At 36.4% G+C, this 144,179-nt stretch overlaps 2 protein-coding genes across 4 annotated transcripts; one reads left to right on the forward strand and one right to left on the reverse strand.

Moving 5' to 3' along the window:
• Nucleotides 1-11,395: 11,395 nt before the first annotated feature.
• On the forward strand, nucleotides 11,396-90,724 carry LOC150109874 (carbohydrate sulfotransferase 1-like). Of its 3 annotated transcripts, XM_090415557.1 has the most exons (4): nucleotides 11,396-11,905; nucleotides 22,028-22,164; nucleotides 77,228-77,371; nucleotides 88,721-90,724. In XM_090415557.1, the coding sequence occupies exons 3-4, from the start codon at nucleotides 77,236-77,238 to the stop codon at nucleotides 90,052-90,054; spliced, it is 1,470 nt and encodes a 489-aa protein (XP_090271683.1). In that variant the 5' UTR covers nucleotides 11,396-11,905; nucleotides 22,028-22,164; nucleotides 77,228-77,235; the 3' UTR covers nucleotides 90,055-90,724. The 3 variants fall into 3 exon arrangements, with proteins under 3 accessions (XP_090271683.1, XP_090271675.1, XP_090271692.1); XM_090415549.1 differs by lacking the exon at nucleotides 22,028-22,164; XM_090415566.1 differs by lacking the exons at nucleotides 11,396-11,905; nucleotides 22,028-22,164 and adding an exon at nucleotides 48,329-48,583.
• Nucleotides 90,725-115,027: 24,303 nt separating this feature from the next.
• On the reverse strand, nucleotides 115,028-120,134 carry LOC150109875 (TBC1 domain family member 25-like). Its single transcript, XM_090415578.1, has 2 exons — nucleotides 119,750-120,134; nucleotides 115,028-117,526 (listed from the first exon to the last, which is right to left on the reverse strand). The coding sequence occupies exon 2, from the start codon at nucleotides 117,524-117,526 to the stop codon at nucleotides 115,550-115,552; it is 1,977 nt and encodes a 658-aa protein (XP_090271704.1). The 5' UTR covers nucleotides 119,750-120,134; the 3' UTR covers nucleotides 115,028-115,549.
• Nucleotides 120,135-144,179: the final 24,045 nt, after the last annotated feature.

Raw genomic sequence — 144,179 nt, forward strand, 5'->3', positions numbered from 1 at the left:
CATACGGAAACTCGGGATTTTCGTCCTCCAGAACAGGCAAACCTGCTCCGTGAACCCACGCATCTACAAAAATAGGACACACTAGGAGGCAGAGGGCTGACCACCTTATCCTCGAGTTGCGGTTGCGAAGTCCCAGTATATTCGAAAGGTCGTGGGCGCTTAAGTGCCTGTTAGGACCACTGATGATGATAAATACGCTGTACGTCAAAAGCGAAGGCGGAACTCTTCAACATTCAATTTTTTGAAATCGATCGGTAGCCGGTCTCCACCTTCACTATTATTGGAAGAGAGCAGCGAGACCTCTCCGACCTATACTGACGAGTTGTATGATTAGTTTTTATAAGTTGAAAAAAATCTGGAGAATAATGACAATATCCTTGCTTTTCAAAGATCGACTAAATCGGGAGTCAGGTAAGAAAGAAGTATATATATGACCAGCCTATAACGTCTTCATTTTACCGATCTAGTCTCAAGAGGCTGCGTACGTAGGCATGGTTTCTTTCTAAATTTCTTTCCTAAAAAATAATAGGTCTATTATTATTATTATTATTTATTTATTTATTTTATGTGATTCTCCTCCGAGAAAGGCAAAATCATGGTACATTAGTACTGTAAACAGGCTAAGATTTTTAAATTTTTTAAAAAACTATTAACGTTGACTAATTAGCCATAATTGATTAATAATTTAATATTTGCTGATTAATCTAGAAAGAATTTCTGATAAAATACAGGAAGAATGTATGAAATTTTGATTAAACCTAAATATAGACAAAACAAAAATTATGCAAACAGGAAAAAGAAACACCAATCTGAAAATTGAAATTGATAGTAACAGTCTAGAACACGTAGAAAACTTCATCTACCGTGGAGGAGTAATTGAGTACAGTGGTGAATTTACAAAAGATATAAACAGCCGAATTAGTCAAGCATCCCAAACTTTTGGACGACTAAATAAAATATGGAAGTCAAGAGACATCAAACGAGTAACAAAAGTAAGAATCTACGAGACAATGGTCCTCCCAATACTTCTCTATGCAAGTGAATGCTGGAATCTCAAAAAGCTTAAAAGAAAAAAAATTATTAACTATTGAAATAGGTTGGCTAAGAAGATTACTTAGAGTATTATCTCTGCTGGATAGAGTAAGAAACGAAGACATGAGGAATCGACCAAAACAAGAAATAACAATAATAGACAAAATCCAAGAAAGAAGACTGTGATGGTTTGGCCACGTGACCAGAATGGGTACAGAAAGATTACCAACTAAAGCCCTCTATGCGACAATGGAAGATAAAAGATCCAAAGGGCGGCCCAGAATTAGATGGATAGACAAAATAAAAGAGGACCTGAAAACCAAATCACAACAAGCGACACCAAACTGGATAGAATTGTTCGCACTCTCCAGGGACAGACAGAAGTGGAAAGAGTTCATTCGGCTTCATCATCATTTTCATAGATGATGGAAGAGAGAAGAAGAAGAATCTAGAAAGCTTGCTATTCTTTTTTATTTACATTGGGATGGGGTGGAAGGTGTTTTGTCTGTCGTGTAGTTTATGAACGTAGTAATAGCCTATGCAGTCAACATTCTGAGCATGTTTCTGCACCTTGTGCAATATGTTTTCTTCTAAAGAAAATTTAATATTAGAACTACATCAATGCATAAAATACTAAATTTTTTAATTAAAATTAAATATAGAACGAATAGGAAACTTTCACGCAAATATCGATAAGAAAACGAAGGTGAATAATGCCGATACTGTAATTTATACAAAACAATATTTGAGAAGCAGAATCGATTTGAAAAACTCTGTAAAACTCACAGAATTAGCGAAACACGTAATTGCTTCTCGGAGACAATCATTCAAACCAAATGAAAGCATTCTTCAAAGAAAATGTATTAAATAAACAGCCTTGTGGGTGCGCTAAGATGCGGCCTATTGCATTCTTATGGTTCGTTTACTTGTTTACGCGATTCCAAAAAAAAAAAAAATCTGTGGTGAAGTTGGACTCAAAGGTGTAAAAATGTCTGGAAAACAGTGCAATAATTCATCTACTAAAAGAGGAAAATATGATTGCCATGGAAACATGGTCACATTCATCTGTGACGTTAAACGATTTTTGTTTTATTTTATTGATTTATTATTATTCTTTTTTATCAAATCGTGATTTGAAGATATGAATATATAAAAAAAAGTAAATAAACAACGTATTTATCCCGATAATTGGAAATAAAAATAATCTAAAACATATAACATGAAACATAAAATTAATTTATTTCAGTAAATTGATGATTAAGCGGATATATATGCAATATATAAAATATTGAATTACATAAATAACACGCTAGATGTGCACCGCAGGGGGGGGGGCTTCACAACAACAGTAACAATGTTTGACGAGTAAGCCGATAGGTCATTTCTACGTAGCTATTTAACTCAATTCGCCTCTTTTGCACCATGTCAGCTATAACACGCACCCATTTGCCAGAATCTATTACTTCCATGAAGAAATATAGCTGTGGAGGAAATTAATAGCGCCAAATAATATTTAAATAGGAAATTTTCAATTAGGCGATTAAGGAAGACCAATAAAGACTCCAGGGGAATGGGGGGGGGAGAAGTAATAACACAAGACAGAATAAAGGTCAAGATAAAAATGGTGCATTCATGAAAAGGGTAAATGGATTCTTAATTTAGTTGATTACGTCGCTAACAATCTATATATCTACTTAATGAAGTGATTACACAATAAAAGGGTGGTTTGAGGCTAAATCATAACGCACTGAATTAAATTAAAATTATATCATAAATTATCACCTTTGTCAATCTAAAATTACCCTCTGTTTTGTCGTCTGGCTCTTAAAAGTCTATTGTTTAAAGTTCACGGGTTTATTTTGTAACCTTTCAAAGGCCTTAATGCAAACGTACATTAAGCGCAATTAGTTACAGCCAAACAATATTCTTTGTATAAAATAAAAGAGGAAAATAAATAATTATCACTAATTCTATTCCAGTTTCTCTCATCTACAAACCCTTTTAAAATAATGGGAAAATCCATTAACAGACCGCCTCTACGCTACCTGGAAATTTCCACTTAATTAACATTATCATATGGATTTCACCTCTGTTGATCTCCAGGGAATCCTCTTGCTTACGTCACTCATTATCAACATAGGAAGGCTCCGATAAACTCAGGCAATTACTCGTGACGTATTTAGGACATATGATTGATTTAGCCTTTCAAGTACCTATTCTAAGGTGTATATATTATATATATTTTGTCTTGTGCATTTCTCTGGCTGTTGCTGCACATGACGATGAAAAAGGGCCGTGTCGTCAATTCTGGTGATTTTTTTTTTTTTTTTTTTTTTTTTTTTACGGAGACATTTTTGCTTCGCAAGTAAACTTCTTTTCATCAATTCTTGCACAAAAAAGGTGTTCGAAATCTACACTTGTATCTAACAATTGAATTTTATCTAACGAGAGAAACTTTTTTACATAACTCGGAAGTATTATGGAAAGATGAAAATTGTCTATCGCATTTTTTTTTTCCTTCTAATTTATAAACATAAACATGCTTTTGGTTTCGAGGGTTATATTATGAATGGTCGGGGTAATTTAGCACTTGTGTAAAATGGTTATTTTTATCTGTTTTATTTTGTTTTTCCTTACATAATCACTGTTTTACAGTATATCAGACTACATTTTTGGGTTTTTACAATAATTAGTGTCTGTATAACATATTTTATTGTAATATCTTAATATTACAGCAAAGGTATAAAATGACGCCAGAAAAACGCACAAGAAACGGATGCTAACAAGAACAGCGAAGTAGTGAACAAGGTTTTCTCAAGACAATGTTAAAAATAATTTCCGAAATCGCTGGTCGTCCGTAATTCTCTCATCAACAAAATATGTTTCATGGAAAATTTTACTGTTTTTTTTTTTGTTGTTGTTGTTGTTTTTTTCCTCTAACTTTTACATTATACAGTACTAATGCATTCAGAAACCTTCCTTACTTCTCATTTTCCATATCAGGAACTTTCTTTGATTTATTGTAAATTAAACGCACGTTTCTATAAATTCATCGTAATCCATATAACAAAAGAAACCAAATACTTCAAGAATGTATTTGGTTCCTTAAAAATGCGATCTTCGTATCGTCATTCGATTGGGAAACGTGAAATGAAAATCTATCCTTACGGTCGGCAACACTCACGCAAGAAATATTTCTTTTCGCTGGGCTGCTTGTTTATATTATAACAAAACAATTAAAGCTATGAGGCGGGTGTACAGTATTATGTTTGTAAATTATATATCGGTCTGCATGGTATGCGCGGGGGGGGGGCGGGGAATCAAGCCGCCTCTATATAAGACAAACACATCTTTATGTGAAAACCATTGAGTACGCTGTTGGAATTCGGTAATTTATGGTGTCTATATCGTTGTTGCCTCTACATAAATCGATGTTCTACGCAAAAGATTGAAATAATAATAATAATAATGAATGTTTCTCTCGTAGTACAGAGGGGAATAGAACCTAAGTTTTTTTTAAGCATAAATGTAGCTCTGCTTAACAGGTTCACGTCATAAATGACAAGTATGGACAGAAAACAGTTCAGTTGCACCGATGCCGACTCCTGCGGTTTAACTCCTATTGACAAAGACCTATGCAAAAATAAAATAAAAGTTGAATGATTTCTCGTCTGGAAACAGCAAACAGTCAACGTTTCATACAGAAGTTGCCAGGTCATACGACTGATGCGGGTGACGCATTTTTCGTACAGAGTTTTTGAACTTTTGATAATGGCTGCGAAGGATTCCAAAAATGCTCTCGAATCTTGATTTGTAAAAAATGTTTGTATCAGATATGACCGACCAAGTTCGTTTACCAATCTCTGCACATCCAAATTCAAACGCTGTTTCCTTTCCCCTCCCCTCAATTCTGTTTCGCATAGAAGTGGTAGGTAAGACATTTATCTCGCAAGTAAACCGTTTTGGAAAAAAAAAAAAAAAGAACAAAAAAAAAAAAACATGCACATTCGGCAAGATACACTCTTTAGGTGTGTCTTCAAAAATCTCAACAACTTTTCCAAAGGGCTTTTCAACTGTGGTTATTTTTTAAAAAATAAAATAATAATAATAATAATAATAATAATAATAATAATAATAAACAGATACCCTCTTGATATATATATATAGGGCTCCATAAATTACGCAAATCTCTATTCGCCATGCAAAATATTTACTCGCCGAAACCCCCCCCCCCCCACTCCCCGATTTTTGAATGATATGCCCCAATAATTCAAGACGAGTTTACGAAATGGTGAACAGTATTGTACAGTGCAATTGGAGAAGTTAAGTCTGCAGTTACTGGCCAGCGAGCGTATTTGTTGAGTCTTATATATAATGATGTGGATAATAAATTACACCGTTTTCAAAGCAATCTGTGGTCCTATAAGACGAATAACAAAAGGCAAAACAAGAAAGCTATTATAAAATTTTACAAAGCCATGGCGATACCAAGAATATTATATGGTTCAGAAAGTTGAATAGAGAGAATAAAACATATAGGCTCCATAAACAAACAGCTGAAATGCAATTTCTTAAAGCAGTTAAAGAATGCAAAAGAAGGATAGAATATGAAATGATAAAATAAGGAAGGAATTACAAATGCAGAATAAACGATGAAATAAAAGAATAGGAGAGAACCCATATAACGAATAAAAGAAGGAAGCAGCCTAAGGAAGTAATAGTAAAAGTATAATCTAAAGAGAATAAAAGTGTAAAAGAGTGCATTTCAAGTGGATATGTTCGTTAGTTAAAATCGAATAATAAAAATAATTTTCTTTTATTCATTGAACAATCCTTCCTTATTCATTGCCTCATTTATCTCTATTTATTTTCCCCTTTTGCATTTAAATGGAGGGTCAGCGTTTATTATTATTATTATTTATTTATTTATTTTTAATTTCGAATCCTTGCAATGGCTCTGAATGAATGGAATTTAATGAAATTTCGCATTTAGATGAAACCAGGAGTGTATTGTCCTTCGATTTTAATTTGAACTGGCCCAGTCTTAATAGCAACATTTGACAAAACGATTCGAACCGCATTAATCATCCCGTAAAAGCTTCAGGAAACATAATCAATATTTTTTGTGGATTCATGGCATTCTCATTTTGGTTTCAATAGGATCATTTGTTATGCCAAAATTAGGCAAAACAGAATTATATGTTTAGAGTATATAAGCAGAAACGATGACTGAAATTATGAATTGTGACGCAATCTGATTTTTCTACTAGTTGATGGAATTCTTTCAAGAACTAATCTTTGTCACAGATATCATGATCATCCTCGCGAATACAACGAAAATCTCAGCAATCGAAAGTCTGATCAGCAAGCAAACTGCTTTTTAAATAAACAATTATACAGGGTGTCCCAAAATTCACGCAAGAAGTAATTTTGATAGAAAACACAGGTTTTTAATTAAAAATTGTAATTTCTTATTGATTCATAAAGTATACAGTATAGGGTTATGCATGAATAGCATATCGGGTAAATGTCCTCCACGGCTTTGCTGGCACATACGCTCTTTTTTGTCGAAATTTTCCATGACCGTTTTGCATAAATGTGACCGAATTTCGTTGATACAGCGCTCAATTTCCTCCTTCAAGGCGTGGGTGGTCGTGGGCTTGTTGGCATTAACCTTAGACTTCAAAAATCCCCAAAGAAAAAAGTCCAACGGCGTTAAGTCACATGATCTGGGCGGCCAATTCTGATCACCAAAACGGGAAATTACACGATCAGGAAATGATTCATGCAGTAATTGAATTGTTTCTCTGGCTGTATGGCATGTGGCACCGTCTTGTTGAAACCACATGTCGGTCGCATCCATCTTACAATTTAGGCACAAAAAACTGGTTTATCATGTCGCGATAGCGAGCACCATTAACTGTTATTGCCTTACCAGCCGCATTTTCGAAGAAGAATGGACCGATGATGCCTCCAGCCCAAAATCCGCACCAAACAGTGACACGTTGTGGATGCATTTGTTTCTCAACAATCACTCGTGGATTTTCTGAACCCCAAATGCAAATATTTTGTCGATTAACGAAGCAATCAAGATGAAAATGAGCCTCATCGCTGAAGATGATTTTGTTCGAAAAATAAGCATCCACTTGTTCCATAATCCATTCAACGAACTCTCTTCGCTGTGTGTGGTCAGTAGGCTTCACTTCTTGAGTCAATTGAACTTTGTAAGCATAAAGATGCAAATCTTTCGTGAGAATACGCTGTAGAGAGCTTCTCGAAATGCCCAATTGAAGACCACGGTGCCGAATTGATGTTCCTGGACTCTCAGCAACACTCTCACGAACTGCTTCGATGTTTTCTGTTGAACGACTTGTTGAAGGACGGCCGGAGTGTATAACATCACTAATTGATCAAGTTTCCTTGAATTCTTTAATTAATCTTTTCACAGTTGATGAAGTTAAATCACTATTCCGACCATATTTTGTACGAAAATTGCGAACTGTAGCTGCCAAACCTTCATTATTTTTAAAATATTGCTCAACAATGAAAATGCGTTGTTCTTTCGTGTAGCGCTCCATTTTTAATAACCCTGAACTGTCACCTGTCACGCTGTCTTTTTTTTTTTTTTCTCGTTGGCAACACTTTACCGCATAAATGGCGCTAAATTTAAATCTTGCGTGAATTTTGGAACACCCTTTATAAGAAGGATCAATCTTAACGTCAGTGAATGCACCATTACTATAGGCAGAAGATTTTTTTTTTTTTTTGGATTAAATAATTAAGCCTTTCTGAAGAAAGATTTTTTTATTGTAAATCCTTTTTTTTTCTTTATATAATTTATAATTATATAATTTCTTTATCTGTTAATCTTTATAATTTTATAAAAACTTTTATCATTTTAATAATCAAATTAGAAAAAAAAAATTATATTTAAGCAAAACAGCTGTAAGTTGAATTGTGATAATGTCAATAATCAACAATGCTATTATAAAACGCACCTTTAAAATATTTTTAATTAAATAAAAGTATATAAATCTTTTAACACTTTATGGAGAGAATTCGTGGCTCACTCGGTATCGATGATGCCCTTCGACTGGAAAGACCTGGGTTCGATCCTGTAAAGGACGCGAACACACTTTTCAACTGATGCGAGTTAGCTGGTTTCACTCAGAAGTCGAAGGGAGTTTTGATTCCACAAAACAGGCAAACCGGTCAGAAGAACACAGGCAATATACAGACATAAAACACTACAGGAATAATATTTAACCAGCCTATTCAGTGGGATCTGCTCTTTTTTCGAAAGCCAGCATGGTGTGTGTGTGTGAGAGAGAGAGAGAGAGAGAAAGAAAAGGTAAAATGGAAGGAAGAGAGAAGAGAACCTTTTTTTTTTCATTCTCTACAAGAAGTAGGCAGGGCTGTTTTACCCAAAACTTTTGGATATTAGTAAGCAGCCAGTTTCTGCCCTTAGTTGTCGCTGGTAGTTGAGTTTATGACTATCGGTGATTTCAAGAAGCGTTGAGAATTACCAGATAGAAATAGACAACCGCCGCCATCTTGTATAGTGGAATCAATAGTCATCATTATCATCATCAAATTCCTGATATATACCTTAAGAGGTGTACAGGATATGATAATATTACATGAAAAATTTACATCATTACAATCTTTCTATCTACAATTTTCCTCCAAATCAATCTGTTACCTATCAAGACTCTATTATTAGATCTTATATTTCTGTCTTCTAAGGTACTTTTTACTGTAACAATCACCTATACCTTGGTCTTCATATGGGTCTTTTTTGTGCCAACCTGGCAGAGAACACTTGTTTTCTAATCTTCCCTCTCCCATTCTGTTTAAGTGACCATCTGAGATTAGCTCTGATGAGATTGACATCCTATCATACAAGCTTTTGTTGATTCTGTTGTCTATTTCCATATTTAATTTACCACCTTCACTAAAAATCGTGCCTAAGTAGCTGAAATGTTTCACTTGTTGTAGGTTCTCCATTCACAATGCAGTTGATATTTTCAGTCAATATTTTCAAACTTTACATCAGTTTGTTGATGAGTTATATAAAGCTGCTCGTACAAGCAATATTATTATTGTTTCTGCATATTTTCACTGTCCTTGTCTTTTTATTGCTAACCTTCATACCATATCTATTACAACAGTTATTCAATTTAGTCAGGGAATCTTGCAGACTGTAGCGGATTTATTTAGAAGTATAACATCATCCGCTTAAAGCAAAGAGCTGAGATTAACATCTCCAAATTTGATATCATGTTTAATACCACTTTCCTTCATAATGTGATCCATATAGATAATGAATAACAGAAGGGATAATGTACATCCTTGTCTCACACCAGATTTAGCATTAAACCATCTTCCTGCACTTCCTTCAATTCTAACTGCTGACTTACAACTCAAATAAAGACTGAGTATTGCTTGATATAATGCCCCATTGACACCATATAACTGTAGTGTTCGGAATAGCTTCTCTCTTGGTACCTTGTCATATGCCTTTTCCGGATCGACAAAACTTAAATACAGATCTTTGTTATATTCCCATGCTTTCTCAACTATTTGTAGTAAAGTGAAGATCTGATCCTGACAGCCTCTATTTGGCCTGAATCCAGCTTGTTCTTCGCCAAGCTTCCCTCCCACGATACTGACACACGACAGCAAGTATACGTGAAAAACTCAACCGTTTCTCAAGTATACTTGCATAAATCTTACGTGGGACACTCAACAGGGAAATACCTCTGGAAGTACCATTGAACATATAAAACGCCATATCTGCATTTCCCAGATTTCATTAAATTACATTCAATCAATGCTGAGTTGATGCAATATATAACTTTGACGTGGATTGTTTCCTCTATGTTTTGTAAGTGGGAAAATTGATACAAAACTGGAACTGACAGAAAAAGTTGTGCAAAAATTCACACACTCAATCTTAATAAAATTCATTCAGTTAGAGTCCTGTAAATGCTTTATATACGGACACACACACACACACACACACACATACACACACACACACACACGGGTGGACAATACAAGTTGTGGGTGCTTACGAATTTCGCAAAACGCACTTGAAAAGGAAATCATTTTGCATTGGATACGCACAAATTGTAATTTAGGTTACTGGAAATCCATGGAACACTGAAAATACTTCGGTCTAAAAATGAAAAGCCCGAAAGGGATGTGTTTATTTTACTTGAGGAGTTTTATCTCGCCAGCTGTGAAAATATTTTTCCTGGTCTGGCGAGATGACCAATCCTGGAAATGGAGTAATATATCTGGACGTCATTACAAACATAACTCGCACCGTGATGTAAAAAAAAAAACTTTTTTTTAAAAATATATATCTACGACTTTTGAATTCCACATATTCTTCCAACAACCTATTTCCTTGAGTCGGTTAGTATGTAATCCATTGCTTTTTGAATTACGTTTAAAAATGCACTGTTAAAGTAACTCCATTCTGTTCTTTTATAAGCTGCATTAATTTTAAGGAGAGATTTTCATTTGGAACAAGTAAAGAAGGTAGTAGATAATAATAATTATTAGTTTTTTTTTATTTTTTGAAAAACCTAAATTATTAAAGTGATGCGATAACTTTTTGCACAGTTCTGTATCTACACTGAAATATTCACAATTCTCTTTTGCGTAATTCAATCTGCAATTCTAATGCAGTCGCTTCCATCCTTCTGTTGCTTTTTTTCCTTTTAAATCTTTGAGTATGCTGTAGCGTGAAATCTTTCTTTCTTCGCCTCCGGTTTATGAAACATCGTATTAGATATTCATCATCAAACCCTGTTTAGCACATTCATCTTACCTTATTCAAAACATACTTCTGCAAACAAAAAGTAAAAAAATAAAATTAAAAAAAAATCCTCAGATGAAAGAATTAACCGAACTCAGATGAACAAACAAAGACACTCCTGTGTGCATCGAAAAATTGCCACGCAATCGGTTATCACAATATTTTTCGGTTCAGCAATCTGATGCACGCATGCGTTGTAACATCACTAGTAAAACGAATCAATAATGTCCGGTGGTTTTTAAAAATGCACGAATCTCGAGAAGAAAAGGATTGCCAAGGCAGCAGCAGCGAAGACACTCGTGTCTGCCAAAGAGAGTTGCCGAGCCTGAGGGGGAGGGGGGTGTTGTACATGGAACGAGACGAGCGTGCAGCTGTCTCTTGCCTTTGACCTCTAAAGCGAACTCCATAGTTTCATTCCGTCTGCAGCTACCTCGCCTTGCGTTCCTGCGTCCGACGAGCTGGAGGGTAAGGGGAGAGACAGAAGGGGGACACATTGCTACTATCTCCCAGCCGTACTAAGGTGCAGCGTACTTGCGGGATTATCCTGCAAACGAACAGGTTCAACAGGAACGCTCCGCTGTTGGCCAAGTGACTCAAAATCTACGCTCAGCGCGAGAGAGAGGCGGACGTTTGCATCACGTGATAAATTTTTGTTTGTTTGGTTGTTTCGTGCTTTTTTTCTTTTTATTTATTTTTTTTTTTCCCCGTGGCTACTGTTATACGTTGTCAGTGCAAAGACGGTCCCAACGCATGTGGGGAGACAGACAGACGAGCATGCACTGGCGCGTCTGTCGTCAGTGGCCTGTGAGAGTTGTGATTGGTATTTCGTGAATCAGATGTCCCCGGGAAAAAGAAAAAGGAAGGAAGGGCAACAAGTGGCCTCTAGTGATGAAAGTGCTTAGTGAGACACTTTTCTTAGTGTGTGAACTGTCCGAGGATGGTGGAATGTCCTTGGGATCTTGAACTTGAGACATTGTTTATAAGTATGAAAACACGTTCCCTTCATGCAAGTGAATCGTAATCCAGGACAAAACAGAATCAAAAGTAAGTAGTTGTCCGTTTAATTTTTAAATTATTTGTTAACATCATACACAATAATAATTTCATGTTGAATATTTTCTCATTAATTTTTGCAGCCTTTTAAACATTTACGCTTCTGATATTTCCTTTATTAAATGCATATTATCTCACACACTGAGCAGGTTGGTTGGGTATATTAGTTATTGAAAATATTTTTAAAAATTAACACACGGAATAGCAACTATGCAAGAAGTTACACTCGATAGCCACTAGAGGTCGCCTTTCGCTAATAAAAAAAAAGTAACCCCTTGCCTACAGGAGGAATATATGCTATCTATTCGTTACAGCTTTTTAAGCATTGGCTTTGAACTAGATAGCTCTTGGGAACACAAATGCAATACATTATAAAAGTAGCACCCTAGAAGTTTTTGCCTCTTTCAAAATTCACAGGAAACGTGAATTTGACTTTACATCAGTTTTTTGATGAGTTATATAAAGTTCATACAAGCAATATTATTATTGTTAAACGTTCCAGTTAATATCCATGATTTCATAGATTTTTCGGAATCTGGTGTTCTAAAAATTTGAAGCTCTGCACCCTGAAAATGAAAATTCGCTTTTAGTAATTTATTTAGTATTTTTATGGATACATTTCTGAAAATATTATATATGTATTATATAAGCGTATAACGTTTTTATTTATTTTTTTAATAGTGGAGATTTTGATACGTTAATTTGTAAGAAATATTTAATTGTGTTCTCATGGCTTGTTTGTCTGTTTGTAGTATGAAAACCGCCCCCCTCCCCCGTTTCCGGAAGGGAGAAACTCTACCACCACCCCCTTCGTATGGGACCGGCTAACTGACCTTTGATTGAAAAGCCTGATAAAGGTTATTCGCGTTATACACGGGATTGTTCCACAGAGTATAGCGATTGTATGTATTTGTTGAAAACCCCTGGGTTCGATTTATGTCAAGATTCGCTCAGTTAGCAAATTCTGTACGGTTGCGGAAGGAGTTTTCAAACCACAAAACATGCAATACGGACAGGGAACACAAGTAGTTTTGCAGACATCCATTTAAGGGATAAATTAGAGTTCAGTCAAGTTTCTGTCGAGTAATAGTACATATTTTGAAGTAAACAGCTTTATTATTAAACTGATCTGGCTTATAACAAACATATATTGAAATTAATTATTTTCTCTAATATTCTTATATCAACATAGACATGAAATTAACACCGTCACTGCAAATATATATACGCGGAACAGCTAATAAAAGCGCTAAATAGTTATCTCCCAAACACTGCCCCCTCCAGAAAAAGGCAGGAAGAATAATAAATTGTGTCCCTGGTTGACCTAGGATAATGTCTCCAACCTGTAAGGCAGCTGGCTTGAATAATCCCATTATTATTATTATGTGGAGTAGGTGTCCTCCTTCATTGAGGGAGGGAACCTACTCCACAACTCTCCATCTCCACCACTCAGTTCATCCACTTACAACGAACCTCAACTACTTTCTTCATCTATACCAGTAGTTCTTAACCGGTGTTCCACGGAACACTTGTGTTCCGCCGAAACTGTGTCATGTGAAAGATGTCACATGACACAGTTCTGAGTGAAAAAAAGTATCTCTTTGGAAAAAACTCATATCAGAAAAAAATACAGTATATATATGTTTCCTTCGGTCCATAATAAAAATGTCGAGGGAATTATTTCCGTTATAACAAAACATTTAACAATATTGGAAGAAAAGATTTCAAGTTACTTTTCTTCCTTAAATACACACAATTATGACTGGAGACGAAATCCATTTGGCACAGTTAATACATCGAGTTGTGAATTTTCGTTACAAGAAGAACAGTTAGTTACTTTATCAAACAGATCGTACTCTAAAAATGAAATTCTCTGAAATAACGCTTGGGAAATTTTGGATTTTTGCCCAAACCAAAATACCCAGCTCTCTCCACAAGGGCACTGAAATTTTTGTTATAGTTTTCAAGATCACATTTAGACCTGATATTGCTGAAATCTGCAAAAGCCGACAATCTCAAATATCGCATTAAAACAAGTTCCATATTTATAAAAGGCAAGTCCATGCATATTTCTATTGTTAGTTTTATGACCCGAATGCTTTTGGTGTCCCGCAAATTTTTCTTATAATCAAACATGTTCCGTGACTTCGAAAAGTTTAAGAACCACTGATCTATACCAACACCATCTACCGCCGACTACCACCACTAGTATTTTCACAATCAATCACAAATATCCATGCCCACGGCGGGATTCGAACCCGTAGCCTCTTGGTTGGAAAGTGAATACGCTAACCACTCGGAGCAATATTTGATACTGCGATTGGGAGCTGGATATTTCGAGAATTGCGTAGCGATCAAACCAGAAACATTTTCAAGCCACTTCAGATCTTCCCAGTAAGAAAGATGATGGTTTAACAGCTAGCGACGAAAATCGCTTATTACCTGAAGCTCTTCGTGGATGAGATTGACAATACTGTACATCATGGCGATGGCAGTAGCAACATACATTTCTCCTCATATTCTGACAGTTGGATCTTTAGTGGGGAAATCGGATTAAAAACATCTGTTTTTATAAACATCGTCATCATATTAAAGCCAAACTGTCAAAAACACGTGCTAACTTTTCAAATGCATTCAGGATGAGTATTTGATATTCGCACACGAATGTTGCAAGCGCATCGGCCAGCCACTGAAGGAAAATAAAGATTATCATCCTGTTTATTTTTGGTCAACAACAAAAGCCAAATGTATGAAACAAAATGTTTTTTTTTTTTGGCAACAAAAGTAACAAGAGATTACCATAACAGTTAAAGTTCTACATATTTCAAGAATAAATAAATGTTTACATAGAAAAAAAATTATTTATAGCACGCGTCTATATAGAAGTTTCAAGATGCGATCTATGAATTATTTAGCGCTGCCTGCCACTGTTAAACCTCGTGTCTTCAGACGTTGAAACAAACGCTTTTACAACCAGTAACTGCTATTTTAAAGTCGTTCAATACATGGCCACGCATAGGGTCGTGGGATTTGGGTTAATGTTTCCCATGAAACTAGTAACAGCCTTCGCAAGTAGCGTTTTGGGCTTCGTAGAAACGAACTCTCAAGGAGACTGTTAGATCGGGGGCGGAGGGGAGGGGTAACAACACGAACATCCCTTCTGCATGCTCACCTATGTTTTGGAAGCGGTGTTTGGTATTTTAAATAAAAGTTGTAATATACGATTTGGGGATCGGTTCCCGAGTGCCCCACCCTGAAGATAATCCTGTCAACAGTTGCCATTGTCCTGCTTGCTGTAGGAGAAATGACATCGGTTGCCTTGGCAACGGTCCAAGTGAAAACATGAAAGAGCAGCAACAAACACTTAGTATAACGATCTCGTAAAAGTCATCGACTGCCCTTTTGTAGCCTAGAGATCAGTAATAACATTTCAGAGGCATTTAAATTAAAAAAATATATATATTTTTAAATAGCATTTAATAACCGTTATATAAACACGCAAGCAAAGCTGTGATGATATGGATATAAAAAAAATCCTTTGCTACCAAAGGGATTGGCAAAAAAAAAAAAGATGAACATTGCCCCTTGGTAAAGAAGGTAAAAAAAAAAAAAAGAATGGGCTGATTAACCACATCGTTTGTTGTTATAATATTTGCTTTTATTTCATCTAAAGAATCATAAATTTTATTGTATTCCTCCACAAAATAAATACATTTTAATTAATATAGTGTAATTTTATTGTTGTCCCATTACGCATAAGCATAAAAAAACACAACAAAAACGAACTATTAGTTGATCATTTAGCAATTGGTAATCAATGATTTCTTTTACAATTGAACAAAAAAATTCGCGTGTTAATGTTTCTGCTTTTGACACAGTTGTGTTTTGGTTGATTAACCTTCCACCAAGTTATCTAAGGTCGCTCCACAATAATTGTTATTATTTTTATCACGTGTGTATTCTCGATTTGAGGGATGAAAACGAGTTTCCGAGAGAAAAAGCACAGACTCCAGTCAGTATATGATCGACTAAACTCACCTTGATTCGAAAAGATGCGTTTAGATTGGAAACATTGCCGATCGTGTTTTAAAGCTTTTGCTAGGTTTTTTTTTTTTTTTAAAGAACTTTGCAGCAACAGAAGTTATTCGAGTGTCTGCGAAAGTAATTTTTTATGCTTAAATGGAAATAACTAACGGAATTTTCAGAAATGATGCAAAAGAACATATGAAATGTTACTAAACTCAGTGGAACCATTTTAAAGTTAATATTTTTGTTTTAAAAGAATGAAAGAAGCACTAGGAAAGTTTCAGAGATGGTTCAGGATAAGATGGCTTCTGTGAAACAAACTCGACATGCATTTGCAATCAGATACCAGAACGTTCATGAAGCATCTCTGAGACTTTTCCAGTGCTTCTTTCATTTTTTTAAACAAAAATGAAAGGCTATGTTCTACGATAGCTGTAAACACTTAGTGATGGCTTATCAACATTTACCCATCGAAAGATCACAAAAACGGGAACCAGCAAAAACTTGTCAGGAGCAATACATTTTATAACAGAAATATATCGAATAGTATCATGCATTGCGCTTGCTCAGAATACTATTAATATTGATACTGAGAAAGGACAACCGAAGGATATGCGATTGCTGTTTCAAATAGTCAAGTCAGAATTAGTGCAAAAACAAAAATAAACAAGAGCTTTTCGATTTGATACTAACTTGAAATGGAAGAAGAAAGACTACAGCAATCCCCCCCCCCCTTTTTTTTCCATCTGATTCGTTTCGTAACAAAATCGGATTAAACCTACTGATACATGAGACTCTCGTAGTTCTGTTTTTCGTATGATTGAACTTTAGAGGCTTTCCTTTTCTATTCGATATATAAGATTTAGTTTCGTATTTCCTTTTAGTTATCAAACCGCACGATACAAAAGAAACCTCTCGAATGACGTATGTGCTCTGCTTTGTGTGTGTGTGTGTGTGTGTGTGTGTTTACGCAATTTTTTCGTCGTACGAAGGAACAGAAAAACTAACTGTACTTCCCATCCTTTTTTTTTTTAAACTCTCTCTCTCTCTCTCTTACACACACACTCTCCTGGTCTTCAACACCCCGTTCCCCCCCCCCCTTTTTTTTTTTGTTGCTGTGGGTAGGTATTAGGGTCACACCTCTAAGAGCGCTTTGGAGTAGGTTAGGTGTCAGTCAACAGAATGTCTGCGTTTCTTCCTTAGTCTCGTCTGAAGACGTTTTGTTGACAGACAAAACACGTTCGCCTACACTGGTTCCTATTGCAAGGCAGTCACTCGGTAAATATTCCTCTGGGAGTATCTGCAGCACGTGGAAAGAAATGTTGACACGAAATGTGACGTCAAATGGGTAAACGCAAAACACACAGAAATCGACAAACTAAAAGGAGAAAGGAAAAGAGTGAATAGGGTACTGTTCGTCTTTAGAATTTTTGGAAAGTCGGCACTACACTAAAATGTATTTGTAGTGTCTGGGGATTAATCCTTTAAAAGCATGCTCTTTCTACATTTAGTATAAAATAGCCATTGCTGGAAACATCTCTGAAGCACAATTGTCATGGTGCCCTATGCAACGAACGTCTATGTAATCGCAGCGTTTTTAAAAACTTATAATACTTCACTAAACATTGATATTTATAAAAAATGATGCACGAGGGAACTTCTTTTAGATGTGAAGTATCATATTAGGCTGGGTAACTTTTTTTTTTTTTTCGTAAGTAAATTTAATGTAGATGAGTGATTATAGTGTATTTCAAGGATTGTAGATCTGGGTTCAGTAATTTATAAAAAATTCATCATGCAAGAATTTTTTACAGATATATTACACTTTTCATAAGTTTCTAAAATATTTTATCATGAATTAAGCAGCAATAATGATAACATTTTAAATTATTGTCATTAAATGATTTTTACTGTTGTGACTTTGGCCATGCAGCAGTAGCATACATGATTTGAGCATGTTTGAACATGCATTAACCTGTCTTACGTCAAGGAATGATGCAACAAACAAGAAACTTTCGAACTTCTCGTCTCTTTAATTTATGTCTGAAATTAAAAGTTAAAGGCTGTGTAGAGACTGTTTTTTTTTTTTTTTGTGCATGTGTGTGTGTGCAACTTTACCTAGCGATGCATCACTCGCGGGGTAAGGACTTGTATCGGTGATGTAAAGGAAGCGGATGCCTGATTATTAAGGTACTCTTTGTACAATGCATTATACTGTGGCACAGTTTGAATTCATCTAAACAACAAATCTGAACTGGTTGGATCTCGTCTGCATCAATGGAACTTATTAGCTTCAGGAAAAAAAAATTCTATAGAAATCCCAATTTCATATTTTGAGACAAGACAAACAATGAATTTCCTCCTTCTGTGACATCGATGTCATTTTTGAGAGAAATGAATGAGGTTCATTTTCTTGAATAATAAAACAGAAATAGTTTTATTATTCAAGAAAACTATTTCTGTTTTGAACGATTCCACAAACAAGCACCAATCTTTCAACTAAGAAATAGTTTTCTTGAATAATACCTAATAATAAAGCCTCACTTGCTTCTAGCGCAAGCAACAAGTACGAAGAAATTGTTTTTAAGCCTGTCCAGTAGTTACTGTAAATTGTGGCGATTTCAAATTGTATTCGTGCTGGGCATGCAAGGAGGCCTTATGAAACATTATGCGCAGTTTATTTCAGTTTGCTCAGAGACTAGTTGACTTGTGGATATAGAACATGAGAAACATAGAATAAGAGAATCAGTACGACTGACTTTCTAGAATTAATTTGTTTGTTTTGGATTTACGGGAGTAGCATCGAAGACGACAAGACCAGTGTAATATGTGTGTAAACTGCGTGCATTCTTCTGACCGGTTTGCCTGTTTTGGGGAGTTTCCGGAAGGAAACCTAGACAGGATTCGAACCCAGGTCTTCCCAACCGAATGGTATCTTCGATACTCTTCAGTAGGACTGCAGCTAGTTTGTGTATAAATATCATTAGATAACACAGAAAAAGAAATGAGTGACAAAACAGGTTTACAGGTATAGATTTTTTTATCCATTAAATACATTTCCCAAATAAAGTTATAAATACATAAAATATGTATTCTGAAAAATAAGATTTACCGCTTCTCTCCCCCCCCCCCCCCACTCTTACTTCGCCGAGAACGTTGGATAGTGTCAAAACACAAGAACGTGGTTTTGGTTCGAAAACATGTGCGCCTGCTATGTGTGGCCATTCAGACACGCACTCGCTACAAATGGGAAAATTTGCGAAATAAAACTGATATTCCAGAGTGACTACAGTCCTGTTTATATCAGCAGCGTGTTCGCTTTAGCTATCTCAACGTACCAAATTCCAGTTAATGGAGGGCGGGGTCATTTGCACGCGCGGATCAAACGTGATAGCAAACAAGGCAGCCTCGCCCAGTGCGCGCACGCACACACACACACTCGAATAGTTTCACCGAAAAGGATGGCAGAGATAATGACTTAAAAATAGTGTAATGGATAATCCAGAACTACATTCATGAATGTTTGGATTACAAACAGACTCTCGTTCCTGTGGGACTGCTTGTGTTTCAGAAGATGCGTGTTCCTCTATTAGGAGGAGGGGGGGGGGGGGGGAAGTTGCTGAATAGAAATGCAGAGCGAGCAAAAGAACCATTCCATCTTGGAACAGCTGAAAGACGGGATGCTGTATTATTAAGCAATGAATTGAAAAATGTTGACCAAGTAAGAAGAGTTTGGTGTCTAAGGCTATTTTTATTACCTTTCGGAGAACGAAGCTTGACAACTTCGCAGTGCATATCCCCGAAACCATCAGGCGACGCTTTACCAAAGCACGCTTTTCAGAGAAAAATAAATTACGTAAAAGGGAGTCTTTTTTCTTTTTTTTTTTGTGAGCATTAGCTGAATCGAACTCTTTAAATCAGAACATGTACAATATATCTGGAAAGGAAGGTTCACCATCGTCTAACCGAATGTTTACAGAAAGAAATAATTATCTGTTCGAAGTGACGTCTCGGTGGGTAGCCAACAGAATGTACAACTCTCGGTTGGAAGCGCCCGAGTTTAAAACCATCAAAGGAATGCTGATTTTTTTTTCTTATTTCTTCTTTCTAAGCATGCTATAAGAAAGGTTGTCATAACGACAATCACATTGAGCTCTTAAAAAATAAACGCTTTCGGAGGTGCTTCCAACATCTCGTTCAGAGTCTTCAGCATCTAGCGGCACTGAATATAATAAATGTTTAAAAAGAACACTTTTGAATATTTAATCACGTTATCTCTCAAATTTTTAAACGGTTTTAAGTAGCACGTGTTGTTTTCTTTCGTATTATTTTTATCGAATGTAGGCAAGTGAATACTACAGGGGCGATTGAACTTTTACATGTGAGAAATCAATTACGATAATGGTTTGTTCTCTATGACTAAGCTAATAAATCCAGCTTTTTAAAAATAAAATAAATAAAATGTGGCTTCGAATTTATTTTAAATGCATTTCTGAAAATACCCAGATTCACTTTTTTTTATCTTTATGCATAATTAGAAACTAGCTGGGATCTTGACTAAAATTGATCATTATATCTCTGTGTCCGTTTAAATTGGATCATTTGTGATAATAAAACTCAACGAAACATTTTTTCCGCTCAGAAATTCAATCCCCCCCCCCGCAAAACAGGCAGACCACCCAGAGAATGCACACGTTTTCATAGCGAAAAAATATATTTCAATGGCAGACAGAATATGGGGGGAGGGGATATTGATATTAGTGTAGTCCGCGTGGTTTGCTTAGTGGCTATGCGCTTGGCAACCATGTGCCTGGGGAAGGAGTATCCTAGGTTCGATTTCCGTCGACGACGTGACGAGCTCAAGGATTCCTCAGACATAGCCAAGTTAGCCGGTCTTGGGCATGGACAGCAGGGTCCCCCACCCCGGTTTATCTGGGGGGGGGGTTTCATCCCGCAAGCAGGCAAACAGGCCCCGTGAACACACACACACACACACACAAGGATTACTTAGGGGATGCAGCAGAGGAGTGGCCAACCGGCTGCATTAATACTCCAGAAACCCCCCTCATTGTTAAGAGACGCACCCTTCCTAGACGGATGAGAAGGATAGGATATTAGTGTAGTGTGGAGTGGCCCAACTCAATGAATCCTGGAGTTGCCTTATTAGTGATGATAATTCCAAACGATACAAAAAATGAGTTAAGTGCCAATCACCACCCAACATTTTCTGAGTGGATAGCGCTTCAGCTCTCGACCCGATAGGTCGTGGGTTGGAATTCCATTGCCATGGCTGTTTGTGAATAACTCCAGATGTTGGAGAATATTATCGCTCGGTGTAAAACACCACCCTATTCACCTGATGCTTGTAAATCTAGAGCACATTAATCTTGAAGATGGACTGTTATAGAGAAATACTGTTCTAGACAGGATTTCTAGATATGTAACAGTCCATCTTCAATATTAACGTACTCTAGGTTTACAATCTTTCTTAGGGTTTCACTTTAAATAAATAAATAAACTTCGTACAATATATCAGCCCAAAACGATAACGAATGATGTCACTAAACAAAAATAAGAACATTTTAAAAAGCCTGAATTTCATAATAAGCATCTTCATATGGGTTTTTTTGAACTGAAGATGGATTTTCTTTCTTCTTCTAATTTTCCCCTTAAACCGGGGAAAATTTCCTACTGACTAGACAACACGCGTGATTAACAGACAGAAATATTGCAAAATTAGGAGATTATGTGATAGAGGTAGACATTGAATCACGTGTAGAATGGCTGCTGTGATGAGTTCTGAGACTTAATGGTCCCCAGGTGTCATGTAATAATAATATTCCGAGACGCACCTTTTATTATTATTGCCTCATTTCATATTTATACACGTGAGTGTTAGCTTAATGACGAGCATGGGTGAAACAAAAATGTCCAATGCGACTGAATCCACTACATGAAAATGTCCCCCCCCCTCAAAACAACAACTGGAAACTGCTTTAACAGATATTAAATTAAAAGATTACATTTCTTTTTAATTAATCCAATCCACAAACGGTTGTAAACGCATCCCCTATTTTTGTACTAAAGGTGGACTGAGGGTTAAATATAATCCGAAACTCGACTTAGAGATCAGGACAGGATCTCCCACTGACGATGATATCCAACAAAAACATCGATGACCGTAGTGGGATAAGAACGAAAGAGTTATCCGCCCAGTAAGCAAGGTCAGTTTAAATATAAAATATGAAACGTTTCAATTAAATTTAAATATGTGCTAATTAAGTGTAATTTTTACAATTTAATTTTTAAATTTCTGTCTTTTATTTAATCCTGGAACAAAATGATATACTGCACTAATAAAAAAAAAAAAAAAGAAAAGAAATCCGTTCTTTTACACAGGTGACTGCATTTGTCTAAAGTGAAGGTTCATTTAGAAAGACAGACGATACACATCCACCCACCCAACCATGCATGAATGCACAGCACCTATTGAGCGCTATTCTAAAGCTTAAGTGAATGTATAAACGGCAAAGTATGCGTGAAAATTCCATCCTCTGTATTGAAATTCAGAGTTGTTAATTAAACTGTGACGAATCAAAGGCAAAATACAATTTCAAAAGAAAAAAAAAAAATAGGAATATTTTATGAACTTTTAAAACTCGTCATTTCTGAGTGCCGATATTCCAATCACCATGGCAACTGTCTACTTGTCTGGCAATCCAACTGAAATTTACATTACACTCACATGAAATGATTTATGCTTTTCGCTGGCACGTGACGTTCTCGAAGCAAGCTTACAAGTTCAATCACGTCACTTCCTTTCATTCATTTGTCCACGCATTTTTCTTTCTATGACAGATGCCACAGGAACCGGAAATGTCCAGATTACAGTGTCAAGAATCTTTTTTTTCTTCTCCTTTTAAATATCTGCCTCGCTATTTAAATTCTGCTAGTTCTTGCCGCACTTCAAAACTAAGTGAACATGTCAAAATAAATCACACACGCGTATGGAAATAAATGCGTTGCTCGCTTCAGTGGAACACTACGGTGGCGTTCATATTTGGTAAGCATAGGTGAGAGCAACTTTCTTTGTCGCTGAAAGTTTCAAGATGCCAATGATAATAAATTCTTCCATCAGGTAAAAGAAAAACGGAATAGGCAAGAAACAAATAAAAAAAGAATCTTGAGCTAGTCTTGATAGTGAATCTTTCCTGACTTCTGAATATTTTTGTGAAATGTTCAACAAGGGGGGGTAAAAAAAAAAACGTTATTAGTTTACTGGAATAAAAAAAAAAAATCAACATACAAAATTTTTTCTCTTGTAACTATTTTCAACTACTGTACATGGCGCCTGACATGAACAGTATCAGAAAATACATTTAATTAAATACAACAATTTTTACCGAACAATATACATATTTAACGTTTGTATTTTCGAGCCAGTCTCTTCACGATGTATTACACTATTGCTTGTAGGAAAGGAAAAGGGAGTGACTGAAGAAGAATGGGAGAAAAGGTCTGCCAGGATGTCTTTAACAGGTTTGGCAGTAATCCAGCATTCACAAATAGGACCAGCGTTTGTGTTTCACGCAGTCTTTAAACTCAGCTTGAAACTTGCAAACTTACAATGCTTATAAAAAGTGTGGGTAATGATCAGTTTTGCACTCATTTTATATTAGTTCGGATATATTAATTGCTAGAAATTTATATTACTATGAAGGAACATAATATAAACACGAACAGCTAATTGATAATCATCATTTTAACAGCAATCAACCAGCGAACCTAAGGCGTTGCATTACTAAGAAATAGATAATCCTTTACAAATAAGTCCCTTTCAATGATATTTTAGGACATTTACAAAAAATATGTTAATAAAGTACAGTGATAAGGGAATTGAATCAAAGGACTACATTTTATGAAACTGCATCAATTTATTCATTTAGAAATTATTTACTTTCACGATTCATTCCTCGATCACATGATTTCTCAAAATCCACATTGGAAAGAAATTCAGGTGAAAAATATATTGTCATTAAATATTATCATGTTTATCTTAAAGTATAGACTTTTAACTTTGCGCAAATGATACTTATTAAGCCTTTCGTCTTTAAGATATTTGGGAAATGCATATTGGTTGGAAGAATAGTAGACCATCCCGAGAGCGCGCGCGCGCGCGCGTGTGTGTGTTGCGTTTTCCTCCCAATAGTAACCCTACCAGGAGGTAATTTATTCCCACATGCTCCATTGCATACAATGCTTATATTACATGTAGTTTACAAGTACTGATTAACATTTCTATTTATATTTTTATATATACATATATTAACACTGTATAATTCACATAATATCAGTATTTATGTTAGATTATAAGGACTAGAAGTTGATCTTATTGGCAAATTTAATTAATTCTATGTAATACTTTTCGATAAGTCTCTGTTTTGATACTGGCCACTTGTCTCCGGAAGTGATGACGTGTTGTATTAGGGGCATCCGGATGGAGTCCAATAGCTGACAGTCGTAAAGTATGTGGTCAACAGTCTGTTGAAAGTGTGGACTGCAAATGTATGATGGTGATTCCAGGATATGGAATCTGTGAAGGTAGTGTCTTAGTTTTCCATGTCCCGTTAGTAGCGTGGTTAAATCTGGAGAAATCCCGTGTTTTTATAGCCGGAGTCTGCTTCTGATGCTTGGCAAGAATTCTTTTGTTGTTGATCCGTTTTTTGATGTTTTCCATTCTTCTTCCCACATGTCTAGGCCTTTCTCTTCTGCAAGTGTTTTTATAGCAGATTTCGAGTACTTTTGGTAACTTGTTTTTAGCCGTTCGTTTTTAGCTGCTTCTTTAGCCAACTGATCCGCTCTCTCATTTCCTATTCCAGTATGCGCGTTCACCCAGCAGAACTTGATTTCCCATCCCTCTAGAGTGAGGTTTCGAACCAGATTTCTTGTCTGTTCTATCAATGCAATATGGTTGTTCTGGTTTTTTATGCCGTCTATAGTGCTTCTACTATCACTGTAAATTGTTGTTGTCTTTTGATGAGAGGTGTTGAGTTCTAATTCCTGGAGATATGTAAGTGACTGAACTGTAGCAAGTTGTTCTGCTTGGTTGTTGGAACAGAGAGGATGCAGTCTAGAGCAGCGTTCTTGTACAATGGGCTGTCTGTTGTATGCAGTAAAAGAACAACCGACGTTCCCTTCGGTTTTGCTTCCGTCAGTGTATATTTGGAATTCGTCACTTTCAGAGCTTTCCTTCTCCTTAATATTTGTTTTCTTTGTTGGGTGAAGCCACTTGCTGTAGTGAAGAGGACGTTCTTAGCAATTTGGATCGATGTTGTAACTTTCGATAGATCTTCCGGAAGTGACTTCATATATAAGAGATAATTCTTGTATTTTCAGGCAGATCGGTGTTAGAGCTGCAATAACGCAAGCTCTCACACCTCGAAAGATATTGTCCTGTATCCTTTGATTATGCGTATGGCTATAAGGCGTTGAACTCTATTTAGTTTTTGTCGCTTTATCTTTGATTTTAGTGTATGTTTCCAGGCAGGTACAGCATAAGAGATCAGTGGTAGTATAGCACCGGTATATATCGTTTTCAGTGCTCGTTGGCCTAATCCCCACTTAATCCTTGCCGACTTAGCTAGAAGGTTTACTATTTGTAAGCTTTTTTTCGGCAACATATGAGATGTGCTTATTGAAAGTGAATTTTTCATCTATTGTTACTCCTAGGTATTTTAGCTCACTGGCTACCTCGAAAACTTCTCCGTTTAGGAAGAATGTTACAGGTTGTTTTGATTTTTTTGCGTGAGATGTGGAGCACTTTAGACTTGGTGCTGTGTGTGTGTGTGTGTGTGTGTGTGTGTGTGTGTGTGTGTGTGTGTGTGTGTGTGTGTGTGTGTGTGTGTGTGTGTGTGTGTGTGTGTGTGTGTGTGTGTGAGAGAGAGAGAGAGAGAGAGAGAGAGAGAGAGGTGATTGGGAAGAATGCGTTACTGAAGTGAATGGCAAGTAACATAATGAGTCCTTGCAGAATAGAGGGAAGATGACTGACTTCTCTATCGCATCTCAAAGTACTGAGTAACTGATATGGCACGATGATTAGGTGTACCCTCATCTTAAAAATAGACATTGCTCTTAGGATTGACATGTAACGCTGTAGAATCTAAAATACTTTAACGCTCTCCAAGCGCATGTATTTTCAATATGGACTTCATGCAAAGGATGAGTTTGAATTCTACAGTATCTAAAAATGCTGTGATAACTAAACAACCTCAACCAAACAAAGGATTTTAAAAATGTTTTTATCGTTAAGAAGAGTTTCATATCAAAATTCTGTGGTGTGCTATACTGATACTGACTGCTCTCTCACACTGTGAACAGTTAAAAAAATGTGGGAACAGTCAAGACGATGACGTTTTGATAAACGTTAAAAAGGTCTAGCATAGACACTGATAATTGAACATTCTGCGGAATTTTTAAATAACACATAATCATCGTGCCATATCAGTTAGTTGATATGGCACGATGCGATTGAATGCGAATATATAAGAACCTGACCTTAGCTCTGCTCACTGTCAGGTTCTTATATATTCGCATTCAATCTGATTCTGCCATCGGTTCACTCCCCTAATTTTTGATCCCCAGTTTTTGATCATGTTTTAATTTTAACCCAGCTCTCATCCATAAAGTTAAAATTGGTTTGAACACTGTCTTGTATACAGCTAGTTCAGTATTTTGATAACCTCTCTCTTATTCCATATAAATTTATTCAATTGACTTCCTACCATATCAGCTTTTCTAATTCGGTTGCCTATTTCCAGATTTAATTTGCAGTCTTCACTGAAAACTGTGCCTAAACAGTAGCTGAAATATTCTATCTTGTTCCATAGGTTTTCCATTCAGAATGCAGTGGATGTTTTTTTTTTCTTTCTTTTTCTTTCATAGTTTTGGTCTTTTTATTGTTGATTTACATGTCCAATTTGTTATGGATATCATTCGGTCTTTTTAAGTAATCGTGGATTGGGCCCGTTTAGGAGTACAACATCACCTGCATAGCAGATAGCGAAGTTTCACATCTCCGATTCTAATATCTGGTTAACGCCGATTTAACTTTAATTATCTGATTTAATGTCGGATAGTGATTAAAAAAAATGACGTATTCGGTTTATTTAGCTCAAGTTCATGATAGGTTCTGGGTTCGAATAGACTAGTCTACAGTAATTTTATTAATCCATGGCATTATCATTATCATTCTCTTCAGAGATTTAAGTCTATCACGGGATGATTTCCATGACCGACTAGTTTATATAAAAGTACTGTTAAAGCGATCTTTGCATTCTTTTACAATAATAAATTTTATATGTTCCAACCATGTTTATATTTCTTGTTATTAGTGAGTGATTTTTTAATAACAATGCCTGTTAATCGTGAAAAATATATTTGGTTTTAAGAAAGAAAGAAAAAAACTTCCCTGCAAGATTTTATTGTAAAAACGTTCGCTCAGGAGACGAACTAAAAACAAGTCGTAGAATCATTCAAAGTGATTATACGACACAAAATTATCAACCCAAAGTCACCAGAAAACCTTGTATTTTGCACCCAAACGGAAATTGAATGGTGCTCTCACAACCAAAGACTAGCTCAATAATGATCTAGATAAGACCTCACTTGGACTATTGTGCGCAGATCTGGTTCCTGGTTTCCGTTGTGATTCTGATATATTGAGAGAGAGAGAGAGAGAGAGAGAGAGCAAAGGAGAGTATTAAAATGATATCGGATTGTGGAATACAGATTATGAAGACAGATTGTGAATTTGTAGACTGCAAACAGGAGAAAGAGGGGTGATACAGAAGTGAGACTTACAAACTTCTGAAAGGGTCATACAGAATTTTAATTGATGGATTTTTTTTAAAAATTTATGGAGGGTGGGGAAAGGAAAAGAAGGCGTCCTTGGAAGGTGAGCATGAAGGGTGTGAGGGCTAGATTTTTCTCTCATAGGGTGGTGCGTGATTGGAATGGATTGCCAATGGATGTTGTGAGTGCAAGCAGTGTGAATGAATTCAAGAATAAGTATGATACTTGGTGCATGTAGTATGTGCCTCACTCGATGAGTCGCTGACTCCCTGGGGGTCTCTCTTAATAATAATAATCGAAAAAAAAAAAAGATTTACAGACGTTTTAACACTTGAATACTAAATCTTTTACTTTAGATATTTGTGAGTATAATACTTGACACCAGTATTACAATAACAACCGCAATAATTACACGCATTCACAAACAGGGAAATATTATGTTAAAAACCTCAGTCGTACCTACACTGCTTGGAAAGAAGTCAAAGGACACCATTGTGTAAGGAACAAACAGTCATGGTGCCCACCTTAATAAGATGTAAGACCTCCTTTCGCAGTGATGACTGCAGCAATCCCACGGGACATACTTTCCACTAGCGTACGATAGCGACCAATGGAAATTTTGGACCATTCCATCTGTAGATATGCAATGAGGTCCTGGACTGTTGTGTGTCAGACGTCTCTTGACCCCATCAGACTCTCCAGATCACCCGCAGATGTTTAATTCAATAGGATCTGTGTTCAGGGCTTTGTGGGGGCCCAGTAAAATGTGGTTACGATACGTATGTGCACAAACCACACAGTTTCAGCAGCAGACATGACACGGTGGTCAGTTCCGCAAACAGAGGTCCGAGGCAAACCAGGAAAAACAGGATCACATCACCTCCGAATTTCATAGTTGGAATTAAGTACTCTGGTAAGAGATGTTCACCGGGCATCCGCCACATCGACACCCGTCCATCTGCTCGGTAGAAAGAGTAGCCTTATGCCTCGCTCCATAACCCAGCTTTCCAAGTTTCCACGTCCCAGTGTACAAGCTCTTTGCACCACTGAAGACGCTGCATGCTGGTTCGGGTAATTGGTTCAAAACCATTTCAATCTCTTGTTCTAATTAGCATCAGAATAACTCAGCAAGTGGCGCTGACTAAGCGACCCACAAGTTTTTCTCTACATGACGAAATATAATCGATTCTGTTAGTTGTTTTAATCTCGTCTCGGAGTCATCTATCGGAGTCAAATAACATTAAAATCGAGAGCTATCTAGTAATATGCGTAGACCTGACAGACAAATGATGTATAAACCTTAACTCTGTGTGCTCAACAAACAAGGCAGAGAGAGACGCCTAAGTGTAAACGTATCTCCTGATAGAGCAATTAATTGACTAGGATCATAAATAAACACAACGAGAAATGGAAGCGAAGTACTTCGTGATGCGAATAGAAATAAAGCGAGAATGAGAATCCTGGCTAAATTTCGACGTTGGCGGAAACGACAGGCAGCTATGGACCAGTACTGATAAAGAAAATCTTATCTGAACTCAAACAAACTCCGTGGAAGATAACAGTCTAAGTTCATGGCTCACGCACCTTTCTACTGATGTGGCTTGTGACTCGACATTCGCACGACACGGAATAATAGCACTATAATATCTGAGATGTCTACTCAGTTTACATGGATCGATTCTGACAGATGAACACAGCTGGAAGGGAGTGGTGGTGGGGGGGGGGAGGGGAAGAGATGATGCATTCGTTTAATGTGTTGAGGAGTGTATCGTGAGGCTATGAGATTAGAGCGCTCTACTGAGCTTTGGGAAATGGCGGGTGCAGTAATTTGATTGAAGTGTATCAATTACTGGAAGAAAGCGATCTGTACTTGACATACGTGTTATTATTAAGTAGGTGAAGCACGCATAAAGATTGGTAAAGAGATTTTATGGTTACCACACCACACACACCACCAAGTTTTGGACATTGTATACAAGCAGCATGTGGTGTACCTTCTTTTATTACGAGCTAGAGCTTCAAAGCGTTTCCATACTTTTTTAATTTAAAATAATGTCGTATTTATGGAAATAAAGTGATATTTAGAGACGTTGTATTTTTACAATCATCTTTAAAGGTGTAAACTTTTGGCCGAGTAGCACATATGCAAATCAATGTTCGCCTTACGATTTCAATTTGTAAATGTGCACAAAAAATAGTTTTAATACAATTCATGTACAATTCAGCTCGTTTTTAATATTTCCATTTCTCCAGATGATTGTTGTATCAATCTTTCTATAAACAGTAACGTTCGGTTTTGCATTGCATGCTTGTACATAATCAGTTGCAGTAAACTATCACTGAAGCTCAGCTCTGTTTATCTTTTGTTAAAATACCCTTTTTACTTCGTCCCGCCTCTTTGCTAATAGTTCGGTCCTCGCGTGTAAAGACAACATTATTTTTCTTTTCTTTCTTTTTACTGTCTCTTTTCTTACGACAAGGTCTCTCAGCTTAAGACTAAAATGCAAATACTGTGTACTTCGAACATATTTTCGTCTGCATCAACAAGCGATTATATTTTGCGTGTATGCACGTTCTAAGCATGCACGAATAAGCATATGTGCAATAGAGGGAACAAATTCCCAATGTTAATTAAGATGTCAGTCTGCTTACAAGGTTTGTTGTTATCTGTTGGATATTTTATAGTTCATCCGTGCTGCTTGACAGTTCCATTATCCCACAAATGAGAAGTTTCTGCAAAGATGATGGCAGATGATCTAAAATATAGTACTATTAATAGCAAATATGGATTTTTCGTAGAGAAATACTATGTATCCGAACAATTTATTTTGTTGTAAAATCAGAAACTGCCTCCAGTAATAAAAATGCATTTATTTTTTCATCGTTTTATCTTTTTTTTTTTTTAATAAAAAAGAACCTGCGTCTGACAATTGATTTAATGTTTATTCATTCAGACTTGCAATATAGCGTACAAATGGTTGATTTTATCGCTAATAGACTTTCGCGAAGATCTTCTGACAAAGAATTTTGTCATTTGCGCAGGATCAGTTTTTTTGCCTCTCGAATTCCCAGGATGTACATAACCATGGAGGTAATGGATCGCAGCACATAAACAGAAACTCAACTGTTGCAAAGCTCTGCTAGCAGCCCAGTTATCTGCTGTGCCCACGTCCGGTCATCGCTTCTGTCTGACCTTTCCCATCCGGGATTCCTTAATGCTATATCACGTGTCATAAGATTCTCAGTTTTTAATGCAGATTTCGAAAGCCACTTTGAAAAGTGTAATACATTCATGTGATAGCATCGTGGTTATGTATAAACAAATGGGAAAAAAATGAGCTTGATTATATTAACAGAGAATTTTCAGTCATACACAGAATAGCAGTCTGGATATATATTATATATATATATATATATATATATACACGAGGGTGATCTGAAAAGTTCTCGGCCTAACAATGAGAAATCAATTTATAATTTCAAAATTATTTTTATTTTTCAACATAATCTTCCTTAAGACTAATACATTTATTCCAGCGATGCTCTAGCGCCATTATCCCGTCCCTGTAGTGGTTCTCAGTAAGATCTGCAAAATACCCCTCTACAGCTGCGATCACCTCTTGATTCGAAGAAAAACGCCAGCGAGAAAGAGTTTTAATTTTGGGAAGAGATAGAAGTCAGAAGGAGCCAAATCTGGGGAATGGGGTGGATGTTCCAACAATTCATAGTGCAGATCCCTTAATTTTCCCATTGCCAAAACACCTTTGTGGGAAGGTGCATTGTCCTGATGAAATATGTTTTATTTCTTCTGCAAACCGGGTCTTTTCTTACGAAGTTTTTCGTCTAGTCTGGTTAAAAGATCGGAATAATATTCCTCGGTTATTGTTTTACTCTTTTCAATATAATTAATAACCAAAATGCCTTTAGCATCCCAAAACACCGATGCCATGACCTTTCCCTGATGGAACCGACTTTGTTTTCTTTGGCACTGAACAACCGACTTGTGTCCTCCACTGTTTTGACTGCTGTTTGGATTCTGGTGTGTTAAGTTGAATCCAAGTCTCATCCATAGCAGTAAATCGAAGCACAAAATCAAGTTTTATTCTTGTTAAAATGCTCCAAGCACTGTTCAGAGATTTTCATGCGAGTGCGTTTTTGATCTGCTGTGAGCAAGCGCGGCACCCATTTTGCACTAAACTTTTTCATTTGCAATTCTTCCTGCAAAATATATCCTACACGTTCTTTTGAAATGCCTATAGTCTCGGCAATTTCACGCAATTTGACTCGCCGGTCATCCAATACCATATCGTAGAGACTTGGTCAATGATTTCTGGTGTTGTTACACTTTTTGCAAGTCCTTCACGTGGATCATCTTCAAGGCTGGTACAGCCACGTTTAAACTCTGCAGCCCATTTCTTAATTGTCGCAAACGAAGGAGAAGAGTGCCCATAAACTTTTATTAACTTCGAATGAGTTTGTTTTGGCGTTAAACCTTCTTTTACAAAGAATTTTATAATCGCAAGATATTCAGTTTTATCCATTTCAAGGGATTCATTTCAAGACAATTCTTTTGCTTCAGACAGTTGTATAAAACAAACAAATTACTTGATAGAATGACTTGCAATTTCATGGCTGCTTATGACAGATGAAGCAACTTAGAAAAAAAAAAAAATCTTGCCGATAGTGGTGCCATCTATGTCGAGGCCTAGAACTTTTCAGACCACCCTCGTATATAGGATCGTACTTTAATAAGCAGGATTCTACTTATTAAAATCCACTCTTGCTTGGTGTATTATACCTAGATTCCGCTTTAAGCAATGTATCAAAATTTATGGCAAGTTTATGTAAGAGAGGATAAGAAATGTTCGTAAGAATGTTATTCGATTATGTTTACCCGTAGATAAAGTGATTTTAAGTAAGGTGAGGACAAATTCTAATGAGTTTGTTAGTGAGAATGAATAATCATCTAAAAGTCGGGTTATTTAAAAAAAAAAAAAAAAACTGAAATCGGATAAATCAACAGTAAAAAAAAAAAAAAAAGGTTAATTTTTTAATATAATTCCTGGATTTAGCAGCAAGGAATCAGTGGTCCAAAGTAATGGAGGTAACTGAATTCGAAGGAGGCTATACTCTTTGGCTTTATTAATTATGCAAGGTTTGCTAATAATCGGCAGTGATTTGATGGAACCGTCGAGCTCATTAAACAAAAATGTATAGCACTTGACTGGATGTAGGATGAAGAAGATTACATTGCACACAATAGTAGAAAGGGTGTTCGCGGTATTGAAGTGAATTTTGAACGATATCAGTTAAATTACTTACAAAGTTTAAAGAATAAGGTCAGGATTTAAATTATTAAGCGGAGAAATTGAGCAGAATATTTGGAAATTTCAGAATGTTCACTTAAAGATGATGTTTCTGATATCGAAATACGCATTGGCAATTCCAACATTTCAGAAGAAACAGAATAGTAAAAGAGGAGGAGGAGAAGGAGGTGGGGGGAATGCTTATCAGGGAAGATTTAGCCTATTAGATTGATGATATATGAAATTCAGGACACGAGTTCGAGGCATGGACTTTGTACAGTTGACGGCGAGAGTATGTTACCATAATGGTAGTGATAATAGCATGGACTTAAGAGATATGGTTACTTAAAGAACCAGTTATGTAAAGAGATAAGAGAACGCATAATTTTTAGCAAGGAAGATATCGACTAGGAGAGTAACGAAACAGATGATGCAAGGGACAGTAAATTTTCAGAGCAACCTCGTATCAGTCATCCGAAGCAACATGTGCATGAACCCGAGTAGGATCTTGGATTTCGTGATAAACATGAGATTAACTGGTGATGAATCGTGTTAATTATTTCAAATCTTCTGCAATATTTCATTTGACTTTGGAAGGTAAATTAAGACTGATGGGAGAAATGATAATGGGAAAGCATCAGAGGGGAAATTTCAAAAAAAAAAAAGTTATGGATATGATAAAGAGAATGAAAATGTATTAGGTAATTGGGAGACCTTGTTTAATGAAAGTGACGCACACAAGAAACGATTCGTTCTTTAGTTTGAAAATTTTCGATTCGAAACCCCCCCCCTCCTTTTTTTTTCAATCGAAATAAATGAACATCGTAGGTGTCTTTTTTTTTTTTTTTTTTTTGCAGATTACACCATGGAGACATCTTTTCAAAGTTCCGCCTGTATTAGAAAAAAATGTTCGAATGCCTGCGAAAATTTCGACCATCAGCATATCACTGCAGACGAGGACCGATTTGTATTGGTGGCGGAAAATTAATGAGAAGGACATTTATAAGAATTTTTCATTTAAAAGTGAGTTAGTCGGTCTCATAAGGAAGTAACATTATTTTTAATTCTGACAAATATGAATTTATAGATAAAACACTTTCCTCATAATATAAACCATTCAATAAAAAATAAAGTTCGGTCACTTTCCACATACACACACACCACATGCACACTCAGAAAAAAATTGCTATTGTGCGTGTCTCTTTATGCTATTAGCTTTCTTTGCTGTGTCTTCGTTTACAAATTACTTTAAAAAAAAATCTTGATGTTCTTTGAACTCTGCCATCGTATCGTTTCTCATCCGAAAGCTGTTTCCTACGTGTGTGTAATTGGTCTCCCTGGTAGTCATTACGAAAGCCTTGTATTTACACAAAAAGAACATTATTGTTGTTTATTGAGCACAAATTTAAATGATGTTTTTAAAGATTTTTCCTTAACCTCTCTCCCTCTTCAAGAACTTATAGGAAGCAAAGAATGTACAAGAATAAAATAACGAGGTCGTTGAACATCATTATACAAGCCTAATAATAGCACGTAAATGTTCATTCACTTTGATTGTGGTGGTTTATTATCGCAATTCGTTCTTGGTAAACTAATTCGTAAGATATTTTCATGTTTGAACGAATGATCATTTGCACATTGCTGGTCAAAAATAAAAATTATTCCTTTGAACTTTTTTTTTTCTCGGAATGGAAAAAATATATAAACCGATTAAACAATTTTGGAATTAGCACAGTTAAAACAGTATACGAAACAAATATGGTCATTGAGATTATTTATTATTTATTTATTTTTAATTGCAGACTATAAGTAATTTACATTAAAAAAAAAATGAAGCTATCCAATAAATGTTTTACCTCTTCTTCTTTCTCTTCCCCCTCCTCCCACGGAAGGAAAGCGAAGTAAAATTCTTAGTATCTATTCGAAGTTAAAACAATCAATCTTGCCCGTTTATACTCGTTCTGCAATTTTTTCTTTTTTTTTGAGAAAATAAATAATAAATTCACATTTCTTTTTATTATGACAAAAATCATGGCATTAGAAAATACTTGTCGGTCGCTTTTGTAATGATAAATGATTAGCGTTGTTTATGATATTTTTGAAGTACTTTTTACGTTATCTATAGGGAAAATAATTATCTTCAGCCAAAAGTATGAAATGATTATTTTTTTTCTATATAAAAACTTGGAGGAAGTGTATTGTTATAAAAATACTTCCGCTCATGGACGTCAATAATTTTTTTTTTTTTTTAAAAAAAGCATCACTGGCTTAGGTAATATTTAATCGAACATGCATACGAGCAATTGATGTAGATTACTGAAAACAACCTCAGAAATAAATTGCAATTTTTAACCCTAGTTTAATAGATAACTGAGATAGTTCTCAGACATTTTAAACTAAAAACAGAAAGTACTTCTACTTTCGTCGACTTTATTTATTTTTAATAAAGTGCTAAAGACTGTTTTAATCTTTAATCGCAGGCATTATTGGGAACGAGTTTTCATTTCAATTGAGTTTTATTTCTCGGCGCTCATGTTGGACGCGTACAGTCATAAAAAGTCAATTATAATTGTTTAAGTACTGTATTTTAAATAACTTCCTTTGTGTCACATTCTATAATATTTTATTAATAATAATAATAACAATAACAACAATAATACCACTTAATCAATTAAAAGTTAAGTTCACTGTTTAAATGTGGGGATAGTTTATATAATATTGAAACAATCTAACAAAGAAAAAACAAAATACGAAAAAAAGAGTTTTATTTTCAAAGATAAATTATAAGAACACGGATTCAATTTAGTGCTACATCGTTTAATGTTGCGTGCTTGTGGCTTGCGACGTGTTGTTCGTATTACGTCAGCTTTGAGAAAATTGTTACTGTTGCTATGGGGACCCACGCGCTCCTCGTGCTCGTGTTGTGGTATGGTGGTTGAAATATAGCTGATTTGCACTGCAATATATTCTATGCCATATTTAAGCTATTTATTTTAACTCTTAATTTAAAAACTGTCAGGAATGTGCTTAAATTGCTCTCCGAACATTACATACATAAATCTTGTGCATTTCGTTTGCCCTCTAGAACGTATATTTAGATACTCATATGCTTCTTATGTTATTGGATGTACAGCATTTTAAGTTACTACTATGAACTCTTTCAGGGGAAAAAAAAAAAAAAAAAGCCAAAGGTTTTCGGAAACATTTTGTATAATATGTATCTGACTGTTATCTCCATTTTACAGACAAATGGAAATAATAAATTTTACGAGAGCGATTAAGGAAATGTTTAAATTCGAATTAAATAAAAACCAAAATTATTAGTAAAATGGGCTAGTGTGAATACCTGTATATATAAAATTAATATTGTAGACATATCTACCTAGGAGTCATCATTCGGCAGTGTAATTTTGAAATATCATTTCAAGAAAAGGAAAAATAAATAAATAAACAGAAGTCTATTATGAAATATTTTCAAACTCTTCAAAAATAATAGTTAATCATAACAACATGACTTAAAATTAAATTAAAGAAACGAAACAGTAAAATTATTATACCTGTACTCGCTAGTGAGAATACGTTCATATTTTACATTGAAGATGCCTGCTATGAGTAATCCTGGTGGCGAAATTTCGAAACCCCGTTTAAAAATACATGTACATATATTCAAATTCTAAAGCGCAACGTTTTTAAGGTTTTCCAAAACTTAAAAAGTAAGTAAGCAAGTAGGACAAACACTGATTGGAAATTTTCTCATTAATTTAATTAATTTCTGTTTTTTTTTTTTCCCTAATAATCTCTATTATATATATGACACCTGCTTGTAATTGGACACTGCTAAACTTGAGCCTACGAAGTACCCTAGAACATGGTTCGAACTTCTTAACTGCAATTACCACATCATAGAGAACGTCTGATATCCGACTCCGTCTTTCGAAATGTTGACCTCTCAAATGGAAGTTAAATCTCTTTGTCGGAAACCATTTCAAGTTTTTCATGCGACTGTTGCTAGCCATGTGTAGGGAATGTTTAGAAAAATTTCTCCTTAGTATTAAGTATTACCTTAATACTAAGGAATTAAACCCTTAGCATTAAGGTAATAGTACTAACTCTAGATGTTAAGTGTCAACGTTGCTGAACCAGAAAAATATTTCTTTCAAATTACTATTAACACCTGATGGTTCCTGAGGGGGTGAAAAGTAATGGAATAGAGAGAAGAAAGCATTATATATAAAATGCTATTTTTTATACGATATTACAAAATTCGGGATATTACAAACTTCTAAAAATCGGAACGTTCGATCGCCTTAACGCATAAATGCAAATCGGCCAGAGTATACAGAATGAAATTTATAGACACAAAATAAAGTTAGCGGGAAGTAGATGGCGTTGTATGTATGTGGGGATTAGACAGTATAGAAATGGCATACCCTTCCACGATTAATCCTTGGACTTCTTTAAGGTGTGACGTCACGTAATAATAATAGAATATAGTGAATCAAAAATAAATATTTTTAGATATGAAATGCAGGCTAAAATCTACATATTTAAATGAGGAAAAAAGTCAAATACTTTGAAACCAAGAACCAAAGCTCAGATAGTGAATGGCAAACCTGAAATATGGAAAATTTTCTGTAAAAAAAAATAATAAATAAATAAAAATAATAACAATAATAGCATATGATGGATTCAAGTTAAAAAGCAGCCCAGGAAAAGAAGAAATCAGAACATTTTGTAATAAGCATGTGATATAAAATCTAAATAAGGATATCCTAAATTGTTTAGGGTAATTATTTCGAAAAATTATTAAATAAGGTAAGCAACGAATACAACCTGCGAGATAGAAACAGTTACGATTATATTTTATTATTCGAAAACGAAAAAATCCACTGGAAGCTAAATATGGAAGTGTGGGTGGAATAAATTTTCAATCTAAAATTTAATTCCAACTGCACATTCATAGTCTTGTTTTTTCCATCTAAGCAGTTTATTATTTTCTATGTATAATAAAATAGTTTTTATTTAAAACATACTTATGTGATTTAATGGATGTGCATTGCACATTGCAATCGGTGGTTGAGGTGGCAGTGTGTGTGTGTTTGCTGTCATTAGCCCAATGTCGTCAATAAATGATTTAAAAAAAAAAAAAAAACTATCTTAGTATCACTGACTATTTCAATTGTGTGTATTTGTTAAATCTTTGCATACATTGGAGTCTTCCATATGCTTCGTAAGACAACTTCGCTGTGCACCAGTTTGTTGAGTGTCGTCTCTCATAAGTGTGTTCTCCACAGATAGCGATTTTTACTCACATAAAACTTTTAGCAATTCTTCTTCATGAATGACGGTAAGCGATATGGATACAATGGATCATCGTATTCGTATAATGACTTACGTATACCCTGATACTGCAACGGAAATCGTCGGAGTTGCAGTTATTGAATTACATATTCGATATGGTTTAGAAAGAAACAAATTGCAGCAGCAACGCAGTATGTTTTTATTTTATTTTATTTTATTTTTTACTAGGATATTTTCGAAGTTGAACAACAACAACAAAATTTAGTTTTCTCTTTGTTGGTTAAAGACGGATGTAATGTAATGTACTTCCATGTTTCCATGACAACAGATGCATTTATTAGGCAAGCGATTCTTAATTCAGTGTGCAAGACGCTTCTTTGTATTAAGATGCTACCTTTGGTGGTAAAAGTGCTTTCCATTACCTCAAATGTTCTGAGTTTGGGTCACTTAGACCACAAATAAAAAGAAATGGACTTATTTTAAACCCAAATGGAAATATTTTAAACTGCTATTTAAAGAAATTTATGTACGCGAATCTGTTTTTATGCACCTTTATGGACAGACTGTGTTTGAGATAAAATGTGACATTTGGAATCATTATTATAACAAATTATAATAATGATTTAAAATGTGGCTGCAATGGCTCTCTTTGGAGAGCCATTGCAGCCACAGTTTAAATCCAACACACTTTTAATATCTAAATTACTCTACCGAGTTATGATGTACCAAATCTCGAATATTGCAATAGCTCTTATAATGAATGACGTCATTATCATGACAGCAGTTATTGTGGGACAAAGAGAAGAAAATCAAATCTTCCAATATTTTTGTGCGTACGACGAGTTTAATTTGGAGTGTTTCAAAAACACTTCAAATTACAACATGTAACGTCAAGTCTCCTAAAGTACACTGATATGAATTTAAAGCTGTTCTAAAATTCTTCGCTAATTTTTTTTTTATTATTATTATCGAACTGTTTTCATTGTATTCCCTCTGAAGATGGAAGTAGTCTGACGAAATCTGTGTTTTCATGCCCATTTTGTTGCGCAAGATATTCGCCTACACTCTTTTATCACTTTTGTTTTCTTTTTTCAAACGAAAAAAAAAAAAAAAAAAACGCGATCACTGAATTTTTTACTTAGCTTTCAACGCCAGTGTACTTTATAGGCTCTCGTTTTTCATTGCTTCATGGCTCTGAAGCATTTCTCAGATCTTCTTAATTATTATTCAAGGTCGTTAACTTTAATCTGCTCTTAATCTTGTTGCCATTCAGACTGTCTTTCTTCGAGGGCTGCATTGCTTGCCTTCGTTATAAAAAAAAAAAAAAAAAAGTTGTTGCTATCAAAAATACGTCATCTCCATCTAAGATGGAATTCATTTCACTCATACACATATTCTAAGATTGTTTAAGATAATATTCTAAGATTGAGAAAGAGAGAGAGAGAGAAGATAGCATCGTGATCTAAATACGCAATAAATGTTCAAGTGTTTGATGCGCTTTCAGACCAACACTTGAAACACTCCAAGTGTTTAAATTGCATGCATTTTTTGTTTTTGCTTTAGAAGTAGGTTCTCTGCACTGACACTATTGCCAATTATCTTCGCTGTGTGTAGCAATGCAAATAGTCTCTCTGGCATCTGGCCCCATTCTATAAAAGCAAATCTGTTTGGAGAGAAGATATTCCTTGTAACTTCTTTCTATCAAGCTGCCAAAAACAGGGGCCATTATAATTAGAAAACGCTGTGAACCTTCCAAAAGTACCTGTTATGGTATATTTGTATGTACGACGTCATACATACAAAAAAAAAAAAAAATGAACATCCAGCTGACTAAAAATATGACAATAAGTCCTCTACAGTGACGATGAGTGGAGTTAGCCGCTTCCGACACACACACACACACACACACACACACACACACACACACACACACACACACACACACACACACACACACACACACACACACACACACACACACACGCGCGCGCAATTTTGCATCATCTATTTAAGTAGATCGTCGTCCATATACAATGCAGTTGTTTTCTATAATTAGAAATGTTTTGAATAATATATTCTTTCCCTATGAAATTGTAAATTAATATTTATAGGGCAAAAAAAAAAGAAAGAAAAGAAACATCAAACTCCCAAACAGGAAATGAAATGAGAAGAACACTTAATAATAATCTCAGCTCGACAAATACATTCGCCCACTCTCCCGTGGAGAGTAGCTTCATACTGGAATAATTAGATTTTTTTAAATTATTTATTTAATAAAAAAATTATTTATTTATTACTTCAGACTGGAATAATTAGATTTTTTTAAATTATTTATTTAATAACAAATAAATTTCTAAAGAAAATCTTTTGACTATAAGAGAACACAGAGAATATGCGTAATATAAAGATCCTTTCTGGTAGCAAAAATTTACGTAACAATTTATCTTTTCCAAAAAATCACGTTTTTGCTGTGTTCCTCTTGGAATGAATCTCACACGAAGGAAATCTCAGACATCGTTCTGCAAACGACGATACAGCAGCATGTATCGTTATGTATCAATAGAGTTATGTATCATAACTCTATTGACTTACTGGAGGCACAAAAAAAAATTGAGTTGGGTGTTTGGCGAGTACATATTTTTGTGGCAAGTAGGATTTTGCATAATTTGTCGAATCCTGATAATAATAAATCGCGCGTTACTTGTAAAGTTATACGGATAATTGAAGAAGTTGCCACTGTGATTGTCGACAGATCGCATGAAAATGTTGCTGGTAGCAGCAGGGTCCGTGGAGTAGCGCGACAATTGGATTATGCCTTAATTCCACGGTATCGAAAGTCTTGCGCAAAATGATTACATGTTATCCATAAAAGATCAGCCGCGTGCAGCAGTTGTAAACACTCAAAATTGTCAAATTTGGGCTTCCAAATCACCCCATGCGCTCCAGGAACGTCCATCACATTCCCCAAAAATTACCGTTTGGTGTGGCTTCACAGCTGATTTTATAATAGGTTTTTTTTTTTTTTTTTTTTTTTTTTTTTTTTTTTGTGAGGACATCGCTCTGATAGGATCAGTAACTTGTTCCATCACCGTACGGAAATATCACGATATGCTGCACACTGTCGTCGTTCCGCAAATTCAGCAACTTCTCTAGACGAGACTATTTCTATGCAAGATGGACACCTTCCACATTGCACGACCGGTACAACGTCGGTACGACGACAGCAGTTTTTACGGCATTACTTCACAGAAGAGTGATTAGTCGCTTCTTTCCAGCTGCATGGCCAGCTCCCTCCCCTGATGTTACTCCATACGATTTTTGTTTGTGGGATTATCTGAAGGCCAACGTCTATCATGGCGAATTTGGGAGCCTTAAAGGACAATGTATCACGGGCTGTGACGAACATTCTTTCAGACATGTTACGTTCTGCTGTGTACAGGATGCAATTTCTGGTACACAAGAACGGTGGCCACATGTGAATACAACAGTGGGCCTGGACGATATGTCAGCTCCTGTGCTACGAGCATGTGCAAGTGAACTGACCGTGACAAAGTTGTTTAATCTAAGTCTCAGCTCTGTCAAGGTTCCAAGAGAGTGGAAAGAGGGAATGGATGGATAGGAATATGATACTCCTATAAGATACAACATGGCTGCTTTGTAAAATGTAGGTCCTGCCTCAGTAATTTATTCACATTTTATAATAAAGTGACAGCTGAGTTGGATAAAGAGAATTGCTACACAGTGGTACTTATGAACTTTTGCAAAGGCATTTGACAGAATACTGCACGGGAAACTATTACATAAGTTGGAGCAAATGGGAATGGATACGAGGCTGATGGAATGGATAGGATAGGTGGTTGACAGACAGACATCAGAGGGTGGTGTATGGTGGAGTGGATTCAAGGCGAATTAGGGTGACTAGTGGAGTGCTCCAGGGCTCTGTATTAGGACACTAAAGTTTTACATTAATGATGTAGCGGAGGATTTGAAGGGGGTTACTCAATTGTTTGCCAATAATGCAAAACTGGGCAGGCCAATAGTTGATAATGGTGATGTCGATATCTTACAAGATGAGTTAAATAAATTGGCAGTGTGGGCAATGGTCAATAGTTGTTAATTCGATGTTGGAAAATGTAAGGTAATGCACAATTCGTGGGATATTGATGGTACTAGCTTACAGGAAATTGATGAGGCTAGGGATCTGGGTGTGGTGGATAGAGATTTGAAATTCAGAGAACATATTGCACGAGCTGGCAAAATACCTCAGAGCATTACTTGGATGCTGACAAGCACATTAACAAGTAAAAATAGGGAGGGTTATTATTCCTCTTTATAAGGCTATGATTCGGCCACATGTTGACTATTGTGCACGGATTTGGTCACTCGCATATCTTGGAGATCGGGAGATGGTGGGGACTGTTCAGAGATGAGTGACTAAGCTGGTGACAGTTCTGTGGAATGTTCCCCATGAGGATAGATTGAGGGTGTGTGGGTTGTAGAGTTTAGCTGACAGGTGGAGGAGAGAGGATATGATAGAAACTTATAAGTTACTAAAAGGATTGTATAAGATGGACACAGAAGCAATTTTTTAATACATGGGAAGTAAGGGGGAAAACAAGGGTTCACATTTGGAATCTGTCTAAGAATGTGGTTAGTAAGGGTGTGCAGACTAGGTTCTTTAATTGGAGAGTTGGAGAATGAGTGGAATGGAGTGCCAGAGGTCGTTAGCGCTCCAATACTGAACAGGTTTAAGGAGATGTATGATAAGTATTGTGTTAATGGGTAGAGTGAGTCTCTTCACTCCATGGAGTATCCATATATAAATAATAACATTGAACAAGGCCCTCTTTCGCATGGGCAACTGAATGCGCTTAAGTTGTGCAACAGGTTTGCGACAACACTTACACTCCAGTAACTAATACCATAATTGCTCTACTAAACTAAATTGCTATTAAATATTTTATTGCTGTGTTTTCATCAGCGCAATACGTAAAGGTAATCTTTCATTTCCGTTTAGCCTTTGTTATTCATTTGTCTGTCCATTTGAATGTTTTTTGTTACGTTGTACAGCGCCATATCTCCCTATCGGCAACTTTTTGAACTTCTTTTTTCACGGAATCCTTCTTCACTTGTCTTGATTAGGCTCCGTACCAAATTTGGTGACATTCTGGTTGTTAGATCGAGCTACATAAGGCTCTGAAATGGAGAAGTTTAATTATGGCCACCCTGTATATATGATATGTCAAATATCGAGCTGGTTATGGAGCATGTTGTTGTTGTAACTACTAAGAAGTGCAGTCCTTATCTGAAATTTTTTTTTTATATAATTCCGCTTAAATGGATATGGGGAAAAAAAAAAAAAAAAAAAACACCAGCAGATGAAAACTACTTAAGAATTTCATTTGTTAATGCAAAGATGGGAAATGACAACAGTCATACAAATAAGGTTTTAATATTTCCTTTAAAATATTTATTTAAAGATTTATTACATTATTTCCCATTCTGTTATATTAATAATGAATATAACAAACTGAAAAATACATTTTTTTCCCATTTAGTATAAAAAAACAACTAAGTTATTTCGAATTCATAGGATCCACTGGAGAGATGTAAAAAGTGTATTGAGAAGGAAGGGAATTAATCTCATTCGGCGCCACAGAGTTTTACTTCTGCAGCAGTCTTTCGCATATAGGGTGACCCAAAAGTAATAGGACAGTTGCCGGAACATCCTCTGTATTTCTAATGATAACAAAACAGTTTTACTATTGAGGGAAAAGAAGGGTATTTCCCCTTGAATGTTATCAAGAATGCACACCAGCCATTAAAAGAAAGAACAAAAAAGTCAAAACATGTCAGCTCTCTCTCTCTCTCTCTCTCTCTCTCTCGCGCGCTTTTTCTGTCTGTCTGTTTAAATTGCATGTTGGATTGTGAAACAATTTTCCAAGTAGTCAAAACAATGGTCTTAATTTTCCTCTTTTAGTAATTGATGGTAATCACAGTAATTTCCTTCTCTTTCGCAAGTCATTCTGCTTTTCTTGAATACTTTTTTTTTGTTGTTTGTTATTGTTGTAATTCTTTACATTTGAAAGCAATTGTCTTCCTGATGTTCTGTCAACTCAGTTGCCATTTTGTTTCACAGTTACAAGGAGAATAGTTGGTATTGGATGAATTTCGGCGGAACATTTTAAAGTTGTTTCCAGGTTTTGGCTTGCGTCGTCCTTGAATTCTAGCCTAGTATTTAATGAGATTTATTATTATTATTATTATTATTTTATTCACATAATTGATACACAGTCAAAAATTTGACTGGTGATACAGAACAATTCAGATTCTACATAAGAATCTAAGAATAGTCCGTCAGTATTATTATTATTATTATTATTATTTCCTCTTCAAGAAACGTACGTGTATGTAAATACTTTGAAATCAAAAATCACTCGTCTCAAAACGGCAAGCAGCAATATTTCAAAGTGTCTTCTGAATCAAAAGGACAAAAGGAAGTGTCAATGGTCTCCTCCTTCCTACTGTCCGATTAAAAAGGGGTGGGGGAGTAAAAAGTACCTGATGCCAGAGACGGTTTTTTTCATCTCCAAATTCTCCAGAATGTTTGAACTGCAAAACAATGCTAATTTGGTTTATTTTTTTAATTTTTTTTTTCTACTAACTTTTCGTGCTCTAATTTAAGATGATTTTACAATTGTGTAAAATAAGAATAAATGTAAAATGTGTAAAGTTATGATTAGTTAAAATGACAACAATTACTTAGATTTATCATTCCATAATTTATTATAAAACAGTCTCGAAAAAAATTTTTTTTTGTTTTTTCATATTTTCATTTACCCATAATTTCTTTCTCCGTTATCCATTCCTAATCTCTGGTATGCTGAAACTTTTTTTATTTGACTGTCGCTTGATTTTAACCTGTTCGTACAGCTCGTTCGCTAATACTTTTCACATTCCCCGTTATCTGTAGAGGACAGTGTAGGGATAAGGTGTTATTGAGCTATTAAAGCTCTGATTATGCAGCAGGATAACAGCAATAGCCGAGTCTCAGTTAGAACTTCATTGGCTACAGCATTGCCATCCATTACCCCTCCCTGGGCACCCATTTTAGTCGCCTCGTACGACATGCATAGGCTACAGTGGGGTTATTCTTATCCCGGCCACCATACGGGATACGCTTTATCAACGTTTATTGTTTAAATATTTATCATATATTTATGATTATTTTAAATGGGTAAATAAAACTTTAAAATTATTATGTTAAATTAAAAATACTGAAATATTAGTTAAAATAATATAATTAATTAGATTTAATTTATTCTAATTTCATTTCTCATTCTATTATAGTTTATAATATGCTCTCATCGATCATTGTGTTAATTAAAAGATATTGAATGAGAAAGAGCACAATCAAAAAAGTTTGTTTAAAAATTTCATATTAAAATATCTTATAAGCTATTAAAACTTCAATATCGAAAATGCGAGCCTTATTCTGTTTTTATTTTTTGCAAAGATGTGTGAAACAATTACTCAACAAATCTCGAACTGAAAAAAAAAAAATAAAATAAATAAATCTTTCGAATATTTCCCGTAACAATCCATAACATATTTATAGGATTCTATAAACGTGCAAGCAACTCACATGTTCAAAATATCTCGATACTATTTGATCACTTATTATAAAAATATATTTTTAAATTATAGAAAAAGATATTTGGTGTCTTAGTAATTCGTTTTGTTTGTGTATTAACATATTATTGCCGAAGAGCCAATTGCATTTAATTTTTATTCATTTATTTGCTTATTATATTTTATTTTACATTTTATTTAGTTTTTTTTTTTTTTGTTTAATCAATGTAAAATTGAACGTGGATTGTTACGTTTGCAAGAGAAGTTAGTCCTTTAAGAAAATGGGTACTTTCACAAAATACTAACAATCCTTGAATCATTCTTATAGATGCTCCCGATAATAACTGATGTCAATCATTTTTCCTTCAGTGTAGATGGATCTATCCTCCAGTTCCCTTAAATATACATGAAAAACGAAATATACCAGTCAAGTTGTTTACGATGCGCAATATCTTCTTCTCTCCTTGAGAATAAACTTGAATGTGGTCAGCGACGTGTCTGAATGTGAAATTATCCAGTGCTAAGAAAGAAAAGAAGCTGCTGGAAGGTCTGTCTGAAGCATCTCGTTAACGTTCGTTACTGGCATTGAGAAAAAGGAAGTGTAACCCCTTCACGCCCTACCCCTTTCCCATTCAGACAGTAATGAGATGTCTCCAGCAATGGCAACGTCCGATAAACAGGTTTGGACCCATCAACTATCAACTAATGATGATAAAACTCTGTTAATAACAAGCATGCCAATAAACGAAAGGGGTGTGTGGGGGATAAAGTATCCCCGCGAAGAAGAATTTAAAACGTTAGCTAGTATTCTTATAGTAGAGGCGAAATTGGGGATTTTGAGAGTAATGAAGTCCGAACGATTGAATCCACGTGACTGAACAACAATAGTGTGCTAATCAGACGCAACGAAAGTTATTGTTTCGTTTTGCCAAAGGATTAGATGAGAGTGTTTTTTTTTTTTTTTTTTTTCAATGTAAATTGGTCTTTGTGTATGGTTTCTATGTAATGACATCACGCATGTGGGAGATAGAATGATACAAAAATGCAACACGTGAAGATCTACGCGATGCAACTATTCAATAGGAAATTTCCCAATAGGTGCACCAGATTTTCTTCATGGTCCTGTACATTAAACTTTGATTACGGAGTTTCGAAAAGTAGGCTGGTTGCACTAACTATAAGGAGATATCAGTTGCGATTTATCAAGTTGCATGTGTTCTCTTCGCTGTTTCCATGGTATGAGAAATGAAAGCATCTATCTCAGGTTTCGTGAGGGGCGGGGACCTACCAAGTCCTAATGAGACCAGATAATTCATCGCCAGATGTGAAAAAGTCATCTAGTTAGTGTTAGCCAGATTTATTCTCCTCGATATGAATGGAGAAAGACACACTTGAAAGACACTTTTCCAAAGATTATCTACTGTCGCCTTTTGTTATTGCTTTAATTACGGGGAGGTGGGGGGGGGAGTGCGAAGCCTTGAGAGAAAGATTTCGAACTTCCGGTTCTCTTCAGGGATCCAGGCAGATATTCAGGGTTTCTGAGGAGTATCAATAGAAGAACACTTCGGATATTGTGCTTTTCAAGTATCGCGATGCCAAAGCAACTCATGGCGAAGGTTGCAGATGTCGCAGTCTCGATAGCACAAACATTAAGTAACTTGGCTTCATACAAGGCGAATTAACGCCATGAGAGAACATTTAGTTATCCACGTAATCCATGAAAACGTGGATTTCTTTAGCCGTTTTATCTTTTTTCGGGAATGTAAAAGACCAAGTTTCTGTAAAATGCCATCTTCCGTATTCATAGTGACCACCTTCATTTGAAAGCTTCTCGCATTCCAGATGGAGTCAAAAACCAGGTCTATTTAGCATAAAGGTTCTCGTCGATACCGAATAAAGTACGGAGGCTCTTTCTTTAATAATACATCGACGTATAATAATGCACTGATTTCGAATAGGATGCTTTTGTTGTGATGTTTATTTTAGAGCAGACAATTGGAATAAAAATATAAAAAGATTACCAAAATTTCAACAAATGTGGGGGGGGGTTGAAGATAGTCTTTGTATATTCTTTCCACTCACAAATTTTAAAGGGGAATTGTACCCTTTTGCACCGCTCATCAATTCATCGTATTTCCTCTTCTCGTGTTGCTTTCTCACCCTTCTTTTCTTGGACTATGCGGGAAGTGACCCTCGTTTTACCAACGCTATTTCCACTTAAAGACGTCACAAAAATCTCACTTCGCCGCGGGAGAGACTTAGGTCGTTGTGTCACTCTTCAAGGAGGGTCATATGCGGCTAGACGCTCGACGCAGGAGGATGCCGGGGCTCTGCTCGTCGGCTATAAGGAGAAAAGCTCTACGACGCGAGTGGTTATTTAAAGATATGGAGTCATCGCTCTTGATGCCGACTGGGAACAGAATGGTTCGCTAGTAGCAGAACAGAAGAGTAATAACACCGGAGTAGGCTTCAAGACGAACTACTGATGCAACACTATTTGCGTTGTCGTGTGTGCTCCGTAGCAGCCTTGAGCTGGGCTTTTGCAGGCTGAACGGTAAGTAATATTGATTGTCATCAAAGTTTGTTCCGGAAAAATAATTTTCGATGGAAAAACTCTTGCACTTGTTGCTTTAGTTCTTTTTTTTTTTTTTTCCTTCGTGGCGAGCCAGTATCTTTTGTTACGAAACCAGAGTTTTAAAATATAGATGTTTTCCTTTTTTTTCCTTCCAATTTTTTTATCCTGAATACAAACAGTGTAATAATAAATAATGGAGACGCATAATAAATAATGGGTCTCCATTTTATTGTTTTGTAGGAAATAACAAAAAAAAATTAATATCCATCAAGTAAACGATGATGATAGTAATAACTAAAACAGAAAAAAAAATAATAATAAAAGCAAATGATATTTAATTGATCGGAAAAGAAATATACCAATATCCCTCTTTTCGTTTTGTAGCTGTGCTGTACCATGAAAAAATAAAATAAAATAAAATTCAAATATCTGTTTCTCCTTTACAAATGCGAAAGGATTAAAAAAAAAAGTGTTTTTGTAATTGTTCGCTTCGCTTTTCAGAGCTGTGATGTAACAATGAGAAAAAAATCTTAATGTCCATTTTACATTTTGCCACGGTTACGTATATATCGGGAAAATAAATTGAAATATCCATTTTTTCTTTTTTTATATCTAAGTGTTATTTAAAAAAAAAGCAAATTACAAGGAGTTTGAGTCAGTATTATTAAAGTTTAGACTTCAATAGAAAATAATCTTTGCAGCAATGCATTTACACAAAATAGCAAAGGCTTGTACTACCTCTTTTTTTATTATTCTGTTTTTACTCTGTGCACATGACAAGCTACGTAATAATATCGTTGGAAGTCACGTTTTTTTTTTCATGCTAGAATGCTAGTAATGACGGCTATTTTCTTAATGACAGTTAAAGATTGCTTATTATGTACATTATCGTAGTTGGAATAATGAATTGCTTAAAATTATTCCTAGAAGATCAATAATAGCTGTTTGAATTTTACGTAGCCTATTATTAAGTCTAAATGCTTTTTTTTTTGTTTTTTTTTTTAATAACTTCCTATTTGATATCATTCAATTGTTTCTGGTTATCCAACCTTGGTTAACATTGTAATAATGCATTACGTTGAAATGCCTTTTGTTTTGAGAAAGAATGCATACTTGGCATTCTTAATAAATATTCACCTTTATATAAGCATGGTGTAAATGACATCTCCTGTGATCTTGACACTCAGGAATTGGGTCAAGGCGCTGAGCAAGAAGGACAAGAAATTTATGCATTCTCTCTCTCTCTCTCTCTTCCTGTGGTTTTGCAGCTTCCGCTGGAATTAATTAACCGGAAGAGATTTGGTCCCCTTTGAAATATCAGATAAGCAGCTGCTATGTTATTTTAATACGACTGGAGCAGAATAGGTATCCTTTATATATATTGCTAAGAAATGAAGTGAAAAATGCATTTTTCCTTCGGAGAAATATAATCTAAAATAGATGATTTCCATCTTTTTTTTTTTTTTTTTTTTTACCTAAAAAAAAAGCTAGTTAAAATTTGCAAAGGAATTATTAACACACCGCCTCCGATGCTAAACATATCCGCCTTCCGGCATATGCTTTGGGTGTGTGTGTGTGTGTTTCGACAGTTACTTCATATGCCTGAAAACAGTTTTCCAAATTGGACAAACACCCAGATGGGTGAGTCTGTGATAAGGGCAGGGAGAAGTCTTGCCTAAATGCCAACTACAATTACATCATTTGCAATTACTGCATACACTATTTGCAATGGACGTTTGCCTGTGTATGTCTTATATCTTTTCACGAATGTCATTGAAAATAAAGAGATATTCAACTTAAATTGCTATTTGCCGGAGAATATACAAGCGAGAATACCAAAATCCCAGCTCAAAAAAAATTAAACGCAGTTTTATTATCAATTACTATTCCGATATTATAATAATTCTATGTTAAGAATATTGAGGTGTGTCTGAAACAGAGAGATATGAAAGACAAGTCCAAATATTACTTTTTAAATAATGAAAATTATATCAGCTTAATTGTCGGACATAAGACGTATCCCATAAGGAAATGTTCTCAGCACCAAAACCGCACGCACATTTTGGATGAAGTCAACCATGCAATGACCCTCAAAAACGAACTGGCTATTTCTGAAGAATCCACGGATCTAGACTGCATCAACTAGACCACATTTAATTACTCAGTTTTGAGTTGAATGACCTAGTATTGAGAATGTTGGCAATGTTGATGGAAAACTGTTGTCTCTTGGTTGAGCACATAACTAACGAAAGGAGATGGGGTATTTATTCTTTGTACCTATTGTCCAAATGGACGCAGTGGAAACAGTTTATATAAAATAGAGATACATTAAAAATAGATATATAATATTTTATAATTATTTACTCCGGGCGTATCTATATCTGTCAGAAAGTTTAGTTTTTAACTCTCAATAATTTATCTTAAAAATAATAATATACTTTATTTAAAATCTATTCATTTAAATTTTCAAACAGTTTTTAAAAAATTTAAAACTCTGCTTTTTTAATATTAAAAGATATAATATTATATTTATTATGACTGCTTTATTTGTTTTTCCCCTCCCTCCTCCATAATGCTAAACTGCTTGCAGAAAGACCATTGGAGTTCGATAACTTGTCTTAGACTACAGAAACTTTTTCTCACCCTTTTACCCCCCCCCCCTACCCGATTAAGGTAGAGATTAAGATCAAGAAGAGAAAAGATTAAGGGATGTACGAATGCGTCACCAACACGCAAAATCACGTGCTTTATACGTAAACTGTTTCAACTGTTATACAAGCAAAATAGTCACCACTTTAAAAACTTGAATGTTCATAAAAGAAAAGCTAATTTTCTGCGTTTAGTAATAAACAAGCTCATTCCCGCGAAACGGACAGATTACCCCATTATCGGAATGGATTCTCCTTCTTCTGCCATGCGCAAAAGTGTCGAGGGGTCGGCATCTGTGGTCAGACAGTATGTATTGTTTTTCTCCGAAAAGTTGGGTTTTAATCCTACAACTTTTTAAAATAAAAAAAAATGACCGTAGAACTCATGGACATTGAAACGCATTACAAGAAATGGCGGTTCTTGTCTACCATATTCTCGTCCCAGGATCACAAACATCATCGATAACCCTGAACTCAGTTGTAAGCGATAGCAAGGGTGGACACCATCTACCAACCGATTTCCTAAAACGGCAGTTACTTACTTGTGTCTAAAAGATATTCTCTTTGAGTAATACAAAGGCGTCAGTGGCTTTATCTGTGTGAGAAGGAATGAGACCTCGAACCCATTTCTTTGTTATACCTACATGATTTCAAGTATGCTTGTGAGGGTAAACATGTTCTACACCCCGAACAAACAATGCATAGTCGTAATGTTTTTGTTAAAAGTGAATTAAATCATGCAGCTGCCATCTACAGGCACACACACACACAACGTGTACAATCTCACATTGATACATGTTTCCAAAATTTTGGTTCCTGTTCCCTTCGCTGTGGTTCTTTGTTTGCTTCTGTTTACCGCCCAAATTTATAATGAACATTATAATGTTCAGATCTGAGCTTAAAATAATATCGCTCAAATGAACTTTTTTTTTTTTTTCCCCATTTGAACGATATTAGTCTCGTAATTCAGCATTATTGGTCTACACATTCTTCATTAATTGTATATTACGGTATATAAATGCCTGTAACGCCAGGTTTCCCATTCTCCCAGTAAGCAAAAATTCTTCCACATCATTTGCATGAGAAATGACTGCGTTCATTTGTCCAAATATATCCAAGGAGGAAATGAAGAGGTAAGTACAGTTTGTATGTAAGAATATACAGCATCTTTGGACCATGTTTCCAAGGTATTTGCTATGTAGGCGAGCAAGTTTAAACGTGTCATCCAAGTTGTTGGAGCTCGGTCTAGTACAGTCCGGGGATAAACATGTCGCTTTCTGAATTATACTCCGACAGAACAGTAGGATTTCATACGGAGGTTAGACTCTTCGAGATTTACAGAAATCTCGAAGGTCATTTCTTACAGAAATCACCTTCGAAGTGGAGTATGTCGGAAAAGTAGACGAATAGGTGAAAGGTTAAAAAAGAGAAATTGAAATCTAGTAATCGCGCTAAAAGCAGAGGCTGCTGTCAAAAGGCATCATTTGTCGTAACAGATTGATTACATTCAGCCAAGGCAGCCATTGCAACAGCTCTAGAACTTAAATTTAAGATCCTTCCTCATTCGTTCATCCTATAGTCTGGTCGTTGCCTCAAGTGATAATCACATTTTTGGGTTTTTTAAAAAAAAGGTATTTTTCATATAATGACGAAGTCAAACAGATGACGCCTATCTTGGCTACAGGAATAATTGAAAACGTCATCCTTAAGACGACATTGATAATTTATGGAATGTTTATGTAAGTGCTTGGAAAAGCAAGGAACTTCGTGAGTAAATAATATCAGAGCCTGTAGGTTAGACGGACTTGGAATTTTTTAAGTTTTTTTTTTCTTTCTGAATTTATTCAGGATAAATCACGTTACTTTTCCTTTTCGGATTTACCTTCATACATGGAAATGAATGAATAATAAAACGTGTCGAATGGTCCCTTAGTATTTGTAAAACATTAGTGTTATCTCCTTTCTGTACTATTTCAAAATTGATGCATTGATAAGAGTAGATTTGAAGTGGACTACAGTTTACGCGAAACAATTATAACTGACAAGCTCATACTTCGCAATAAAAACAATGCATTTGTTCAGAGCTACAGAGACAGAGAGAGAGAGATTCTTTACCATATTTAGCAAACAGTGTATATTATTATTATTATTATTATGCAAGCACCTTCATACAGTCAATAGATTCATCGCGGGAGGTCCACTTAAAAATTAAAAAATATATATATATATTAATCAACAATTATCAATACCTGTAGAAATCTGTCATATTTTGCCTTGAAATCATTCACCGACGAAGTACACACATGCACACACACACAACTGACTCAACTTTTTCACCCGGAAATTCGGGTTTTTCGTTCCCCCAGAACAGGCAAACCAGCCCCTGAACACACGCATCTACAGACAGAGGACACATAGGGAGGCATAAGGCTACCACCTTATCCTCAATGTAGAAATGTAAAAAAAAGAGGAGGAAAGAAAGAAGAAGAAGAGATTAACAACAATATTTAATAATAATAAAATATAACCATTATAACAATATACTGCAATGAAAGTTATCTGAATGAAATTATTAAATAAAATAAGGGTTACTTGAACACAAGCACTGCGATACCGCGACAGTCGATTGATAACCGAAAACTACTCAGAACGGCGCGCAATTTAAAACTTATGAATTGTTTATTTCTGGAATTTTTCATTTAATATTTTCTTACCGGGGTTGACTGCGGATAACTGAAACCCAGGAAAGTGAACCCATGGATAAGGGGGGGGGGGACGGAACTACGGTACATAAAGTGAGTTATTGAAGCATGACCTATCCTTCACAAAGCCACCCCCCCCTCCTCCAATAAAATATTCCATTCCTATCCATCCTTTCCTGAATTTTGTCTTTAACCGACTTCTCCAATTCTTTGACCAACCTGCCGGAAATGCTGATTGGTCGATAATTTGCTACTTCGGTCTTGGAACCATCTTTATGCAATGGAACTGTTTTACCTCCTTCTCTTGCGAGACTCAGATTAAACAATGTAATCATAGGGGTTGCTAATTCCCTAGCACATTCTGGTAATACATGAGCTTATATCTAGTCCATTCCCAGAGCTGTATTGTCATCAAAATCCTATTCCTTTTGACTTCCTTACTTCCACGTTAATCCCTATCCTATCTATTACATACCTCACCTGAACGATACGCCTTTGCAAAATGATCACTCAATAATTCAAGCAGTTCGTCTGCTAGAGTCATCTCCCCTCCCCTATCTGCATTCATTAAAATCATTCTGCGGTGGTCATTCTTTCTTTTACTTGTCACATACTGAAAGGACTCTTTCGGATTACTGTACTCTTGGCTCGTTCGGCTAATCTCCTCTCATAATCTGTACTGCTTGATGGGCTTGCTGGTCACCTCTATCTTTGAATCTCTTCCGCATCATTTTTTTTTTTTATTATTCTTACTTAATGCTGTAACTCATCCATTCAATTCCCAATTTATTGATTCTTTTAATTCTTGGTATGCAGTTAGCTATCTGTTCCTTCCCATGCACTAGTAACTTTTCCCTACACCTAAAGCCATTCTATGAAAAACGCACTTTGAAATGTCAATCCAGCAATTTCACATATAGCGTAAGAAACTCATTTACTGCATATGTTTGCTATCAAATTTCAGGTGGCGTAAGATTCGTTATAAACTAACAACTTCCTATTTGTTGAAAAGAACTACAAAATTTATATTAATAAATAAAAGGTGTATTTCAAAACTTGTTATAAATATTCAATATCTTTTCAGAATCAAATTATATTAAAATACTTAAATTAATTAAAAACATTTTTTCTTTATTCTATACATTTTTAAACAAAAAAATATATCATCTGTTTTCCACAATCGATTATAGCACTCACTTCGTAATCCGTATTTAATAATTGAAAGTGAAATTGTTGAAATTAAATTTTATTTATTTATATTTTCTTTTTAAATCTATGAAAGAAATGTGGTAATTCAAGATCATTTCCATAAATGTTGTGCTTAAAATGAAATAAAAAATAAACGAATACCACGATCCGGGCGATTTATAATAATGTTCCACAAAGCAACGCATTTAAGGGGCTCTGATGTGATAATCCATTCATGTCGAAGTTGTCTGGAGGGGAGGGGGGGGGGTCGAAATGGAATGAACACAAATAATTTATTATCTAAATGAAATATTTACACACGTCGACGTTTTGCTGACTCAAACTAACATTATCAAAGCACTTTAAAGATACGCAATCAGCGAAGATTGGGGACAAAAATTATCTCGATAATAAGGACGGTCACGTGATGAACGTGACCGTGATTATCGCGAGAACTTCTGCGATTATTGCTAACGGGCAGATAAAGTAGACCATCAAATTGTGTGCAGGATCACGCCATCAGGATTTGTAGAACTTGTGCCATCCTTCTCTGAAAACTTGAATTTCTACAGAAATTCAAGATTTCTGTAGCCTGGCTTTCTTCTACTGTCTATATTTAACAATGCACTAATCTGCTTTTAGGGCATTGTACTGAATGCACTCACAAAAAGTGCTAGAGTTTTCTTGTTTGTATCCATTTTGTTTGAATAATCTTAACAGTGAACCCGAGGTTCATTTCGTCGCATGATCCACAGATTCTAAGTTTCAAAAATCCCATCTATACGAGGGTGGTATGAAAAGTTCTCAAGTTCTCGGCCTCGACCATAGATGGCAACACTATCGGCAAGATTTTTTTTTTTAAGTTAGTATATCTGTCATAAGCATCCATGTGAAATTGCAAGTCATTCTATCAAGTAGTTTGTTTTATACAACTGTCGGAACAAAAGTGCTGTCTGTAGCCCTTGAAATGGATAAAATTGAGAATCGTGCGGTTATAAAATTCTTTGTAAAGGAAGGTTTAACGCCAAAACAAATTCATTCGAAGTTCATAAAAGTTTATGGGCATTCATCTTCATTTTCAACACTTAAGAAATGGGCTGCCGAGTTTAAATGTGGCCGTACTAGCCTTGAAGATGATCCACGTGAAGGACGTCCAAAAAGTGTAACAACACCAGAAATCATTGATCAAGTGCACGATATGGTATTGGATGACCGGTGAGTCAAAGTGCATGAAATTGCTGAGACTATAGGCATCTCAAAAGAACGTGTAGGATATTAGGAGATTGCCAGGTCTTTTTCCAAGTCAATCTTTAAGCCTCATTGAAAGCTTTACATGACCTGAATTTAATAATCAATAAAAAAAAAGTTTTTTTTTCCCGAAACATTTGCTAGAACTGGAATTTGAAAGGAAAAAATTCCAAAGCATCTCCAATTAAATTAATAAAATCTAAGATAATTTACAACTAATTAATTTTAACTGGATTTTTAAAGGTTTATCAATGTCACGTTTAGTTAGTTGATTTTATGTTCCGAGAAATATTTCTTATTAAGTACGCCAGCTCATACAAGAAATGGCATTCGCTTTCCAGAACAAAGCCAAATAACCTCTGCGAAGGTTAAGGATGCTTTATTGATACAACTACATTTGAGTATCCCAAATGTTCATTCCTTGCTGCACAAGCAAACTCCGCTCTTCCGCTCTGTCGTACTTGTCATACAACTTCCTACATAGCCTGGGGTGTGGATAAAGTAGGTCTTGTGGACGCGTGAGGGAGGAAAAATGACGTCAAATGGGAGAGGTGACTTGAGCTGAATAATGGCACAAAATCCTCCGCGGCTGGGCGCTGTTTATGGTAAAAGAGCTAACAGTGTCAGAGGTCTCCAAACAAAGGGTGAGGGGGAAGGATTCTAAGAAAATTTCAAGTAGGTGAAGACACTGAAATTTAAGGCGACGGGTTCAAATCGAGGAACACACAAATTTGAAATAAAGAAGCAATTATTTTGTTCAGTAGACAAGAAGGGAAACATACTCCATTCCAGTGTAGATATTCAGAAAAAAAACAAAAAAAAACGGAACACGCACAAAAATTCGGACAAATGACTGTATACCATATTTTTAACATTCCTTTAAGCCCACCCTTGACCTAAAATACGGCACTCTTTACGTGGCATGTTTTACTGTTTTTTTTGAAACACTGTATTTCAGCTATTATAAAGCTGTTGCATTAACTTTTGTGGGGTAAGTTGGGAAGGTCAAAGTTCATTTGTTTTGAAAGTTTTATTTTCTGTGCGTTATATAAATTCTATTCCATTTGAGAATCTAAACAATTTATATTAAATATATTTTTAGCACTCAGACAAGAAGTGATATGTTTAAAATGAAAATCCTGAAAAATAAAAATGAAAAGCCGAAAAAATCCTAACTTACCTGTCTTTGATTCTTTAGATTTTATAACAAATATAAAATAAACGTAGATTTGTAATGATGTCCCACTTTGTTCTGGACTTTTACACTGGCACAAAGTACCGCAGAACTTCAGTATCCGATCACATGACAATGAAACATATAGTTTTGCCTAAAATTTTAAAATTGTGTTTCTGTTATGTAGGTATAACTTTTCTTGTCAACATGGTGTCGCATTTTACCGATTTTCTTTCAAGAAGCGTTTTGTTGCTCTTGTGATGACGTCGCAACAACGCAATTATTAATTGCTACGTAAAAGCGCAGCACGGATGAGGTCTTAGTAAAGCAAACATCTGGGTATATTTAAGTCTTAAACATGCATCTGGGTATATTTAAGTCTTAAACATGCGTCTGTTATTATAAGAAAATTACTAATTACTGGTCACACTTGACGAAGAGTTCAACAATAAACCTAATTACATTAGGCTTAACAATGTATTTCGGCAGTGCTAAGCCTATATTTGCATATACTTGAATGTGGTTTTAGCGCTGATTGTTTTTCTCTCGTCTCTTAACTGTTGGTAATTTTCAGCTGGCAGAAAATCTTTATTCGTGCAACGACAGGCCCATTCCTCCCTCCAACATTAGTTCCAGCTGCTGGAATTTTCCCTGAACCGAAAATTTTTACTTTTTCTTGTGCAGTGAAATACCACGGTGTTGTGAAGAGCGCCGCTACTTTATGAGTCACATTACCGAACTCAACCCCCATAAGTCACGCTGTAGAGCGCGGCAAATTAGTAAGAAAGCTGTCATTGATAATTGAACTCTGGAGGCATTTCTTGCACGGATGTTGACCTCCGGTTTTTGATTTACGAGGCATTAATTATACACCGAAATGGCAGCCTTTCTTCGCACTGCGTTAGGCCTAAATCGCATGCAGTGTTTACCGGAACCAGTGAGATCTGGAATGTGGGCGCTCACCTCCGAAAGCCATCAACAACACTGTGCTGGCTATAGGAATCACTCTGTGTGTGTGTGTGTGTGTGTGTGTGTGTGTGTGTGTGTGTGTGTGTGTGTGTGTGTGTGTGTGTGTGTGTGAGAGAGAGAGAGAGAGAGAGAGAGAGCAATTCCTTCAGTCCGTAATTCTTCCTATAGTTAAGTTTTGCGATCGCCTTTTAAAACGCGTAAACAACTTAGCAGCAGGCGCCCGAATTGTAGTGACATTCCCCCCCCCCCCCCCGTCTGCCTTTTTCATCTTTTCTTATTTTATTTTATTAATTTGGTGTTAGCAATTTCCAGAATTAAATATAACTTTGCATTTACAAGTAATCCGCTAGATTACGTTTAAAAGGTCAGCAATCTGTCAACAGATTGTTGAATTTTCATAGTGAATTCAGTACCTTAAAAAAAAAAAAAAAAAAAAAAAAAACTCCCGCGTATCTGTGTGCGTGTGCTTAAGATACATCATTTCACTTTTTTCTTTTTTTTTGACCATATGTTTTATTTTAATGTTCTAAATTCATGGTGCCTTAAAGTGTTTCTCCATAAATCACTTCGTAGTAGTACAGGTCTATATTAAAATAATTACGTCATTTAATACTTGGTCACATGATATCCCTGTCAATTCTGGGTGGGCATTTAAAGTGAGTTCTTTTGTATCCAAAGGAAAAAAAAACATCGCATGGAATACCTGCAAATCTTTTTTTTTTTTTTTTTCAATATAAATTTTCTTTCTTTTCCACTTTTTTTTACTTTTGTTTCTCCTTTTTATATTCTTAATTTTATTGTATATGTTTTATTTTCATACCCTCTTTGTTTCTCTTATTTCGTTTCTTTTTTTTTCTATTCTTAATTCATTTTTTCTATCATTTATTTCTTTTTCCTGTATTATTTTTCGCTCTTTTCTTTGTTCCCTCATCTTTACAGCTCTCTCTCTCTCCTAATTCTTTCCTTGTATTCATTGTTCTTTTCTACCAGTTTCACTTTTATTCTTTTTTTATTATTTTTATGTTAGTCTCTCTTTCCCATTTCTTTTCCCTTTATTATCTGGGAAACTTTTTCTTTCTACGTTCGTCTTTTCATTTTTCTTCCCTCTCCTTTCTATTTTAACACATTTTTCTTCTCCTTCTTCTCTTTCCACTTCAATATCCTTTTCAATCTATCTTTTCATATATATAATATATTAATTCTTTCTTTTATATTCATTCTTTCTTTTCCTTTAATTATTTTCTCCTTTTTCTTTTTTATTTTATCCCATTCTTTTCTTTGCTTCCTTCTTTTTTTTTCTGTACTTTCTGTCTCTTTCTACTTTCTTACTTGATTAGCTCTTCCCCCCTCCCCCCCCCCTCAAAAACTTTTGTATGCAATATACAAAATAACTGGCTGCCTTCCTTCTAGTCAGTCCTTCGAAATTAAAGTCAAAATATTAATTCCTCTAATTTGTGTGAGTTTTTTCCACATAAATCAAACTAATAAAGTTGGTATCCGTTAAACAAGGAAGTGGAGTGAACATTCAGCTTATATCAATCACACACACACACAGGGAAACTTTGACCAACAGTTCAACGTGCAGCCTTATCATTCGGTAGATTAAGAAAAATCTTAAGGCCGTAAAACATCTTTGATTTGTCATGATTTTGCACTTCGACGATCGCTTTTCCAAATCCCTGAAAAGAACTTTTGCCTTTCTCGGTAAGAGGGTGCCAACACCTTTAACAGCTGCTTCGCCTCATATTACCGTCTGACTACAAGGAAACATGTTCCCTGGCTCCATGAAACATGCGGATGCCGTCAGCCAAGCTAAAGAAGTAGCGTGAGAACATACTAAAAGCAAATACTTTAAATACTAACACTTTAAAAAGTGTAGATGATTTCAAAACTCGGCAGGCAAAATGGTTGTCGTGAAATGCCTCCTTTAGCTTCTTCCATCTGTCTGTCCCATATGAAAAAGCGATTGTTGGATTTAAGCATCATAGGAAAATTTTCACTAATTTTAATTTGGTTTAAATTCTTCTTCTTCTCTTCCGTCTAAGACGGGTAGAGTCTTCTCTTGAGCAGGATCTTCCAGTCTTCTCTATTCCTTGCTGTCCGAAAAAGTTCCTTATATGTTCTGCACCTGAGATGTTGTTTATTGATTTCAGCCAAGTAATTCTTGGTCTTCCAGGTTTTCTTTTTTCATTTGGAAAAGTATTGATTAGTACGTTAGGAAGTCTGTCTGCATCCATGCGTACAGTGTGGCCAAACCATCTCAGTTGTGGTTTTCTAATTTTTTCTATTATTGTTTTTTATACAATAGTTCTTGCCTGACTGTGCTATTTGTTTTCTTTTCTATCCAACTTGTTCTATTTATTTTCTTAAGCATTTCATTTCAAATGCCAGCAGTTTTTCTCCTCTCTTTTTTTAACTGTCCATGCTTCTGCTCCATAGATGACTGTTGGTATAATTATTGCTTCATATAATTTGATTTTGGCTTGTTTAGATATCTTGTTTGTTTTCCAGATTTTCTGTAATTTTCCCATGGGGTCCATCCTATCGCTATTCTGTGTTTGATTGTTTCGAGTTCATCTATTGTTTCTGTTAGTTTTGATTCAAGGTATATGAAGTTGTCTACTTGTTCTATTTGTTCTCCGTTTAGGGTGGCTGAGATGGTAGTTCTGTTCCTCCATATTTTCATTACTTTTGTCTTTTGTATATTTATTGTCATGTCATATGTTTTACAGGTTTCGTTTAGCTTGTTGATCAGCTTTTGTAGTTCATTTGGGGTTTTTGCAAGAAGGACGAGCTCATCTGCATATTTGATATTATTTATGTTTAAACCGTCGGCATTGATTCCAGGCTCATTGTCTATTGCCTTCTTTACAACTTCTTCTAGATATATATTGAATAGGAATGGGGATAATGGGCATCCTTGCATTACTCCTTTTTGGATCTCTATGGGTCCTGTTGTGAGTGTGTCCTTTTTAATTATTGCATTTGTCTTAGAGTAACATTTTATCAGAAACTGTATTATATATATTTGTCTATTGCTTTTTCTAGTAGACTTTTAAGAAGGATTTCTCTGTTGATGTTATCGAAAGCTTGTTTAAAGTCCACAAAACAACAATATAGTTCTCTATGGTCTTCCCAGCTGAGCTCTGCTAGTTGGTGCAATGTGAAAATTTGGTCTATTGTTGAACAGTTGCCTCGGAAACCAGCTTCATCTATGCCTATCATTTCTTCGGAGGTGTTTTTTAATCTATTTTGTGTAATTCTTATGAATATTTTATAGGTGTGAGTCAGTAAATTGATTGGTCTGTAATTTCTGCAGTCTCTTTTGTCTCCTTTCTTGTATATTGGGATGATCTTTCCAGTTCTCCAGTCATCTGGGATCTCTCCTGTTTGTAGTATTTTATTGAATAGGGTTGTTAAATATTCTATTGATATGCTGCCTCCATATGACCACAGTTCAGTAGGGATAGTATCAATGCCTGGTGCTTTATTATTTTTCATCTGTTTTATTGCGTATCAAACTTCTTCTTGTAAAATTTTTGGGTGATCATTATTTTCTTCTATTGTTGGCATTGTAGTTTTGTTTCCTTGGTGGAAGATAGTCTTAAAATGGTTTGACCAGATATTTCTTATATATTCAATATTCCCGGTTTCAGACATCTTGTTGTTTATCATTGTTACTGCTTTTGCTGAGAATTCCTTTGTAATTTCTCTTACAGTATCATGGAAGACTTTTAGGTTGTTTTGTTGGTATGCTTCTTGGCATTTCTTAGCTTTTTCTTCTAACCATTTTTCTTTAGCTTTTTTTGCATAGGTTATCAACTTTATTTTTAGTGCTCTGTATTTTTCTCTATTCTCTTCATTGTTTTGTTGGTTTACAAGTATCTTGGCCTCTCTTTTCCCTTCTATGGTAGCTATGATTTCTTGGGTTATCCACTGTTTGTTTATTTTGGGTTTGGAACCTAGAGTGTCTTTTACAATTGATAACACTGTTTCTTTTCCTTCTTCCCAGTATTTTCTGCTGTTCTCGAAGATGGAGGGTTTTAATTTCAAGCACATCTGTTTTAAAAATCGACTTCTGCTTGAGCTATCTTTTAGTTTTGATAGGTTGATGTTTTCTTTCTTTTCTGATATTATTTTTCCTTTTGAATTTTATCTTTACTTTGGCAGTTAATATTTCGTGGTCAATGTCAAAATCAAAACTTCTTAATGTTCGTACATTATTTACTGATCTTTTCCATTGTTTGTTTATGATGATATAGTCTATGCAGTTCTTTATATTACCATCTGGCGATGTCCATGTATATTTATTATTAGGGCGTTGATAGAACAATGTGTTTGTAATCATTAGATCGTTTGCTTTACAGAAGTGGAGTAATTGTTCTCCTCTGTCGTCAAGCTCTCCGTATCCAAATTTCCCCATCCCATCTTTTTTGTCTGCTGTGAACTGTCCTATTTTAGCATCAAAATCTACCACCACTCTCATGAGTTCTATTTTTGGGATTATCTATTTCCTGTTGTAGTTCTTCATAGAAATTTTCTATTTCTTCCTCTGAATGGTTACTGTCTGGTGCATATATTTGGATTATTTTAATTGTTTGACCTTTTTCTTTTGCTTGAAGTTTGGCTGTTATTATTCTAGGAGACACTGAGTTTATTTCAATTACTGAGTGTGTAAGTTTCTTTTCAATGAGTAATGCAACTCCTTGTCTGTGTATGTTATCTTTTCTTCCTGAGAAGTACAGTCTTCCTTCTGGTAAATCCATGAATCCACCTCCGGTTTAAATTAAGTGAGCAAATTTTATTTATTTTTCGAAACAGTAACTTATATTCTTATATCCTCGTATGTTCTTTCTTGTGGTTATCTCAGTTGCTTTAATAACATTTTTGTCGAGGTTTAGAGAACTTTCCATCCGCACCCTCTCTAGTACTCTGTTTGCTAGACTATGATGGCAAAGATGGGACAGTTTGCGAAATAGCCAAACTCTGTAGAAAGAATTTGTTGAATTAGCCCTACGACTGCAGGATACTTTACAACTTCTACCCATATTTAGATAATTTCCACGAATCTCTCGAATATTAGTATTATATCCCGTGGGATTTAATACTGATAGCATAGAATTTTAGGAAGCAGACTATCCCCAAGAACAAAATACCCCTGATGGTGTCTCATACATCACCAAATTCCAACAAAACAGCCACATGACTATCACCAAGAGACATCATTATACTAAATCCATGGCTAACATATAATTACGCAACATCTATTTGCATTGCTGTATTTGGTTCCAAATTGCTTTTCAGAAATTGACCCAACTAGGATTTTACTAAAAGAATATTTCCTTGCTATAACGTAAGCGTTAGTTTAAAATTACGTCAATCCGCTCTATTCAATTTTTGTTTCCAAAATTTATATTTTGAATTCGTTAAGTTTAGAAAATTTCATATTGGACTGAATTATTATTCATAATTCTTTTTCTTCTTCTTTTTCCAAATAAGTGAACTCCGATTGATGTACCAATCGGAGTTCACTTTCGTCTCAAACGAAGAATTTTCTCCATTTTAGACTGTGTTTTCAGAACAAGAATGGCCTAAATAAGACTTCTATGTCATTTGTAAATTCTTATAATACAATTTAAAATTTTATTCAAAAGTTAAGGACTGAAGGACGAAGTTCACGATTTAAGAACGTCTTGACTTTGGTCCTTCCATTATAAAGCCTGGATTCGAATCCTGTTTGAGACGCGTCGAAAACCTTTTAATAAGACTTTTCAAATGAGAGAGGAAGGGTTTTCTTCTGCAGAAACAACTGGACAAAAGAGACATAATACACCGGACTTAAAACCTTTGTTGCTTCGGCTCTGGATCCAACTACCCTTCAGTCCAACTCTTTTGTAATATTCTAGTAAATCTGTAATTATATTTTATTTCTTTCCTTTACTTTTTTTTCCTTCTGAAATTACTGCATTACTCTATTCTAAATGTTTGCTGGCGATCATATATAAGCAACAGCATGAAGGGTTTCACTTGAAACAGCAATAAACCACGTGTCAGCCTGCTTGCCCGAGTGGCTAGCGTAGCGCTGCTCTCCAACCAACAGTGTGGCCTCGAATCCTAGTATGAGCAAGGATGATTGTGATTGTGTTTAGGTGCGAGATGATATTCATCGCTCGGTGTGACACTACCGCTCTGATTATTGGAGGCCTGAAGTGGCTTAAAAAGTTCCATGTTGGTCTCTAGAGCAGGATTTCCAGACTATGTAAAAATAAAAGAAATCAAAAATATATAAAATTAATAAAACAAATATGAAAAACAAAATCCTATATATATATATATATATATATATACACACACACACGCACTGCTTGGAAAAAAGTCGTGTGCACTCCCAATATGATACTCCCAAGTCAGTGCAACTGTGTCCGTGAAATGGTTGCGAGATGAAACTGACGGAGTTTGAAAGAGGCATTGTGGTAGGTTGCCATATTGTAGGCCTGTCTCTGCTCGGCAAATTGTTGACAAATTGGGCCATCCTAGGCCAATAATCAGTGATGCCATACTGAGAAGAGCAGGGAGTGTATTGCAAGTACTACCCGCAGTGGACGACTCACAGAATGTAAAAACTGCCATTGTCGGTTTTTACATTCTGTGAAACCTGGCATCGACTGGAACACAAATCTGCACAAAAATATTTAGAACCCTGGCTTACGACATGAGTTTCCATGGTAGGACTGCCGGCCTGTTTGGCCGAGTGGTCAGCGTATCCGCTTTCCAGCCAAAAGTCTGCTGGTTTGAATCCCGCCGTGGACATGGATGTTTGTGATTGTCTGTGAAAATACTAGTGATGGGCGGTAGATGGCGTTGGTGTAAATGATGAAGGTAGTTGCAGTTGGTGGAATGGTGGAGATGGAGAGTTGTAGAGGTGCCCTCCCGCGATGAGTCTTTGGACTCCCTGGAGGTGTTACGTAATAATAATATAATAATATGCAAGCCCACATTATCCGAACCAACATGTAGCTCGTCTTCAGTGGTGCAAAGAGTGTACACAGTGGGATGTGGAAGCTTGGAAAGCTGTGTTATGGAGCGATGAATTACGCTACATTCTCTATCCAATGGACGAGTGTGGATGTAGCGTATGCTCAATCAATATTTCTTTCAGAGTGCGTAACCCCAAGTGAAATTCGGCAGTAGATGTGTGATGGTAAGGTCCTGTTTAGGCCTCGGACCTCTGTTTGTGATGCCACGAACACTGAACTTTGAGAGATATCTGAACGTTCTAACAATGTTCAGACAAGGCTGCTGTAACTGAGAGTTCTATGGATTGATTTGAATCCACAGAGCCCTCATCTCAACCTTAATAAACATCTGTGGGAACAAATGGAGTGTCGGGTAAGGTCAAGGACTTTTGTCCCACGACAGTCCAGGACCATTCTTCCAGACCAGAAGAATGATACTCCAAGTTAAAAGAAAAAAATTGATTTTGAGTGTCCCTTTCAAAACCATTGACGCTACGTAACCATTCTTCCTGTACGCATTACATGCCTACAGGAAGAATGGTTTAAAATTCCCATTGATGACTCTCGTACGCTTGTGGAAAGTATGTCCTGCAGGATTGCTGCATGTGAGGAACAAACAGCCCAGTAGCTGGTTGTTCTTTCCAAACACAGTATATCTGAGGAAGAATTTCTAAAAAAAAAAAAAAAAGAAGTAAACTTCATTTGTGTGTACTGTAAAAATAGGCATGTCAGAAGATGCTCTGGAAACCATCATGCTAAGTATTATCAGATTAGCAAGTCTTGACGTCTTTTCCCGATTGCCAGTAAAAGATTTAAATGCTGCTGCAATCATGATGTAGTTCGAGAACTGCAATTTGAAATTCTATTATTCACCAGCTGTCCTACATTCTGAACGTTTTCCTAAGGATTGTTACCTTTTCATAAAATCTTTAAGGGTTTAATTAAACCTGTTCACCAAAATGGGGGGGGGATAGGAGAAGCATCAAGTTCTTAATATCCCAATACTTAATATCCCATATCCCATTAATTAGATCCTATCAACGATTTGTTTAGAAAAACGGAATTAAAACTGCTCTTCAATAAGAGAATACTTTGTTCTTTCTATCTTTTTTTTATGCGCTCTTAGAAACGATTGGTCTACATCAACAATATCGGCCCTATTAGATCTACTCTCGCGAATACAGAGTTCAGCCCAGTGCTCAGAAAAGTTTTAACATTACATCCTTCAGTTTTTTTTTCTTTTCTTTATCTTTTGTGTAGCGTCAATGGTTATCAATGGTTTTGAAAGGGGCACTCAAAATCAACTTTTTTCTTTTTTTTTTAAGTTGGAGTATCTTTCTTCTTAGGGATTAATTCACCGTAAGAGATCCTTGAGTACCTATTATAGCAGTCCTTTCCATCCTTGTCTAGAGAAGGCTTGCATCCATCATTAATTTGAAGTGTCCACTTGAGTTCCATGTAAACGTATTGTCTCTTTAAGTGAAAATATAGCTGTCGATAAAAAAAAAAAAAAAAAAAAAATAAGGAGGGGGTGTTCTCATTATTTCACTCGATGCAACCATTTTTAGCGATTCGCTCTCACCCAAGCGCACTTCCTAAAGATTCTCATTAGCCTCTAGAACTTGGCTGCCATCGCCAGTACATTAGAAGCCATGTGTTCCTCAGATGGGGATGTTCCAGAGCCTCCGCGTTCTCTCTTTTGAGACTTCGCTCGTGAAAATTTATTAATAAATACGATATAATTCTCTCTCTGCACCGAACATGAATATAGGCGCTAATCCTTTTACAATTAGTTCCTCAGAGAATGAGCGAATCTTCCTAAATAATACATCATAGTGATGCGTATAAATAATTGAAAACAGTTCTGGCGTAATTACTAACAGGCTACGTTGAGAAAGGGGAAAAAAAATCAGTTTTGTTCATTACTATATTGCAATGAACAGAATAGTATCAACTGTGTCTTGTTAAAGTTGCTATAATGGATCCGGTTCTCTTTTATCATGGTGATGGATGTGAAACACTACGCAGATGTCGGATGAGAATGGGATCGAAGGATGATTGTGCCTACTTTAGCAATTTACAAGCACGCAGGCTCCTTTTTAAATCGATTACATTCTGATTCTGGAATATGGCGGGTGGTGGCAGACGCTCACAGAAAGAATCGGACGAGTTCTATTTGCTGTTTCGGTTGTCATGGTAACGCGATGTCACCGCAGATTAAAAGTTAACAAATTGCGCTATGTGGAAAATTATCTTTTATACGCATGCGTCCATGACTAAATAACATTACCGCTTTGATTCGGGGAGTCTGTTTCTATTTCTTTTCGAACAGAAAAGTCCGCAGTATTTCCGAAAAGATTTATTCTTCTGAGAGACCGCAGGGCGTGCAGAGAGGATGGCTCTTCTTGATATAACCGTCTGTTTAGCATATTTATATCCATCAAACCTGACACGGCGAGGTCATTTAAACGGGCTGATGTCGACATTAAATCCATTTTCCAGCGCGCGTTGGATCTCATTACATTTAAGGTAATGAGCAGGTGTGGATGAGGATTGTTCATTGAGTGCGACGCTTTTGACCGGAGTTTGTACCACGATTAGTAATGCGACATTGAATGGGAATATCTCTCACATGACTTATCCCGGGACCAGGTTTCAGCGTAATTTGTATGATGAACGATTCGCAGACGTAACCCGAAGTTATATTAAAAGGAAATGATATTGCAGTAATGACCTCCATATCAGTTTCCAGTGACTGCAGTTTTTCCTTCTGCAAGACAATCACTGTGCCGAATGCGCAACAAACATTAACCTCAGGAAAATATAAAATAATAATAATAATATAAACTTATTTCCTCACTCCCATGTTATTTTAATTTTTCACTTTCTCCTTTCTGTTTTTTTTTCCACATTATTTTTTCCCCTTTTTTTTATATTCTTTATATACTCTCGTTCCTGCCTTTTCTTCTTTCTCCTTTCCTTTTTATATTTTTAGTTTCATTTTTCACCTTTCGTTCTTTCTTTTGTCTATTTTATTTCTTCTCTGTTTTTTTTTTTTTTTTTCATTTTCTTTCATTTCCTTCTCTCCGATTTATCCTTTCCTTCTTTGGCATTTCTGTTTTTCCTCCCAATCTCTATTCTTTCTTTCTTTTTTTCTTTCTCTATTTTCACGCAGGTTTTCTCATCTAAAAAAAAACAAACAAGCCGACGGGAAAACACAAGCAGTTAACAGAAATCACACGCCGAAGTTACTGCCTTAGTTTCTCAAATATGATCGCAAGCAACTCAGACTTTTTCTCTTTACCTTCTCCATTTTCTTTTTATTTTCTCTGTATCTCTCTCTTTTTTTTTTTTTTTTTTTTGTCTTTAACGCAACCGAAAGAAAAGCAGCGCTCTTTTTCTCCCTTTTTTTTACCTAAAAGAGAAAAACTGACGGAGAGCACTTGCAATTAGCAGACACAATACACTCACCTGATGAGTCCTAGTTGCCTCGAAATAACCGCATCTAACAAAGCCTACGTAGGAAGAACGTTTGGGTCGATAACTTCGTCAGTGATGCTAAGAATTCTACTTTTATAAGACGTCGATTGAAAAAAAAAATAATAATAATAATGAAAAAAAAAAAAAAACAGTTTGAAATAGCTATCAGGCCAGTGAAACCTTTTCAAAATGGACCAATGGGAGACGAATATATGGACGCATGGATATAGTGATCATCTCTCCTATAACATCCCGTTAGGGCAACTCGTAAATACCGGAGAGTGCATTTCGGTAGCTCTCTGGTCAAATTTCATACGAAACTTTTATAGTTTCTGTATTCGGCTTTGAAATAATGCTGGATTTAATATCCACTTGATTTTTATAAATTTACATCGCCGAAGTGAAGCCTTTTGGCTCTTTATTTTACTAAATAATGTTTATATATATATATATAATTATTTTTTTTAATTATTTTATTTTATTTTAATGTGAGTCCCATTCCCTGAAAGGGTGCAAGAATTATGGCACATTTATTTCTTGTAAGTGTTAAGATAACTCAGAAACCCTGCTGGAATCTAAAGACCAATGGCGGTCCTTTTTTTCAAACTCCTTGGGAAAGCAGAGACGCTAATATTGTCGAGCAGTCAGCCGCAAAAAAATGAAGGTGATGGGGATTTTCTACCAGGAAAATTTAGTATTTCGCTTCACATTAAATGCAAAACATCAACAGAAAGCAGAATAGCTGAGGAAAAGTTAGATTATCACTAGACTGTGTCCTCTCCTCCCTCCATTGACCGATGACACACTTGGGTTTTCCACTGTGGGTAGCATAAACAGCAACAATTATAAGGAACCAATTGCAATCTCTCTCTCTCTTGCCTCCCCCCCCCCTTTTTACTGTCTTCATCCTGTTTGTTTGCACTTTTTTCCTTTCCTGCTTATGGTATTTTCTTTTTTCTTCTTTCTTTCTTTCCAGAGAGATTGCTAGTGAGTAAAGTCTTTCAATTTTTCCGCCTTTATAAGCGCTTTGCCAACTCTACGCAGTTCTTCATTTGCCGACTGCCAGTACGATGGAGTTGACCGCCGTGGATATCAATGGGTTATCCGCGTTGTTCCTTCCTCAGAAGAGAAGGAAGTTGATCCGAATTTGCGTTCTCAATAAAGTCTTTCAAACTCAATTCCTCCACTTTTCTAAAGTTTTCGTAAGCAAGTGCTTCCTCCCCTCCCCCCTCCTCACCGCCATCCCCATGCGGTGCATGCATATTCTCGGCCGACAAGACGTTCCAGTTGTGATAACCGAACCGATACGTTGTGTCCGGTGCTCGTTTTAATCGAAGGGTTGTCTTTTGTTAATTAGAATCCTTGTCTAGCGGCGTCCTTCGTTAAAGAAGTCGCCATCTTGTCATTGTGGGAAGCCTGCGACGAGCCTCAAGGCGAGACGTCTAAAAAACACATATTATTAATCACCGGCAACAAAAGAAAATTGTTAACTGGCTGGCCAAGACTCGCTTCGTGTCACTTCCCCTTTTTGTCTTGGCCAGGTGCGCCACTTTATAATTAACATTTGTATTTTTTTGGATTCGAGTTTCACTTTTACGTTTTACAATCCCCAGAGATGCACCACATCAACCACACGCAACAATTGAAGAAAAACTATTATTGCACACGTATCCAAAGCGTACGGAGACTGCGCAATATTTTACATTGCTATTGTCTCTGTGGTTTAAAACATGAAATAAGTTACAGTATAACCTCGGTACAGCGTCAAAATATTGAATTCTGTTTATTTTCCAGTCCTTTATATGCATATTGTTACGTAGTTATCACGTGAAGAATTCATTCCGTCTATGTGATGTCATACCCAAGTAAGAATCTTTTCAATGCCATCAAATCGGTATTCGCTTCTCGCACTGCGACCGCGAGAATTTATTTGTAGGAAGATCCAGCTCACTGTTACGAATAGCATGCTTAATCTCTCTCTCTCTGTTCCTATTGACCAAATGAAATAATCTTTAATTGGTTTCCCAATCAAAGATATCGAAACTTATTCGCTTCGAGTCTGTACAGTAGTTCGGCTCTTCCTTTGAGCCAAACTCCAAGCGAGTAAGACTTTTAAAACCCACAGATTCTTTTCCCCTCTTCTAACTTTTCTGTTTCCATTTTTATTCATTCTTTTCACTTTTTTATTTCTCCTTTTTCTCTGTGCTCCATCTTTTTCTCTTTGCTTTTCGTTATTTCTTTTTTTTGTTATCTTTTTTTATTCCTATCCAACTTTCATGTTTTTATTTTTTTATCTTCTCTTTTTCTTCTTCTTCATATTCCCCCCCCCTCAATTTTGTTTCTTTGTCGTTGCCGCGTCTTCTTCGCTTTCATATATTTTCTTCTCCCTGTCTATCTAATTCCCTTTTATTTTCTAGCTTTTTTCTATCGGTTTCTGATTTAATCTCCTATTTTTTTCTTTTTCTTCTTACTTCTTCCATGTCTTTCTAGCATTTTCTGCTATCTTTTCCTAGTTATTTTCATTTTATTTTCTACTTTTTTCTTTGTCTTTGTTTGTTCTTTGTATCTCTCTTTCTTTCTCTCTCTCTCTGGTTTGTTGTTTTTTCATATTGTGTTTATTTTCTTTCTTTTCTTATGCTTTCTCTCTCACACACACAAACATGCGCGCGCATGTATATTTTTTCGTATTCTGTCTATTTTCTTTCTTTCCTTCCTTTTTCTTTCTTTTTTCTTATGCTCTCTCTCTCTCTCTCTCTCTCTCTCTCTCTCTGTGTCTCACTGTATTCTCTTTATTTTTGCATTTTCTGTATTTTTTTAAAAATCTTCTCCCTGTTTTCTTATTTCTTTTCGCATTCTGAGATCAGATAACATAATGTCGTGAAGCGTTGTTGGCTCCGGGACCTAAAGCGCTTAATTTACATTTCACTCGCTCGATGACGTTGCTAGTTTCTGCGGAACGTTGTCTTATCGCCGTATTAATCAAAATTTGCAGGCTAAATGCCTTTTGCTGCTCGTCGTTCCTTGAAGCATTTGTTACGCAAGCTGTTCATGGTTATGAATATTAATTTGGGGGTTCTCTTTATGGAGTATCTGATGGATGACTCTCAGGCCTTTCACTAACTGCCCTCGACTCGATCTTTTTGTGCGGACGGTTCGAACTCCGAGGTGGTGTTAAAGTTACATAATGCTACTCTAAGAAGCACTCATGCAAAAAGTCTCAAATTACACCAAGAAAAATCAACGCCAGAAGAATAAGAATGACCTTGACAAATGTAATCTGGGATATAATGAGGGATGAAATCTCTCTCTCTCTCTCTCTCTCTTTGAATTTTGATTATGTATTTCCTTATTTAGCAGTTTCACTCTACCTCATGGTAAACCAATAGTTTCGTGGATTTCTTGAAAGATACCTCTTTTTGCAAAATAGCATTTCTCTTCATTTTAGAAGAGAAATGCTATTTTGGAATACTTTAAAAAAAAAAGAAAGAAAAAATAAATTTATACCATCATTCTCCCCCCCCCCTAAAAATTCATTTTAGAAGAGAAATGCTATTTTGGAACAATTAAAAAAAAAAAGAAAAGAAAGAAAACTAATCAAAAATTAGCAGAATAGTACATTAAACCAGGAAGAAGTTCTCGATAAGTTCAACGAATATCACATCTCAGCAAAGTTTATACTTCTCCGCAGGTCATTTGCGAATGCGACATAGCAAAAGTTCAATCAATCCTTTCAAGTAGTCGCTCCAAAATTTTATTCCAAAATTTCTCGGAATGTGGCGATCAGAACTGATGTAAGACGCAAATTCTTATTACAGACATTCGGTTGTTCTCGATTCACAATTTCTTTAACACAGATGGCTTCCAATCTCATTTCTGCTGAGGAATCGTCAAGTCTGAAGATAGTAAGTCGCAGGGAGTCCTAATCAACGGAATAAGATGGACAATACCTTGCTTGGCTGTTGAATAGACAGACAGGAATCAGGGAAGGGGAAAAAATGAATGTGATATTGCTGATTGAATGCATGTTAAGCGAGAACGTACTTTTACCAACACAATCCCTTCTTGAATCGAAACAATCAACATGAAATTGGTCTTCGAAAGGACACTTCTAGACTTATTATTTTATTATTTATGTTTCTATCTTGCAAGGCTTTTTTTTTATTTCCACCGCAACCACTTTTTCATTTTCATTTACAACCATTTACCCATAAGTCACTACGCATGGTTTACCAAGTTTCATAAAAAAAATTTAACGCAGAGCATTACTCCTCTAAAGTTGACACGTTGAAATGTCCAACGTTAAACACGAGCTCAGCACGTCTGAGTTATTATAGGCGGATAGCAACAAGCGAACAATATGAAAAAGAGGCACACAAATAATAGTTCCACATGATTTTATTTCAGCAACCTTCCTGTAGCCTGATACCATCGATTGAGAACTTCTACATCACGCACGCCTTGTATTTGATAATGATTTCTACGGACATTAATCCACACAAATCTTGAGTGAGAGAAAGGAAGAAGCGGTCTGTTTATGTATCTTCGTGAATAATTTATAGTTATAGAGAGAGATTCATAGTTTTTTCGCTTCTTTTCTCGTTTGTGTTTTGTATGAAACGGATATATTGTAAATAAATAAATAAGGAGTGAGTTTGGAGTTTAATTCTTGCAGTCTCTCTCTCTCACTTTCAAAAATTCAAAATGAAAGTGTATAAAATGCCATTAAATATTTATATACTCCTTAGGGAAAAAAAAAGAGGCACATTTGTAATTAAGTTCGCCTAAGCTGTGTATTAAAATGACAGATTTCAGTAAAATCCCAGTTGATACACCAAACAACGAAGGCTATAAACAATTTTATTTCCTACCGTCAGCTAACCATGACTTTAAATAAATAAAAGCATCACCGCTCGGTATTATTTTTATTGGTTGTTTTTCTGTTCGTAGTTCGTTAATTAACAATGAATCATGATTGTTATTACATTTCTACTAAAAATTGAGCATCTTTCACGTTTGCAAGAATGTCTCTTTTTAATTATTATGCATTTTTAATTGTTTCAGGCGCAGAAATGAAAAAAAAAAAAAAAAAAAGAAGTTTTGATGTGATTTCCATTTCTGCCAGTTGCGTATTTGTTGAAGCATATGCCTGGAAAGCATTGCCTTGTATTGTTGCGTGTTTCCTTTTTGACAGTGTAACTTGATCAGCGTGTGCATGCACGCGCACACTATCTTCATAGTTTTAACTTCCTTCATTCCTTCGTTCCATACTACCATGTGGTTATCTCTTCCAAACTGGGGATATTTTTTGTTATTTTTTTCTTCCTTGTATGTCTTAACAGTGAATTCAGTGTTCTCCGCGAGACATGTTTCTAGTCAGCTGCTAAATATATCAATGACATCCTGACAGCGTCCTCTGCTAGTTTAGCGAGGATAAAAAGAACGTCGCTTTTAAGTGTTATCTGAGGAAAAGAGGGCACATGGCCCATGACACTGAAGTGGATACTGATACTATGAGCTGTTTCCAGATTATTCGTGAGAAAATTTTGAGTTTTCTTAATCCGAAATTAGTGTGGGAAAATATATTGAGGCATTTTTAAAATAATAATAGTGGAGTAAAATATATATATATATTTACTCCACTATTATTATTTTAAAAATGCCTCATATATATATATATATATATATATATATATATATATATATATATATATATATATATATATATATATATATATATATATATATATATATATATATATTTAATAGCCTTCCCACTCCCCATAGTATTAGCATAATAGTAGCGAAATGTTAACAAATCTCAATTTGTTATAATTCTCGGATTTTTAGTCAGTTTATATAAAAAATTAACATATCCCAACTCCGAGTTAATATATATATATATATATATATATATATATATATATATATATATTTCGCGAGTTGGACGAAGAATTTGGTTATTCCAGTTATTATTACTGCAAACAAACTAGACTCACTTACATTTAATTAAAAATGATATCTGAAAAAGCGAAAATATTGGTGGATAGATTACGCACCATTTTGTGAACATTCTCGAACTGCATTTTTATTGGTTGGTTGATTGCAGTGTTCGGTAGACAAACCGTAGCCTATTTCACATTGTGTGGAATCTTGAAGCCTCGAAATGTTGTTTAATAGCCTTCTCCACTCCCCAGAGTATTAGCATAATAGTAGCGAAATGTATAACAGATGAATGGAATAAAATATGTAGTGAGTCCTATTGACACACACACACACACACACACACACACACACACACACACACACACACACACACACACACACACACACACACACACACACACACACGCACGCATGCATGCACACACTCTCTCTCTAATTGGAGAGAGAGAGAGAGGGATTGGAGAGGATGAGGTTTGAATTAGGTTCCTAGTCGTTCTGAAGAGGGGTTTCATTATACAGTCCGAGAGTTAACAGTCTACTGTACGGTGAAGGTTTAGCTCACCTTCAGCTGAAAAGCTTCTAATAAATGACACTTGGATTCCAGAGAAACTTCGAGAGTGTTTCAAAGCAAAATCATCCTTTCCTTCAAGTTTAATACGCACGCGCAGAAAAAAAAAAAAGAATAAAAAGGAGAACGATGAGAAGAAAGAAAAGATGAGGATGGAGTAAAAAAAAAAAAAAAAGGAGAGGCGGAAAAAGGATGGCGAGTGGAGAGCACGAGATGGAGTGAAAAGAAGGCGAATTTGAAATGTGTGGAATAGAAATACAAAGAAATGGGAAAATAAAGAAAGAATTGGTGATGGTCGGAGAAAGAGGGGAAGGACAAAGACAGTGATAAATGTGCTTTGGCTGGGATTTCCTTCCTTCGCACGCGAACAGAAGTAGTGGCGAAGTGAGGACGGTGGTTGACAGCGAACCTTTGGACAAAGATCTGTTTTGCCCCCCACATTATTCGCTGTTGGCAGCACGACTGTCACGTTTACCTGCCTATCATTCACGTGAGTAGCCACCCGCTGGTTCGGAGAAGGTCCCCGGCTACTCAGAACTCCCATCGCGTTGGGATGAATAATTTTACGTTTGATTCCTCACCTTCGTGACGGAAAAACGGCACTTTCACCCACGTAGAATGGCGTGTCTACGAAACACACACACACACACACACCACGGAGATTTTGGCGTTTTAATTATTTTACTTTCGCTCTTTTCCGGGTCAATAACCAGAAGTGGTTCACACACACACACACACACACACACTCACTCACTCACTCACTCACTCTCTCTCTCTCTCTCTCTCTCTCTCTCTCTCTCTCCAGGGGGAGCCACTTCTCCCTGGTCTTGTAAACGAACTCTCCGATCGTGCGATTATTTGCGGGTCTGAGAATAATTGCCGAACATAAGTCGGTGGGGGTTTCCTGTCAAACTCGCAGACCTGGAGGGCGTTGGACCAATCACGGAACTGCATCTGACATAGCCAAAGCACGCTCCAGAGGTAACTTGAGGATGTCTGATCACCCTAATGAAAGGCTCATTTTTTTTTTTTCACGAACATTGTCAAAAAATTCATGAAAAGAATCATATTTTTAATCAATAAACGCATCGTTCAAGCTTGAATTTGTTCTTCATTTTTGCCTATTAAAATTCAATTTTAAAAAATAAGGTTTTCTTTGTAGAGTACATCTGTATTTTGCTCAAAGAGGACGTTAATGTGTTGCCAGTCTTTCTTATGGTGAATACATCACCCTACGAAGGTTGCTTTAAGCATAATTTAGCATGATTTTGCTTATACGCTGGTATCGTTTTGAGCAGACGGAAAGAAATGACCTCCCTCCCCCCTCAAAAGATGCCATTACCTACTCAGCAGCAGAGATAATTTCTCTCTATTATAATAAAATAATTTTCTTTGTTAAGACGGACGTCATGTTATGTTACCATGGTAACAATAGGTGCCGATCGCGTATACCATGTAGCACAGACGATTTTTTCCCAAAACCAATCTTTAAATGGTCACCACAATCACAGAAATGTTTTTGAAATCTCTTGAATATCAACCACAACAACCAGTTTGACTTTTGTTATCGATAAAATACCTGACCCCTGAGGTGCGACTTTATATTTGAAAATAAGTAAAAGCTGCATATCTTTTTTTTTTTTTACAGAAATCATTGCAAATTAAGCTTCTTCCTGTTGTCTTTCAGATCCGACAATGAATCATTCCAGGGCTTTTCTCTTCGTTCTCTTCCTCATGACTGTCACCTGCATTGTCGTGCTTCAACGAGGATTGGATGGCTGGGGCTTCACTGGAACAAACAGCTACACTCTGTTTCTGCAGAATACCTCAGGTAAACGAAGAGTTTCGTTCTTCTTCTGATCAATAATGGGCGCCATCGGTTGCTCTTTTATTATTTGCTGTGACAGAAAAGTGCAAAATGTGACATCAAGGTAGAAACCAGTATCTACTTATTTTTGAAAACACAATGGCTGTTTACGTTAGCACTTGGCGTTATTTTCTGTAGAGAGTATCAGTGCTGGACGCTCCGTGCTTTTCACACCATTCAATTTTATTTTTATTTATTATGATTGTATAGTGCGTTCTCATATGACTTCACAATGAAAAGAGCATATGTCAACAGCTATGCGGGAAAACATGAAAAACACAAAAATTAAACCTCATAAAAGTGCTTTATAGGAACATAAACAGTCTTTACGACTAAAACGCAAGATGGAAACAGAATCGGAGTCTTCCCATGAATCTTGAAAACACCGCATGACTCGCTTTTAAGAGATGGAAGTCGTGCAAGATTTTCAAATCTTTATTTTTCTTTAAAGCCATTCGAAAGCCATAAAAAGAACGCAAAGTATACTCTGTAAATGTAATATAGAGTTGCGAAGATAATAATCGTTTCCGATTATTATTATTTACTGATTGAACTTAACTTCAGTTGAAAAGTCCTTGAATTAAGTTTCTCCTGCGCATTAGACGGGATTCGAACCCAGGTGTTTCCTAACAAAATGACAGTTGCTGAGATCTGGGAGATGGACTGAGTCCTTGACTCTTTATCCCGTCATCTGAATGAAGAAAATCTCTGTGGATGACGTGTTATTGAGTTAAAAGCTCTAGTCATGACTGGGTAACGGCAATAGCCGAGCCTCAGTTAAAACTTCATTGGTACAGCATTGCCATTCGTTACCCTGGAAGTCCTAAAAAGGACTTTTCCTAGCCTATCTCCTAATACTTGCATGACAATTGACATTTATGACTTAAGGAGTGAAGCGAAAAGCTTTTCATATTCCCAGTTATCTGTTACGGTCACAGTGAGGGAAAATATTATGAGCAATATGCTCGCCCAGAATGGGCATGGAGATTATACATCACTGAAGGAAGTAATACTTACATTGACAATTGACATTTATGTCTTTAGGAGTGAAGCAAGATGCTTTTCATATTCCCCGCTATCTGTTGTGGTTACAGTGAAGGTAAAATTTATGAGCAGATTGCTCGCCCTGAATGGGCATGGAGATTATGCATCACTAAAGGAGCTAATATAGCTTTTGGTCTTCTATATTTAAATATGTCCGTTGGATCGTATGCTGCAGCTTGCTGAACCAAATCGTTGGGATGTGTGGACGTTTTTAGGAAAAACTTGGATGCTAAGGATTGTAGAAAAGAGAAAATATAGAAAATATTGTGTCTCTGTGGAGTTGATTGTTTCTAACATACCACGGGGCGTTCAGACCCATTCTCAAGCACTTGTTCTGCACTCGCTGTATCTTAATAATGTTAGTATTAGAGGTGTGGCTCCAGGCCGGAGAGGCGTAGGTGATTATAGGACGAATCGTCATCTGGTACAGTTGCAATTTGATTCTATTGCTGAGATTGCTATTTCTATTAATTAGCGGATAGATCTGAGCGATGGCTTTAGATGCCTTTGTGCATGCAGACTTGGTGTGCTGATTGAAAGATAGCTTTTTGTCGAGAATTACACCCAGGTATTTTCTCTCTGTCTGCCAGGGAATTTTAGTATTGAATAGTAACACATCTCCTACAGGAGACATTGGCCTTTTTGAGAAAAGAAACGGCTGAGCTTTTTTGGGGGTTGACTTCTAATCTCCACTTAGAGAACCAACCCTCCAGCTTTAGAATGGTTTCTTGAAGTTTTCTGGTAATGAAAAGGGGTCTGAGAGATCTGGTTAGTATTGCCGTATCGTCCGCATACAGGGCCAAAATGGAAGTCATCGGATTGTGCGGGATGTCTGACATGTATATAGAGAACAGCAATGGAGCCAGTAGAGATCCCCGCGGCACTCAAGCAAAGATGTGGCGCTGGAAGGATGTAGAACCGTTGATTTTTACTTGCATTGATCTATTCTGAAGATATAAATGGATTAAATGAACCATTTTTAGTGAGGTACCGGCTGAGATAAGTTTGTGCAGGAGTCCAAAATGCCAGGTTTTGTCAAATGCTTTGGATAGGTCTAGGAAAACAGCGCCTGTGCACTGGCGCCAGTTGTAGCTGGTGGTGATGTATTCGACAATTCTGTGGATTTGCTGGGTAGCACTATGGTGTTGCCTAAAACCAAACTGTTCTTTAGAGAGAATGTTTAGGTCATTTACTGAGGTTTGGAGTCGTGAGAGGATGACCTTCTCTGCAACCTTACCCAGATTGGAGATGAGACTGATTGGACGATAATTTTGCGGTAGGTGTGGGTCTTTGCCTGGCTTATGTATAGGAATTACGTCAGCCAGTTTCCAGGTGGAAGGAAAATAGTGATATCTTAAAATTACATTTATTATACTGGTCAGGTGCACTGCTGCTTTTTGGGGCAGAAGTTTAATCACCCGATTAGTAATGCCGTCTGGCCCAGGAGCTTTTTTGTTCTTTAATTTTTTAATAATGTCATATAACTCAGCAGGTGATGTTGGTGCAATATGGTCAGTGCTGGTGATAGGAAGTTTGAGTGAGTGTCTGACCTTGCTGTGAATCTTGCTGTGAATATGTGGTCAAAGTCAAGGTTTCCATACAAAGGCCTGCACTGCTCCTCTAAGTTTTATGCTATAACTTCTGCTTTGTCTACATCTGTGTGAGCAAGGCCCTGGTCAGAGAATATTGGGGGAAGGGATCTGTCTTTGTTTTTGATATTTTTCAGTAGTCCCCAGATGGAGTGATCAGTAGGTGAAATGGAGGATAACTTTTCATCCCATACTTGGTCTCTATGGGCTTTGAGTGCATCTCTTACTGCCCCATTTAATCTGTTTAGATTTATTTTATCTTGTGGTGCACACGTGTTACGGAATCTTTTCCTAGCTCTGTTTTATGATGTCTTCAGGCAAACGATGTGGCTTGCGGGCAGATTTGTAGGAGGAAGCTACCTTTATAGCAGAATTAATTTGTTGTGTGAGATTTGTAACTGCAGTTTCTACTTCTTCTTTTGTGCGTATGTGAGGAACAGGTCCAATATAATCCTTGAGTGCTGCTGACAGTCTTTCCCATGCAATGTAGGAGTGAGAAGGAGGACACTGGTATTCTTGATTTCCCAGCTGTAGTAGAATTGGATTATGATCGGATGATAGTTCATCCATAGATATGATGCTGTATTGAAGTTTAATATCCTGCAGGATAGCTATATCCAGGATGTCAGCAGTGCCGAACGTACTGAGATGAGTTGGTTCGGTGGGGCCTGCCACAACAGCGTTGCTTGATCCTAAGTAATTGGAAAGGATGCAACCATTCTTGTTTGTGGTTGTACAATTCCACGCAGGATGCTTGAATTCAGATCCCCGGCAATGATGGTGGGCTCTCTGATGCATAAGATGGCATTTAGATCAGAGTGAAGTAGAGATTTTTGGGGAGGGTTGTAAGCTGAGTAGATTTTCAGCTTGCCAGTGGAGCTGGTGACTACTTCCACTCCTGTGATCTCAAGGTTAGTGGTTGAAGGATTGCTCACAGAGTGGTGCTTAATGCAATTTTAATGAAGATGGCAGTGCCGCCGCCTCTGTAGAGTAGTCTGCCATTTCTGTATAGGTGATAGCCCCTTATTGTAGGATTGTCTGAAGGTCTTAAATGAGTTTCACTGATTAAAATAACATCTGGTTGATACCTATATGTGAAGTCTCGGAGTTCCAGAATTTTGTTTTTGAGGCCATTTGCGTTCCAAGCAACTATCTGAAGAGATGTTGGAATGAGTTTGTTACTATTCATTTATGAGAGCTGTGAGAATGACCTGCGTTTCATGAAGAAATCTTTTAGTGGAGGTTTCAGTAGGGTTTGACAGGCTGAAATTTTGTAGCTTGTTTGCTAGTGAGGCCGTAATAACAGCTGTTAGGTTTTTAGGTGCTGTTGGTTGATTTTTTTCTGGTATTGGTCTATTTGTACGGGTCACATTGGCATAACTTCTTGTTTGCTTTTGGGTGTCTCTATTATTGGAGGTCTCCGACTGTGCCCGCTGAGTCTCCGGTTTTGATGTCTGGGCCTCTGGTGTTCTTGTACTGTAGGAGGGCTGATTGATTGCCTCCATCCGTCTGTTCTTTGGGTGCTGAGTATATCCTTTGTAGGTCACAGGATGAGGGCCACTGCAGTTGGCACATTTGGCCGAGGTGATCCTCAGCTTTGTGCAGGTATTGGTTGGGTGGCTGTCTCCACATTTTAAACATCTATATTCCGCTCTGCATAGATTCTGGGCATGGCCAAACTTCTGGCACCTGTGGCACTGCCCAGAAGATGATCTTTTACGGAGTGGTTCCGGTGTGACGATGAGACCACAGACTGTTTTTAAGTTGTAGATATCCTTGTATATTTTATGAATCTCAACAAGGACTAATGGCATGGGAGTCTTGTCTGCTTTGTACATTCTGCTGACCTTGACTGGAGGCAGATCCTGAGAATTTAGGTCAGCAGCTATTTCTGCTGTGTCAATGTCTTCACAAACACCACGAAGGACTACTTTTAAGTTTTTTTCGGAGCTGAGCGCAAAGGTATGATACTGGATGCCTCTGTCGTCCAGTTCTTTGGTCAACCTTCTATAGTCTGTCATTGTTGCTAGCTGGATCTCTATGCCTTCATCCATATTTTTGGCCTTAATGAAGCCAATATGCAAATTGGACATTGTGGATCTTAAAGCTGCCCACTTATGCTTTTCTCTAAGGATGATCGGAGGCACTTTTTCTTTGGGAGAAATAGCGGCGCCCGAACCCTGACAATCCTGTTCCATTTCAGTATTGTCATTGTGCGGTTCTTCTGTTGTTCTTCGCTTTTTGCGTGCGCGCACTTCTACAAAGTCTGAAGGAGTAGAAGGCACTGATTCTAAATGATCTTCAGCGGCAACGTCTGAGACACATTCGTGGGGAAACGTGTCATACAATTTCACCTTTCCCTGCCAATTATCACTCAGCAGCTTTCCTAGTCTGAGGAATTCCATGTATACTTCCTCGAATTTGGTCTCATTCAGAAGTTTTGCCATTTCAATAATTTAAAATGTGTTAAGGCACAGATGGAGAAAGAGTAGAGATTTCTCAGGTGCCCTGAGCAGGTAAAGATAATCCTGTGAACTTTTGAGGGTCCACTAGCAAATCCCGTAGACATTCTTAGGTGTCTACCAGCAATAAAATGTCACTATAAGAAATAAACAAAGGCGATACTAGCGGCTGTAGGCCTAGCGTATCGCCCTTGTAATTACAAATGACTTACCTGGATAAAGCACTATGGAAAATAAAGTGACTGTTTATGGTAGCAAGCAATTAACTACTATTACTAATGAATAAGCATAAATATAAATCGCTAAAAACATATCAATCAAATTCACAATTCATCATCAATAATACACGACACGAAACACTAACACACGAGCCGCCATCTTTTTTCCTAATAATAATTCTTACATGGCAATTGACATTTATGTCTTTAGGGGTAAAGCAAGATGCTTTTCATATTCCCCGCTATCTGTTGTGGTTACGGTGAAGGTAAAATTTATGAGCAGATTGCTCGCCCTGAATGGGCATGGAGATTATGCATCACTAAAGGAGGCTAATATAGCTTTTGGTCTTCTATATTTGAATATGTCCGTTGGATCGTATGCTGCAGCTTGCTGAACCACATCGTTGGGATGTGTGGACGTCTTTAGGAAAAACTTGGTTGCTAAAGGTTGTAGAAAAGAGAAGATATAGGGAATATTTGTGTCTCTGTGGAGTTGATTGTTTCTAACATACCACGGGGCATTCAGAATCATTCTCAAGCACTTGTTCTGCACTCGCTGTATTTTGATAATGTTAGCATTAGAGGTGTGGCTCCAGGCCGGAGAGGCATAGGTGATTATACGACGAATCGTCATCTGGTATAGTTGCAATTTGATTCTGTTGCTGAGCTTGCTATTTCTATTAATTAGCGGATAGATCTGAGCGATGGCTTTAGATGCCTTTGCGCACGCAGACTTGATGTGTTGATTGAAAGATAGCTTTTGTCGAGAATTACATCCAGGTAATTTTTTTTTTGTCTGCAAGGGAATTTTAGTATTGAATAGTAAAACATCACCTGCAGGAGACATTGGCCTTTTTGAGAAAAGAACGGCTGAGCTTTTCAGGGGGTTGACTTCCAATCTCCACTTGGAGAACCAACCCTCCAGGTTTCGAGGGTTTTTTTGAAGCTTTCTGGTAATGAAAAGGGGTCTGAGAGATCTGGTTAGTATTGCCGTATCGTCCACATACAGGGCCAAAATGGAAGTCATCGGATTGTGCGGGATGTCTGACATGTATACAGAAAACAGCAGTGGAGCTAGTAGAGATTCCAGCAAAGATATGGCGCTGGGACGATGTAGAACCGTTGATTTTAACTTGCATTGATCTATTCTGAAGATATGAGTGGATTAGATGAACCATTTTTAGTGAGGTAGTACTGGCTGAGATAAGTTTGTGCAGGAGTCCAAAATGCCAGATTTTGTCAAATGCTTTGGATAGGTCTAGGAAAACAGCGCCTGTGCACTGGCGCCAGTTGTAACTGGTGGTGACGTATTCAACAATTCTGTGGATTTGCTGGGTAGTACTATGGTGTTGCCTAAAACCAAACTGTTCTTTAGAGAGGATGTTTAGGTCATTTACTGAGGTTTGGAGTCGTGAGAGGATGAGTTTCTCTGCAACCTTACCCAGATTGGAGATGAGACTGACTGGACGATAATTTTGCGGTAAGTGTGGGTCTTTGCCTGGCTTATGTAGAGGAGTTACGTCAGCGTGTTTCCAGGTGGAAGGAAAATAGTGAAGTCTTAAGATTGCATTTATTATACTGGTCAGGTGCACTACAGCTTTTCGAGGCAGCAGCTTGATCACCCTGTTTGAGATGCCGTATGGTCCAGGAGCTTTATTGTTCTTAAGTTTTTTAATAATATCATATAATTCAACAAGTGATGTGGATGCAATATGGTCAGCACTGGTATCTGGGAGATTTAATGCATGCCTGACCTGTCTGTGGATTTTGTACAAGTGATTGAAATTTAAGTTGTTATAAGAAGGTTTTCACTGCTCCTCAAGATTCATTAGTATGGCTTCTGCCTTATCTGCAGCTGTGTGGACTAGGCCTTGGTTTGAGATTATGGGGGGGGTTCTGTTTTTATTTTTGATGTTTCTCAGTAACCCACAAATAGAATGATCAATAGGTGAGACAATATTATATTATAATAGTCCTTATAAGGACTGGCTTAAAGGGGCGAAGCAAAAATGCTTTTCATCTTCCCCGTTGTCTGAAGAGGACAGTGAAGGATAGGGTATTATTGAGCTATTAAAGCTCTGATCATGGCAGGAGGGTAACAGGAATAGACGAGCCTCAGTTAAAACTTCATAGCTCCATTACCCTCCAAGGATATTAATCACCGCATCTCACCGATGTTTAAGTAAAGGTGATATCTCAAAAAATCGGGCGATCTCTAGGCCACTCCATAGTGGGTGAAAGACCGTCCATATCTCAGCGTTGGTTCCACTGAGTGACGGGCTCCCCCACCACCGAGCAGAACCGCTCAAATTCCGAAGAAAATTATTCACCGACAAAGCCCCTCAGCGGGCCGTACCGGGGAACACTTTCCCCAGAGAGTCAAATTGCTCCCTTAAGGCAAAAACCTTACGAGAGCGAACTCAAAAACTCATCGCCCAAGGGGGTAACAGCAACAGCCGAACTTCATTTAAACTTCAGTTAAAGCTCAGTTAAACTTCATTGGTACAGCATTGCATTGTTGCCATCCGTTACCCCCAAGGGCATTAATGAATCAATCACCGACTATGTAAGTAAAGGTGAAATCTCAAAAATACGGACGATCTCTAGGCCACTCCATAGTGGGCGAAAGACCGTCCTAATCTCAGCGTTGGTTCCACTCAGTGACGGGCTCCCCGACCACTGAGCAGAACCGCTCATATTCCGAGGAAAATAATTCACCGGCAAGTACCCCTCAGCGGGCCGTGCCGGAGAACACTTTCCCCGGAGACTCAAAGTGCTCCCTTAGGGCAAAACCTAAGAGAGCGAACTCAAAAACTCACACCCAGGATAACAGCAACAGCCGAACCTCAGTTAAACTTCATTGGTTCAGCATTGCCATCCGTTACCCTATATGGGCATCTCATATAAAATCAATCACCGTATGTGTAAGTAAAGGTGATATCTCAAAAATATCGGACGATCTCTAGGCCACTCATTCGTGGGCGAAAGACCGTCCAAATCTCAGCGTTGGTTCTACTCAGTGAAACTCGAGTACCGAGCAGAACCGCTCATTCCGAAGAAAATAATTCATAATTCACCGGCAAGTACCCCTCAGCGGGCCGTGCCGGAGAACACTTTCCCCGGTAACTCAAAGTGCTCCCTTAGGGCAAAACCTAAGAGAGCGAACTCATTTACCCAGGATAACAGCAACAGCCGAACCTCAGTTAAACTTCATTGGTTCAGCATTGCTATCCATTACCTTCCAAGGGTATTGGATTGAATATAATATAATATGAATATAATTGAATATAATATGAATATAATTGAATATAATATATAATATAATATTGAATACTTACATTATTTCATATTATTCAATATGTATCTGAAACATTCTTAAACATAAGAGGTGTATTATGAAATTCTTTTATAAATTTTAAAATATTCCATATGGAAGATTATTTATATATTTTTATCGTTTATTTATTTATAGATATATTTTACATAAACGCATTTTTATTTTGGAAACTGCAAAAAGTCGCTCAGATAATCATCAGCTAAGATTTTTCTAAATATTTAAATAAACCAACTATGCTAAAATTATTCAAATAAGCCAGTAATTCTTACAGCTGTGTTAAATGTTTCGCGTAAATCGCTAGCAGGGCAATTTTAACCATATGATCAAAACTTGTCAGCTTCTATCATCTTAATTAAAAATAGATCATCTTAATTAAAAATAGCCATAACAATAAATAAAATCATTCATTGTTAACCTTATTTAGTCTACAGCAGTCCATCCATATAATTATTTTTCTGATTGTTTCACTTTTTCACTTCCGGGTAGGACCTTACTGGATGTTCAGGATAAGTGGGGGGATGTAAAACTGATTCTTCCCCATTCCACACGTTACTCGAGGTACCAAAAACCGGCTTTTGAAAGAAACGTCAGGAGCAAGAGTCACATACGCTGCCCAGATCATATATAATCGGATTTATCCCTCCGTCCCCCTATTCCCTCATTCTGTATTTTTTTGTCCCACTAACCCTTGACGATCTTTGGCCAACTTGCAACGCACAAAGTCAGGCGTGTCTGATATCACGGATGAGGGCAACGTAAGAAGTGGGTGGGTTTGGAATATAAATCATGTCGTGACTCGTATAGATTTTCCGAGGAGGGGGAGGTTAAAGGTGTGCAGGTAGTCGATGGATGGAAACTCCCAACGAACTGTATCCGCTTATAGGGTGGAGTTACCTTAGTGCTGTTTTGTAGCGTGCGGAGCTTCCATCAAGGTGTCTGTGGTTACCAGAAAAGTTTTTTGTGCAACAGTTGCTGGAAGATACGTGTTGGTGGGAAGTAAAACATACTTGGTAATCTAATACACACCACGTGATACCTTTAATGCGTGGCGTGTATGTGCGTGTGTTAGAAGAAACACTTGCCGAATTCAAAACGAGCGTTGAGTTATTCACGTCTTCTTGTGGCGCCATCTGGTGTGCTTTAGTAACAAATCGAAAATCAATTCGAAGGCCATACCTATTGTATTATTAATAAAGAACTAAGACTTGCATACAGTTCTGTATTTATTATCGAGAAACTATTTATGATGTGTTTCGTCTGCTTAGTTCATAGTAGATTATATCACTATTATTTATATATTCATTTATTTTTTCTAACTGAAATTTGCATTTTTGTAGATCCTTCGTTCCATAGTCAATTTGGCGTTTTTTCAAAATCTATTTTAATTACTTAATTTATTATTTTATTATTATTATTTTATTTTTTTATTTTTTAGAGCTGGTGCTATAAACAAACTAAAAGAATAACTTTTCATGAATATATCTAGCTAATTGTAAATGAGGATATGATTCCCAAAGACAAATTCAGCTCTACTTACATAATATTGGAACTTAGAAATAGGTTTAATATTAATATTCAGTATTACTTTTTTTTTTTTTTTTTTGACTCTAGATCAGGTTGAAATTAAGATACCAGAAGGAGAGAGTCAAGGACAGTTTATACATTAAGATCGTCTAGTGTAGCTGTTTATAATGCAATAAAAGTATTACTGCAATGGTTGAAGAGCTATCAGGCAATGGAAAAGATAAGATAACAAAAACTAGCGTTTCTAAATCAGAACTGAGGATTTTAAAATACAAATAAGCATCACACACACACACACACACACACACACAAAAAAAGGTTTGCTACTTAAAGTCTTAGAAATGACGTCATGAGATATTCGCTTGGAAAGAAAACAAAAAATAAATAATTTTGACAGATCGTAATTTAAATTCATATGTTGTTGCTACAATTATATTCTGCCAGCTATGCCCAAATTGTAAGTTGGAGGAAATTGGAAAGTCATGTATAACGATAACACTCTTTGTGGTTCCATCCCACACAGATATAGTCTCGTGATGAAAAGTCCGTCCTTGTTAGAGTACTTGTTAGAGGCCTTTGAATGGAAGTATCTAGAAAACAAACGACAATTCAACAATTGTTAAAATTCACAGAAATATACTTTTTATTGTTACCAACTTGCACATTGTTAGACATGCACTTGTTTTAATCTGCCGGTATTTGACTCATTGTATCCAGTTAACAATAGGGAAAATGAAATCTAATTATTAGAAAATGTTTGTTTATACAGCTGTACTTGTCTGAATCCACAGAATTGTTACTGAGAAGGAAACTAATTCAATGTATTCTTTTACAATGCAAATAAAACATAAAACCTTTGTTGTTTATATCTTACATGACTCGCGTAAAATTGATGATTTCTTTAAGTCGTTCAATCATGTATTAAACACATCCTGTAACCCTTTCCGTGTAGACATTTTTGTAAACAATTTTCTCCAGATTCTTGTTTCTGATCTTGTGCATGTCAGAGTGAGGTTTCTGACTGTTACTACCTTTCTGTACATGACATTATGAACTCTTATTGACATGCCTTTTTATTTTTATTTTGAGGGAAAATAGTTTGTTATAATTTTTAATTGTAATTTTTGTTCTACTTTCAGATGAACGGCTTCAAGTTCGTTCCAAGCAGGCTGATGTGAGGCCGGTATCTTCAAACAGCCCTACTTCATCCACAACCATAAGTCCTGTCATTGCCACCAAAACTACTAGCACCACAACCACCACCACCCGTGCTCCGAAACCATCTACAAAAGTTATCAGGAGTCCTCCAACAAAGAGATCTTCCCTCACCATCATCAACAATCATCGTTCCAAGCCACCACCATCACCACCACGGAGAAATGGACTAATCCCGGCATCCAGTGCGCGTCTGCACCCTCAAGTGGCTTTCCCTAGCAATAAGAGGGTAGTTGTTAAAAAACTCACCTACCCCTCCCATGGAAAAGTTGCCGTCAGCGTGGTAAGACAGGTGGGAACGATCGAGGGCCATCAGCGAGCCGATCCTATGAAAGCCTTGAAGGGTTTACCCGTTATCGATCCAACAAAAGTGATCAGGGTTCTGTTGGTCACCTACTTCCGCAGCGGATCGACTTTTGTCGGAGAAATTCTACAACAAAACTGGAGAACATTTTATCATTTTGAGCCTTTACATTATACCAGCAGCAACAGAAGAATCGCGGACGACAAAGTCAGCGAAGCATTCACTCTTCTGCGCAGTTTATTCAACTGTAACTTCACTAACCCTTCGACCTACTTGAAGTGGGCTTGGAAACCCGAAAACCGTTTTCTAATCAGGAGAAATATCTACTTGTGGCATCTCTGCCACAACAAGCCAGCGGTCTGTTTTTTCCCAGAATACCTCACTGCAGTGTGTCAAAGAGCACCTTACCAGGTCATGAAGGTCACCAGAGTTCCATTAGAGTACGTGGATCGCTTCATAGCCGAAAATCCGGAGTTGAACATCAAAGTGATCCATCTGGTCAGAGATCCGAGGGCCATCGTCAACTCCAGGAAGGGTTTGGATTGGTGCGATGCCAGCTGCAACGATCCAGCTGTGATTTGCAAGGAGGTAGAGTCTGACACGAAGGCATTTGCGAAAATGTACAGTAAAGACCCTTCCAGTTTCTTAAGGGTCCGCTACGAAGATCTTTGTATGAATGCTCTTTCAGAAACTTCGAAGATGTTTTCGTTTCTCAACTTGCCTTATTCCTCATCCGTCCAGAAATTCTTGGGGACTCATGCAGCCGCTCATTTAACAGACGAGATGAATCCATACTCTACCAGAAGAAATACGTCATCGATGCCTTTCAAATGGCTGCATAAACTCAATTACACCGACATCGAGATGATACAACATTCCTGCATGGGTGTTCTAGAGTCCCTGAGATACAAGGTGATTAAATCAATCTCGGACTTCTTGGGTTTCGTCAAATAAATCCGAAGACGGTACTTATCCATTGTGTTCAGTATTCGATATGAGATTTACTCAAAACTGAAAGTTCACCAGTATAAATAGGGGGAAAAATGTTGATTTCTGCGTGTGTATTGTGTATTGTTGCGAAATGACAAGGCTCACCCAAGTGCAATTTTGTTTATATTCCAATATGCTGTGCGATAAAAAAAAAAAAAAAAAAAAAAAAAATGAGAACAGCATTCCGTTTAAAAAGAATGTAGCTACAGGAAGCGAAAGGGAGAAAAAAGCCGGATACTTGCTGGCCAAGTTAGTTCTGCAATTTGACTACTGGAGTAGTTAAACCCCCGCCGCGAAAAACACCAAGCATGCGCATTATTAGTAGATTATTGTTACGAACGTGTCAAACATTGAGGAGATAGTATGAAATGTGCACGCTTGTGAATCAAAGCACATGGCACGTTTCTCACTAGCATGTCGTTCACTTTTACACTGACGTCACAGATGATGTCATACTCTGACGAATGCATTGTTTGAACTGTGTCTAGATAGAAATGTTTTTGCGATGAGCTTAACAATCAAAGGTTGTTACGTTTTTCATACCATAAATTCTCACATGCAAAGTCGTGTTTTAAAGCACTCTATTTGAAAAAAAAAAAAAAAGTCCTAAATAAATGTTAACTTATATGAGTCAGTTTATTTCTCAGTTCATTAAAAGATATCCAAATGAACACAATTCTTCTAAAGTAGAGATTTTTATATTTAATATGATGCTTTATAAGCTACATGAAAGAGATAATATGGTTATCTCTAGAATTAACAGAACGCAAAAAAAAAATAAAAATAAAACAAAATATTTCAGTACACAAAGTTACAGAAATCAAGGATTTTTGATAATCAGAGTTGCAGAACACACCAGATTAATTTTGGGAAAGAAAAAAAACAAAAACAAATTGTAAAACAATTTATGTTTTTTACTTAACAACATTACTTATATAAATGAATCATTGGACGCTTAGAAGGTGTCACGTGATAATAACAATAGCAATAATAACGAATTTAAGAGAATTTTTAATCCCTTCTGGTTCTTAAATTCATATCAAGAATTTCCAGAAGTTTTTAATTTCATGTTCTTTTTACACGATTTTTTATTTTATTAATTAATTATTATTATTTTTAGGGGGAGGTAAAAGACAAGGGACATATTTATTAATAAACAACGCCATTACTGACCACCTTCACTTATGTTTAACCTATAAAAATAGCCAACGTGTGTCATTGGCTTTTATTATTTCTCACTTTCATGTCAACATGACGTCATAGACAACCCGGATGTTCGGGAACTTGTTATAGTCTGTCTCAACCTTGGCTGTTTTTCCTTTCACCTATGCTCGCGTATGTAATTTTCATTGGGTTTTCAAGGATAAACCGCCCATTTGAAGTAAAGTACTTCTGTCAACAATGAACTCCGTGAGTCATATTATTCACTTTTATTTATTTCAAACGCAACTGCATTTGGGCAAGATTTGATTTCATATCACGTGCAAATGATCTTGTGCATCGTGTTAAATGAAATGAACATATTGAGATGGTTTAAGCGAATAACTTATTAATATGAAACGTCATAATCACTGTGGGACATCTCTTTATTAGCTTAAGGGGATATTAGATCCCACATTGTTTTAAAACCGAATAAGAAACTCAAAGATTTGGAATCAGAGAGTTTAATGCCGAATATAGTAAACTATAAAAGTATCGGCGGCCACTAGCGTGAGCTAATGCAAGTAGTCCTAGTATGTAGTACAATCTCAGGCAACTCGTTGCAAAGGTGGGGAAAGTTCTGATCGGTAATCTTGGTATTTTCCATAATTTAAAAACACATTTTCTAAAAAAATGTATGCTGTTATTACATTATGGTGGGAGGTCACTACCCAGACCGGTTTCAGCCTTTATTGAGGCTTCATCAGTGAGTAGCTAGACCAAATTAATACCAAATGATATAGTAAAAAGAACTTATATACTCTGCTATACGAGTTGTCCAAAAGGTGCACCCATTAAGTTTATCTTATCCCCCCCCCGTCACACACACACACACCCTCAACTCTGCGGATGACATTCCGATGTTTAATACTAACATTCCCTGGCATACAGAAACAAAATATCACAGTGTATACTTGGACAAACGTTTATGTTTAGCCAATCACGTTAAGCTCACCTGCGCAAAAGTATTCAAAGCTATCTCTCAACTACATTCTATGATCAACCGACATTAAAAAATATAAAAAAAAAAAGAAGCTAACGCCTTTTTGTTCCCGCATACGGAGTAGGCAAGGCCGTTTCAGCCCTATCTAACTTTTGGAGACTGAGTGGGCAGTTCACTCCCAACTGCTGGTAGCCAATCAGAGATAGCGGGCCCAAGGCTATCACTAATTAATCGGTACGCAGCGAAGACGGTTAACAAGTGCCGCCATCTCGTGGTCCTTAACGCATTATTTTTAATCTCTGAAAATAGTGTGGGTTCGAAGGCCGATTTTCTTGAGTTTACGGGACGAAAAACCCGCTTTACTGTGCCAGAGATCGATTAACTCGGGAACGGGTAGCGAAAAGGCTTAGGAAATGTTCCTCTAGTCGGCAACTAGATTCGAACCCAAGTCTTTCGTTGTGCGGTCAAGTGTAGAGTGACGTAGAGTGCAAACGCCACTTCTACTGAGCTAAACAGGCCCGATCAACCGACATAGTAATCTAAATGTAAGAAACAAGCTACTACTACTCTATCAGATGGTAATAAGACCAATAATTACATATGCCTCATGGGCTTAGAGCCACATACCCAATTCCAACATGCAGAGATGTGCCTCCACTTGATCTTGGATGGTTAGGAATGAACAGATGAACAATCTCTTCCCGTCTTCATTCAATAGTAATAAAGTATTTCTCAGATATTTCTGCCACACACTCAAACCAACTTATCAAACAAGTTACAGATTACAACGAAAGTGATCGTTACAACCAAAAGCCATTCTCGTATCCACTGACTACAGGTCCCTGAAGGACGAGCTTAAAGCTCACAAACCGCCCATAACCAAGTAATTCCTTCCACAAACAAAAGGGAATGTGAAAAGCATATTGCTTTAGCCTTAAGCGCTAAGTTCTGCGGAGGGTTTAACCTTTTGAATTATCAGTTTTGGAAAAATCAAGAGATTGTAGAACAAATTCCAGAAACTTCTGCCCAGACAAAGCAAAGTGAGCATTGTCATTGTGCATAGACCAGTGTTTGGTGAGTTACTTCTGGACTCTGAACTTGGAAAATCAGTTACGTTTTATCTGTTTCACTCATTATTTTCTCTTGATCTGTAATGGCAAAAGTATTAAAATTCCGAATTCGCCTTAATGAAAAAAATCGAGCATAATACGTTGTAAACAAGAGAAATAAAATTAAACGAAAGTTGAAAAAGGAAATAATCACTTCTTACTTGCCTAAAACAGCTTCAGGCATATTCCAATGGAGGAATGCCCTTTGTAGATGGATGCACAAAAACGAATGTCTTCGTTATGGTCCAAATAAAAGTTTCTTTGGAAGAGAACAAATCCCAATTATATTTTTTAAAAAATCTACTGCCTTTTATTCTCCACGAGGAGTAGGTAAGGCTGTTAATCCCTACTAGCTTTTAGAAAGTGGGGTGCCAATCTCCACCCAAGTCACAGATAGCTGATCCAAGATTATCAATGATTTTAACTGGCATCTGGAGAACACAGCAAGGCAGACAACTACAGCCATCTTGTGGTGCATAACATTATTTTATTGTTTGAAATAGTATAAGTTATACGATCGATTCACTTTAATAAACAAAACAGAAAAACCCATCGAAACGCCTTTTATTCCCGTATAAGTGGTAGGTGAGGCCATTTGTGTCCGTCTAACTTTGAAAAACTGAGGGGGAAGTTCGATCTCCACCAGTCGCCAATCGAAGATAGCTAGTCTTATAATTAGTAATAGCAAGACTATTACTAATTATATAATCACGGCACCAGTGAAAAGATGCTACTGACAGGTGCCGCCATCTCGCGGTCCCTAATCGTAACACGTGCGGCACACACCACTTCCACTGAGCTACACAGGCGCTTAGATAAAATAAATAAATACCACAAGAATATTCTTAAAACCGTAGAACATTAAGGGATGGATAAAGCCAATGGAAAAAAATCTCGAAAACAATTAAGCTGATTATGAAACCGGAAAATAATACTGGTCCACCAGTCGCCAATCGAAGATAGCTAGTCTTATGAAACCGGAAAATAATACTGGATTATGAAACCGGAAAATAATACTGGTCCACCAGTCGCCAATGGAAAAAAATCTCGAAAACAATTAAGCTGATTATGAAACCGGAAAATAATACATGAAAAAAATAGTTTTTTCTTCCCCTCCCCAAGGCTTGTGGGAGGGAGCTTTTTGTAATGATCATCAGGTGGGGGGTGAAATTATCAAAAGCTGTGGGGGTAAGAGTAAGGGTAATATTTAGATTTACTAATCATTTACTAAATAAAGCGAGTTTTTTGTTATTGCTTATTATTATTGTTTATTATTATGTCCATTATTGTCCACCTTGTTTCTGTTCACAATAATGTCATACGAAGATCAGGACAGTGACTTTCAAATTAACCATCACTCATGAGTTTTTTTTTCTTTCCATCATATATTTAGTTTATCATTATCTTCATTTTAAAAAAAAAAAAAAATCAGCTAACGCCTTTTCATTCCCGTATATACGGGAGTAGGCGAGGCCATTTAGCCCTATCTAACTTTTGGAGACTGAGTGGGCAGTTCAATCTCCACTGGTACCAATCAGAGATAGATGGCCCAAGGCTATCACTAAATTAAGCGGTACGCAGTGAAGAGAGACGGCTCAAATGTGCCGCCATCTCGTGGTCTCTAACCCTAACACAATATATTTAATGTCTGAAAATAATGTGGGTTCTAGGGTCGATTTTCTTGAGTTTACAGGACGAGAAACCCGAGTTTCCGGGAGGAAAAACCTGCTTGCCCGTGCCAGAGATCGACTAACTCGGGAACCGGTCGAAAAAAGGCTTAGAAAAATTTCCTCTAGTCGCCGACTAGACTCGAAACCAAGACTTCCTTCGTGCGGCCTAGTGCGGTGGAGTGCAAACGCCACATCCACTGAGCTACACAGGCTTTTTTTATTTTATTCTTTCTTGGTTTTTACGCATTTCTTTAGTAGAGAACCTTTGTACTAACTTAAGTTCTACAATCTGAATGTCGGTTTGGAAGTTTTTTAACCTAACTATATTTTCCAAGTCTGAGCTAGCGACCTTTCAATGAATGGATGACGACTAAAATCGCCGTGTAATTCCAGTCACTCACTTCGTCATTTAATGAGATTTTATGAAAATCCTACATGCCTTAGCAATATTTTGTAACAATCCTTTTCTAAAGCAAATATCAGTTAGTAACTTTAGGTTTATCAGATGCCATTCTAACACGATTTTAATAATTACAGAAATGTAATCAGATAGCGGAGCTTACGGAGGACGGTGTACTCATCAATATAGTCCACACAAATTCAATAAGTGTCCGAGAGGCCGGTACCATCCAGTTATTTCCTTTACTGCTTAACAACTAGTTGTTTTGCTGTCATTTCAGGTTATGTCGAATGTTGGTAAACAACGATGTCAGGAAGTTTTCCAATACGTGTCAAATCTAATGACTCCAGCAGAACAGTTTAAATGCGAAGTCTCTACTAGTACTTCTCGTATTTTGCCTGAGGTCTGTTTTTAAACTGTCAATGCATGAAGAGTAGAGAAATGCATAATGTTGACATGTTCAATAAAGAGAGAAGACTTCAAAAGGTCAAGAGAAAATACCCCCAAGAACTGAAAAGTATAAGGTAAATGTGACAGAAATCCATCACAATATCGAGATGTCAGATAGTGAAGCATACTCGTACTATAACCTGTTTACTTTGAAGTTTAGATATGAAAAAATGGAATTGGGAAAGAAAAAAATAACTCGAGAAAGAAATATTATTATTATCATCATTATTATTACTGTATTATATTAAAGTAGTTATTATTATATTAAATTAAAATAATAATTACTATTCTATTAAATTAAAATAGTTTACACTACGCTGATAGATGGTTTTTGTATCGTACTTGGAAGGAAATAAATCCTAGCTAATTGTTTAACGTTACATCAAATACAGAATAAAATAAGCACGTGATTTCAGAAACAGACGACTCTCGCTAATTGCTTAAAAGAAAATAGATTCATATTTCACTAATTTTGTTATGAATACAATTTTTAATAAGATTGTTTTTTGATCAACAAATTTAATCTCGTAGGTTTAATCCTTGTAATCTTGTGTGTTAATAACAATTCTGTTTCTGTAAACGTGTTTTGAAAACTAGGCACGGAATGCTCTTCGTCATATGAAATTTATATAATAGATGGAATTACGTCATACCTTGCTTTTATATTGTCTCCGTAGAGGGCGCGTATTGTGATAGACGGAACAATAATCAGCTAGCAGTATATAGCATTTAGTTGGCGTGTTGAAAAGAATACAATTCCCTATCATACTTACATTTTGCCATTATGATTAGGCTGATCATACGTATCGTTTCAAACGGGACAGCACCGTTTTTTCATATTTCCCGGCCGTCCCGTCGTTTTAATAAAAATGTCAATTTTGTCCCGTTTTTAATAAAAACTATAAATATATTTTAATATGGGTCAATCATAAATTATTATTCATAACCTATAATCGTATATATGAATATCATGGATACCAGTAATTTGTATAGCCATGGAGTCGCGTTGTTCGACACTAAATATCGATATCTGCAGTGATTTATTCAGAGAAAATAATAAACACACGTTGGCAACACTTGCGCGTCTCAGAAGCGGCGTCTGTTCTGCTGTAGCGTTAGTTTTTGTTTTACCTGTATGCTAACCGGTGACTTTGTTATTCAATGCCGGTGGTTTAAATTTAATATTTTTAAAATTTCTAAGTCTTATTTTTTAAAACTTTAAGTCTATCCTTGCAATGTCAAAGAGGCGAAACTGCAGTTTTAATGACGATCTCCAGAAAGAATTCAAATTCATTTAACTGTGTATTGATGGAACAAAAGTACAGATTTTTTCTGAAAATGAGAGAAAAACGCCTAGACTTTCAAGACTTTTGTAACATTGTACAGTTGATTCTTTGTCTTCCAAGAAGGACAGCACCTGTTGAGAGAATATTTACTGTTATGAGCAGTATGTGATCCAAAAAGAAATCAAGATTAAGTGTTGAGACAATGAGGGCTATGTTAGTTGGAAGACAAAGTTGTGTCATGTAGTGTGAAAAGTTTTATGATAAGTTGTTGGAAGACCAAAACTTGCTGCGTAAGCACTTCATCGGAGAAATATTCTTGCTACAATCATGGAGAAATACAGTCCCCTTTTACGTGTACCTAAATTTTTATATGGGTTCTGTCACTGAAGAATAATGGTATGTTTATGTAATAAAACACTTTTTATCATCTTACGTTTTCATGAATATTACATAACCCCTGTCCCGTTTTTGCCATCCCAATGTCCCGTTTTTGTCTCAAGGAATTACGGTCAGCTTAATTATGATACAAAAATAAACAGACTTTTTGAAAATATAGCTCGACTAAATAATAACAGTTGCATGTAAAATTCTGTAATAAATATTTTTAAACGGCTGATGTTAATGTCATACAATCAGTAGAACGACGACTACCTGAGTGAAAGAAAAATTAATAAGCCTCAGATAAGCTTACATATAAGCTTTGAGCATGAAAGCAGATAAATTACTTCTCATCCAAGATGTATCATATGTAACCAAATGCATGTAATGTATGTATTATATGTAAACAAATGTACGTATCATATGATGCAGATCATATATAATCAAATGTAAGTAATGTATGCAATGTAATAAATAATAATGCTATAAAAAAATGAAAATTATTTAGGCCTGTGTAGCTCAGTGGAAGTGGCGTTTGAGTCCTCTGCGCTTGGTCGCAGCTCGAAGTTTGACTTAAGTTCAAGTTTAGTCGCTCACTAGAGGAACTTTTTCTAAGTCTTTCTTAACCCGGTTCCCGAGTTAGTCGATCTCTGACACAGGCAAGCGTTTTTCCTCCCGAAAACTCGGGTTTTTCATCCCATAAACTCAAGAAAATCGACCGTAGTACCCACATTATTTCAGTGACGTATCTTGTTAGGGTTAGGTACCAAGAGATGCCAGCACTTGTTTGCTAGCCTCTTCATCGGTGGATGCCTATAATTAGTGATAGACATGGGCAAGCTATCTCTGATTGGCTACCGATTGCGATTGAACTGCCCACTCAGTTTCCAAAAACTAGATAGAGTATAAAAGCCTCGCCTACTCCCTATATGGGAATAAAAGGCATTAGCTGGTTTTTTATCATTATTGTTATTATTATTGCCTGTGTAGCTCAGTGGAAGTGGTGTTTGCACATCTCAGCGCTAAACCACCCGAAGATAGACGTAGAGGAGCTGAAGCTTAGTCTACTTAGTAAAAGTTCCTGACTACAGGAACTTTTACTAAGCTTTTTTTCGACTGGTTCCCAAGTTAGTCGATCTTTGGCTCGAACAAGCGGGCTTTTTCTCCCAGAAACTCTGGTTTTTCATCCCTTAAACTCAAGAAAATCGATTGTAGAACTTACCAGAACCCATTACATTAAAATTATAGTGTTAGGGACCACAAGATGGCAACACTTGTTGAGTATCTTCACTGCGTGGCGCTTAATTAGTGTTAGCATTGGGCCAGCTATCTCTAACTGGGTACCAGTGAAGATTGAACTGCCCACTCAATCTCCAAAAGTTAGGGCTAAAACGTCATTGCCTGCTACCTATATGATAATAAAAAGGTGTTAGCTGATTTTTTTTGATAATATTAATAATAAACGATGAACGACATTTAAAACTTTGGCATGAATCAAAGATAATGGCTTTATCAAAACCCAACAAGTCAATTGATGGGCCTAATAAATACTGCTTTATAGCATTGCTCTGTACACCTTACAGACATTTTAAAAGGATTATCTTTTCTAGGATTTTTTCAAAAATATAAATATAAGTAGTAAGCTATCTTACCCAATGAACAGGCTGGATTTAGACCTGCTGTGATCAAGTCCTCGTCCTCACTACTCACATAAAAGCTGGATACAAAAAGGGTTTAGAAACAGGGTACTGCTCTCTTAGGCCTTACATCTACTTATGATGTAAGGCCTAAGATTGCCTAAGGCCTAAGGTTCATCTGAATTCACAAGAAAAAAGGAAAAAAACATCTCTCCTACAGGATCGATTGCCACAAGGATCTGTCCTCACCCTAGCTCTATTCAATCTGTGCACAAGTGATATTCCTCCAAGAGACAGTCGAAGTTTATCCACGATGACGACTTTGCAATTTCCACCCAAGCCAATACCTTAAGGAAACGCAGAGGAAAGATCTGGGCTTACTGCGAAACTACTTCGAATCCTTGGATCAATCCCCATAATACCAGCAAAATTGTTATTTCCGTTTTCCACCTAAATAAATGAAGGCAACCTTTCTACCTTGGTGTAACACTTGATGCATCATAAAATGTCGAAAATATTTGGAAAAAGATAAGTTACAGATATCCTCTAGGAACAACATGATAAACAAATTTTCTGGCACAACTTGGAAGCTGTAATGTCTCGACTCTTAGAAAAACAGCCGTGGCTCAGTGGCAGAGTTCTGCTTGCCAATTTGGAGCCGGTCACCATACGACTCTCGTGCACCCACAGATGAACATACAATCAGAACCATCACTGGTACTTCAGGTCTACTCCTCTTCCATTGGCTGTCTGTTCTTTCCCACATCACTCCTCCATGTTTCAGAAGCGATACCATCAAAGAATAAAGAAATTAAGAAATAACATAAACTTTCCCATACATCAAAATATTTCTCCACCATCACTGCCTGACCTTCAGATTTCCCATCTTGCTTGAGGAAATATCAGATGATGGTTTCCAGGACTGCTGAAGAACACCAATGAACTACAAATAACAAACAAATACCTGATCACAGACAGATCAAACTGTCAACCTACAGGATTTAATAGGAATTTCATAGGCACGCTTACGAGTGCGTGTATGTTTGGCGATGTGCATACTGAGCATCATACCACTGATGACCTCCCCACATACACTCTTCTCTGGAAGCCTCAGGAATTTGCATTCACTCCTAGATTGTGTCATCGATTGGTTAACTGAACTTTCAGTCTGTATATAGTTTTGCTCGTTAATTTCTTGTATTACTATCCATATAAAAACAAATGAATTGAAATTCATTTCCAAATGCCCCCAAAACTCAACGTGTTCTTTACACTTTTATATTGTTATGAGATTTATTATCAATTCAAAAAAAAAAAAAAAAAGCTAACGCCTTTTGGTCATCTTATAGGAAATAAGAAAGGCCGTTACGGTCCTATCTAACTTTTTGGAGATTGACTGGTATTATCGTACTATAAATAAATGAATGCAATAATATAAAAATTAAAGATAACGAAAACATAATGGCAAGCTTGCCTGCGCTCTCTTTATCGTTTAATAAATGCTCCACTTCAAATATCTGATCATCACATAGTGTTGATTTTTCTAGTGTTATTTTTGTTCTATAGAGCAAATTTAGTTTTGAAGTACAGAAATTTGTAATCATTGGTGTCTATAATTCTTTTCTTTTTAATGCATAAAAATCTCTATGGCGAATAATCCTAGTACGAATGTAACAAAAACTGAGGACATGTTCTAGGTGAAATGCAGTGCCTCTAATATACGATTTCTCAACCACGAACCTACAATATGATGGACATTATGATTTTATGTGTACAATAGCGTATACATGCCAACAGATGCATATAACTGTTTATCTAAACTGTTTAGCAGAGAACTACAGTCTTCAGTAGAAAAAGGATGGGTATATTTTTGGTACGAATAATCCTAGTACGAATGTAACAAAAACTGAGGACATGTTCTAGGTGAAATGCAGTGCCTCTAATATACGATTTCTCAACCACGAACCTACGATATGATGGACATTATGATTTTATGTGTACAATAGCGTATACATGCCAACAGATGCATATAACTGTTTATCTAAACTGTTTAGCAGAGAACTACAGTCTTCAGTAGAAAAAGGATGGGTATATTTTTGGAAACTGACAATGCTATACAAGTGATTATGATTGTTACCAGGAAAGGTTTGGAGTGAGTCAGTCCGAGAAAAGACATTTGGTCTTGACTGTTGAGCTGAGAGTTATCAAAAGTAACTGGAGAAGAGCTGAGGTCCTTTATTTGGAAAGCAGGCAAAAACTGTTTTGGAAGCACTGAAGTTGATGATTACTTTCATCTCAATTAAGGATACACTGGAGTTGTGTTCAGGGCATTTATTACAGGTGATCTTGAAGTGTTTGAGATGTTTGAGCCCTGTGAGGCTTGTCATATGAGTAGAACGAGTAGAGTATGCTATCATCAGGAAAACTATGAATATGATTTGCAATCAATGAGAACAGGTCGTTTATATAAATCAGGAAGGGGGCGAGTGAAATGACACAGCCCTGAGGAACACCAGCATTGACAGGAAAGTCTGAGGAGAGAACACCATCACATGTAGGGATTGATCTGAGAGAATGCTGGCAATTCATTTACATAAATAACGAAGGCAGTCCAACTTATGGTAACTTGTTGAGACGCCCTCGATGCCAGACCCTATCAAAAGCCTTGGAGATGTCAAGAGCAATGGTAGTGGATTCTTCAAACCTTACCATTGAATTGATCCAGAGATGTGTGATTTAAGCAAAGAAAATCTGTGGATCTAAATTTGAGAAATTCATACTGGTTATCACTCATTAGATGGCAGTTCTCAATGTGCTGAAGAATCGATCGTTCATAACTTTCTCCATTACTATAGAGTTGATGTGAGAGCAGTAGGTCGATAGTTTGATGGTATATTTATGTCCATTTTGGGGGGGGGGGAACTGATTGTATTTGAGTTGTCTTCCATGCTGTAGGATGCCTGAGTACATCTCTTGAACGCAATGGGTGGGATGCGACTAGGATCAGTTGCCTTTGGGATATCAAAGTTATTAAAGATTCTTTTGATATCTGGAAGCTCACAGGAGATATGAGATGTAATGTTCTAGGCAAAGTAATTTGCCATGGTCATCTATGGAGAAGATCGAAGAGAAGAATGAAAACAAGCCTTGCCTTTAGGTGATGTTTCAATGTTACCACTAGGGTGAGATAGAGGAAGTAAAATTGATGGGCAAAAGTTAGATCCAACATCTTTGATAAGGACTTTATCCCCATTTATCTTTGCTGAATTTAAACGAAATCTAATATTTCATAAACTATTTGTTTGCTTTGCTAGATGGGAAGGATAACAGCAGCACACATGTAAATGTTAAAAATACTTCAATGATGCAATATCGAAATGTGATCCTAGATGTGAAGAAGAAACAAGTGGGAGTGAAATGTGATGTCTAATTAAGCAAGATTCATGCGACAGAAATGATGTAGAAGAAATGTCTTGTACATAAGGATAATTATGAAAATTATAAGATGCTGACAAGAACAGTTGTAAGTATGGTACGAAAAGTAAAATTGTAAACGGTGGCTCTTATTTTTCGTATTGTGAACTTTAATCTATATATTTTCCTCTTTATGTTTTTTCCTTAATCTTTAATCTGCTTTAACCTTTAAGCCTTTGTATTATCTTAATTATTATTCTCTATCCTTGCTAGTTTCTTGTCCTATCTTATGTCTCCTTAGTAATTTACTCTTTCTTACAAAATCTATTCCACCTTCCGCATTTCCTGTCATATGACTAAGAGTACTGGAAATTTTATTTGTTTAGACTGCGCCACCAGTATTCCTTTCTCAGCATAAAATTCGATAACATGGCTGGCAGATCTTCTTCTCTCTCTCTCTCTCTCTCTCTCTCTCTCTCTCTCTAGCATAAATTCCTTCAAATAAAATAGCATAAACAGTCGTGGTCCACATGCACTTAAATTACGCTTCTAATACCTTGATTGTTTTCCACTCTCAGGTCCGACTTTATTTAGAAGCAGTGCATTGTAAATCAAAAGATCAAGCGGCACTCTGTTGACATATAATTATAACACATTTTATTTACACTAATACAAAAGTACATCATTAAATGACAGGGAGGTTATTCTCTCTATCTATCCGTTAAAATTTATTAAAATTTAGCGTTAAGAACTTCCCTCTGCTATTCTAAACAAACTACACAGCATAAATATTCATTTACTTCTCTGCTTATAAAGAAAACAATTCTAAAAAAATCAGCTAACACCTTCTATTCCGTAACAGGGAGTAGATGAGGCCTTTATACCCTATCTAGCTTTTGGAGACTGAGTGGGCAGTTCAATCTCCATTGGTAGCTAATCAGAGATAGCTGGGCCATGTCTATCACTAATTACAGCAGTCGCCGATGAAGAGGCTGGCAAAGAAGTGCTTCCATCTCTTGGTATCTAACCCTAACAAGATATGTTACTGAAATAATGTAGGTACTACGGTCGATTTTCTTGAGTTTATGGGATGAAAATCCCGAGTTTCCGGGAGGAAAAACACTTGCCCCTGTCAGAGATCGACTAACTCGGGAACCGGTTTAAGAAAGGCTTAGAAAAAGTTCCTCCAGTCAGCGACTAGACTTGAACTTAAGTCTGACTTCGAGCGACCAAGCTCAGAGGATGCAAGCGCCACTTCCACTGAGCTACACAGGCTTTCGAAAACAATTCTAATCTATTCATGAAGAAATTAACTTATTATGCCAAACTATCTCACAATTGTATTCCAATTACTAACAAACTAAAAGGTTTTCTTATAGACACTGCTTATTCCAAGTACCTTATATCTTATCAGTCCATCTAAATTTTCTCCTAGATTACATAAAAGAACCATAGAACATAAATTGGAATAAAATCACATAGGCTCTGTCATCTGGGTCACACACTCATTCTGCTCCAGAGTTCTCAGACGTTTCTTCCGTTCGGGCCTTAAATTTCTTTCTAGAGTGTTTTGCTTCACCGGCGTCTCATCAAGGTGTTGGCAGGGTTTTGGAATGCTTATCTCCGGGACTCATGGGTTCCTCGGGTAATAGCTTCTGGCAATTTCCACAGCAACGTCCAAGATCTAGTGAGCCTAGTGGACTGGCGTCCTTTTCTTTTCTGCCTCCCTCCAACTCCTGGTGTTCCCTATCCGTATAGTCGTGTCCTCTATTTTCGACTGCCGTTCTCGATGTTCTCCTCAACGTCTTTTTATTTCCCCGTCTCCGGGACCGTTCACGAAGGGTTTAGATCCCCGAAGAATTCGGCGTGACTCCTTGATCTCTTATTAAAGCCGACCATTTCTTTGTTATCTCAAGCGCACTTCAAAATCCGATTTGTCGGAGACAGCGGAACCTTTTAAGAATGACCTTGAAGGTTAGCATACACAGAGCTTTAAACAAAGGGTTCCCATACACTTAATTAAAACAATAACATCAGTTTCCAGTGAGCATTTTCTGTTGTTGTTACTACTTTTAGACATTCTTTGTTTACTACATTTGAGAAGATTAAATTCCCATCAGACTATTTACATTCTTTATACAAAGTTTAATTTTACAACACAAACTTTTGAGATGACCTCTGTAAAAATAGATATAAAGCGCTTTTAAAACTTCTAAGCTACATCGAATTTTACAAAGTCTCAGTATGAAAAAGAACTGGCTTTACAAGCATTCTCTTGTTATGCTGCAAGTAAAAGATATGATGAATATGAAAGAATAACTCTACTGAATGCAGATGATGTGAGGGTGAAAGATGCAGAAGAGCTGTTCAACTAATGAGTGCCCATTTTGCTAAAAGCTACCAACCTGGTATATGCAACTATCTCTTCACTTAACAAAGTAACTCAGGTACCAGAGCTATTGCATAAATTGAATAACAATTCAGCAATAGGAACTGGTGGGATATCAGCACGGTTTTTAAAGAGATGCTGAGCTCAGCTGGCTGGCTGCATAATTTGAGTCACAGCACAGGGAAGATTCCACAGGAGTAAAAAAAACTAAGCCTTTTTTTCCGACCGATTCCCTAATTAGTCGATCTCTGCCATGGGAAATGATATTTTCTCACCTCGTTTCTAGCAAGAAACGAGTGATCATTATGGAAACCCGGGTTCTTCGTTTCGTAAAACTCCAGAAAACCGACCGCAGAACCTACACTATTTTCAGAGCAAAGACAGTGGTGTTACGATTAGGGACCACGAGATGGTGACACGTGTCGACCGCCTCTCCTCACCGGATGCCATGGTCTAATTATTGTTTGTAAGTATCACAAATTATAACCTTGGGCCAGCTATCCTTGATTGTTATTGGTGGAGATTGAACTTCTCCCTCAGTCTTCAACAGTTAGAATAACAAGATCAAACGGCTTCGTCTCCTCTATATATGGGAATAAATATTACGAATGATCCGAGAGTGGCTCTATGGAGATTCCATTATTAGTGTGGTGAATGAGAAGATGCATAAGGTTTGTTTTCGTGTTTTGTCTGGTGGTAGAATGCAGAGAGTGATTGAAGCGTTGGACATGAGAAGTAAGAGAGCACAAGAGTTGGTGGTTGTAGTAAGAACAAATGATTTGGATGGGAACAAAGAAAATGCCAGATAGGATATAAGGAGATTATTAAGGAGAGTAAAAGATAACAGTGTGGTAGGAAAGGCAGTCAGTGTGTTGCCAAGGTATGACAGGGATGAACTGAAGAGGCGAGAAAGATAAATAAATGATATGTTAGTGCAGTTATGTTGGAGAATGGGGTGCAGTTTGTGAATGTGTGGGAGGAATTTCAGGGAAGGGTGGAATTGTATAGATAAGTGGAAACACAACACAAACAGAGAAACGAGTGGGAGTCAGAGTGAATGGGGAGACACTTTATGAAACATGCAGATTCTGGATTCGCAGGTGACTGTGTCAGCAGGCAAACACAGATTGAGTTGGCCCAATATGGGAGGAGAGAGTTTGCTTGTGAGGAAAGTTGTAGAATTGGTGGTAATATAGAGAAGTGACTGGGAAAGGTATTGAGGAGTCACATCGGAGAAATGATGTTCATAGGACTTGTAGAGCCAATAATGATTCCTTATGTTTATTTACTAATGCTAGAAGTATTCGGAATAAGGGGAATGAAATTGTTGCTTTGCTTGAGTTTATTCGCCCCAAAATTGTTGTTATAAGCGAGACATAGATGACGATGACATCCTGACAGGAATGGTTTGAACGGATATGATATTTTTCGTGAAGACAGACAGGGAAGAAATGATGTAGGAGTACTATTGATAGTAGCAGATTAGTTGTGCCCATATAAGGTAGATTTGCAAGGTGCAAACAGAGGCCACGGTTTTCAGGCAGTATAGTGTGAGGTAAGGTAAACAGGATGAAATATTTAGTTGCGTGGTGCTATAGACCTGGTAATATGGAAGATAATGAAGGAAATGTATAGAAAAATTGGCCTAGCTAGCAAGAAACGAGTGATCATTATGGGCGACTTTAATTATGGTGATATATGGTGATATAAACTGCAACTCAGAGACTGCATCTAGAGTTAAAGAAAATGAATTTTTGGAGTTTTTGAAAGACAATTACCTTAGTCAGTACGTAACGGAGGGTACACGAGGCCCAAGAGTATTGGATTTGATCATTTCAAATCCAATGCTCTTGATCAGATGATGTTATATAAATGAGGTGTCAAATCTTCCATCAGTTGGTGAGAGTGACCACGAGGTGATCACTTGCAGGTTACCAGTCATTCGAAGACATCTGTTAAAAAGGGATATATGTGGAATAAGACTGGTAATTATGAAAAGCTCAGGAAATAGCTTCCGCGATAATAAATTGGAAAGAGCAAGAGATGAAAAGGATATCAATGCTGCTTGGGCCATACTCAAGAACTATTTTCTGGAGGCAATATCAGAATGTATTCCAAAGGTTAAGAGGGTAAATAGAGCAGGTGTGAAATGGATGAATCAAAAGATAAGGTATGCAACCTGGAAGAAGTAGGTATTATGAAAGAAACACAAGATGAGTATTTATAACAGCCAGTTGCATGAGGAGTACAAAGATGGGGCAGGCGAGGAAGGTGCGTCGCTTGATAAGGGTAGCAAAAGTGAGTAGAGCAGCAGTTAACTAAAGCAGCCAAAAAAAAAAAAAAAAACATCCTAAGAAGTTTTTCGATATGTGGCCAGTAGAAGTTATGGTAGACTTATGACTCAGGTAATGCAAGAAAGATGATGATGTTCGTATTTCATTGAGAGATACTTCATGGAAAGCTATTGTATAAACTGATATATTTCAGGTCTGGATAGTAAAATATAGCTATCATAAACTTAGTGTACGGGATGAGTCTAAAGCAATTGGAATGATAAATGAATTAGTGAAGAACCTTTGCATGAATTTTTCAACTTTCACTGGATATTAAACTGGGATATTTTACCAGCTATTTATTGATGCTGCTGCTTTGGAAATGATGATAAAGATGAGTTTTTATATCATCACTTTGAATAGTTTGTGCTAATGGATACAGCTCAATAAGCGGAACATTGCGCCATTCGACTGGAAAAGACCTGGGCTCGATTCTCGTCACCGAGGGGAATCCTTATATGGGCTTTTTCAGTTGAAGGTGAGTTAGCCCAGTGATTCTTAACCGAAAATTTATAGAACGTTTCTTGTTTTTAAAATATCTTAAAATAATTATGTTTTGCTCCTTATTTTACTTTGTTTCAAACTTATATCGTTTTGCATTAGTAATATGAAATATGCAGTAATTTCTTTTGTGGTGGCGCCACCACTTAACGTTGTTAAGTGCTACTTGAGTGCAATTAGTTTTCTAAGGTAAATTTTCTTTAAAATTTACCACCCCCTTATAGAATGAGCAAACAAAGAACATTATTTGATTTCCTAAATATAAATACAGTAAAGTTTTTACATAATATTCAAGTAAAGTTGATTTCTGTTTTCTGATTTTTTTATCATTATAATCAGAAAGTAAAACCAGTATTTTATAAAAATTTAATTATTATTATTATTATCATTATGTTACTACAAACTTGGGGACCGCAAAAATATTCTAAGATACTTAGGGGGGCGCGACATCTTAACCTTTTAGTAGTAGTAGTGTGTGTCCGTCCACTGAGTTAGCCGATCTTACGGTGGTAACAGGTTTTTTCTTCCGAAAACTGGGGTTTTTCATCCCGCGTACAGATGAAAATACTTTTGTTGGTGATGATGCGCGATAGATGGCGTTGATGGTAGTAGTGTCGTAGTTGGGGGATTAACTAGTAGTGGAGAGGAAGAGATGTATATAGCGAAGTAGGGTAGTGTGCCTTCCCACGATCAGTCTTTGGACTACCTGGAGGTGTCACGTAATAATAATAACACGACAATGCGAATTCTGCATTTTGATTGGAAGAGAAAGTAAATTATATACTGACAAGATTTTGCAATTTGAAACGAACGAGTGTATTGGTCTCTGGTGATGGTGGACATTGAGTTGTTGAAGTGACCAGATTGAAAAGATGATGAGAACGATTTAGAGAAGGATGACAGTAAGAATGAGAATGAAAATATTATCTGTAATGATATTATTACAGTTAATGGATGTGATTTTGAGGATTCTAGAGAAGAGGAGAAAACAGTGAAAGAGTACTGAGACAAGTACGAAATAGGCAGAAGAGAAATGATAAGACAGAGACCTGTAGATTAGTAGAAGGAATTGATGAGACAGAAGTCAAATCTATTATCATATTGTAGGAAGAAAGAGGATAGGAGATGAGTGAGTAATCGAGAAATTATGTACAAGTGCAGTTAAGAAACAGGAAATAAGGACGAAACTTGTTCTTCCTTTTATGTATTTGTGTGTGCCCGTCCAGTGGTATCTTGTTGTACATATTAGTTGGCAATATGTTTTACTTCTATTTTTTTAAATGTTATCCCAGTTAGTAATGTTTGAGTGATTATTTTTAGCTTTATTATAATTATAGCAGGAGATATGCACATTGCAGTAGTTAATATTAGCTTGCTGTCAGCATTATGTAATGTATTATTAAATATTCGATTATTGTCAGCATTATGTGGTTCTAAATTGCAGTCTAGTTTGCAAGTGGCTGTCATTTGCACAATTCAATGTTTTACAGTTCTCAACACTACTCTTGGTTCGACGATGGGAGACAGCATGCTTCTGGGTAGATTTAAATGGATACAAGTATTTTGGCCCATTCCACTATCATTCCATAGCAGCCATTCATTTCTTTAATCTTTTATACAAGTGTAAGCTAACAAAATTTGCACCTGAAATATCTTCAGGACTGGGGCAACTTGTGGCAAAGGTAGACTAACTTCCCATCACTTGCCTTAGTATCCATAATACAAAGCACATTTCCTTGCAGACATGTATAATGCTATGCATAATGGGAAGGGTCACTACCCAGATCGGTTTTGACCTTTATTGAGGTCAAAATATAGGTGTAAAAATATGACTTCTGCATTACTTCAACCTTGGTATCACCTCTTGGTCTTGCTCCCACTGAAGAGACCTCAATAAAGGTCGACACCAGTCTGGGTAGTGATCCTTCCCATGCTGCATAGCATTATACATGTCCACAAGGAGATGTGCTTTGCATTATGGCATACTAAGGCAAGTGTACTAAGGCAAGTGATGTGAAGTCACTTGCCACAAGTTGCCCGTCCTGAAGATACTTGAGGCTTAAACTTTATTTGCTTACACTTGGATAAAGGATTAAACTAAATATATACTTTATAGTCTAACCAAATGAAAAAAGTTCTAATGTTCAAACATTTTTTGTGTGCAAGATATATGCAAAACTTTTTAATGTCTTTTTTCATAAAGTAAAATCAGGGGTGCGAGTTATACTGAAGTAATGCAGAAATCATATTTTCCTATACCAGGCAACTGGTATAGGAAAATATGGGTGCGAGTTATACTTGAGAGCAAGTTATATTCGAGTAAATATGGTAAGAGTTTCACCGACAAGTTGACATCATTCTGTGGAAATCTATAATGCTATGCATTATGGCAAGGGTCACTACCCAGACTGGTTTCGACCTTTATTGAGGTCTCTTCAGTGGGAGCCAGACAAATATTTTTCTCATTACCATTTTTTTTTCAAACCAACATCATTAAATTCAATTTAATAATAGAATAATCAATTTTACACTGAATAATATTATAAATTTATATATAAATAAATATTATAAATTTATATATAAATAAATATTATAAATAAAATAAAATATTATTTATAAAATTATAAATAATTATTTATAAAATATTATAAATAAATATATATATATTATAAATAAATTAAGTTAGATTCATGTTCTATTAATTTTTCCCCTATTAAAAACTGCCTGGCATGTCAGCAACTCGATTGGCAAATTTTTGGTATGTGCCAATTTGTCAGCAACTGATTTGTAAATTTTTGGCACATGCACATAAAAAGGTTCGCCACCAATGTTCTAGACAATGCATTGCTTCCTACTTTGTGGCATTTCTATGGATCTGAATGCTGTCTCTTTCAGCAAGACAATGCACCATGTCATAAGGCTGCTTATGTAACTGTGTGGTTTGTGGACATGAATGAAACCACATTTGACTGTCCCAGTGGTGTAGCTAGAGCTTTTGCTGCCTGGGGAAGTCCCTGAGTTTGCCACCCTTCTTAATAAACACCAGTATCTACTTTTTGAAAGAAAACTTTAATGTCAACATTCTAAAATGTTATTTTTCTTGCTTTTCTGTTAGCAAAATCGTCAATGACATTGGCGAGGTCTATTTCATAGTAATATAGGTAATTCTTAATCAATTTTATTTAGAAAAAACTCCTCTCACAACTAGAAACACAGCAATTGTGAAGAAAATTCGCAGTAGTATTACAATATTTGGAAATGAGTTCTCGAGACTGTATTTTAGAATTAACCTGCAAAAATCAAAAAGGTTCAAAGTGCTGCCCAGGGCAGACTGCTCCCTCCACCCACCCTAGTTATGCCTCTGGACTGGCCTCCATAGAGCCTTGATCTCAATCTTATTGAACATCTGTGGGATGAACTGGAGTATGAGGTGAGGTCAAGGGACATCTGCCCCGCAACAGTCCAGAACCTCATTACATGCCTACAGGAAGAATACTTCAAAATTCCCATTGATTGCTATTGTATATACTTGTGGAAAGTATGTCCTGTAGGATTGTTGCAGTCATCATATTGAAGGTAGGTCCTACATCTTATTAAGGTGGGCACCATGGATGTCTGTTCCTCACAATATGGTGGCTGTTGACTTCTTTCTAAGCAGTGTATAGCTTCTTGATGTAAGGTACATTCCCCACATTCCTGTGTATATAGTCTGTGTCCACAAATGAGGCTATGGTGTATCTTGCAGAATCTCTGGCACAAAAGCATAATGTCCCTAATTAGAAAAAATGTCAGACTTTTAGGTGGTAGATATATTTTATCACCTGGTGAAACACCACCTCACTCATTAGAGGCATGAAGTTAGGAGGGACAATTAAGACTATGTGTAGAGAGGAGACTGGATTCCCTCAGTGTGGACAGTATATTTGCAGTCCCACCTCTAATTGCTTGTTCCTCTTCCTCTCCCCATACTGTATAAAACAAAAATTTATTATAGATTCTCCCACAAAAATGATTAAAAATAAAAAATCATAAGCACTATTTACTTAAAAAAATGTTTTTGTATTCACTTCACCCATAAGTGTGGCTTAAACAGTAATATAAATTATGTACACCACCACTTACAGTAATGTAAACTGGAGTTACTATTCCTAACAGAACCAGAGCTGGCTCAGCAACAAACTACACATTATAAATTCCACCCAGACTTATAAATTACACATTATAAATTCCACCCAAACTACACATTATAAATTCCTTCCAACAGAAGGGCAGCATCTGTGCATTTATCAGAACTGACATCTCACATCAGAAATTGCAAAACCTCAAATCTCTAATCTTCTCACTTTGATTTAGTGTGGGTTATAATTTCTTTATCAAACTAACTTTTCACTTTCATGTGCTGTCTTTATTGCTCCAAAACTCTGATATCATTATAATAATGAAATACCCTTAATAGTAAGATCATCCTTCTTGGGGATATCAATGTTCATGACTCAAAGTGACTTCCCTCCTCCAGTTCCACTGATCAAGCAGGAAGGCAGGTAATGATGGACAGTATTTGTCATTAATAAGAACTTAACACCGATAATCAGTCTAACAGTCTTCCAGAATAACTGACAACCTCCCCCTCCCCACTTACAAGCCTCCTTTCCAAATATATTATTGATATCAGTTTTCCACTTGGTAACTTAGACCACAACCTCAAACAAGTCTTCTTAACCCAGTAGTTCTGTTTTATGTCCTTTGGCACTACAACTACAAGGGTGCCATATGGGATGATCCCTGTGATTTCTATTCCTCTTTTGCATTGTCTAAAATTTGTTTAGTTGTCTTGGTCCAAACACTATAAACAGAAATCATCATAAATAGCATTTGTTCTCAAAAAAAAAACCTCATTATGAATGGCTCAAAACCAAAAATCCAGTTGCTCATAAGTGGAGTGAACAACTGGATTTTTGATTTTGAGCCATTCATAGTGAGGTATGTTTTGAGAACCAGTGCTGTTTATGATGATTTCTGTTTATAGTGTTTGGACTAAGAGAACTAAACAAATTTTAGACCATGCAAAAGAGAAGTAGAAGTCACAGGGATCATTCTATATGGCACCCTTGTAGTTGTAATGCCAAAGGATATAAAACAGAACTACTGGGTGTGGTCTAAGTTGGGTAAATGAATTCGTGGATGATCCTAGCCTCTGTTCATTGCCATGACTTTGACTCCACTTATATCACAGCTTACAACAGCTGTAAAAGAGTCATCAACAAATGTTGAAGAACACACTGAGAGGTAGAGATAGGAAGGTTATTATCTTTCTTTATAAAATGAATATGATTTGGCTGCATCTTGTCCAGTGTGTATGGATTTGGTCATGTAGGTTTCTCAGGGGATGAGGAGGTGGTTGAGAGATCCATAGACAAGTGATCAAGATAGTGACAGATGGTGATGATATTTTCTATGAGAATAGACTGAAGGTATGTGGATCACAAAGTTTAGTTAACAGGTGGAAAAAAAGGGACATGATAGAAACTTATAAGTTACTAAAAGGGTTCTATGAGTTGGATACAAAAGAATTTTTTGCATACTGAAAAGTAAGGAGAGAACTTGGAATAACCACTGGCAATTGTTTGGGAACCAAGATATGTTTGAAGATTCACTTCCTTCATTCTCACCTGAACCTGTTTTCTGAAATCTTTGATGCAGAAAGTAACAAGTCAGATGAATGGTTCCTGCAGAAAGCATCTATCCTACAGGACATGATAAATGGAGTAATGATAATTGGGAAAATGGAATAACTACTATTGGTTCATTCAACAGTAGTTTCCATTTACTAGAAAGAGAGATATTTGAGGTATTTACAAGAAAAAGGAAGTAGTTAAAAGCACTTTTAAATTTGGGTGTATTTAAACATTTTTTTCTTTATTATTAAATATAAGCATATAACTCAAAATTCAAGAAGTGCGTGCATAAGAAACTGCGCAAGCGCTTGAATTTTGGTTTCTTATTTTCAACTTATAAAATACATTATTTGACAATTACATATACATGTTTTTTTATTTAGATTTTTCTATTTAGCAATACTTTAGCCAAGTTTATTATTACATGATCCTCTCCCCTCCCACCAGAGTCCAAGCATCATGAGGTGGGGGGGCTCTCCTACATACAACTGAATATCTCCATGAGTTAATTTTTCATTTAGACACAACTATCTACTGCCTACAAATAGGATTTTTTTTTGTCTGTGAATTACATGTGTACTCTTGCCAATTTGCTATATGCAGAAAATATCTGATTTTCTTGGAGAAAAAACCATGCTGCCTCTTTATTATTATTATTACCCCACGACCTCATGGAGTCAAAGACTCATCTGGGAGGTCCTTTTATCACACACACATCTCATCATACTGTGTCTTAAACACACTCAAACTCTTGCAGGTACCTCTTGAATAAGATAAAGTAATTCACCCTCAATCGAAAAGGTCACATAAAGATTCTTGTCATAATCAGAATTGAGCTCAGGTCTTTTCCAGTCCAAGGGCACAATGTCCTGTATTTCTTCCAGTTGTGCTACAGAATCACTGTTATTTTCTGACATATTTTTAAAGAACTTTAGCATGTTGGAGTGGGGGGGGGAGAAGTATTTGAAATATTTGTTGACTAGTGCAATTTCTTTTTTGATATTAAATTATTTTGATTAAAGTGTTTTCACACATTTAAAATTACTGATTTTAATTTTTCATAAATAAAGGTTATAAACATCATTGCAACTTTGCTTGTGTGGCTGGCTGACTGGTTAGTTTATAAACAGGCTGTAGGTTCAGATTCTGCCATGGATGTTTGTGATTTTCTTTAGATTGAAGATATTTCATTGCCTGGAGTAAAACCACCATCCTTCTTATGGAGGCCTTATAACAGCTTTATATCTAGTCTCTAGAGCTTAGTTTATAGATTATGTAAAAAAAAAAATTTTTGAAGAATTAAATATAAACATAGAAAAAAAAATTCTTAATCTGTCCGCACTATTAATGTACTATTATTATTATAACCTTCTGTGAATGGGTATCAAATGAAAAAAACTTTCATTTATGAAATCAATTTCAACAATCTCAGTGATGAATGCATGGTACCTGAAAATGATCAAGACATAATAATAATAATTATTATTATTTAAAAATTTTTAAATACTGAATGGCTCTGTGTGATACTATTAGAACAAATTAAAGAACTCTATAAAAATGGCTGCATAGAACTGCAGCATTTATTTACAATAAAGCATGCTTTATCTTACATGAGATGCAGTAATTATATATTTCAATCATGTTTCTATGAAATGTTCCATAGTAATATCTGCATGTTAGTGTATGTGCGTACAAAAACCAGTAAACTATTTAACAGTTTCAAAATAAAATAACATAAGGATTTAACACTGGATTAAATTCTTAGAATAAACCAGTTAATCCAAAGGAAATATAACAGTATAATACAACAATATATACAGGTTATCCCTCCAGGTTTGAATGTAGAGAGCAACAAATTCATAACATATTCGACTAGATAAAACAGATGGCACAATTCTAACTAGTATTTCAGTGTAAAATTTCAGATTCTCCTTCTTAGCATTCATGGTCGCAAATGAGGTATTGCCACAAGCATTAACAGGAAGATGCAACTCAAGCTTTGCATGGCGTGAAGTATTATTTATCACAAGGTAAGATAAATTAGGTATAGTCCAGTCTGTTGGGACCAAAACATTTACCAATCAGCACGAACAATTTCTTCTTCATTGTAATGGTTCCAAGTTTTCTTTATATATTCAGAAAACAAAGAACGAGCTCGATTTAAGATGGGTTGTGCCTTGTTTTTTCTCACCATTTTATCAAAATGCATTGCCAGTTCTGTATAACCCATACAGTTTTGTAAGATGACATCTTTATGCTCAAGAAGTAATGATAGACACAAAAAGAGCAGAAAAGGATTACCATCACCAAGTTCATCAGGAGGGGGAAGAGAAAACATTTCCTGATAATCAATAGCTTCTATACAAAAGCTTCCTTCTTCTGTTATACCAGAGTCCTCAAAATCAATGTTTCTGAGTGACTCATTTTTTTCATTATTAAGTATTTCTTTGGATGAAGTCTCTTTTGATCCATAACCTGTACTCTCAGAATTAAATGGCTGACTAGATTTTGAAATTTCTGAACATCTTGAATCACTGGAAAGACTGTCTGAATTATTACTTGAATTAGAATCAGCACTATCATGTCTGCGCCTCTTTTCACAAGTGGAGTTTAGTGCATGAAACCTGTTATTCAGCACATGAAACCCATATTTTTGCTTAGTCCACAAAATTCTTTTTCTTTCCTGTTGCTGAATGTCCCTTAGATTGATTGTATTGGTAAGACACCAAGATTCAGAGTTAAAATTATCTTTCAGTGGCATCACATTGTAAACCTTTGATTGGTTCTTTAATGTATTGTCAATCATCTGACTATTATTCACATAATCTCCATAAGTCCAAGTATGACAGAAGCCCAACTTTTTTGAATTAACACTGCCCCAATGTGAATTACAGTAACAAAACTCTGTATCATCCCAATCTGAATGGTCACAGTACACAATTCTTTTAAACTGGTCAATGTGACAGGAAGTGCAAAATCTTGTAGTGTTAGGGCCTGGATCACTCCTTACAGAATGCATAACAGTATTTTCAGAGGAACTGCTAGAATCTGTGCTAATGTGTTTTGGACAGTATTTTTTGTGTGAAGAGTTTTTGCTTCCTTGGGAACAGCAGAAATGATTTTCATCTAGGTACAAACTAGAATCCATATCAGAACTTATAGTTTCAGTTCTGTCATGTGACATTAAATTGAAATAAATGAACTGTCTTTCAAATAATCGAAGCTCTCCTTCTGGTGGCTGAGGTGGTAATGAGCTCCACAACACTTCTTGTACATGCAGGGCATCATCATATGCAAACTCACGCTTCAGTTCTAATAAGATCCACCGATAACAAAAAAGTAATTCCTTAACTTCCTGTTGTTGAAGATAACTGTAAAATTCTGGATCAAAATAGGACAACAGGTCAGACAGGTGTTTAAATTTTATCTGTATGGAACTTCCATCATGGCTGAAGTTGGTTTTCACACGCTGCATTAGTGCACAAAAGCATACATAAGATTGTCCCTCGTCTCTCATCGTTACCAGAAGAGGAGATAATAAATCACTCATTCCTTGACAGTATAAAACACTTGGATGATTAAAGGCATAAGTAACTAAAATATTAAAGAGACTTACAATATTCCTGTTGTCATCTTGACCAGAATAGAACTTATGGGTCCTATCAGTACGACGAACATCCTTTTTAACTAAATTCATAACAGCTTTCATTGATTCTGTTATTTCATTATTATCGATCATCTTCTTCCAAGCAAACTTAAGTCTAGAATACTCACAGCATTTTCTTTTCATGTAAGCATTCATTTCAAGTTTATTCAATCCTTCTGGATAGACATTAAGAATATGTTTCCACACCTTCTTCCTCAGGGATGGTTCAATTCCTTTTTTAAAAACTATAAGTCTCAATTCTCTTGGTCGAATCAAACATCCTTCATAATCTAAAAGATTTTTAAATTCTGTACGAGTCATTCCTTCCACAACAGGACTTTTGTTTTTGTCACTGTTTCCACTGAAACTGAATGCTCTTTGAACTAAGTTAACAGTCTTCTCCATCTACACGAGAAAAAAAAAAAAGAATAGAATATTATAGATCTGCAAATTGATATTCAATATTTATGAAACCTATTAGTAATAAAAACACAAGTTAATATGAATGGTGCATTTATATATGCTTTAAGCTAAAACTGAAAGAAAGCCATTACAAATATTAAAATCAAATCGAATTATTATGCGAAACATTTTTAACATCAAGCTTGATGTTAATAAGGTTGTAGGAGTAGATATTATATCATTATTATTATTATTATTATTACGTGACACCTCCTGGGAGTCCAAGGACTCACCAAGCATATTGTTACGTCTTGTTATTCTCTATTTTTGTTATGGTTATATTATCTACTATCTGTCTAACACTTTATAGTTTCAGTATTCCGTTGCTGGCAAATTTATATTAATTTAAATCGACTGCGCCAGCCGGCAACTGAATTCTGATACACAATTAGACAACTCAAAGAAATAAAGGGATCAAGTGATTTGCAGTCATGGTCCCCTCTTTTCCTTTTGTTAATGGATTCCCCCTTTACTTATGCATGGTCCGAAATTTAATAAGTGGTAATTCAAATCTCAGAAAAGGACAGACTCATGAGGTTAGGGTTAAAGAAATACATTTATTTAAACACTTGCATATATACTTTAATTAGAAATTCCAATACTAAGGAGTCTGAACCCCCCCCCCCTTTAAGTTAACATATCCAAAAACTTCAAAATCTATTCTAACAGTCTCACACTTTCTTTTATGTTGCTATGTTCAGACTCAGTTAATTCTCACAGAGTTACTCAGTTCCCACATATAAAAATAGCACATACACATAAATATATACAATCCTAGTATAGAGCATATCAGACATATTTCGTCTTGAAATTTTAACATGGGATAATATTCTTGTCTATGCTCAGGCCTTATCCTCCTCTAAAATTCAGTTAATGTACAAGCTAATTTCTAATACAATGTCTTAAATGTTTCTCCTAAAATAAACAGTTCAAAGGCTTGGTTCCCTGCTCAGCTTAAGCTTAGGGTGGCACTAGCTTACTAGACGTAGACAGAAATGTCCAAAACAGTTCTTTAGACACTAAGTGAAAGTTGATTATATGGAGCTTCTTAACTCTCTGGTTCCTATACCTTCTTTGGTTATTATTCAAAATGAGTACGAACACTTGCAACTTACTGTTCTTGTCTTTTCTCGTAGTTGTTGAGACTTCCTTGATTACACTTCCGCATTTTCTCACCATGTATTCTTATGGCGCCCGCGACATACTTCTATTTTCTTCGAAAGGATCACCTTTCGCTGACTTATACGTTGGCATAACTAACCAACAGCTCTATGCTGGAATTCTGGCCGCATTCCTTCGGTATGGCTATACTCGACATGGCACGTACAGCAAACAGGGAGATTGTTGCTGGGTATGGCGGCAAGCCCCGCAGCTATCCAGGCCTTGGATCAGGTACCAGGAACAGAAAACAAGAGAGCGGTTGAATCACGCGCCGAAACTTATATAGTAAATGTGAACGCCCTCTCTTGGTGACTACGTCATGCTCATAGCAGCAGCCGATTGATCACTGCAACTCCGAACTGTTTTTGACATGGCTCTAATACTTATATCATCTTACATACTTCTAATAGTAACACTTCAGCATCGATATATAAATTTCCCTTGTTAATTATTTCACAGATAATATCAATTTTAATTATGGACTACTCAAATTCACTTAATATCTACAACTAAAGTGGTTAGACATAGTTCTGAGTTAGCAAAATGTACACTATCTTTTACCTTTTCTTCTGGAGGCATAAGTATGTCCATATCCATGGTTTTAATCGTTACTTTATGTTGGGTCGGAAACAGGATGACTCATCAAAAGTGAATCAGCCCTTTTTCCGACACAGCAATATTAAAGTATCACCAAGTATATTAAATTTAGGAATGTACAGAATAATGAGAGCACTTTTGATTTGGTTTGTTCAACAAGAATTTGGAAACAGGAACAGTCCTTGAAGAATGAAAGGAAGGAAAAATAGTGCCACGTGCAGAAGAGGAGGAACCAAGTTGTGTAAACTGTTGTATAATGCAAAGCATGGATATTAAGGCAACTGATATAAACTCATCAGCCTCTATACAAATAGACTATTCACAAAGATATTTCATGTGCAAACTTTGTTTACACTTGGAAAAGGATGAAACAAGAATATAATTTCTGGGTAAACATGATTTACTTACCAAGTAAAAAAACTTTCTATAACTATTTCTGATCCAGAGTATTTCAATAACAAAATAATGCACATTTTTTTGCTATTTGTATATGATAAATATATGATTTCTGCATTAATGCAACTTCGGTATTTCCTGCATCTGGCTTCCACTGGTAAGATCTAATAAAATATAAAAAAAACTAATATAACAGATATCTTAATAGGCATGGAAGATTTCAACTCCAAAATAGGAAAATACTCACTAGCTATAAAGGGGGTCATGGGCAAATTTGGAATAGATGACAGAAATAACAGAGGAGAAAAATTACTTGAATTCTGCAAACAAAATAATCTATTCATTTCCAACACCCAATTCCCACAGGTCTTCCCATAAATATACTTGGACTTCACTGGATAGAGTTGCCAAAAATTTTATTGACTACATTTTAATAAGAAACAAATGGAAAGCTTCGGTCCAGAATGTCAAAGCCCTAAAAAAGCCTTATTTCGACTCCGACCATGATGCCCTCTCAGCAAAGATTAAATAAAAATTCAAAAATAACATTACAAAGAGCAACTGTAACCTAATAGATATAAGCAAAATAAACAAAGAACATATAAATAAATTATATGAGAATACCATAGAATCAGAACTGCAAAACATACCCTTTTCTAACGTAGAAACTGCATGGAACCAGGGAACAACAAAACCATCAACAATGTCAAAAAACACAGTTGATGGTTTTGCCTATCAAGATTCTAGGCACAATCATCAAACCAAATAACAATTGGATCACTCCTGAAATCTTAAAACTCCTAGAAGAAAAAAGAGGCTAAAAACACATCAGATCAGAATTTGATGAAGTGCCTAAGAAAAATAAACAAAACACACTGGAGTGAACATAAAATTACAGAACAAGTAAAGTAGGATCTCAACTACTAGGACAACCTCTTTATTCAACAAAGAAACCAGCCAACACTATAAAAGGCTAAAAAATACAATTGATAGAATGTGAAAAGCGGTAAAGGAATTATGGTTAAAAGAAAAAGTAAAATAATGTGAGGAAGCAAATGAAAAGCATGACACTAAAACTGTTTACAAAATAATAAAAGATCTAACCAAAAAATATAACATCACTTTAAAAATGAAATATTCTAATAATATGGAAATCAGTGCAATCCAAGATATAAAAAAAATATGGAAAGAATGCTACCCAAACACTATTCCAAAGAAACTAAATGTGGGATTCATCAAACAGCAAAGAAAAAGAAAGAGCATCTGCTATCCTAAAAGATGAGTTACTTAAAGCAATAAACCAAATGAAAACATCCAAAACTCCTAGAATTGACCGAATTCCTACCGAACTCTGGAAACACAGAGGCCAGGGAACCATAAAATATTTATTGAAACTTTTTAACCATTTATTCTCAAGAGAAATACCTAAGAATTGGAAAACTGGGATCGTAATATCCAACCATAAAAACAAAAAAAAAGATGATAAACAAAAATGTGAAAACTATCACCCTATCACCCTTTTAAATCATAGCTACAAGATATACAACAAGATTTGAGAGAATGTGCTAGGGAACTGACAGTGCCTTTAACCTGGCTTTTCAATGAAAGGCTGGCTTCGGCAAAGGTGCCCAGGGAATGGAAGGAAGGTAAGATAGTGCCATTGCATAAGGGTGGTAACAGACTGGAAGTGTCTAATTATAGGCCAGTCTGTGTGTCATCAGTAGTTGTTAAGATCTTGGAGAAAGTAGTGAGGGACCGTATACAGCATTGGGCAGATGAGGATGATGTTATCTGTGAGAGTCAACATGGATTTGTGAAAGGGCGCTCTTGTTTTAGCAATATGCTAGCCTATTGCTAATAAAGTTACAAGAACATTAGATGAGGGAAAGGCATATACTGCAATTTTCTTTGACTTAGCGAAGGCATTTGACAGGGTGCCACAAGATAAGCTGATATTTAAGTTGCAGCACATGGGTCTGGATGTCAGATTGGTCAACTGGATTCAGGATTGGCTGTCTGATAGGTATCAGAGAGTTGTGTATGGTGGAGCAGTTTCAAGGAGGCAGAGGGTTACAAGTGGGGTCCCACAGGGCTCAGTACTAGGACCTATATTGTTCAACCTTTATATCAATGACATTGCCAGTGGATTGCAAGGGGATATTCAGTTGTTTGTGGATGATGCAAAGCTGGGAAGGATTATTAGTAATAGTGTAGTAATAGTGCAGATGTGGTAGCCCTGCAAGAGGATTTAAATAAGCTAGATAGATGGGCAAATGAATGGGAGTGGATTGCAAGGGGATATTCAGTTGTTTGCAGATGATGTGAAGCTGGGAAGGATTATTAGTATTAGTGTAGTAATAGTGCAGATGTGGTAGCCCTGCAAGAGGATTTGAATAAGCTAGATAGATGGAAAAATGAATGGGGATCTCAGTTTAATGCAGCAAAATGTAAGGTCTTGAGGTTTGGGAAACATCGATGGGATGTTGCATACTCTATGGGAAGAGTTATACTGGAGGAAGTAGGGGAGACAAGAGATCTGGGGTTGTTGATTGATAGAAACCTGAAGTTTAGGGGACATATTGCAAAGGTGGTGAAGGTAACACAGAGGATTGCTGCAATTATGAGAAGGATGCTGACCTGCAGAGATAAGAGGGTTATCATTCCTTTGTATAAGTCTGATCATACCACACTTGGACTATTGTTCTCAGATTTGGTCCCCAGGATTTGAAGGGGATAAATTAACTGTGGAAAGGATACAAAGACGGATGACAAAGATGATTTTAGGACTGTACAAGCATAGTTATGAGGATCGGCTGAGGGAATGTGGACTACAGAGTTTGGTGGGTAGAAGAAGGAGAGGTGATATGATTGAGACTTTTAAACTGTTGAGAGGTGGTTACAGGGTTGACACTGGGGAGTTCTTTCGCTTGGTTGAACAGCAGGAAGGAGTGATGATAAGAGGCCATCCCTGGAAGTTACGAAAGGAAACTGTGAGCAAGAGGGTAAGGAGTGGTTTCTTTGTGTGGAGGGTGGTTGAACCATGGAATGCATTGCCTGATGGAGTGGTGGGAGCGACAACAATCAATGAGTTTAAGGAGTGGTATGATAGACTTTGTGTTTCTTATGGGGGGGGGGAGACCTCCCCTTGATGAGTCTTGACAGATTTTATGTTCTTAGGAAGGACCTCCCACGATGAGTCTTTTGACTCCATGGAGGCCTGAATAATAATAATAAAATATTCCTTTGAATTATACAAAACTGCATGCACAAATTAATGGAAGAAATCATCAAGGAGGAACAAGCTGGTTTACAACCCACAAGATCTACAATTGATCAAATCTTCACACTTAATACTATAGCAGAAATGTGCTGGGAACACAATCTACACTGTACTGCACTGCAGCTTCATTGACTTTAAACAAGCCTTTGATTCCATAGAAGAGACAAACTGATCAACATCCAAAACTTTAGATCAGTAGATTCTGAATCATTGACCTTCATTTCAAACTTTTACAAAGACACAAAAACATTTGTCAAATTTAATAATATAAGCACAGAAGAATTTAAGATAGAAAAAGGAGTCATGCAGGGATACCCACTCTCACCACACTTATTCAACATATACCTAGAGGATATATGCAAAAAAATCTCCAATGAACCAGGGATAAACATAAATGGAAGAAACATCAACCACATCAAATATGCATATGTTATAGTAATCCTGGCAGTATCCAAGCTACAATTAGAAAAAACAGTCCAGATTCTAAGTGAAGCATGAAAAAACTTTGGAAGGAGAATTAAAAGCACTAAGACCAAAATAATGAAAATAGGAAGAGAAGTTGAAAACATCTCAATAACCTTGGAGAACAAAACCTAGAACAAGCAAAATCCTTTGTCTACTTAGGAAGCACATTACATACAATTTAGACAGCACAGAAACAGTAAAACACAGAATTAACATTGGATGGTCGAACATGAATAAATAAACAAAATATGGAACAATAACAAACTTTTGAAACATATTAAAATCAAACTATTCAAAGCCATGATGATCCCTACAGCAACATATGAAAGTGAGTCATGACTCACTAAGAAGGAACTACTCAAAATAAGTGCATTCGAGGGGAAGTGCCTAAGAAAAATAAACAAAACACATTGGAGTGAACATAAAACTGTAGAACAAGTAAAGCAGGAGCTCAACTACCAGGACAACCTCACAGACATTATTCTTCAACAACAGCTCTGATGGTTTGGCCATGTTCAGAGAATGCCTTCTCACAGACTTCCAAACATTGTGCTAAATGGAAGAACAGGAAAACAGTGCCCATCAGGAAGACGACCAAGGAAAAGTTGGTTCAGATACTTAAAAGAAAGAGGTAAATTCCCCAACTCCATTAATATGTTCGAGAAGATTAGAAATAGAACCATTTGAAGAAAGATTGTACAAAGGTGACCAAACCTGTCACCAGATGGATGAGATGAAGAAGAAGAAGTAGAATGTGTATATTGGATAATTTGGAAGTACTCAGAAAATGATATTCTGTTGTTTTTTTTATAGATGTTAGCGGCACTAGTGTAGTACATATTACAGATGGTCTACAGATTAGTCTTTTCTTTTAGTGAATATTAGTAATTATTTTAAATATATCTTACTTAGACTGTAAAGTTGAGTGTATATGTTTGTGAATTTAATATGCAAATTTATTCAAAAAGTATTTTTCATGGTGCCAATGTATACAAGGAAAATGGCAGCCAACGCTTCCTTGTTCAATGGGTTTAACATGAGGGGGTTTGTATGATGCAGTGTATGTTTTGTGTATTGATTTCCAAGAATGAATGGTTTATGTTATGAAAGTGAGAGTGGAGAGAGAGAGAGAGAGAGGGAGAGAGAGAGAGGAGTGTCATAAATGTTTTGTGTGTAAGTGCAAGAAATGAAAGGTATATGTTGGAAAGCAGGAGAATGAAGTGACTAATATTAACAATGTAAGGAAAGACAGCAAAAGTTTCTGGAGAATGTGGAAGTAATAATGATAACACACAAAATATAAATGAGAGCATGAAAGAAGGGGCTGAAAGTAATGTGCATGATCAGGTAACAGTAAGGAGTGAAATAGCATGCTTATGTGGTGTCCTTTATAAGACATAAATTGGAGCAGAGCAACTGAAAAAATAATTGTTGTGTGGTACATCACACTGGAGAATGAAAGAAAACGTAACTGAGGACTGAAACTGGAACAAACTAGGAATAAGGAGAAGGTATTGTATGGAGATTCGATAATAAGAGGTAACTTAATGAGAAAGTGATAAAAGTATTTTTTCAAAATACAAAGATCAAGGATGTTAGTGAAGCTGTTATTTGGAGAAGGGAGAGGTGAAAGAGTTGACTGTTTTGGCAGGAAGAAATTATTTAAAAGAAGGTAAGGTATTGCTGAGGAGATCTGAAGAACTAAAGCAAACAAAATTAGAAGTTAACAGGATTTTAGCTATGGGGAGATGGTTTATTTCAGATTATTTAGTGCGAGATAGAGGCCAATAGGACAAAATATATTATTGGTTGCTGTATAGACTGTGGGGAAGGGATCCGCAGGATGAAGTAGATGTCGTGCGTTGGCAGATTAGTACAGTGAGTGTAGGCCACGCAATTATTAGTGGTATTCAAGTATGGGAACATAGACTTCAGGGAGGAAAGGTGGCACAGCAAAATGAAAGTGAAATTTATCTGGTTGTGTTGCTAAGGGATAATTACCTGAAACAACATGTCATGGAAAGGACCAGGATTTATAAGAGTTCTGGATCTGTTAATGGCATCAGAAGATATATCCATAACCAAAGTAGACACACTCAGCCTTCAATTGGAGAGAATGATCATGCAGTCTTGTTATGGGAAGTTGCTAAACATGTGGAATTCTCTTTCAAGAAAGTGTTTATGTTGAACTATAATGCTGGTAATTATGACAGATTTAGGGAGGCATCTTGGAGCAGTGGAATGACTTGAGAAGCTACAAGGAAAGAATGCCAGTACTGTCAGTCATGGGAAGTGGTAAGATATTGTTTGAGAGAAGCAGTATCAGACTACATACCATGCGGTTAGCCTAGTGGCTTTGCGCTTCGCAATCATATGACTGGGGAAGGAATGGCCTGGATTCAATTTCCGTCGGTGACGTGAGGAGCTGAAGGATCTTCCTCAGCCATCCCCCCCCCCCCCCACCCCCCCCCCCCCCCACCCCCCCCCCCCCCCACCCCCCCCCCCCCCCACCCCCCCCCCCCCCCACCCCCCCCCCCCCCCACCCCCCCCCCCCCCCACCCCCCCCCCCCCCCACCCCCCCCCCCCCCCACCCCCCCCCCCCCCCACCCCCCCCCCCCCCCACCCCCCCCCCCCCCCACCCCCCCCCCCCCCCACCCCCCCCCCCCCCCACCCCCCCCCCCCCCCACCCCCCCCCCCCCCCACCCCCCCCCCCCCCCACCCCCCCCCCCCCCCACCCCCCCCCCCCCCCACCCCCCCCCCCCCCCACCCCCCCCCCCCCCCACCCCCCCCCCCCCCCACCCCCCCCCCCCCCCACCCCCCCCCCCCCCCACCCCCCCCCCCCCCCACCCCCCCCCCCCCCCACCCCCCCCCCCCCCCACCCCCCCCCCCCCCCACCCCCCCCCCCCCCCACCCCCCCCCCCCCCCACCCCCCCCCCCCCCCACCCCCACCTTGGTATCACCTCTGGGTCTGGCTCCCACAGAAGAGACCTCAATAAAGGTCGAAACTGGTCTATTTAGTGGCCCTTCTCTTAATACATAACATTATACATATTCACAAGGAGATGTGTTTTGCATTATGGGAGATACTGAGATAGGAGTGATGTTAGCTTGGTCCACATTTGCTATGAGTTTCCTGGTGTTGTACCACCTTACCTCAGTCCTGAAGATATTTTGAGGCATAAACTTTGTTTACTCACACTTGGATAAAGGATTAAACTAAATTTATTATAGTCTAACAAAGCAAAATAAACTTTCAACATCGACTTGGGTGGAAAGGAGATCAGTACTGCTTGGGTGATGTTTAATCCTTTCTGCCCGAGTGATTCCAATTGGGGTCACTAATTGTCTTGGCTTTCGTAGCCCATATTACGTGCTGAATGATTCTAATTGGTATCGTACATCGTAGTTTTCCATTTCTTTAATATAATAACAGGTATATATTATACATATAAATTTTACCAATATTGGTTTTTATGACTTAATAGAATAATATGCATATATTGGATGACAGAGTATAAGCTCAGAAGTTGAATATTTGCTACCAGAATATCATGATTCCATATGGAATCAGTTGGTCAGAATTCCTATCCTGAAATGTATTTTTCATCAATATACTTGATACTCTTGCTTTTTTAGACCTAAAGACAAAATAAATAGAAAGAAAAATTTTTTTCACTTGGAAAAAAAAAATTCAGGTCAGAAAGGGTTAAGAACTATCTAGTAGAAGCAATCTCTAAATGTATTTCAAAGTTTCACTGGTTAAAATAAGGTATGTGTGAAATGGATGAATGAAGAGAGATTTAGCATGCTATACAGAGAAAAAGGAATTATGAAGGCAACATACATCATCATCATCATCAAATTCCTGCCATGTCACTTCAAGGGGTGTACAGGATATGATAGTACTACATGAAAAAAATTACATCATTATTAATTTCCTATCTACAATTTTCCTCCAAATCAGTCTGTTACTTGTCAAGACTCCAACATTATCAGATCTTATATTTCTATCATCTAAAGCACTTTGTACCATATCAATCCACCTATATCTTGGTCTTCCTCTGGGTCGTTTTGCTGCCAACCTGGCAGAGAACACTTGTTTTGCTAATCTTTCCTTGCCCATTCTGTTTAAGTGACCATACCACCTGAGATTAGCTCTGCTAACACATTCCTGGATGCTGACAATGTCAAGTTCTTTCCTAATATCCTCGTTTTTAATATGATATTGCCATTGATGCCATCTGTTCACGCCTATAATCTTTCTCAGGACTCTCATACTTGTGGTCTCTAGTCTTTGGTCAAGTGTTTTACTTCTGACCCAGCTCTCAGATCCATAAGTTAAAACTGGTTTGAATACTGTCTTGTATACAGCTAATTTAGTGTTCCGACTAATTTCTCTCTTATTCCATATGAATTTATTCAGTTGACTTCCCACCATACCAGCTTTGCTGATTCTGTTGTCTATTTCTATATTTAATTTACCATCTTCAGTAAAAATCGTGAATAAATAGCTGAAATGTTTTACTTGTTCCACAGGTTCTCCATTCACAACACAGTTGACATTTTCATGATTCTGCCTATCTTCATTGTCTTTGTCTTTTTATTGCTGACCTTCATACCATATCTATTACAACAGTTATTCAATTTAGTCAAGGAATCTTGCAGACTCATAGTGGATTTATTGATAAGTATAACATCATCTGCATAAAGCAAAGAGCTGACATTAACATCTCCAATTTTGATATCATGTTTAATACCACTTTCCTTCATAATGTGATCCATATAGATAATGAATAACAGAGGGGATAATGTACATCCTTGTCTCACACCAGATTTAACATTAAACCATCTTCCTGTACTTCCTTCAATTCTAACTGCTGACTTACAACTCAAATAAAGACTAAGTATTGCTTGATATAATGCCCCATTGAGACCATATAACTGCAGCGTATTGAATAGCTTCTCTCTTAGCACCTTGTCATATGTCTTTTCCAAATCGACAAAACTTAAATACAGATCTTTGTTATATTCCCATGCTTTCTCGACTATTTGTCGTAAAGTGAAGATCTGATCCTGACAGCCTCTATTTGGCCAGAATCCAGCTTGTTTTTCCCCAGCTTTTCTTCTACAATTCTTCTCAACCGTTTCTCAAGTATACTTGCATAGATCTTGCCAGGAACACTCAGTAGGGAAATACCTCTGTAATTCTCACATGCAGTTTTATTTCCCTTTTTATATATGGGTACTATGAGAGCTCTACTCCAATCATCGGGAATTCGTCCCTCTGTCCAGGCTTTCTGAACTATGCAGTGCAGCCACTGTAAGACTCTTATACCACCATACTTCAGCATTTCTGGTCGAATATCATCTACTCCTGCTGCCTTTCCACATTTCAAGCCTTTGATGGCTTTTTCTACTTCAAGTATGGATATGTATTCCTGACTGCATGCCTGGTCAATGTCTTTTACCACTGTGCTGTCATCACTGCTTGTTTCATTTAGCAGTTTTTCAAAGTAATTACTCCATACTTCAAGGATGTCTTTTTCTCCCATTTTCATGTCACCTTTATCATCTCTAATTCCTTTTACAGCACTCTTTCCTCCATTCTTAAGCTTCTTCAACAACCTCCAGAATATTTTGCCACCTTCTTGATATTTTCTATATTCTTGCCAAAGTCTTCCCATGACTTTTGTTTAGCTAGTTTTACACAGTGTTTAGCATTTTGCATTTGTCTCTATATTCTCTAAGAGTACAAGCTGACTTATTTGACAGGAACTTTTGATATGCTTTCTTCTTTTCCTTCACTGCCTCTTTAACTTCCTGTGTCCACCAGGGAGTTCTGATTTTTTTATCCTTACAGACAACCTCACCACATGCCTCTCTGGCAGAATCAATCAATGTTGTCTTCAGAGTTTGCCACTGAATCTCCAAGGTTTGATTCCAGTTCTCAAACTCTTTCAATTTTTCTTCAATAATCTTTGTGTATTTTAGTCTACACTTCACATCTGAGAGCTGCTCAACTTTTATTTGCTTTAAAACTTTCTTACATGTTATTCTTTTCAATATTAAATTCAATTTTATCCTGTTCAAAACTAAATAGTGATCACTTCCAATTTCAAATCCTCTGTACACTCTGGTGTCCTGCACCAGGGAGAAAACATCACTATCAACAATAACATAGTCAATGAGACTTTTCTTATTCCTAGCCTCTTCTCTCCATGTGAATTTGTGCACATTTTTATGTTGGAACATGTAGTTAGTAATAACCAGTCCATGTCCTGAGCAGAAATCCAACAGATATTTGCCATTACTATTAGCTTTGCTCTTTTCTCCAAATTTTCCCAAAATATTTTTGTATGTCTCACAATCATTTCCTACTCTGCTATTTAGATCCCCAACAAGGACCAACTTTTCATTTTTCATTGTGTCAGTTGCTTTTTTCTAAAGCCTCAAAAAACTCCTCCACTTCTACCGTAGAACCTTCTGTGGGACCATAGGCACAAATAAGTCTCATTGTCCAGTTCCCCATTCTCATATTTGCCCACATTACTCTACTCGAGACTGACTGCCATTCAAGAAGATTAGCCTCGTATTTTGTGTTGAATACTATGGCTACTCCTTCTTTTCCTTGATTGTCATTGCCTGAATATAACATTTTGTATTTATTGCTCAGAAAGATCTCACCAGTTTTGGTCTTTTTTGTTTCAGTCACCCCTATTATGTCGATCTGGTACTTATCTAATTCCTCAGCAAGCTGCATTTCTTTGCCATTCAGGCTTCTTACGTTGATAGTACCGATCTTTAACTCTGGTGATGTTGAGTTGAGGTTTGTTTTCAGATTTGTTCCAGTAGCTGACTTTTCGCTGTTCGCCCTGGTTCCCTAGCGAAAACAACGGGGGCCTTGTTTAACCGGGCGACGCCCCAGCCGGCATGAAATTCTGTCATGTTGTACCATCATTTTTTATTTTGGTTTAACCAATAAGAATACAATTTGGTTGGCTAAATCTCAAATTGCCAGCCCATCCTCGTTCGTTCAGTATCCAAGTAGATACTCAACAGGGTGCACCACGAGAAGGTGAGGATTGGACATTAGGTCAGAAGCCCTGGTCGGTTCTCTGCATTCCTTTAAAGGCTATGTGGAGGTCTCCTCTCAGTTATACAGCTTTGACCCTTAAGCACCCCTTAAGGCAACATACGAGGAGTGTAATAATCAATTCCATGAGGCATACAAAGAACAGGCAAGAAAAGTTGGTAAGGGTAGCAAAAGTTCAGTATGAGCAGTAGTTAGCTAATAAAGTAAAAAAAAAATGGTATAAGGACAACTGCTGCATAGGATATAGTTGAGATATTTAATGAGCAGTTCATCAAATATTAAATACTGGAGAGTCTGAGAGCAGTGGATGAGGAGAGACTGAGTGGAGAAGAGGTATATTGGGAATTATGCAAACTTGATATTGATAAGGTTGTGAGACTTGATGATAAATCATCACATATTTTGAAGGAATATGTGCCAGGTAGTTGACATCTGTCTTGACATATTTGTTTAATATGAGTCTTACATCAAGTCAAGTTCCAAAGGCATGGAAGGAAGACAAGATTGTACCCACTTCATAAAAGAGGTGATAGAATTCAAGAATCAACTTATAGGCTAATCTGTGTGTCAGGTGTTGTGGTTAAAGGGTTTGAAAAACTGTTGAGAATCAGGATCCAGAATTGGGTTGGCAACAACAGTATTATCTTTGACGGACAGCACAGATTTGCTAAAGGGAGGTCATGTAATAATCTACTTACTTATTACAATAAAGTGACAGCAGCATTTGACTTGGGAGATGGATAAACAGTTATATTACTTAGACTTTGCCAAGGCTTTTGATAGATTATTACATGATAAGGTGATAGTCAAACTAGAGTGGAAGGGATTGGATATTAAACTAGTGCATTGCATTGCATTGGAGATTGGCTATCTGATAGGTATCAACAAGTTGTGTATGGGGGAGCAATATTCCAGAAGAGCAAAGTCACCAGTGGTGCTGCTCAGTGGTCTGTTTTAGAGCCATTGCTGTTTAACCTGTATGTTAATGATATTGGGGAAGATTTGAATGAGGATATACAGTTGCTTGCAAGCATATGATGGAAAGCTGGGATGAACTATGAGTAGTAGCATGTTAATGATATTGGGGAAGATTTGAATGGGGATATACAGTCACTTGCAAGCATACGATGGAAAGCTGGGATGAACTATGAGTAGTAGCATGTTAATGATATTGGGGAAGATTTGAATGGGGATATACAGTCACTTGCAAGCATATGATGGAAAGCTGGGATGAACTATGAGGAGTAACGCAGATGTTGTGGCCTCATAAGAAGACTTGAATAGACTTAGTGAATGTACACAGGAGTGAGATGTCAGTTCAATGTTGTGGAATGTTACTCTTGGTGGGGATATATTGTTGGAGGTGGAAGAAATAAGAGATCCTGGGGAGTGATGATAAATAAGGATCTAAAATTTAGAGGACATACTGTCCAAATTGTGAGGACAACACAATGAATTCTGGCAATGATGTAGTAGGCCACACGTGGACTATACAAATTTGGTCACTTGTACAAATACAAAATATATCCTTTTGAAAACCAAGTGAAATTTGGTCACTTGGTTTTCAAAAGGATGAAGAGATGTTGGAGAGGGTCCAGAGGCAATTGACAAAAATAGTTTCTGATCTCTGCAATGTTGATTGAATATGAAGAAAGAGTGAGACGGTGCAATTTGCAGAGTCTAGTGGATAGGAGGAAGAGAAGTGATATGACAGAGACAAGTTAGTAAGGGGGTCAGGTCATTATGGGATTAATGATGAAGAGGTTCATAAAATGGGAGATTGGGGAGAATGAAAAGTTACCCTTGGAAGCTGTATAAGAAGGGTGTGAGCAATAATCAAAAAAATAATCAACCAAGGATTAGGTTACTGGTCGAGTAGTTTTCACATATAAACAGCTGCACAACATTGGTGTCTTCAGTAAAGAAGTTGCACAAGCTAAATATAAATGATAGCAACAAACAGCACAGACTACACTGGAGCATAGATACCTGGGGAACACACATTATTAGTATTATCATTATCATCCTAAGACCCTATGACAAAAAAAAGAGATCTCCTAGAGGAGTCTGTGACTCCATGTGGTCTTAGGATGATAATAATAATAACAAGCTGCTCCTCAGATATCTTTAAGATTCATGATTGTCCATCCAGCTGGAAAAGGATATAGCATGATTTTTTGCTTCATATTATGGCCTCCAAATGCTATATGGACCAGTCATGAAGCTCTCTACTCCAGTGTGGTGTCTGCTGTTAAATGCCATGGTTGATATTTAGTTTGTGCAACTCCTCTTCTGTAGACACCAATGCTGTGCAGTTGTTTATGTGTGAAAACTACTTGGCCAATAACCTAATCCCTTGGTTATTTCTATGTCAAGATTTTCTTACTGTTCTTCTGAGTACAAGTTGTTTCTTGGTATTACGTTCCCAGGTCTTTCTGATTATTTCTTCATTGATGTGGTACTATCTTAGCAGTATTTCAGTGACTGATAATACTTAATGTTGACAGCATATTTACATATGAATCCTACTCATAAAGCATGTTTCATTTTCTCAGATGGAGGACATTCAAGTACTTATTTCAAACCTATGAGTATATGTATGTACATTTTATTTCCAATAACTGTTGAACATGTAGTTATTAAATCTCGCTTAAAGAGCTAAATGAAAAATGTTTCTTTTTTTTTTTTCTTTTATTTACAGGAAATAATGAAAATATACTATTCTAGATATCATATCAAATGATCTCTTCCAGTTGACCTTAGATATTCAAATTTTTGATCAGTAACTTTATGACTCATCTGGGACTCTTACAATTTTTTTTAACATAATATATTAATGTAATTTTAAAAACTCCAGCTATTTTACAAATACAACTATAACAAGTTACTGATGTTTTCAAGTGTACTTCCTTAGTTTTTCAGCCTCTTGAGCCATATCTTCAACAGTTCTATATTTCTTTTCTGTCTTATCATGTGACTGTAGCTGTAAAAAAATTATATTACATTTAACATGATATCAAATATAAAACATTTTTATAAAAGTTAGAATTGTTAATTATCTAAATGGCTAATGTAGTTATTATTATAGATGTCATGATGTCCTTCAGAGAAGACAGAAGGAACAGGGATTCAGAAGGCAGTGAAGTTGAAGCTATCTGGTGTGAAATAGTAGCCAACAGGACTAAATATATAATTGGCTGACTGAGAGATAGCAAAAAGTGGTATAAGGGATATGTGAGTCTGAAAGATTTAAGGTAACTAGTGGTGTACTACAAGGATCGGTGCTTGGTTCACTGATATTCAATCTGTACATTAATGATATTGGGAAGGATTTGAGAAGCGATATACAACTATTTGTTGATGATGCAAATATAGGTAGGGTAATCAGGAATGCTGCTGATATGCAGTACTTGCAGAATGATTTGAACAGGCTGGAATTGTGGGCATGGGAAAATGGGTATCAGTTCAATATGAGTAAATGTAAAGTCATTCACTTCGGCATGATTAGATATCCAATGTCGTATTATATTGGTGGGATTAGGCTAGGGATCTTGGAGTGTTAATAGATAAAAAGTTGACGTTCGGGGGGGGCATGTGGCAAAGATTGCCAATACAACTCAAAAGATAATTGTAATGCTGAAACGAACATTCACATGTAAAGATAAGGATATTATTTTGCCTCTTTACAAGGCCTTAACTACCTTACCGGCCATTATGGATCAAATACACATCCTCATATGCTTCGTATCCATCGTATATTTCAATGTAATATCAATGGTATTACAATTTTAATATGCACTTCACATCCATGGTAACTTGGACGTATATATAAGTCCTGGCCGGTAGCGTGGTTAATAAGATCTCACTTGGACTACTGTGCACAGGTCTGGTCATTGTGATTCTGATATATTGGAGAGAATACAAAGGAGAGTGTTAAAATTGATATCAGGATTGTGGAATACTGATTATGAAGAGATTGAGAATTTTTAGACTGCAGACACTAGCAAACAGGAGAAAGAGGGGTGATAGATTGAGACTTACAAACTTCTGAAAGTATCATATAGAATTCCAATTGATGGAATTTTTCAATTTATGGAGGAGAGGAGAGAGAGATAGCATCCTTGGAAGCTGAGAATGAAGGCTGCCAAGAAGTGTGTGATGGCTAGATTTTTTTCTCTCAGAGGGTGGTGCATGATTGAAATGGATTGCCTGTGGATGTTGTGAGTGCAAGCAGTGTGAATGAATTCAAGAATAAGTATCATAGCTGGTGTGTGTATTATGGGGCCTCCCTCATTGAGTCTCTGACTCCCTGGATGTCTTCTCTCTTAATAATAATAATAATTTTTTTTTTAAATTGATTTTTAAAATATTTACACAATTACAATAATCATCTTAAGTAACATTCCAACTTGGTAATTTTTACAAATTTCAGCACTAAGTGTTGCATATGTGATTCATCTTCTACATTGTATTTCAATTAAAATTTTGATAATACTACAAATATTAACAATGAAGATTATATATATATATATATATATATATATATATGAATCATATATGAGATATATGAATCTTCATTATAAATATATATATAATGAAGATTATATTATATATATATTATATATATATATATATCCATTCTATATATATAAAAAGATAAGCCGAAATTTGAAATGTTTTTATGTCATGTTTTTTGTTACGTGACAAAAATATTTGTTTGTCCAGCAATTTGTTATTATATGATATATCATTTCAGGATTATAACAATCAAACTCCTTGTTGACCATTAGAACAACGAAGAGACAAAAAATTATTACTGTTGCGTGGACAGGTATTGCTTCCAGGTGGAACAACATCGCATCGTGGCAATAGAAATAGATATGTATTCAAATTGCTATTTAAAAAATGCAAAAGATAAACTTAACCAATATCAAGATTCTTATAACTTATAAGCAATACAAGCGAACATAGCCCCTCCCCCCGAGTGTAGAGTCTTCAAAATTTGAGTCATCAGAATTCGGGGGGGGGGGGGGGGGTAGACAAGCCAAGGTAGCCCCCGAGTGTTGGGTACCATAGGTGCCAGAGCCCACCCTAGTATATATATAATATTTATAATACATTACACTAATACAGTTATTCATAATAGATACGTGCAAGTATAATAATATTTTTTAAATAATAATTGTTTACAACGTATATTATTATAATATTAACATTAATGATTATTACAGACATTTTTTTGCATGTTTACACATTATGTATAAAATAACAATTTTTCTATTTTCATTGTACAGAGTATTTACATATTTACAGTTTATGCATATTACACTGTGGATGTTGTGAGTGCAAGCAGTGTGAATGAATTCAAGAATAAGTATCATAGCTGGTGTGTGTATTATGGGGCCTCCCTCATTGAGTCTCTGACTCCCTGGATGTCTTCTCTCTTAATAATAATAATAATTTTTTTTTTAAATTGATTTTTAAAATATTTACACAATTACAATAATCATCTTAAGTAACATTCCAACTTGGTAATTTTTACAAATTTCAGCACTAAGTGTTGCATATGTGATTCATCTTCTACATTGTATTTCAATTAAAATTTTGATAATACTACAAATATTAACAATGAAGATTATATATATATATATATATATATATATATGAATCATATATGAGATATATGAATCTTCATTATAAATATATATATAATGAAGATTATATTATATATATATTATATATATATATATATCCATTCTATATATATAAAAAGATAAGCCGAAATTTGAAATGTTTTTATGTCATGTTTTTTGTTACGTGACAAAAATATTTGTTTGTCCAGCAATTTGTTATTATATGATATATCATTTCAGGATTATAACAATCAAACTCCTTGTTGACCATTAGAACAACGAAGAGACAAAAAATTATTACTGTTGCGTGGACAGGTATTGCTTCCAGGTGGAACAACATCGCATCGTGGCAATAGAAATAGATACGTATTCAAATTGCTATTTAAAAAATGCAAAAGATAAACTTAACCAATATCAAGATTCTTATAACTTATAAGCAATACAAGCGAACATAGCCCCCCCCCCCCCCCCCCCCCGAGTGTAGAGTCTTCAAAATTTGAGTCATCAGAATTCGGGGGGGGGGGGTAGACAAGCCAAGGTAGCCCCCGAGTGTTGGGTACCATAGGTGCCAGAGCCCACCCTAGTATATATATAATATTTATAATACATTACACTAATACAGTTATTCATAATAGATACGTGCAAGTATAATAATATTTTTTAAATAATAATTGTTTACAACGTATATTATTATAATATTAACATTAATGATTATTACAGACATTTTTTTGCATGTTTACACATTATGTATAAAATAACAATTTTTCTATTTTCATTGTACAGAGTATTTACATATTTACAGTTTATGCATATTACACTGTGGATGTTGTGAGTGCAAGCAGTGTGAATGAATTCAAGAATAAGTATCATAGCTGGTGTGTGTATTATGGGGCCTCCCTCATTGAGTCTCTGACTCCCTGGATGTCTTCTCTCTTAATAATAATAATAATTTTTTTTTTAAATTGATTTTTAAAATATTTACACAATTACAATAATCATCTTAAGTAACATTCCAACTTGGTAATTTTTACAAATTTCAGCACTAAGTGTTGCATATGTGATTCATCTTCTACATTGTATTTCAATTAAAATTTTGATAATACTACAAATATTAACAATGAAGATTATATATATATATATATATGAATCATATATGAGATATATGAATCTTCATTATAAATATATATATAATGAAGATTATATTATATATATATTATATATATATATATCCATTCTATATATATAAAAAGATAAGCCGAAATTTGAAATGTTTTTATGTCATGTTTTTTGTTACGTGACAAAAATATTTGTTTGTCCAGCAATTTGTTATTATATGATATATCATTTCAGGATTATAACAATCAAACTCCTTGTTGACCATTAGAACAACGAAGAGACAAAAAATTATTACTGTTGCGTGGACAGGTATTGCTTCCAGGTGGAACAACATCGCATCGTGGCAATAGAAATAGATACGTATTCAAATTGCTATTTAAAAAATGCAAAAGATAAACTTAACCAATATCAAGATTCTTATAACTTATAAGCAATACAAGCGAACATAGCCCCCCCCCGAGTGTAGAGCCTTCAAAATTTGAGTCATCAGAATTCGGGGGGGGGGGGGGTAGACAAGCCAAGGTAGCCCCCGAGTGTTGGGTACCATAGGTGCCAGAGCCCACCCTAGTATATATATAATATTTATAATACATTACACTAATACAGTTATTCATAATAGATACGTGCAAGTATAATAATATTTTTTAAATAATAATTGTTTACAACGTATATTATTATAATATTAACATTAATGATTATTACAGACATTTTTTTGCATGTTTACACATTATGTATAAAATAACAATTTTTCTATTTTCATTGTACAGAGTATTTACATATTTACAGTTTATGCATATTACACTTGATGCTCTGTACAATATTCTGCACGCAGTTTAAGGCACATTATTTCTTTTCAATATTTTTTCCTTTGAATACAAATTCATATACTTATATATATATCAGTATCTTCATTAATATTATACACCTTACTGGCTCTGTACAATATTCTGCACGCAGTTTAAGGCACATTATTTCTTTTCAATATTTTTTCCTTTGAATACAAATTCATATACTTATATATATATCAGTATCTTCATTAATATTATACACCTTACTGGCTGTTTTGTTACATAATTCAAAGTCTTTGATTATGAGGATTACGTGTAGATGAATGAGGCGAATTAATCCCAGCTACTTGGAAGCTTGGGTTAGCTTTTATGAAGAGAGTAGGATTAGTCTTCATTATTTATGTTGTTGTTACTGTTTATGGATGGGATGTAGGCATTGGATGCTGGTGATTTGTGATGTGTATATTAATGTTAATGGTATATTAACTTTGTTCGTATATTTTCCAGAGTTCATGTTTTAATGTTCTGTAGTTATCTATGTGTTTTAAAGTTCTTGATAGGTTGAGCAGCATGGGTATCTGATGTAATCTCACAAAAGAACCGTATGAGTTGTTGAAGGGTGTAGGAATGTAGAGAGTTGTTGTGGGTCGTGTTATACGATATGTGTCTCTGTTGTTTCAATAGGTGATGTTGAAGTAATTCCTTAGTAATATTATGTGTGGTGTTTCAGATTTTTAATGCTCAGGATTCCGTGTATCGCCATGTACTGATTGGATATTGGCTGTAGTGTATAAGGTGTCCAAATCACTGTTGACACAATTTTTCCTATGTAATATTCCTAATTTCGTTAGGTGGTTGATGCATTTTCATAGACTTATACCATATCTGAGTAGGAATTCGCAGATACGTGATATAGAAGTTTTTTTTATGTTAGATGGAATAATGTCTTTTATTTGGAAGAGTTTTTGCTGTGATGATGAGGAGTTTGGTATGTAGGTATTCTATATGTTTTGTCCATTTAAGGTGGCAATTTATGTAGAGAGCATATATTTTGCATTTCGGGAAATTGGCAGTTTTTTTTTTTTTTTTGTTAATGCAGCAGTATGTGTGACAGTGTATCGATAGTGGTACAGGGTGCATGATTCTCAACATCTTTTAACATCTGTGTCTTGTGCTGTTGATTACAATTACATTTTGGTAGAAGTATGTTGTGATTTCATTTAGGTCTTGTTGATGTCTGTGTGGATTGCTAGTACTGTAGTGTTATCTGTGTACTGAAATATTTGACCTTCTTATGGCCAGGTTATGAACATCGTTAATGTATGTGTTGAATAGAGTGGGTGATAATATGGTGCCTTGAGGGACACCGTGTTTTATTTGTATACCGTGGCTGTGACACGTACCTATTTTTGTAACTCATGTTCTGTTTAAGAGGTAGTTCCTGAACTATGTATGCAGTGTTCCTCTTATACCTATTGAGCATAGTTTGGTGAGTAGTAAGTCATATTCAAATGTAATATCATATGCTTTGGTTAAGTCAAGCAGCATAAGGATGGCGTTATCGACAGCTTTGTTTATTGCATCGGCGGTGTCTTCTAATAAAGTGATGACAGTTTTTGTTTTCTGAAAGCTGTATTGATTTTGTGAGATGATGTTATACTTCTGTACACTGTTAGTGCCAGGTTATTTTGCACCCTAGGCAAAGTTTACAAGTGTGCCCCTTATTTCACAAGTTGGATATTTAAAAAAAATCAGTTAACGCCTTTTCATTCCCGTATACGGGGAGTAGGTGAGGCCATTTAGCCCTATCTAACTTTTGGAGACTGAGTGGGCAGTTCAATCTCCACTGGTACCAATCAGAGACAGATGGCCCAAGGCTATCACTAAATTAAGCAGGACACAGTGAAGAGAGACGGCTCAAATGTGCCGCCATCTCGTGGTCCCTAACACTAACACAATATATTTAATGTCTGAAAATAATGTGGGTTCTACGGTCGATTTTCTTGAGTTTATGGGACGAAAAACCCGAGTTTCCAGGAGGAAAAACCCGCTTGCCTGTGCCAGAGATTGACTAACTCGGGAACCGGTCGAAAAAAGGCTTAGAAAAATTTCCTCTAGTCAGCGACTAGACTCGAAACCAAGTCTTCCTTCGTGTGGCCAAGCGCCGTGGTGTGCAAATGCCACATCCACTGAGCTACACAGGATATTTTTTAAAATGAAATTTTAAATATAAAAAATAAAAATTATTTTGGCATGCTTTATTAATAATATACAAAGTAATATACAATATGTATAATATATGAAAATCAAATTTTAATTTTTCTTGCCTTCAATTTTGCAAAATTTTGAAAGTTTTGCACCCCTTCATGGCTTGCGCCCTAGGTGGTTGCCTAAATGGTAATGCCAGCCCTGCTTCTGTAAGTAGTTCTGTAGTCTGAATTGCGTTATTTTTTCTAGAATTTGAAATGACTGGTTGTTGGCTCATTTCTTATATATCACTTCTCGTAACTCATCACATAACCCTGACCTGAACTGTTGGAAAGATATCCATTCAAGGTGAGACCTTTTCCCCATGGACACTCTTCCTTCCTCCCTTAGTTACACCTATCTATCAAAGTTCCCAACCTTTCTGTGGCCTCACTCTTAATCGAACATGTGTGCAAATCTTTCAGACAAAGAGATTGTCCCAAGGTAGAGCCAAATTCTCACTAGCTGAAAATCTGAAGTCAACTTTTTTTTCGGAATTAAGAAAATTTATTTGTTTAGTTGCACCATCTTAATTCCTATACATAGAATTAATGTTGTCAGAGAGTCATCCCACAGACTATTACACGATTTAGCAATCTAATACAAACAAACTCTTATGATACTTATATACTGCAGTCGTAACCAGTTCCCGCACTTTAACTTATACAGGTTCTATTCATAGCAAGTGGTGCATTGGCTTGAAGGATCAGACACGTATTTTGGGTAAAGAAAACATGAAAGTTTATTCATTCTCAGTAATGGTACATATTAATCAAAAACTTATTTAAATGAAAAGTCTCTATAAGTAATGCTACACTAACAGACAAGATCTATAATACAATTGGCATTTCACATTAAGGGACATTGGCAGAGCCAAGCTGTCTTAATCCCACTCACTTATTACAGTCACATATATGAATATCTTACTCTCTCCTCAAATATTATGATATAGCACATCAAATTAATCTAATGACAATGCTTAAAACAACACACTTCTAGAGCTACAAAGTTCTTGCTAGAAGATTAGGTATTAGTGTCCTGAATTCTATCAACAAGTCCGATCACAAGAAATTTTACACTATCGCTCACCCTGGCCTTAAATTACAAATACAATGGACATAAAACTCTACATTACTGACCAGTTCAATCTTTCAGAAGACACTTCTCATCAGATCTTCTTGTAGGCTTCCTTTGGGTGGTTACCTTGTTCTGGGATCAGTTGTTCCCCGTCTCGACCTTCCAGTGATTTCGGTCACGAATCACTTTTTTGCCTCATACTCAAAATTCCTCTGATGGAAAGGTACACCTGGAGCTGCACGAAATTTCGGCATTCGCTGGTTGTCTCGTTGCATCGATGACAATGCTCAGACTCAGCTGCTACTTAACCGTAACGTCGCTGCTTGACCATCCTTCGTTCACCCAAATGACTTCTACTCGACTCCAATGCCATGAGAAAAGGACCACAAGAGAGAGAGAGCTCTGCGAGCTTGCACCGCCAAACCTTTTATATTCCCCCTCATCAGCTCTCCCTACTATGTCATCGATTGCAGATGCCACCCAAGCCTTTTTGCACACCGTACCTCAATGTGGGTATCTCGGACCTCATATAGCTACTGCCTGGGGTCATGTTTATAATCTGATTATACTTGTCTGTTATTTACAGGACCATTTATGGTCCTGTAAATAACAGACAAGAAACACATAGTTAACAGACAAGTAATACATAGCAAGAATACATAAAAGAACCATTATTACTATATTTACAACTTCGATTTTTACCTATTTACAAGTATTTCTTTTGGGAAACTTTGCATCCCAGTTAAATCCTGAATGAAATGCTTAAGGAAAAATTAAGTCTTTCATTCCAGATTTAATAACCAAGTGAAAAAACTTTCTACAACTTGCTCTAATCCAGATCTCTTGGCATTTTAATTTAATGTTGCTATAGAGCTGGCAGCTCCATTACTGGGAATGAAGAAATGCATTGCCAAATTATCTTTATGGGTACTACATGAGTAATTGTTATAGATGACCTATGTCATCAGAACAGTGGCTGGGTAGCAAAGAAATCTCATGATAAGAATACAGAATTTATTAAGTTGTTGATAAAAAGTTTCTCTAGCAGCACGTGAAAGAAGGAACTTCTTGTTGGAAGTGGTGAAAATAAGAGATCTGGGAGTGATGGATAAGGATCTAACATTTAGATCCTTATCCACTGCAAAAATTGTGAGGATAGCACAACAATTTCTGGGAATGATGCAGAGGTCAAAGAGTGTTAGATTTAATCACAGCATCAGAAAGGGCCTTGGTTACAGATAAAACCATTTTGTCATTCTGGTGACAGGAATCATGCAATACTTACCTGGGCTAAATATATGGATGTTCTAATTATGAAAGGATACATGCTGGATTACAAAACTGGTAATTATGACAAACTTGGGGGAATACTATGTTCAATCTCACTATATTAGTTACTGAATGGAAGGATATCAGCAGTGCATGGGATGCAGTAAAATTATGCTAAAACAGTATAGTAAATGATTGTATCGCTACAGTTTGAAGAACAAATTGGGTGGAGAAGTGGATGTGTGACCTCACTAAGCAAGATGATGATGATGTGAAAGGAATATAATGAGAATAAGGATGAGAGGAGTTATGAAATATATATGAAGTATATTTCATAACAGAAAAACTACAAGTATTGTGCAGAAAACAAAGTCCGAGTATGAAATAGAAATTGGTTGTGCACACTAAAAGCAACACAAAAGGATTATTATCATGCTGTAAGTCAAAGAAAGAATGAAAGTGAAAAAATAACTTTACTGAATGCATACAGTACACTTTAGCCAGAAACAGATGCAATTGTTCAAATGGCATCTGCACAAGCACAATACTTGTAGCTTTCCTGTTACAATGTATACGCCATATATTATATATATATATATATAAACCCAGCCATGCTCAGTGAAAACTTGACATGCCAGTCCCAAGCCTGGATAAATTGGGAGGGCTAGCAACCCAGTCTCAGAAAAAAATCTTTGCTATGCAAACTGAAACCTTCTAAAATGTGATACCGGATGAAGAAAATAGAACACAAACTGCCACGAACACAAGGCACTTCTGTGAAAGCCCTTCTGGGGAAGCAGAAGTGTGGAAGAAAGTAACAGACACCTTGCCAAAAGACAAGCGTAGACTGGGATGTTGGAATGTTAGAAACTGGGAAGACATACCAAGTCTCGAGAGTTCTAGAAAAATACAGACTAGAAATAATTAGATTAAGCAAAATGAGATGGATATGAACTGGAAAAATCAAATTAAACTCTGGTCACTACTTAATCTACTCTGGGAACCAAAATACGAATGACCACACAAAGGGAGTTGCACTAATGATGACAAAGAAAGTTCATGGTGCAGTAATGGAGTGGAACCCAATATCTGAAAGAATACTAAATGCTAGATTTAAAGTCAGCAAGCTGAACATCACAATAACTGCTATATATGCACCAACAAATGATGGGCTCCAGGAAGAAAAGGATAATTTTTATAACATGCTGCAGAGCAGTATAAAAACAATAAATAAAAAAGATATGCAACTTATAATTGGAGATTTTAATGCTAAGGTTGGAAATGATAATACTAATAAAGAAACTGTTATAGGAAAGTATGCAGAAGGAGAAATAAATGAAAATGGAGAGTTACTTACAGACTTTTGTATGTTCAATCAGTTTGTGATAGGAGGGAGTCTCTTCCAACATAAAAAAAATATGCAAGTGGACATGGATAGCACCAGATAGAAAGAGAAAGAACCAAATAGACCATG

Source organism: Typopeltis vanoorti, chromosome 1 (genome assembly GCF_054136105.1).
Source record: "Typopeltis vanoorti isolate ZY-2024b chromosome 1, IOZ_Tvanoo_1.0, whole genome shotgun sequence".
Classification (NCBI taxonomy): domain Eukaryota; kingdom Metazoa; phylum Arthropoda; class Arachnida; order Uropygi; family Thelyphonidae; genus Typopeltis; species Typopeltis vanoorti.

What these genes read in the sequence shown, in the direction of transcription:
- LOC150109875 (XM_090415578.1), bottom strand. Translation starts at nt 117,526, where the DNA reads ATGGAGAAGACTGTTAACTTAGTTCAAAGAGCATTCAGTTTCAGTGGA.
- LOC150109874 (XM_090415549.1), top strand. Translation starts at nt 11,866, where the DNA reads ATGCAAGTGAATCGTAATCCAGGACAAAACAGAATCAAAA. An exon ending in AGGACAAAACAGAATCAAAA is followed by an intron (nt 11,906 to 77,227) that starts GTAAGTAGTTGT and finishes GTTGTCTTTCAG; the next exon opens with ATCCGACAATGAATCATTCC. An exon ending in GTTTCTGCAGAATACCTCAG is followed by an intron (nt 77,372 to 88,720) that starts GTAAACGAAGAG and finishes TTCTACTTTCAG; the next exon opens with ATGAACGGCTTCAAGTTCGT.